At 47.5% G+C, this 144179-nt stretch overlaps 2 protein-coding genes across 19 annotated transcripts in view; both read left to right on the plus strand.

Annotated features, from left to right (window-relative positions):
* fcho2 (FCH and mu domain containing endocytic adaptor 2) overlaps positions 1 to 5792 on the plus strand; it is a 261675-nt gene extending 255883 nt beyond the window's left edge. For all 15 annotated transcript variants that reach the window (XM_038805432.1, XM_038805433.1, XM_038805439.1 and 12 more), the window contains one exon: positions 3482 to 5792. In XM_038805432.1, the coding sequence (XP_038661360.1) occupies positions 3482 to 3504 (23 nt within the window). In that variant the 3' untranslated portion in view covers positions 3505 to 5792. The remainder of the gene's footprint in view (positions 1 to 3481) is intronic.
* Positions 5793 to 33534: 27742 nt separating this feature from the next.
* Positions 33535 to 115265, plus strand: tmem174 (transmembrane protein 174). 4 transcript variants are annotated; one of them, XM_038805452.1, is made up of 4 exons: positions 33535 to 33753; positions 42337 to 43006; positions 54261 to 54396; positions 114975 to 115265. In XM_038805452.1, the coding sequence occupies exons 2-4, from the start codon at positions 42388 to 42390 to the stop codon at positions 115096 to 115098; spliced, it is 879 nt and encodes a 292-aa protein (XP_038661380.1). In that variant the 5' UTR covers positions 33535 to 33753; positions 42337 to 42387; the 3' UTR covers positions 115099 to 115265. The 4 variants fall into 4 exon arrangements, with proteins under 4 accessions (XP_038661380.1, XP_038661377.1, XP_038661378.1 ...); XM_038805449.1 differs by lacking the exon at positions 114975 to 115265 and adding an exon at positions 61691 to 62322; XM_038805450.1 differs by lacking the exons at positions 33535 to 33753; positions 114975 to 115265 and adding exons at positions 34923 to 35128; positions 61691 to 62322.
* Positions 115266 to 144179: the final 28914 nt, after the last annotated feature.

Genomic DNA, 144179 nt, shown 5'->3' on the forward strand with positions numbered 1-144179 from the left:
GAGGTGTCGCCCGCAGACCCAGCTGTCACCCCCTGCCCGAGTAGAGGTGTCCCCCGCAGACCCAGCTGTCCCCACCCCCTTCCCGAGTAGAGGTGTCGCCCGCAGACCCAGCTGTCACCCGCTGCCCGAGTAGTGGTGTCCCAAGCAGACCCAGCTGTCACCCCCTGCCCGAGTAGAGGTGTCCCAAGCAGACGCAGCTGTCACCCGCTGCCCGAGTAGTGGTGTCCCACGCAGACCCAGCTGTCACCCCCTGCCCGAGTAGAGGTGTCGCCCGCAGACCCAGCTGTCACCCCCTGCCCGAGTAGAGGTGTCGCCCGCAGACCCAGCTGTCACCCCCTGCCCGAGTAGAGGTGTCGCCCGCAGACTCAGCTGTCACTCCCTGCCCGAGTAGAGATGTCGCCTGCAGACCCAGCTGTCACCCCCTGCCCGAGTAGAGGTGTCCTCCGCAGACCCAGCTGTCCCCACCCCCTGCCCGAGTAGAGGTGTCCCCCGCAGACCCAGCTGTCACCCCCTGCCCGAGTAGTGGTGTCGTCCGCAGACCCAGCTGTCACCGCTGCCCGAGTACAGGTGTCCCCCGCAGACCCAGCTGTCCCCACCCCCTGCCCGAGTAGAGGTGTCGCCCGCAGACCCAGCTGTCACCCCCTGCCCGAGTAGTGGTGTCCCCCGCAGACCCAGCTGTCACCCCCTGCCCGAGTAGTGGTGTCCCCCGCAGACCCAGCTGTCACCCCCTGCCCGAGTAGAGGTATCCCCCGCAGACCCAGCTGTCCCCACCCCCTTCCCGAGTAGAGGTGTCGCCCGCAGACCCAGCTGTCACCCCCTGCCCGAGTAGAGGTGTCCCCCGCAGACCCAGCTGTCCCCACCCCCTTCCCGAGTAGAGGTGTCGCCCGCAGACCCAGCTGTCACCCGCTGCCCGAGTAGTGGTGTCCCAAGCAGACCCAGCTGTCACCCCCTGCCCGAGGAGAGGTGTCCCAAGCAGACCCAGCTGTCACCCCCTGCCCGAGTAGAGGTGTCCCAAGCAGACCCAGCTGTCACCCCCTGCCCGAGTAGAGGTGTCCCCCGCAGACCCAGCTGTCCCACCCCCTGCCCGAGTAGAGATGTCGTCTGCAGACCCAGCTGTCACCCCCTGCCCGAGTAGAGGTGTCCCCCGCAGACCCAGCTATCACCCGCTGCCAGAGTAGAGGTGTCGCCCGCAGACCCAGCTGTCACTCCCTGCCCGAGTAGAGATGTCGCCTGCAGACCCAGCTGTCACCCCCTGCCCGAGTAGAGGTGTCCCACGCAGATCCAGCTGTCACCCGCTGCCAGAGTAGAGGTGTCGCCCGCAGACCCAGCTGTCACTCCCTGCCCGAGTAGAGGTGTCGCCCGCAGACCCAGCTGTCACTCCCTGCCCGAGTAGAGATGTCGCCTGCAGACCCAGCTGTCACCCCCTGCCCGAGTAGAGGTGTCCTCCGCAGACCCAGCTGTCCCCACCCCCTGCCCGAGTAGAGGTGTCGCCCGCAGACCCAGCTGTCACCGCTGCCCGAGTAGAGGTGTCCCCCGCAGACCCAGCTGTCCCCACCCCCTGCCCGAGTAGAGGTGTCGCCCGCAGACCCAGCTGTCACCCGCTGCCCGAGTTGTGGTGTCCCACGCAGATCCAGCTGTCACCCCCTGCCCGAGTAGAGGTGTCCCAAGCAGACCCAGCTGTCACCCCCTGCCCGAGTAGAGGTGTCCCACGCAGACCCAGCTGTCACCCCTGCCCGAGTAGAGGTGTCCCCTTCTGACCCCACTGTCCCCTCATCTCCTCCTTTAATCGAGCTCCTATTTGCAGCAATTTTCAGTTGCACTCTGATGCAACAATGCAGCACTCAGTGCAGACAAGACAGCACTGACGGAGCCCTCCTTTTATGGCCCCTAATTCAAGGCTTCTGAAACTGGATTAGACCAGTTGTCTCTCACTAGCTTCAGTTAAAACCCTGTAAATTCCTGTTTTAAACTTCACCCAGTCAAAAGAGCAATTTTTATGTAATTGCTAAATTAAAGAAAACACTAGATTTTCGATTGGAAATATCCCTTAAATTAAATTATTCCATCGCTTCTTGGCCCTTTAGCTAAAATCAAGTGTCAGATCAAGCCCAAGATAAGTGCCTTTTCTTGTCAGCTTTGATCTTGTATGTCTCTTTTGTGAAAACCATGAATTGGCTTCAGTTTGAATTTGAATTGGATTTTAGAGCAAGCAATGAGATGGATTAAGGGTTAGCTCTGTCAACTATGCACCTTGATTTTGTAACTTTCAGAATGAGATTGAAACATTTTTTTAAAAAATTAATTAATTTAATTATTCCTTAAAACTTAATCCTTGTGATTCCCTTTTTCACCAAACTCTGGCACAACAATGCCGCATCAGTTCTTGTTCATGTTTTAGACCAAGGTTGATATATTTCTGGGCAGTGAAGTGATCAGAGGAAATGGGGATAGGGTGAGAAAGTGGACTTAATGTGGAATTTTAGCCATAATCCTACTGAGTGGGAAAGTGGCTTCTTACTGAATGTCAGAAGAGGCTCAAGAAGATCTATGGCCACTACTGCACGTATTGTTCTTACACCCTGTTATGCATTGTAGAATTGGCAAATATGAATACCACATTTTAGTAAATGTATTTTTTGAGGATTTGAGGTGATCGGTGAATTTAAAATGCTGAAAGAGCATTGCATTAGCAATCTGTTTTTGGCCTCAAATCCACCTATAATGATGTCATAGATGACTTATTAAATTTTACTGATACTAAAATTACAGCACCCAGCGGTTGTGTTTTTTTTCAAGATGTTTATATTTTTGGCTTAATTATGTATATTTTGGTCCTGCCATCAGTTTTCACAGCATTGAATTCAGTCTCCCATCCAAAACTGTAGCACAGTGGTTAGCACGGTTGCTTCACAGCACCAGGAACCCGGGTTCGATTCCCAGCTTGGTCTGTGCAGATTTTGTACATCCTCCAGTTTTCTCCTACAAAATCCCGAAAGACATGCTTGTTAGGTGAATTGGACATTCGGAATTCTCCTCAGTGTACCCAAACAGGCGCCAAAATGTGGCGACTAGGGAATTCTCACAGTGACTTCATTGCAGTGTTAATGTAAGCTTACTTATGACACTAATAAAGATTATTATTATAATTTAACCAGGATTTAACTTAATCTGTCATCAATATATGACTTGTCTATCACAATAATGCAGGCTACTTTGTAAGAATTGTAAAAAGTAATGGTTATACAGTAAAAAGGCACTCCGGTCTAAATAAATTATTTTAGGGAGGTTTGTAGTTTGTGCTGCCATTTTGCAATTATGGACCAACTGCTTGCCAGCAAAGCCCTCCAAAGTGCTGCACATTATATTATCTACAATGTATCATTGATAGAACGTTTTCATTTTCAGTTAGATCTCAAGCTTTCATGTGTATAAAATAAATGGAGTGCATTTGTAGAAAGTCATTTTTTTTTCTTTTTAACAGGTCGGTACATGGCAGACTGCTGACAGTTCCTTCAGTAAATTTTGCCTCTGTGAAGGACAGGTTCACTGTCAGATGTTCATGTTGATGGTACATTTATACTTGCCTTCCAGTTTCAAACAGTACAGCATTCAGGAGTAAAAGATGGACAAAAAGAGTATTTTCAATATTTTAAAATCTAAATTCTGCCTTTGCCTTTTTTTGGTAATTGAGTTATGCGGAAAATCCATGCTACGCAATTTAAACATGCACTTTCTTTTAGAAAAAGAGTCATTTTGGGGAGAATAAGTTGTATTTTATTACGTTAAATTAGCACTGATGTGATTTTCAACACTGTTTAATTTTTTGAAACCTGCAATATTCAGGAAATATAAAGTAAATGTCTTTGAATACATGATTTTATTTAGACTTTAATGAAGTCCAACAAGTGATCAGTAGTTATGCTGAAATATGTAAAAATATATAATGTATATCAAACACATATAAATATATACAATAGAAAAACCAGCATTAACCATTTGCCTTCACTGTGCTTCTCTACTATCCTGTAAACAGATACAGTTTTACAAATTAAAAAGTTTTGCTAATTGTAAGATTAGCTCTTGCAACAAAAATGTTAAAAATCAATGACAAATCCACAAGTTGCAGAAATTTCTGTTGGTGACTATGAACTGTTTCACGGTCTTTCTGATTCTGTGTTGTATTCTTGTGCCACACAAGCAGGTATTCTTCTGAGGGGTGATACCCTAAACATCATGGGCGGGATTTTCTGTCTCGCCAGCCAGCCAATGGGGTTTCCCATTGTGGGCAGCCCCACGCCGTCGGGAAATTCCCAAGCTGCCGGCACAACGGAGAATCCCGACAGTGGAGAATCCAGCCCCATATTTTTTAAAATGCAAATCGAAATGTTAGGTTTTGATTATGGTGTAAATGGAGGATATTTCAATAATGATGGTGAGTTATAGAAGTTGTTACACATGTGGGGAGTAGCCCTTAACTCGCAAGCATTATTGGGATTTGTGGGATGACCAACCACATGGAACTATTTGTCTATAGGTACATAGCTCTTGGTAGTCTTCTCATTAATTCTGGAACATTATTGCAGACTGCTAAGTTATTTGTGTATATGGATTGCTGCGGCACATTAAATTGTCAACTTGTGGGTTTTTTAATTTTAAGCTGTTATACATATATGGATAGAATAAAGCCAAGATATTATATCAATGACAGTTGCAAAAAATCTTTCACCAATGTTAAATGGCCCATTATGCCATTAGTAGTACAGGAAAATAGTGAGTTAGGAAAATCTGCCCAATTCATTTCAAGGTGCAAAATACTAAGTTTTTTTTTAATTACAGTGCAATTAATGATCATATTCCTGCACAATGGAATTATCACTAATCCCTGTAAATTGGCTACCATTCATTTGGGACCCAGTGCCATCACTTTTATCCATTCAGTGCATTCTCTCACTGTGGGTTTCATATTGGCATATATGCACTAAAACAACTGTCTGTAGTTGAGAATGTATTGATATTTTGTGAAGACTAAGAATGTAGGTGCTGATCTACAGTTTCACATTGTAGATATTTTTGTTGACCAAATGGTAGCAGCCTTTTTATACCTTGAGGGGGTGGTATTCCAGTTTGTTTTTTAACTGGGAGTGCCTGGATTTATCTCTCTTTTAAATGTACTTGTGTTACTTCAGAAATTAAATAAATGCCATCTGGTGTTTCACCAGCTCATCTGGTTGAGCAAAACTGGAAATGTTTTTGTACCTTACAGAGTTGATAAGTTTATTATTTCACCTACAGATTTAAAACCCTTCAACCACCCTATTGCACAAAAGTGCTGAAGTTGCAGTTCATACGTCAGCATTAACTCAGATTTATTTTATCAAAGTTAGTTTTTTTTTTAAATGTGCCTTTATCTTTATTATTGTGCCTCTAGTTTTTTCAATGAAAATCCATTAAGCTAAACAATTTGTATGTATGGACATGGCAAAAATTTGTATATAAATATACTAATAATCCTTAAATTCTTTTGTATTTGGATTTAGAAGGGAAAATGAATGTGATATACTGGAGTCTGTGGTAAATAGTATTTCAAAAATGTTATTCCTTTTGATGGGCTATTTGCAATAAACTGTGGCCAATATAATGGGAAATATAAGATGCTCATGTTTTTAGCTTGATATACAACACAACCACTGTTGAACATGGTGATTTGCTTTAATGCTCATATGATGTGCAATGTTACAGCCATCTTAGGGTGCTGTTCATATGGTCAACTTTTAAACAAAGTGTGAAAACAACAAATTGTTTAATTTTGTTCAAGATTTTCTATGTAAGGATAATTGCCTGATCAACTTTATTTAGTCTGGAGAATACAAACTTTATAATATCTGAAAATGATTGGTATTACCTACTTTTAAAAAAAACACTACTTCCTAAAAGATTATAGATTTTCACCTGTACTGATCTATTTTTTTAAACTGCTGGACTTACATCTAATTATTAGATCACAAAATATCTAATGTTTCCTTCCAGAATTTTCTACTTCACTAACAGTAACATTAATTTGAACGAACTCCATTCATTTACACTCTTTTATAATTTAGAGTGCAAGGAAAACTGCTAACAATTTGCATAATAAGCAGTCCTGACATCATACAAATAAGAAGCTCATTATTTTCTGAGCATTCTCCAGGGACTGCATGGCCTAATCCTGCTTCTATTTTGTATGTACTAATTGGTAAGTGAGCACCACAAACAAAAGGACAGTTGTTGAAACGACTTTCGTTCTCAGCTAAAGATACATACCTGGAACTCACCTACTCCTAACAATTCAATGAGAATACCATAAGGTGCTACAGTATTGAATAATACAGGCTCAGTAGATTCCAATTTCAGTCCTTGCTCTGCGCTGAGTGAACCAATCAAGCAGGGGTAGTCCTGTTGCATAACAATTGGCATTAGCACCCATGACAGCTATCTAGTGATGCCTGCTGGAAATGCTGGATTCTGGATGAGGATGGGCTTGAGATTCACTGGGGTGGACACCTGTTTGAATAGTTTATATGCTCTTTGTCCTCGATTATACCTTCAAGAAAACAAAAGCAACATACAGTTAATGTTGGAAATCTGAAATAAAACACAATGCTGGAAATACTCAGCAGGTCTGGCAGCGGCTGTGGAAAGAGCCTCAACATTTCTATTGCTAAGTGTAGTCTATAGGTTACCAACCAGTGGGGAAAGATGTAGAGGAACAAATTTGCAAGGAAATCACAGAGGTGCAAGAATTCTAAAGTAGTTATAATGCCGGACTTAAATTATCTTAATACAGAATGGGATGGAGGTAATGTAAAGGACAGAGCGGGGAAAGAGCTAGAGTGTGCCCATGAAAATTTTCTATTGTTGTATCTTTCCAGTCTAACGAGCGGGGAAGCACTGCTGGACCTGGTCCTTGGGAATGAGGTTGGCCGAGTAGATCAAATATCAATAAGAGATCACTTAGAGGGCAGTGATCATGTAACATATGGTTTAGGTTGACTATGGAGAAGGAGAAAGAACAATCTAGAGTAAGAATAATTAATTGGGGAAATCCAACTTAAATGAGGTAAGAAAGGATCTAGCCCAAATAAATTGGAATCAAAGGTTGACGGGGGAAACGATAGCGGAACAATGGGCTCTTTCATGGAAGAGAGTTTGGGCACAGTCTCGGTATGTTCCCTCAGAAGGAAAAGTAGGGAAAACAAATCCAGAGATCCATGGATAACAGAAATTATAGAGATTAAGATGAAGAAGAAAAATGATGCTTATGACAGATGTCAGGTGTATAGTGCAATGGAGAACAAGGCAGAATATAGAATGTTCAGAGGGAAAATGAAGAAACAAAGCAGGAGTGTGAAAAGAGATTGACAGCTAACATAAAATTGATCTCAGTTTTCTATAGACGTATAAATAGAAAAAGGGTGGTAATCGGATTCATTAGGGATCAAAAATGAATTTACACATGGAGGCAGGGAGAGTAGTTGAGGTATTAAAGACGGATGCAAAGTGTTGATCTACCAAGGAAAAAGCTGCTACTCCAGTAGGCAGTGGTGAAAGAGGAGATAATTCAGACACTAGAAGGATTTCAAATTGCTAAGGAGGAGGTATTAGATAGGCTGTCTATATTTAAAGTCGATAAAGCGTCAGCATTGGTTGAGAGTGGAATCTGCGGATGCACTAGCCATGTTTTTCCACTCTTTCTTATCTCAGCAGTGGTTCCTGAAGACTGGAGAATTGTATATGTTACACCCTTCTTCAAAAAAAGTGTGTAACAACTCGAATAAAGTTGGGTATTGGTGAAAAAAATGAATACTCCTTTTCCCTCGGATGTAAGAACCTCCACAGGTCTACCCCTCCCATCTCCTTCATAAACACAGCCAACACCCTCGTTCCAGCTAAGATGATCGAGGACCGAGGCTTAGCCATATTTACCTTCGGGTTCAACACTATTCCCCCCACCCCCCTGCAGTATCTAAATCTGGTATGGCTGCCAGCATCCTCTTCATGAATCCTGCATCATCCCAATTTGGGACGTATAGACTAACCAGCACCACCAACCTCCCCTCCAGCACACCTGTCACTATTATATACCTACCCCTCTGATCCGACACCACTTTCTCCAGATGGGCACTTTGGTTGGCATGGACCAGTTTGGGCCGAAGAGCCTGTCATGTGCCGTAGAGTCTATGATTCTATAATTGGAAACTTCACCCTCTTACCCACCAATACCGCTATCCCTGGCCCCTGCTAACGAAGCCTGGGTGAAATATCTGGCTTACCCGTAGCCTCACCTGCTCCTTCACCCTCAAATGAGTTTCCTGCAGTACCACATCGGCTTTCAAACTCTTTCGATGCGAGTAAACTCTTGCATGCTTTATCGGTCTCCTTCGCCCTTGCACATTCCACATAACCACCCATACCGGGGGCGTCTCATTCCCCCCCCCCCTTCCTGCCAGTCATTGCTACTCGGACAGCTCCCCACCCTATCCCTAGTCACCACCACCCCTCGCCTCTTCCCAGAAACCCCACTGTCACTTCATCTCGAAACCATCTCTGCCAGTATCGCCATTCCCCCCCCCCCCCCATTCACACCTCCCAAGCGCATTGAAACCAGTTCATACGGGTGCCAACGATCATGGATCCTACCCTACTTCACTCCTGTTCATCAGCCAATGTACGTTTGCTATCGTGGCGGCCTCTGCCAGAACCCCCTCCCCAAAAGCCAACCCTTCCAAACTCCCAGCACAATCCAATGCCCCTAATCCCACAAAACCACACAGATCCCCATCAATGTCCCCAACCCAACCCAAACACCCCTTACACAAAAACACATAAGGATAAATAGCCACAAGAGATCAACAGAACAGAAAAAGCAGAACAAAAGCAGTCGTAATCCAAACTCCGTCCAATCCTAAGCCTTCCGCCGTTTTGAAATGATAACCACTGCCATTATGTGTGACCCTCAGCTTCGCCGGGTAGGCACAGGAATATAGGAATTAGAATCAGAAGTAGGCAATTCAGCTCTTCGAGCCTGCTCTGCCATTCAATCAGATCATGGCTGATATTTGGTCTCAAATCCACCTCCCTACCTGTTTCCCATATCCCTTTAACTACTCCAAACCGCACATTGCATTTATATAACGTTGCCTTCGTCCGACCAAGGCCACCTGTCTCCTCACCAGTTCCGATGTGAGATCCTGGTATACACATATACCACTCCCTTCCCACATCACCTCTCGTTTCGCCTTCACCTATCTCAGCATCTTCAGCTGATAACTGTAGAAACAGACGATCACAGCTCTCGGCGGCTCATTCACCTTTGGTTTTGGCCGGAGTGACAGGTGGCCCTATCCAACCCATAGATGGAGGGTTTTTCACCCTCCCCATGAGCTTGGCAAACATCTCTGCGCAGTACTCTTTCGGCCTCCAGCCCCTCAGACAAACCCACGAACTTCATGTTCTGTCTTTGTGATCAGTTCTCCAGAATTCCATAGATTTAGACCCTTTGAGAGAAGTAATTTCTTCTCCTCTCTGTTTTAAATCTGCTGCCCCATCTCCTAAACCTATGACTTCTCATTCTAGATTGTCCCAGAAGACGAAGCATCCGCTCTATGTCTACTTTGTCAATAGCTTTTATCATCTTGTCTACCTCAATTGGATCTCTTCTCATTTTTCTAAACTTGAGAGGGTATAGGCCTAAACTGCTCGATCTCTCTTCATAAAACAAACCTCTCATCTCTGGCATCAACCTCATGAACCTCCTCTGAACTGTCTCCAGTGCAGCTACAAATAAAACATGAGGGGAAACATTTTTACATAATGAGTGGTTGAGAATGCACTCCTCAGTGTGATAAAGGCAGGTTTATTCAAGGCATTCAAAATGAAATTAGACATCTGAAAAGGAAGAACATGCAGGAGTATGGAGAGAAAGTAGACGCAATGGCGCGAGGTGAATTGCTAGCTTGGCGAGTCAGTGTAGACACAACGGGCCTCCTGCCCTGTAATAATTCTGTGATTGCGGTAGCATGGTGGTTAGCATAAATGCTTCACAGCTCCAGGGTCCCAGGTTCGATTCCCGGCTGGGTCACTGTCTGTGTGGAGTCTGCACGTCCTCCCCGTGTGTGCGTGGGTTTCCTCCGGGTGCTCCGGTTTCCTCCCACAGTCCAAAGATGTGCGGGTTAGGTGGATTGGCCATGCTAAATTGCCCGTAGTGTCCTAAAAAGTAAGGTTACGTGGGGGGTTGTTGGGTTACGGGTGTAGAGTGGATACGTGGGTTTGAGTAGGGTGATCATTGCTCAGCACAACATCGAGGGCCGAAGGGCCTGTTCTGTGCTGTACTGTTCTATGTTCTATTCTGTTTCAGGTCAATAACCTTTGGTTTTCATGTAAGGTCATCAACTAGAAACATTCATCTTTTTTCTTGCTCCCAAAGATGCTGCAGAGCTGCTGAATATTTCCATCAATTTCAGTTTTTCATAGATTTAGAGTGCAGAAGGAGATCATTCTGCCCATCGAGTCTACACTGGCCCTTGGAAAGAGCACCCCATTAATTTATTTTATAGCTTCAGGAATGACCATTTAAATACAGTGCCAGAAACCTTTGACACCAGTGGAACTGTTTCCAGGACTCTTTAGTAGAGAAAGGGTGAAAGGATAAAATTGGATAAAAGGAAAAACAATTGTCAAAGCTGAAACCAGTGATGCCAATAATTCAGGAAGTACCTGAGGTCAAATATTTTACTGATTAAAACCTTTGCACACAGAAACACATATACTGACCAATAGGGAGACTGGTTGTATTTTAGTTTTGAGTTAAATCTCTTACTTTCTGCCAACTAAGCTTGGACTTGCACATATATTGATCCTTAAACCTGCTCCAGAAAATTAGGTTGGTAATTAATAACATAGGTATGCTTGTAAGGATGTAGCAGGTGTTCAAGATGGTCAATGCGCTTCTCAGACTGTGTTGGGGAACATTTTAAACTGGATCTTAATTTCGGCAGATAGTAAATTGCTGTTTGTGAGACAAACAATGTGATGATAACCAGATAGTGGCAGATCCCCACCCCCCCCCCTATAACAAAGTGTCACCCCTGTCTGTATTGATAATGTTGAGGTGGTGATGATTGACAGCTTCAAATTCCGAGCTGTGCACATCACCAACAATCAGTCCTGGTCCACCCACGTCAACGCGACAACCAAGAAAGCACATCTTCGTCAATACTTCCTCAGGAAACCAAGTAAATTTGGCATGTCCACATTAACTCTTACCAACTTTTACAGGTGCACCATAGAATCTAGCTGCATCGCTGCCTGGTATGGCAACTGCTCAGCCTGAGACCGTAGTAAATTACGGGACTCGGTCAGCCAGTGTTAGGTGATAGTAAATTAAAGTTTTACTTCCAAGAAAAGCTGAAACTGAGAATTAAGAAACATTCACGCAACTATTGAGTTGTCTGACAGAAGTAATGATAACGTTAAATATCATAGAATTCTTGGGGGAGATAAGTAAAAATGAGTGCATAACATACATTGTTACAATCAATATGTAAACCTACTTGTGAGAATTATAAAGATTATTATTATTATAGGCGTTAACCTCAAATCAAAATGGCCCCAATCTTTTAAGTATAATAGTCTCTAGGGTTATTTTAATTGCATTTACCCCATTTTCTACAATCAAAACTTTAATTCTTAAAACTAAAAGTTATATTCTAAAATCTGTTGAAGTGCAGGAAAATCTTAATTTTTGCTGCCTGGTTAGGGTCAGAGAGGGCAATGGAGGAAAGGACCCACTGGTGTTGAGGACTGGTCATTCAATGCACAAGGACTGTCTACTCCAACAACATCCAGTCATTTAGGGGTGGATTTACCGGCCGTTCATGCCGGTTATATTCCAGCCCCGCCGATGGCGCATGGGTTTCCCAGCGACGAGGGGTGCAGTCAACTGGAATGCCATTGACAACAGCAGGACCAGAAAATGGATGCAGAGAAGGAGTTTGACCAGGTGTAATGGGAGAACGTGTGGGAAGTGTTGGGATGGTTTGGGTTTGGGCAGGGGTTTGTAGACTGGGTCTGATTGTTGTATAGGGCACTGGTAGTGAGCGTATGGACGAATCGGATGATCTCCGGGTACTTCGAGCTACACTTTGGGACAAGGCAGGGGTGCCCACTCTATCCGTTGCTTTTTGCCTTGGCAATAGAGCCATTGGCAATGGTGCTTAGAGGGTCAAGGAGTTGGAGAGGGATTGTACAGGTGGGGGGGGGGAGGAATTGTGGTCGAGCACAGGGTCTCGCTATATGCGGTCGATCTGTAGCGTTACATTTAAGACCCACTGGGAGGCATCGGGGGAGTTGTGGGTATTTTAGAGGAGTTTGGCTGGTTTTTTGGATATAAGCTAAACAGTGGTAAGAGTGAGGTCTTCCCGATCGAAGCCAGGGGGCAAGAGTGGAGGTTGGGCAAGCTGCCGTTTAAGTTGGTGGAGGCGAGCTTCAGATATTTGGGCACCAAGGTGGTGCGGAGATGGGAACAACTGCACAAATTGAACCTGGTGTGGTTGGTGCAATATATGAGGGGGAGATTTCAAGAGGTGGAATGTGCTGCTGCTATCACTGGCCGGGTGGGTGCAGACAGAGAAAATGACAGTGCTGCTGAGGCTTTTATTTGTTTTACAGAAACTCCCGATCTTCGGCCCAAAATTATTCTTGAGGAAGGCTAATGCTTTGCTCTCGTGGTGTCCTTGTTATTGAGATGTTCGAGAGTTGATTTTAGGGCCAGAGAGGTAGTATCTGCTGTGGATCGGTTGCCGCGGTAGGCGAACTGCAACGAATCAAGATCATCTGGGAGGCTGGCGTCGATCCATCTCATGACTAGCCACTCAAAGCATTTCATGATAACATATGTGAGGGCCACCAGTCGGTAGTCGTTGAGGCACGCTACCTTGTTCTTCTTTGGTACTGGTATTATGGTTGTCTTGAATAAGGTAGGGACCTCGGAACGGAGAACAGAGGTGTTGAAGATATCTAAGAATACACTCGCCAGCTGTTCAACGCAAGCTCTGAGTGCTCACCCAGGGACTCCGTCGGGGCCTGTCACTTTCCGCGGGTTTACTTTCAAGAAGGCAGCTCTTACCTCTGAGGCTGTAATAGTGGATATGGGTGTGCCCAAGGCTGTTGCGGCGGGTGGCACTGATGTATTGGCTGACTGTTCAAAGCGGGCATAGAACTTGTTCAGTTCATCGGGGAGGGATGCTCCAGCCCCAGAGATTCCGCCTGGTCTTGCTTTGTAGCCTGTGATCTCATGTAAGCCCTGTCATAGACGTCTTGGGTTTGCTGAAGGTGAAGGTGATCCCGAGTCCAGAAGTACTGGTATTTGGAGTGTCGGAAGATCCAGGAGTCCAGGGGGTGAGCGAGGCCAACGTTTTGACCTTTGCCTCCCTGGTAGCCCAGAGACGGATTTTGCTGGAGTGGAGGGACTCGGAACCCCCGGCCTGGGGTGTGGATGAGCAATCTGGTGGAGTTCTTAAGGCTGGAGAAAATTAAGTTCAGCCTGAGAGAGTCAGTTGATGAGTTTGCCCGGAGATGGAAGCCCTTTATCGACTTTTTCAAGGGAGATTGAGGTGTCTATGTGTGATTGGGGGGGGGGGGGGGGGGGGGGGGGGGGGGGAATAAAGGGGTTAAAATGGGGAAGGCAGAACAAGAGAAGTGGAACAGCAGGGAGGTTGGGGCATTAGGGTAGTTATTTATTATGAGGTTTCAATTTGTTCTTACTCTTGTGTTGATTTGTGTTTAATGTTTATCGAAATCCCTTAACAATAAGCCAAAGAGGAGGCAATAAATTGGCCAGAAAAAGCAGGAAGCCTGAGAACGGAGAGAAATTTAAAAATCAGCAGAGGAGGACAAGGGGTTTAATTCAGAAGAGGAAAATAGAGTACGAGAGTAAGCTTGCAGAAAATATAAAATCTGACTGCAAAAGCTTCCAGAGATATGTGAAGAGAAAAGACTGGTAAAGACAAATGTTGGTCCCTTACCGTTAGAAACAGGTGAATTCATAATGGCCAATAAAGAGATGACCAACCAGTTGAATAATTACTTTGGATCTGTCTTCACTAAGGAGACACAAATAACATTCTGGAAATACTAGGGGACAGATGGTCTGGCATGATGGAGGAACTGAAGGAAATCCTTATTAGTCAGGAAATTGTACTGGGGAAATTGATGGGATTAAAACCTGATAAGTCCCCAGGGCTTGATGCACTGCATCCCAAAGTACTTAAGGAAATGGCCCTAGAAATAGTGGTCGCATAAGTGATCATTTTCCAACATTCTGGAATTCCAGTGGATTGGAGGGTAGCTAATGTAACCCCACTTTTTTTAAATAAGGAGGGAGAAAGAAAACGGATTTATAAACCGGTTAAGATGACATCGGTGGTGGGGAAAATGCTGGACTCAATTATTAAGGCTGAAATAACTGAACATTTGGAAAGTGGGGACAGGATCGGTCAAGTCAACATGGATTCACTAAAGGGAAGTCATGCTTGACAAATCTTCCAGAATTTTTTGAGGATGTGACCAGTACAGTGGACAGGGGTGAACCAGTGAATGCTGTGTATCTGGACTTTCAAAAGGCTTTTGACAAGGTCCCGCACAAGAGATTCATAGAATCATAGAATTTACAGTGCAGTAGGGGGCCATTCGGCACATCGAGTGTGCAGCGGCCTTTGGAAAGAGCACCCTACTTAAGCCCACGCCTCCACCATATCCCCGTAATCCAGTAACCCCACCTAACCTTTTTGGACACTAAGAGTAATTTATCAAGGCCAATCCACCTAACCTAACCTTGGATGGGGAGGAAACCGGAGCACCCGGAGTAAACCCAAGCAGACACGGGGAGAATGTGCAGACTCCGCACAGACAGTGACTCAAGCTGGGAATCGAACCTGGGAAGCAACTGTTCTAACCACTGCTGACGTGCTGCCCTAGATTATTGAACAAAATTAAAGCTCATGGTATTGGGGGTAATGTTTTGACATGGATAGAGAACTGGTTGGCAGACAGGAAGCAGAGAGTGGGAATAAATGTGTCCTTTCCAGAGTGGCAGGCAGTGACTAGTGGGGTATCACAGGGTTCAGTGCTGGGACTCCAGCTGTTCACAATATACATTAATGATCTGGACGAAGAAATTTCATGCAATATCTCTCAATTTACAGACTACACTAAGCTGAGTGGCAGTGTGCTGTGAAGAGGATGCAAAGAGGCTGCAGGGTGACTTGGACAGGCTGGCTGAGTGGTCAAATACTTGGCAAATGCAATATAATGTGGGTAAATGCGAGGTTATCCGCGTTGGTGGCAAAAACAGGAAGGCAGATTATTATCTAAATGGTGGCAGTTTGGGAAAAAGGGAAGTGCAGCGAGACCCGGCAGCCGTGATGGAACAGTCGCTGAAGGTTGGCATGCAGGTAAGGCAGGCGGTGAGGAAAGCCAATGGCATGCTGACCCATAGAAATGGTTGGGTGGGTTGGGGGGGGGGGGGGGGGGGGGGGGGGGGGTTGGCAGCATTTCTTCCAAAGGAATCTTCACACCTTCTAATTTATAGATATTGAGCTTTGTAAAATTATTATGTAGTGAAGCAAGAAATCTGTAAGTGCTAATCTCAAATCAGAACTGAGCAGGTTTGACTTTGGTATGCTACTGAAAGGTGGAGATGGTTGACAGCTTCAAATTCCTAGGGGTGCACATCGCCAAAGATCTGTCCTGGTCCACCCACGTCAACGCTACCACCAAGAAAGCACACCAGCGCCTATACTTCCTTGGGAAACTAAGGAAATTCGGCATGTCCACGTTAACTCTTACCAACGTTTACAGATGCACCATAGAAAGCATCCTATCTGGCTGCATCACAGCCTGGTATGGCAACTGCTCGGTCCAGGACTGCAAGAAACTTCAGAGAGTCATGAACACAGCCCAGCCCATCACACAAACCCGCCTCCCATCCATTGACTCCATCTACACCTCCCACTGCCTGGGGAAAGCGGGCAGCATAATCAAAGACCCCTCCCACCTGGCTTACTCACTCTTCCAACTTCTTCCATTGAGCAGGAGATACAAAAGTCTGAGAACACACACAGACAGACTCAAAAACAGATTCTTCCCTGCTGTTACCAGACTCCTCAACGACCCTCTTATGGACTGACCTGATTAACACTACACCCCTGTAATCTTCACCCGATGCCGGTGTCTATGTATTTAGATTGTGTACCTTGTGTTGCCCTATTATGTATTTTCTTTTCATTTTCTTTTCTTTCATGTACTTAATGATTTGTTGGAGTTGCTCGCAGAAAAAATACCACTAAAAAAGAACACTAAAATCTGTACTGCTTTGGTCTGGAATTTTCAGTGTTGTTGCAGCTGCACCCATCCTAAAAATTGGGAGTATTCCACTGCACTCCCCTGCATCTGGAATCCCACATCATTCCAAAAATGGGATTGATGCCGGGCAGCAGATCTGCCGCGGTTCTCCAGCCCCATCCCACTGACCAAAACGGGCTGGCAGTAATTATGCAAAACTCTTCGTTTCCATATCATTAGTGGGATTGAAACCTGATACTCAACCCTCCCATTATGCTCCACCCCCCCCCCCCCCCCCCCCCCCCCCCCGCCCCCAAGCGGGAACTCCATCAGGCAGAATTTGGGACTCGTTCAGCTGGGGATTATTGTTTCCTAGTGCTGATTGGGTTGTGAGTTAACCAGCATTTGTATAACAGGCCAGCTGCTGTACCAGCTGACAGGAAGGAGGACCCTGAGACGTGTAACTGGGTCCAATATAAATATTGTTATTATGCTAAATAAATGTCTTTCTTATGAACTCTTTGACTCCCCTTTGCTGTTTACTTCATTGGCGACAAGGATGAATTGGCACTGTGTGGACTAAGGTACGGACATTTGTTGCTCTGAGGCCTTTTTGTGGAGCCTGTATTGAAATGGCAGGGGAGTGCCGGGCCGAGGTTTGATGCCGGCATGTGGAGTGCGTGTGCTGTGGAAGTTTTGGTGGCTGACATGAACATCGGTACCAGCAGACCCCCCACCCCCCGGCGAGTGACACCTCGCTAAGTGGTTGCTCTTCAGTCCATGCCCTTCAGGCTGTGCCACTTGACAATGCCAACCTGCCAGGTAGGCACTGCCCTACCTTGCTCCAAACCACCCAGGGGCTACAATGTCTCCAAGCCCCTAGGTGTGGTCATCGCGTGTTGGCTCCATTTGTGGAGACCAGGAATGATTCACGCCAGCTTCAAGTTGTGCCAGCAGGTGGGAGAATTGCAGAAGCCAGGAGAATCCGGCTTAAAATAGATCCTACATATTTAAATGTGTTAATGTGGTTCACGCCCTCACGCAGCAGGAACAGGCTGGGTGCATCGGAAACTGTTCGTTTTGCACCCGGTGGAAATTCTGTTTCAGGCCTCTCCTAATTTCTCCCGACATAGCAGGATTTGCGCCGAGCACAATGTGGCCAGAGAATCGCCCCCAAAAGATTCGTAGGAGATTAGTTAGGATAAATGTTGGGAGGATGTTTCCACTCTTGGGAGAGTGTAGGACCAGAGGACATAGTCGCAGAATAAGGGGTGTTCATTTAAGTTGGATTTGAGGAAGATTTCTTCTCTCAAAGAGTGGTGAATCTTTGGAATTCTTCACTCTAGGAAGCTGTGGAGGCAGAGACCCTGAACATTTTCAAGGCTGAGATTAATAGATTTGTAATCACTCAGGGATTTAAGGGTGACAGAGATAGGGCAGGAAAGTGGTCATAGCGATTGTTAAATCAGCCATGACCTTAGTAAATAGCGGAGCGGCCTCAAAGGGCTGAATGGCCTATTCCTGTTCCTATTTCAAATGGTCTTCGACCAGCCGAGTGTTTCCAGCACTTCCTATTTTTATTTCATATTTCCGGCACCCCACTGTATTTTGCTGTTATCTATTTAATTCATATTGCCTCTCCTCATTCTTTCCTCTGGGGTACATCACTTTACATTTTTCTATGTCAAATTGCATATTCCACGGGCACGATCCAACGGCCACACTGCGTCTGAAAAGCAGCTCACCCCGGCGCAGCGTGGCCATTGAAAGTCGGGAGACCCCGCCACCGTGATCTACCCGATTTGCAACATCTCGCGTGATTCAATGCAATCCCTCACTGACGTTGCATTGTGAATCCTGCCCACAATGGGCAGGATCACTTTTTAGCAAATCTGTATATTAGAGTGAGGCAGCAAGCCTTACTCCAATGTGCAGATTCCCAAGTTACCTGAGGCTTTGGGATTCAATCCCTTCTCCTCAGAGACCTCGGGTGACTGCCGTTCAGCACTGGTCCTCACAAATGGCCTATTCCTGTTCCAAACGGCACTCGTGGGGATCTCCCAGCGGATCGGAGGCCCCCAGCTGCATGCCCTTTGAGTAGGGTGGTGCCATGGTATTGCTGGTGCCACCCTGGAACCCTGGCAGTGTCACCTGGGTGCTAGCCTGCCACTGCCAAGGTGCCAGGTGGCACTGCCAGCTGGAATGTGCACTGCCAAGGTGCCAAGATAGCATTTTTTGCACTTGCGTGATCGGGCTGAGGTTCCAAAATGTGTGTTGGGGGAAGCCGTGGACCCTCTCATATTGCATTCATGCTGGGGATCTTTTCGGGGCCTCGGAAATCAGACGGCATTTTAAGATGGCGCCCCGATCTCTCGGTACAATGGGGAGTTCCGGCGAGCAGAGCTCCCCGCTTACAAAACGGGGCTATGTGCAGCCTTGGCTGCGTGTTTCCTGCTCAGGACCATGCCGGGAAACACGCACCTAAACGTGCTCATTAAGGGTCTTTGTTCCTTTTGGGAGAATCATGCCCTATGTTTCCATTCCACCCTGAAGTCTGTTTACTACCTGTCTGAGATTTGTGGCATTGGGAAACTTTGAAATAATGCCCTTAGTCCAGATAATGTTTTTATGTCATACGTGTTTAGTTGGTGCAAACCTTTTATAAAGTTCTCACTACTTACAATGAAGTAGTGATTTAATTGAAATGGTTGCATATGATAGAATGATCTAAAATTATTTCACGTAGCCCAGTAAGATAAACCCTCCTATCTATACCCTAACATTATATTTACGTAATGTTTTAATTACAATTAACCTACAAAGTTATCACATGATACAACACCTATGACTTTACCTTGTGTTCATTGATAATAGTATAGTGCAGATCTAAAGGGGGAACTAGTTTTTTTCTCTACATTTTCGACTGTAAGCATTAATTCACGGTATCTGATTCTCACAGACATTCCACAGTGTAGATCAATCTCTATTGAAAGGTCCTTTCATTCCTGCTGATAGCATCGGCTTAAAAAAGCAGTTTCAAAATAAATGTTTCACTTCTGCTGGAGTCCAGTCCTGTCTATTAAACTTAGACAATGTCCTTGCACTGCGTTTCTATGCATAAATGGCTAAAGCCTGTCAAAACTCTTATCAGATAATACTTACTAGCCTTCACAAAAAGGTTTCCAACCATTAGCTTGCCCTGATTCAATATGTTTTTCTATAGTAAATTGAAATAACTGCATTGACAATTCTGCTGTCTTATGTATTAAATAGCCTGAACCACCCAAAGTACTTAATTGTAATATAAAAGGCCTGTGGTCTTTAGCATTTTCTAACCAAACAAATGCTCCAATTTATTAAGTCAGTTATCAAAGTAATCATTACCAAGCCAGGTTAAGCTAATAGCTAAGTTAAAAAATTGGTTATCTGCAGTTCGTGTTTGGCTCAGTGGTCAAGAGTATGTTTTCAAATCTGTTATATAAAAGTTATGATAAATATGTAGCGATCTACTATTGATTAGTATATTTAGCAAGTTAATTTTGTTTAATTACAAATCCATCACCTTTTTATAGCTGCTGTGTTTTGAATTGTAAGAATTTGAATATTAAATAAAGATGATTATTTGTAATGCAGTGGATTAAAACATTGCCCTGTCACCTCAAGTCATGTTCAAATCTAGATGCTGAGATAAGCCTGCATTCTTGGCAACAAGAAAAACACATGCAAATCTCTTGGTCAGAAAGTGAAATACAGGGTAAGGGAAAATAAGAGACAAAGGAAGGAGGAAATCAGCAACACAAAAAAAGATTAAAATGCATTTGAAAATAAATTATTCTCATTACGACAGTGACTACATTTCAAAAATATTTAAATATTGGAAAAGTGTCTTGGAATATGTTGATTTCATGAAAGTTTCTATATAAACACAAATCTTTCTTAATGTTACTTTTAACCATGCTTTGATTTTGTGGTGCTAATAATAATTAAGAATCTTTATTAATGTCACAAGAATGCTTACATCACACTGCACTGAAGTTGCTGAGAAAATCCCTTAGTCGCCACATTCCGGTGCCTGTTCAGATACACTTTTTTTTTATAAATGTTTTTTTATTGAGTTTTCATATTTTATATATGACAAATTACAAGTTATTAGAGAGAGAGAAAAAAAAAAGGAAAACACAAAAATTTAACATGAATATTTACAGGTAAGCATCTTCATAACAATAATTGTGGCCACCCCCTTTAGCCAGCATACATATTTTACATTCCCCAATATGGCCGAGGCACATGTTTATAGGCATTTATTTATAGTTTGGTTTTGGGCCTTGGCTTGCCATCAAACCCCCATACCGAGCCCGTAGCCCCCCCCCCCCCCCCCCCCCCCCTCCCCCCGGCTACCTTCCCCCGATTCCCGTCCATTTTCCCCTGGTTCTTGGCCACCCGACTATTCTTCCTCATGTACGTTGGCCACAAACAGGTCCCGGAACAGTTGCATGAATGGCTCCCACGTTCTGTGGAAGCCGTCGTCCGACCCTCGGATGGCGAATTTGATTTTCTCCATTTGGAGAGATTCCGAGAGGTCGGACAGCCAGTCTGCAGCTCTGGGCGGTGCTGCTGACCGCCAGCCAAACAGGATTCTACGGCGGGCAATTAGGGAGGCAATGGCAAGGGCGTCCGCCCTCCTCCCCAGGAATAGATCTGGCTGGTCTGAAACCCCGAAGACCGCCACTATCGGGCATGGCTCCACCCTCACCCCCACCACTTTGGACATAGCCTCGAAGAAGGCTGTCCAGTACTCCACAAGTCTGGGGCAAGACCAGAACATGTGGGCGTGGTTGGCCGGGCCTCTTTGGCACCGCTCACATTTGTCCTCCACCTCCGGGAAGAACCTACTCATACGGTTTCTCGTTAAGTGGGCTCTATGTACCACTTTTAGTTGCGTCAGGCTGAGCCTTGCGCACGTGGAGGTGGAGTTGACCCTATGCAGTGCTTCGCTCCAGAGTCCCCACCCTATCTCCATCCCCAGGTCGTCCTCCCATTTCCTTCTTGTTGCGTCCAGTACGGTGTCGTCCCTATCTACCAGTCGGTCATACATGTCACTACAGTTCCCTTTCTCTAGGATACTTGCGTCCAGTAGGTCTTCCAGTAGTGTCTGTCGTGGCGGTTGTGGGTACGTCCTTGTCTCCTTTCGTTGGAAGTTTTTGAGCTGCAGGTACCGTAGCTCGTTCCCCCCAGCTAGCTGAAATTTCTCTGTCAGTTCGTCCAGTGTTGCGATCCTGTCGTCCGTGTATAGGTCCCTGACTGTCAGTGTCCCCCCGTCCTGCCTCCACCTTTTGAAGGTGGCGTCAGTCAGTGCTGGTTTGAACCTATGGTTGTTGCAGATGGGAGCCTTGTCCGACATTTTGTACAGGCCAAATTGCTGCCGCAGTTGGTTCCAGAATTGGAGGGTGGCTGTCACCACTGGGCTGGTGGAGTGTTTTTTGGGTGGGGATGGGCTGTTCAGATACACTGAGGGAGAATTTAGAATGTCCAATTCACCTCACAAGTACGTCTTTTGGGATTTGTGGGAGGAAACCGGAGCGCCCGAAGGAAACCTCTGCAGACTCCGCACAGACAGTGACCCAAGCTAGGATTCGAACCCGGGTCCCTGGTGCTGTGAAGCAACAGTGCTAACCACTGTGTTAACCTGCCGCCCGAGCTGATGTTTTGGGTTTCCAACTTGGAATTGAAAATCTCACCTCCTTATTTTCCAGAGCTGACAGCTCTGCAGACAAAATTTAGAAAGCGGTAGGCAGACACATGTATGAGATGTCCATTGGGTCGCTGAAATACCTCCCTCAACACGGCTAGGGCTATTCAAAAGAAAATTTGAAAAAACAACGTTGTTTCTTGTGACCATTGGGATAAAAATTCAAGGAAGAGAAGGTCAAAGAGTACAGCTCCTTCTCTTTTATTCTCAGCAAAAATGATTCACCATAGAACTGTGGAGAACCTTGAGTACATAAAAGCTGTGACACAAAACAAATCTCCACCTTCAAAGTTCTTGCACAATAGCAGCAGTAACAGCAGGAAATGCAATGGTTTTAAGAAGGATTGGGTAATGAATACGTTTAGGGCGGGAAGAGGGGTGTACATGACTGAAAGGTACAACAACCTATTGAGGATCAATAAAGGTGCGGAATGCAGAAGAGGCCAGAGTCAGAACAATTGACTCTGGGGGAGACTGCAGAGCTAGAATGTGATGAAATCATGAAGCGATTTAAACACAAAGGTGAGGATTCCTGGATAGGAAGTCAGCCAGAGGACTTAAGAACATAATGTTACAGCCTACATAGGGCCTAATAAGTTTAGAATAAATTAAATTTGAATCCCCAGTGGCCAACTTAGGGGTTCATGTCACAAGATTTAAAGTTTTGAGACTTTACTGCAACAAACAAACTAAATGCAACACTGACTAATCATTATTTTTTGGGCAATTTATACTTTAAGCTACAAACAAAACTTTCCACTTTTTAACACCAGTAAAAATCCCACCTTATCATTATACTTTACAGTCTTTAAGAAGACAATCAACTCAGAAGCAGTCCAAAGTGATTCCTTGCACCCAAGGACTTACTTCCTTTCTTTTCCCAGCCCAGTAACATTCAACACTTCAGCTCTATTTCTTGGTGAGAGTTTTCCTCGAGATTCCCTCTATAGATCAAGCTAAGAGAATCTTCCAGCCTCATTTTAAATCTTCACAAATTTAGTCTTTTCAATCCCTCCTGCATTCCTGCTTACTTGCTTCTATTTGCTCCCTCAGATCCTGACAGACTTTGTTTCCCATTCAACGTTAATTGGGTGGGATTCTCTGACCCCGGGGCTGGGTCGGGGAATTGCTGCGACCGGTGCGGAGCGGAGAATCGGCGCTGCGTGGTCGCTGCTCTACGCCCCCCCCCCCCCCCCCCCCCCCCCGGCGATTCTCCGCCCGGGATGGGCCGAGCGGCTGTAACGAAAAACCCGAGTCCCGCCGGGTAAGACAAGGTTAGAACGGCGCCGGTGGGACCTCAGCGTATAAGGGTCTGGGGTTTCCTGTGGGGGGAGGGAGACCCTGGGGGGCCTCCGGTGTGGCCTAGCCCACAATCAGGGCCCACCGATCAGCGGGCCGGCCTCTCGGGCTGGGGCCTCCTTTGTTCCACGCTGGCCTCTGTAGCCCTACGCCATGTTGCGTCGGCACCAGCGCAAAGGGAGACACCGCGCATGCGCAGAAATCGCGTCTGTCCCACCGTGCGTGCGCGGACCAGCTCTTCTGACGTCAGGATCGGCAGCTGAAGCGGCATGGGTCGATCCAATGCTGTGCTGGCCCCCTGTAGGGGCCAGAATTGCTGATCCTGAGGCCATGTTGACGCCGTCGAGAAACGCAATGGTGTTTACGATGGCGCCAACACTTAGCCTCAGGATCAGGGAATCCCGCCCATTTTCTATGTTTCTCATTCAGTCCAAGAAACCCTCTGGAAAGGTTTCTAATGTGGTAGCGAGCGGAAATTGTCGCGAACCTCTGGCTCTCGGCCCAGTGAGGCCGGCAATGCTATTCAATGTTAATAGATGCACTTAACAAGGACACGCGGGCTTCTCATCCCAAATGATGGCTCACTAGCTGATTCGCTGGGACAATGCTCGCCAGCCCCCCCCTCTAACAAGATTGAGCAGTATTTAAGCTGCACTTCCTCGGCCAACTCCAGACAATTCACAACAATGGCGTCGAGGCGACCAGCCCCAAGATACGGGGAGACAAACCTGGGGAGTCTCCTGGAAACGGTGGAGGCTAGGAGTGGTGTCCTGTGCCACTCCCCCACCCCCCCCCCCCCCCCCCCTCTGCCTGGGATCCTGGAGGGTGAGCCAAAAGGCCGCTGGGATAAAGTGGCGGCAGCTGTCAGCTCAGTGAGTGTGACAAGGAGAACTGGCCTTCAGTGCCTGAAAAAGGTCAAGGACATACACCGGGCAGCACGAGTGAATAGATACCAAATGCCCCCCCCCCCCCCCCCCCCCGGGAACATCCAATCCATCAAGTGACTCCCAACCCTCCCTCCACCTGTCCCTTCAACACCCCGCCCCAACCCTCCCTTCACACACCCCTACCACTGCTGTGAACCACCTGTGTGGCTAAAGATGCCCTCTCTGTTTCTCCACAAAAAAAGCTCTCCCACAATTGGCGTGGTAGGGCCCAGACTGGCGGTGGTGAGCCGGACTTGAGAATCCTCACCTCCTGTTAGGAGCGGGCCCTGAAAGGTTATCGGGGTGGCCAAGGACAGGGTGGTCACACACGAGGGGGCTGGCATACGCTGCAGAGGTGAGGACCTGCCAAACATGAGTTCTAATTGCCTTACTGACTGACTGACCCATCCCTTCCACTGACCACATGTCCATTCTCTGGCAGGTCCTCCAGTCAACGGTCCCAGCCCATCCCGGGTGGCCCCCTCTCCTGGCTCTAAGGAGAACACCTCGGAGGGGAACTCCGAGGATGCGACCGATATAGTCGCGGCACAGCTGTCATCCCCACCCTCCACCAATGCAGATACATTGGTAGGACATGTTAGTGGACATGCTTCTGGGGCACAATCTGGTGAGCACCACACAGCTGATGATGCACATCAGGTGGAGGCAGGAACCCCCAGGCAGACAGCAGTGGGAAGGCTGCTGGATCCCAGGGCCGAGCTGTTTCCCAGCCTGATGTTGAGTCTGTGTCACAGAGGTTTACCCGGAGCTGATGGAGACGCGAGGGAGCAGCCAGGACATTCAGAGGGAGATGTTAGCATCACTCCAGCAGATCCATAGCCGGTTGGAGGAGTCCCAGAGGCTATGAACGCAGGAGATGGCGTCAGCAATGAGTGGCACCGAGACTAACACTGCTGGGCTGGTGACTGCAGTGGAGAGCCTGGTGCATGATGTCAGCACCATGAGTGAAGATGTCCAAAGCATTGCTCAGTCGGTGACGGCCATGGTGAAGGGGCCTCGCTGGGGGATGTGACCCAGTACCAGGCTAACCTTGCTGAGGTTCTGTGGGACATTCCTGCTCTCAGATGGGAATGACCGAGGTGCTGCAGAACTTGTCCCAGTCACTGAGGACCATCGCCGAGGGCGTCGATACCATGGTGCAGACCATGGGAAACTATCAGGCTGGCAGGGCCAGATGATGCAGGGACAGCCGGAGTTCGAACCCAAGGCAGACCCCAGGGCACTATGGGCAGCGACCGGGACAAGGGGACGCTCGGTACCCACCCGGACCCGAACCATGGGGCTGCAACAGTGGCCACCAGCTCCCCCCACTTCCACCCCTCTGATGAGGCCACGTTTCGGGATCAGCGCATGAGACAGGACGGCACGGCTGTGCCGCCAATAAGTGAGCCGGGGCCCTCCGGCCCCAGAGGATGCCCGCCAGGGGCATCGAAGGCCACGGGTCGAGGTAGGCAGCTGGCAGCTTTCATCTCAGATTGTGCATCCTGGGGAGGCACCTAGATGTAATGGTAGAGCTAGGAAGGAAAAGCACATTGAGGATCAGTAAGGGCACCAGGAGAGGGGGGGATGGGGTGAGAGGGGTAGTTAGGGGGTGAGGCCGGGTGTGGGAGTTGGGGAGTGGGGGGGCGGCACCATTGGGAGAAGGGGGACATATATTGAACAGTAAAAGCCCTTGTACACAACCAGTAGGAAGCATCTGTCACTTTCTACTGCAATGCATCACTGCGTGCAGGTGATGTGTGTGAGCGAGCACTCAGCAAGCAGGCAGGGGTTAGACTATGATATTGATTGAGGAGCACCAGCACTTGGTTCTCTGCAGGTTATCATCACCCCCTGCCCTCGACAGTGACCTGCTGACAGTGCCGACACAGTCCCAGCACCCTGGAGTGATGTGACACATATCTGGGAGGGTGGGAAATGAGGCTGGGGGTGGGTAAGGTAGCGATGACACACAAGGCCATCTGCTCAGTGAATCGGGTGAGTATGAGGGCCTGCCTGGCCCTCTGGACTTACCGGACCCTCATCGCTGCTGCCTGAACTGCAGCCTCCAGCTGGGCCTCAGGTTCCTCCCCCGCCTCATCCTCCAGCCCTTGCTGGTCCGGCGCCACCTCATCGTCCTCCCCCTCCACCTCCAGCGCATCGCCCCACTGCTGTGTGGGATTGTGGAGGGCACAGAAAACCACCACAAAGCGGCCGATCCTCCGGGCGGTGTACTGGAGTGCGCCACCGGAGTGGTTGAAGCATCGGAACCGCATCTTGAGGAGTCCAATGCACCGCTCAATGACAGCCCGGGTGGCCACAAGGGCCTCATTGTACCGGGTCTTCGCTTCACTCTCTAACCTCCGTTCTGGCGTTATTACCCCAGCTGTCCATCCTGGGGTGGTCCTTGAAGAAGTTGGGGATGACCGACTGCCACAGGATGTAGCTGTCGTGCACACTGCCAGGAAGCGTGCACACACGTGCATGATTGTCATGTGGTCGCACATGAACTGTATGTTGAGGGAGTGGAACCCCTTTCGATTAATATACGGTACCCCCAGATGTCTCGGTCAACTCACGGCAACATACGTGGCATTTATTACTCCCTGGACCAGGGGCATCTTGGCGATGGTGGAGAAACCTGCTGCCCGGGCATCTTGTTGGGTTTGGTCCATGCCAAAATCGATGTAGTCTTCCCCCCGGGCATCCAGGGCATTTGTGATCTGCCGGATGCAGCCAATCTGGCATGACTGTTTGAAAACCGCTGTCCCTAACAGCAAAATAGCTTAATAGTAACTGCGAGATACCACACAGGTCCCGGCTCTAGCCCTAGAATGATCCGAAGTGTAAAGGAACAGAGCTGCGGTGACCTTGACGGCCACCGGCAGCGGGTGTACTCTTCCACGTGGTGCAAATCTGTGAGGACATGGCACAGGTGCCGCATCGTCTCCACATTGAGGCAGAGCCTCCTGCAGCACGTGCTGTCCGTCATTTGTTCCCAGGACCAGCAATGTCTGTACACCCAGGGCTCCCCCTCTGGGTCCCTCCATGGCCTGATGGGTGGCCGGATCCTCGGTGTGGGATGAGGTCCAGCACATGGTCCATAACATTGCTGTTGCCACCGTCTCCGTCGTCTGGCCACATCGTGTAGCACCAGCACCACTAGGGCAACCTCTGTGTCCAACATCCCTACCATAGCGTTCAATATCTGTATAGAATTGGGAGAGGGTGTTAGTTCGACAAACAGCGGTGGCTCCCACCCCAGGACACTCCATTCCCCCATTGACCCCCCCCCCCTCGAACGCCCTGCCATTGATCCCCCCCCCCCCCCCCCCCCCGAACGCCCTGCCCACGCACACCTGACCGCAGCGGGCTGGCCTCACCGGACTCTGTGCCCTGGATACCTGCTCACAACTCAACTGGGTCAGGTGCTGGTTCCCTCCTGTGGCACTTTCCCACCCTCCGCCAGTGGACATGTCCCCTGGAGCTGCGATCCATCCCCTAGCTGTTCGGATGTTGGATGTGTGGTGTTGCCTCCCGCAGTGTTCAAGCACAATGACTAGGCATCACGGTCTGATTGTGATGCTAGGCAACGAATCTCACATACTACATGGCCCGCCCACCCACGGGAACCATGTGCAGTGTTCACGTAACCATGATTGCCAAATCCCTATTGGACATACTTTCAGCCGCGTAACCAGAAGACTCAGCAGTCGTTGGGGTTATAGATGGTCATCGGGGCAGACAGGGATTGCCTCCAGAACAGTTACACATGATCCAGGAGTTGGCATGGTGGTGCCACGAGTGGTTGCTCTCCCAGCGCCATCCCCCACCCTCCCATGGCAGCTGACTCCTGCGGAGGGACCCCCACCCCCACGCCGAGCACTGGGGAAGCAAGCCATGTCCCAGGGCTCTTTGCCTGTGAGCAAAGATGGCTACTCACTTCCTTGGCTCCCCACAGAATCCCTTCTGCCAGGTTCACGTTTTTCTAAAGGAGTACTAATTGGTGCCAGCGTGACCACTTGCTGGGCAGGTCACTGAATGACGGGAGGCCGTTGGATATGGTGTGGTTCTCGTTAATTGTATGGGAATGGGGCTTGAGTGTGATAATTGGTTTCTCGCCACGCTACAGCGGGATCCCGATTTCGCCTATGGGAGCGGGCAGTTTGTATCGCAAACTGTTTGTCGCCTGGTGCGGTTCTCGTTTTTGGCCTCTCCCGCTATTCACCGGCATCGTTTTGCTTGAGTCTGGAGAATCGCACCCTCTATGTCTCTTTTATTTTGACTTTTAACTATTTCTGGAATGCAAGTAGTTTGGATGGAATGAACCCTAAGCTGCTGAGGGAAATACGTCTTGAAATTACAGAGGCTCTAGCTACATTCTTCCAATTCTCATTGATATACTTGGAACATAGAACATACAGTGCAGAAGGAGGCCATTCGGCCCATCAAATCTGCACCGACTCACTTAAGCCCTCACTTCCACCCTATCCCCGTAACCCAATAACTCCTCACCATTTTAGTCACTAAGGGCAATGTATCATGGTCAATCCACCTAACCTGCATGTCTTTGGACTGTGGGAGGAAACCGGAGCACCCGGAGGAAACCCACGCAGACATGGGGAGAATGTGCAGACTCCACATAGACAGTGACCCAGCGGGGAATTGAACCTGGGTCCCTAGCGCTGTAAAGCTACAGTGCTAGCCACTTGTGCTATCATGCTGCCCATATGGGTGTGAGGCAAGAGAACTGGAGAATTGCAATTGTTCCACTTGTGTTTAAACTGGGAAGAGGGATAAACCTGATAAATGCAGCCTGACATCAGTGATGGGGGAGCTGTTAGAGATATAATCCAAGACAATATTAATCAGCATTTGGAAATGGGTGTATTGTGTTCAATTCTGGAGACCATACTTTGGGAAGGGCGTCAATGTCTTGGAGACAGTGTAGAAGAGATTCACAATGAAAAAGTCAATGCGGGAGTACACCCAGTGCACATGGGAGAAATATGAAAATTCCTTTGCCCTTGGCCTCCTAAACATACACGGGTCCACCCCCACCATGTGCTCCATGAACCCCTTTAGCTCCTTCGCCACTGCTAACACCTTCCTCAACCTCGGGCTGGACCGGTCCAAACCCTGCTCCATAACCGTATTAAAATCCCCCCCCCTCTCTCCATGCCCAATGATCAACTGGAAAAGAGAAATCTTCCCCACCACCCGTCTTATGAAATCTACATTATCCCAGTTTGGGGCATAAACATTTACCAGGACCACCAACACCTCCACTTCCCATTCACCATTACAAACCTCACCCCCGAATCTACTACAATGTTCCCACCTCAAATGCCACCCGCTTCTTCACCAGCACCGCCACCCCCCTCGTCTTCATATCCAGTCCCGAGTGGAACACCTGCCCCACCCATCCTTTCCTCAACCTTGTCTCCGTCAGAAAAGGCCACATCCGCCTTCAGACTCCACAGCTGCGCAAACACGTGATTGTTTGACGGGCCCAATCAGTCCCCCCATATTCCACGTGACCAGCCTGGTTTGGGGGGGGGGGGGGGGGGGGGGGGGGGGGGGCTCCCATCCCCAGCCCAGCCCCATCCCCATCCCCAGCCCCCTCCCCTGCTGATCAACTATATCCCTTTTTGGGCCAGCCCCGGCTGTGCTATGCGACCCTCCAGGCCTACAATCGGATGTCCATCATTATCAATCCTTTTCCAGCTGTCCCACATCAACCACACCCTTGTCAGCAACCCTCCCTCCTCTCTCCCAAACAAAACAACCCCCCCCCCCCAATTCCCCTCCCCCTCTGATCACCATCGTCCTTGGCAGCTCGCCCGCTTGTGGCCTCCTCACCAGTGTCCTGTGTGCTCGGTCGAGCTCCAGGGGTCAGTTGAAGGCCCCCTCCCCTACCAACTGCTCCAACATTTTGGCCACATACATGCCGGCCTCCGCACCTTCGCTTCCTTTGGGCATCCCCACAATCCTCACATTTTTGCCTTCTGGAGCGGTTCTCCTGATCCTCCACCTTCTCCTTCAGCCTCTTCTGGGTCTCCCACATCACCCCACCTCGGTGACCAACGAGGCCGGCTTCACCACTTTGGCCAGGTCTTCCAAGGCCTCCTGCCTCTGCTTAGCATTCAGAAACTCCATTAGATGCTCTGTTGACCACTGGGCTGGCAGGACAACCCCCTTGCCCTCTGCCATCTTGTCCCGTGGTCCACCATGAAGCAGCTGTTTCTTTCTCGCCCCACTCTTAGTTTGGGGATCCATCCACCAGCCACACCATAGGAGTTACACCTTCTCCTGGTACTCCTACTCCCCTTTCCATCAAAAACTTTGCTCTTCGGATGGGGGAAAAGACCAAAAAGTACCCCCTTGAGCAGGAGCCACCAAATATGCGGCCACTCACTCCATGGCCGCCACGGAAAGACCCCGTGATTATCATTCTGTGATTATCTTTCTGTGCTCTGCACTACCATTCTATCCTCTATCATTCTGTGGACTTCTGGTTGCAACGATACGGTGAGTTGTCACGTATAAGGCGGCTCCCATTCAGTGACGCACTTTTTGCCCTTGTCATGCGATTTACGGGTGTAATTTTTAAACAAAAAAAAAGATGAATTTGCCCTTACCGATCTCTCCTCCAGTGTGGAATGCCTGCAGGAGGTAAAACCAGATAGAAGACACTTAAAAGCACCTCACGTGAAAAGGCAGCACCTCCTGGAGAGGGGAAGAGAAACATGGCGGAGCTTTCCGGATCATCGACACCTACCCTGGATCCACCCTTGTGGGGTTGTTCTATCAACAAAGGCAGTTGATGGTGGAAGATATTTCCAGAGCAATTGAGGAAGCGGTGGCCACCCTTCGGTTAACCTTGGAGAGGGTGGAGCAGCAGATGGAGACACAAGGCACGAAGATCCTTGTGGATGGAAGAGGCGGTCTCGGACCATAGTGACCAGATTGCCTCTATGAAGGCTGAGGTTACATTGATGGCGAAGACTCAAAAGGTTTTAACACCAAGGCTGAAGATCAGGAGAACTGGTCCAGGAACCAAAATCTGCGCATTGTTGGGCAGTGAAGGCATGAATGCCACAGAATTTGTGGCGAAGATACTTGGGAAATTGGTGGCGGGAGGGGGGGTCTTTGCCCTTCCAAGGTGGACCGAGCCCACCGGTCACTCCGACAGAAACCAAAATCCGGTGATCCACCACGGCCAGTCAAAGTTCACCTTCATAGACTTCTCGATAAAGAGCAGACCTTGAAATGGGCAAGGGCCACGAGGAAAAGCTATTGGGAAGGGCACCGTGTTCGAATTTACCACGATATTGGGGCAGAACTGGCAAAAAGACGAACTGGGTTCAACAAGGCCAAGGAGGCGCTTTACAAAAAAGAGGTGGGATTCGGAACGGTATACCCGTGGGTGGGTCACGTTAAAAACAAAGTCCATTACTTTAATATGCCGGAGTAGGCGAATGACTTTGTGAGAAGGAGCGGACTAGGAGAGATTTGATTGTGGTTATGGGATGTTATGGGATGTTTTTTGGAGTTTATCGAATTTTGCATATTCATGTATATAGTTCCTGTCACTGTTAGTGTTTTAACTATTTGGGTTCCGTGTTCTTCTTCGCGCACATGATGGTATGGAGTAGTTTGGTCAATTAGGGGCATGGGCTACTTTATTTATTGTTTTGTCTAATGTGTACTTTTGGTTTGGATGAGGGATTGGTTTAGGTGGGCGTCTGGCTCTTTCTGATTGGGATTTCCCTTTGTTTTTTATTCTTTCTGACTTGCTGGATGGGTTTGCCTGGCTAGCGGTTTCGCTAGTTAACGGAAGCAAAGTGGGGGTGGGAGCTGTGGCTAGATGCTTGGGGTGGGAGTGGTTTCTGCTTTGTTTGTTTGGTGAGGTAATGGGTTTAGGTTGGTTGGGTTTTCTGTGTTGGGGCGGGAGGAGGGGGAATGGATAGCAGATATTTAGAAGGGTGAGGGAAGGAGGGAGGGGTGTTGGGTGGACAGCCAAGGTGGGGGATTGGAAAGGAGGGAAGCAGATAAAATGCTGGTGACAAGGGTCTCTTTATATATGAGCCGATGTAGGGGTAGAGGTGGCGTCCACCTTGGATGCGCCTGGATTCTAGGTAAATTGGGGCCCAATTGGAGGTTCTCGGAGGGGATATGGCTGATTGTACTAGAGGGACGGTCCGGAGCCCACTAGGGTGGTGACATGGATGGTCTGGTTCAAAGGCCTCAGGTGTTGACTCATTTGAGGACTTTGAACGCAGAGGTAGTCTTCTTGCAGGAGATACATTTGTGAATTAGGAATAAAGTATATTTTTGCAACAAAAAAAACTACTTGTTTTCCATGGATTGGAGAAGGTGTGTTTTAAAGGAGGATTTTTTTACTTTCCTGAGAGACCATAATTGAGGGCAGCACGGTACCATAGTGATTAGCACAGTATCTTCACAGCTCCAGGGTCTCTGGTTCAATTCCCGGCTTGGGTCACTGTCTGTGCGGAGTCTGCACGTTCTCCTTGTGTCTGTGTGGGTTTCCTCCGGGTGCTCCGGTTTCCTCCCACAGTCCAAAGATGTGCAGGTTAGGTGGATTGGTCATGATAAATTGCCCTTAGCGTCCAAAAAGGTTGGGTCAGGTTACTGGGTTACAGGGATCGGGTGGATGTGTGGGGCTTAAGTGGGGTGCTCCTTCCAAGGGCTGGTGCAGACTTGATGGGCCAAATGGCCTCCTTCTGAACTGTAAATTCTGTAACCTTCGAAACTAAGCCAGGCCATTCAGGAGGGAAGTTAATAAACTCGAAACTCAAAGAGTATTTGTAGAGCTTTCGCACACAGAAAGCAATAGATGCAAGTTCAATTCATTAGTCTGGGATGACAGATCTTTGCAGATAGGGCCCCATCTCAATGGATGATGGAACAAGCTGTTCCCAAACACGTTAAGATTGTGAAAAGCTGCTCAAGGTGCATTATTTTTTACAAGAATCTTGACCACTCATACTAAATTTGAAGCATTAATTACGAGTACGCCTTGTGTAAGCCACCCTCATGGCAGAACGACGGAGAAGGCCCGTCTCCTCCATCAAACACTTCTCGGGGTCAAGGGAGGAGAGTGGGGGCAGGGATGTGTATCCAGGCGGGACCAGTCAGGTCGAGTTGTGAGTGGTTTAACAAGGTCCAGATTGGTGAAACGTAACTATCTCTCCGGCATCTGGGGCGTGGACGTTTTCCCAGCTCTGTTACATATAAATAACTGCTGTGGGCCTGCCTTGGATTTAACTGGTTACAAGTCCGAGGTAGATTGGTCGGCGTTACATGTGTAAAATGAGCCGGATGAAGCCCGGTGACGCCCGGTGACAGTTACAGAGGAGCTCCGCACGGCCCTGCAAGGTAACACCTCCCGCCTCTGCTAGTCTCAGGATAGAGACCCAGGCTTGGAGCGGTATGGCACCGACTTAACATAGCTCAATCGCTCGGTTCTAACTTACTGCTAAGGCGAAGAGTTTCTACCCACGTTAACTAATCCCCGGAGCACTTGCTTTCGAACTGGGCATGTCCACTCTAGCTCTTTGGAAAGGCCCTGCCATTTATGTTCAGCAGCATTTCCATTTGTCTCTATTTTACCTGTAAGTTGGAATGTACTCTGCACCTCCCTCCTCCCTCGATGCTGAAGAGTGGATCCATCATCGTGGTCACAGTCTGATTTTTCTTTTTAGCTTAAGTCAACCTATAAACCTTTTAATAGAATCCCACAGTACAGATGGAGGACATTCGATCCAGGCCCACTCCCCAGCCCTTTCCCTGTAACCCCACCTTAACCTGCACATCTTTGGGGAAAAAAATATTGGTTTAACAGTGCATGGGGTATAATTTCACTGGTTTAAAAAATGCCTGAGGTCAAAAGTTAGAACTCAAGCGATTTGATTTGATTTATTGTCACATGAAAAGTATTGTTCTGCGTCCAGTCCAGCTAGATCATTGCATACATGAAAAACATAGGACATACGATAAATACATAAAGTAAATACACAGACATCAAGTGAAGCATTACGGAGTGTAGTGCTACTCAGCATAGGTAAGATGTCTTACAACACCAGGTTAAAGTCCAACAGGTTTGTTTCAAACACGAACTTTCGGAGCACTGCTCCTTCCTCAGAAGAGGGTCATTCAGGAGTCTGGTAACAGTGGGGAAGAAGCTGTTTTTGAATCTGTTAGTGCGTGTTCTCAGACTTTTGTACCTCCTGCCCGATGGAAGAAGTTGGAAGAGTGAGTAAGCTGGATGGGAGGGGTCTTTGATTCTGCTGCCCCCTTTCCCAAGACAGCGGAACGTGGATGGGAGGCGAGTTCACGTGATGGACTGGGTGGTGTTCACGACTCTGAAGTTTCTTACGGTCTTGCTGACCAGTTACCAAACCAGGCTGTGATGCAGCCAGATATGATGCTTTCTAAGGTGTACCTGTAAAAATTGGTAAGAGTTAATGTGGACATGCCAAATTTCCTTAGTTTCCTGAGGAAGTATAAGTGCTGTTGTGCTTTCTTGCTCGTAGCGTCGACGTGGGTGGACCAGGACAGATTTTTGTTGATGTGCACACCGAGGAATTTGAAGCTGTCAACCATCCCCACCTCTGCCCTGTTGACGCAGACAGGGGTGTGGACGACACGTCTCTCCTGAAGTCAATAACCAGCTCCTTAGTTTTGCTGACGTATGAGGGCGTGCTGCAGCTGAAGAAGATGTTTCGGATGAAGCCCCTGTCTGCCTCCTGAGGTGAATGTAAAAAATCCCATGGTACAATTTCAGAAAAAGAGCAGGCATATGTTCCCCCGTGTCCAGGCCATTATGTATCCAGCCAGTATTACCAAAGATTATTACAAAGATTATCTGGATGTTATCACGTTGCTGTTTGTGAGACCTTGCTCTGTGCAAAATGTCTCCCATTTATTACGACATTGTTTACTCTTCAAACAGTACTTGTTGGCTGTCAAGTGCTTTGAAACATCCAGAGATCAGGAAAGGATCTCTGTAAATGCAAGCGTTTTTCTTTGAGAGCCCGCACTAGGCACAAGACTCCCGGCTACTATAAAAAAAATCTGCAGAATTGTTTTAAATGTTTTGAGGAGTTAAGTGTTCCCGATCATGCTCTCAAAAATTCACAGTAATAAAAACAGAACATTCTGGAATAATTCAGCAGGTTTAGTCAGCATCTATCAGATCCAGAGTTAATGTGTCAGGTGGGTGACCTTTCATCAGATCGTTCAACAAATAATAACTGAGAGCGAGAAGCTCAAAATTTGTGTAAACGTGTGCTGAATTCAGTACCCTACTGAGGGTGAGGGAAGTATTGCTGGGCTCAGAGTGATCCAAGAGCTATAGGTCGCATTGGTATGAACAGTATCAGTAGTTACAAAATAACAGCACTTTTAAAATATTGAATTGCACAGTTTGCCTTTTGTGGTATCTCTGCCTGAAAATAATGATTGTAGTGTTTTTTTTTACAGAAATTACAGCAGTACTTCTTACAGGCAGAGATATCACAAAAGAAAACTGTTCATGTTAATTGTGAAGAAGTTCCAATTGATTTAGATGGAGGATCTTAGTTATAGTTTAAAATGAATCACTGAGATAAATTCTTCTAATGTTTCATATTAAACTAAAATTACATGTTACATTGCAAAGCAGTGTCAGGTACATGTTGACAGTGCAATTATAACCTGGAAGGCACCTAATGCCTGAACAGAGCAAATACCCCAGTGCTATGAACACATCACCAGGAACCTATAATGCGCCAGATTGAGTTTGCACTGGTTGTGATATAACTCCGTCATAGTCCACAACAGCATTTTAAATGTACACCGGCTAGTGGTTCCATGGTAGCACTCTAACCTCTGAATCAGAAGGTTATGGATTCAAGTCCCCCGTTAGAGATTTGAACCCATAATCCAGGCTGACAATACAGGAGGAGTGCTGCATTTGCAGAATGTTGCCTTTTGGATGAAATGTTAAAGCCTCCCCCCCCCCCCCCCCCCCCCCCCCCCCCCAAACCCTGTCTGACCCCTCAGAAGAATGTAAAAGATCTCCCAACGCAATTTCACAGAAGAGGAGGAAAATTTTCCCCTTTCTAATGGCCAACATTTACCCCTCGATCACCAGCACTTTAACAGATTATATGGTCGTAATTTAAATTTGTTTTGGGACCTTGCCATATGCAAATTGGCTGTTTCATTTGCGATATTGAAATAAACTACACTTCAAAAGTAATTCATCCATTGTAAAGCATTGGACGCATCCTGAGTTTGTGAAAGGCACTATATGAATGTAAATCTTTCTTTCTGAAACTAATGTTCAATTACCTGTGCTCTCCTAGTACCAAAACCTAGAATGGATCTCTTGAAGTATATGCTTCTTCATGGTGGAGTTGGCTGTGACCTGGATGGCAGCACTTATCGCCTGGGTCGTCTAAATCCACATTGCACTTCACAAGAATTAGAGTGAGATATTCCGGTATCACTGGCTGTTTCCTTTGCATACTTATGAAATGATTTACGTTGTTCCTTTACTTTAAAGGTGGGATATACATACAGATTATTGGTGGATGCAGTTTGATAATGCAGCCTTAGAGATTCTGACTTCTAATCTTTAAAGTCAGAATTAAGCTAAAATTTATTGAAAGGAGCACTGATTTGTGTTCAAGTAGACAGCCTAAAAGCAAGGGAGTGAAGTTGATTGATAGCAAAAAGTATGACTAAATCTTTTTATACCACCCACACTCCTTGAGCAAGATGTGGGAGAAGCTCACAAATTTATTTGTCATCAAGTTACAAACCATCCATTTGGTTGCTTCCTCTTAACCTTTGCTCTTGCCCACTACAGTCCAGACAGATCATACATGAAAACACTTAGGACGTACATAAATACACCATGTAAACACATAGGCACAGGCCATGACACCTTCAATTGTACCCAAGCAAGGCTGGAAAACCTTGGGGAACTTGCTCAGTACCACACACAGACCGCCAGAACCCACTTGGAGGATATGTCGCCAATCCAACCGCAGCTGGTGTGGCCAATTGCGGCACAATAGGTTACGGCCGTTTCCTTGCGTATGGTTGGCACCCATAAACTACCGGAGTAAGGGGGGGATCCCACAATACTCCGTCTTACCCAGTAGAAGTGGCAAAATGAGCCGCTGTGTCAGCCAAAGTCAAAATATGCACAGCCCGTTTAATAAAATTGAAGGTGCTCTGCGCCACCACAGAAACGGCAGCTCCCATATCCAGCTCCATTTGGGGTGCTGTCAAACATTCAGCTGCATCTCCGCCTCATCCTTGGCCTCTTCAGGGTCATCCAGATGCAAGACCCAACCCCGGGCTGACTCGTATCTCGACTGGGGCTCATGGACTGCTGTTGCCTGCGGTTACACTTAGACCAGCGCTCACATGTCGCACATGGGCTGGAATCACCTTCAGCCGAGTCCGGGGAAGTCCCATGTCTCGACAGCTTGCTCTTCGGAGACCGGAGTACTGCGATGGTCGGTCCAGACTCTGGGGATTCTACGTAGGGCATGGCCCAAAACGTTCACCTCTATCCTTTGTATTTCCTGGACGGCGTGTTCAATGCTGTCTCGGGACAAAGAAATCTGTAGTGCCTGTTGAAAAGTCAGGGAGGTTTTGCCCAAAAGTCCCATATTCTAAAAATTTCCCATATTCTAAAAATTTGGCTATCTTCCATAGCTGTGATATGAATTTGGTGACTGACTACCTCTTCGCCATATTAAAACAATACCTTTGAATGATCACAGGGTCCTTCCAGGTTTGATTCCCGGCTTGGGTCACTGTCTGTGTGAAGTCTGTGTGTTCTCCCTGTGTCTACATGGGTTTCCTCCGAGTGCTCCGGTTTCCTCCCACAAGTCCTGAAAGACATGCTGTTAGGTGAATTGGACATTCTGAATTCTCCTTCTGTACCCGAACAGGCACTGGAATGTGGCGACTAGGGGCTTTTCACAATAATATCATTGCAGTGTTAATGTAAGCCTACTTATGACAATAAAGATTATTACTATTACTAAGCTAAACATACCCTTGTTCTTCCCCTAATCTTGAAACCCTCTTTATCGCGGCTATTCCAATGATGTCCTGACCAGCCTCACAGCTCTGAACCCTCTGTAAACCTGAGCATCTAAAACATTTTCTTTTTTAAAATATAAATTTAGAGTACCCAATTCATTTTTTCCAATTAAGGGGCAATTTAGCATGGGCAATCCACCTACCCTGCACATCTTTGGGTTGTGGGGGCGAAACCCACGCAAACACAGGGAGAATGTGCAAACTCCACACAGACAGTGACCCAGAGCCAGGATCGAATCTGGGACCTCGGCGCCGTGAGGCAGCAGGGCTAACCCACTGCGCCACTGTGCTGCCCTAAAACATTTTCTACCAGTATTCTAACTTGCACCAAATTCTGTTCACCTCTCACTCTTTTGCTTAATGACCTACCTTGACTCCAGGTCTGCCAAATTCCTGAATAATAAAATTCTCATCCTTGTTTTCAAATCACTTCCATATCTCTGGAAGTTCCTGCTGATCCACGAGCCTTTGGGATCTCTCCACTCCTCCATCCCTGGCTTCTTCTCCTTCGCAGATTTTCTCACTCCACCGTTGGTGGTTATACCTTTATTAGTCTGGTTCCCAAGCTTTGGAATTTACTCCCTCAACCTGTCTCCTGCTTCTTCCTTGAGGCACTCCTCAACATCTACCACTATTATCAGGATTTTGGTGATTTGACCTAACTGTGTGGTCTGGTGTCAAATTTTGTTTGATCACTTCTGTGATGTGCTTTGAAATATTTTACTATGATAAATATGTTTTGTAAATGCAAATAGTTATCACTACATCTGTGGATGATTCCTCTTGTGGGAGTATTTAGAATAAGGGGGGGGACTATTTAAAAATACAGTGCTGGGTTCTCCCTTGGCATGATCCACTGTTTCGCCGGCAGCACACTCAAGCCTGTTGATTTCCCGATGATGTAGGGGTGCCCACAATGGGAAACCCCTTTGGCCGGCTGGCGAAACGGAGGATCCCGCTGCCGGTGGGGACGCGATGCCCCAGAGAATGGGTACGGCGGGGCGGAGAATCCTGCCCCAGGGGTTGCCCATTTACAAAAATAGATAAGAATTTATTTCTCTCTGGGGCGGTCATGAGTCTTTGGAACTCTCTTCCTCAAAAGACGGTGGAAGCAGAGTCTTTGAATATTTTTAAGGCAGAGGTAGATTGATTATTGATAAACAAGGAGGGGATGGTGAAAGATTACTGGGGGTAGGCAGGCCGTTATAATCAGATCAGCCATGATCCTATTGAATGGCGGAACAGGCTAGAGTGGCTGAGTGGCCTACTCCTATTCCTACTTCATATATCATAGAATTTACAGTGCAGAAGGAGGCCATTCGGCCCTTCGAGTCTGCACTGGCTCTTGGAAAGAGCACCCTACCCAAGGTCAACACCTCCACCCTATCCCCATAACCCAGTAACCCCACCCAACACTAAGTGCAATTTTGGACACTAAGGGCAATTTATCATGGCCAATCCACCTAACCTGCACATCTTTGGATTGTGGGAGGAAACCGGAGCACCCGGAGGAAACCCACGCACACACGGGGAGGATGTGCAGACTCCGCACAGGACAGTGACCCAAGCCAGAATCGAACCTTGGACCCTGGAGCTGTGAAGCAATTATGCTATCCACAATGCTACCGTGCTGCCCTAAATGTTAATCAACATCCCTTCAAACCCCTATGTTAATTAATATTGGGCAGGAATCTCCAATCAAACCAGGGGCTGGTTTAGCTCACAAGGCTAAATTGCTGGCTTATAAAGCAGACCAAGCAGGCCAGCAGCACGGTTCGATTCCCATACCAGCCTCCCCGGACAGGCGCCGGAATGTGGCGACTAGGGGCTTTTCACAGTAACTTCATTGAAGCCTACTCGTGACAATAAGCGATTTTCATTTTTTCATTTCAATCTCGTCTGTGGCAGGATCAATTGTGAGCGAGAATTTGACGTTCCAGCCAAAGCTCCATTACTCTCAGCGGGAAAATCCCAGCCGCAAACCAGGATGGATTTCGGCCATTGTGAATGGTTCCCTCTCCTTGGACAGTATTCCCATTTCCCTATAAAAGCACATCATTCCCATCTTTTTACAAAAGAACACGCACTGTATCCCTCCGTTCCTGTTAACTATTGGTCAACACAATCTCCCTTCCCCATGCCCTTGGATGTGCAGTTGCCTCCCAGATCCAGCTCATCCCTCCTGAAACTCACTGTCTTAGTTCTCCGATCTAGTGTCCACCCTTTACCCAGAGTTTATCACGGATTGTAACAAAATGACTGACCATGGTGTTTTATTCCTTCTCGGTTTCTCTCTACAGTCTTCAGAAAGTTAATCACCCCATCTTACTCCAACACCTCTCCTCTGTTGGGACTGCAATTATTTGGGTTCCATTCTTGCCTATCTGATCCTAGCCAGACCAAATTGAGTAATTATCTTCCCACTGCTGCATTGTGACTATCCTTGCCGCTCTCATCTACATGTTTACCCTTGGTGACACAATCCCAAAGACAAAGTCCGCACCATCTCTGATAAACACAACTCAACCACTGACTCTACTATTAAATTGTCTGATTTTCTCCAGCTGGTTTGCCTTCCACTACAAATTCTATACTCTTGCCATTGAATTCATACCTTCCCAGACCACTTTGTGAACCGCACTTTTCACAGCCTAGTTACACATTAAAAGCTTCATTAAAGAATATATAGATAAAGGAGGATATCATGCTGACCATGTGGAATGGTACAGCTCTGCCAAGCATGATTGCACTGTGCATGAGCATTTTGTGAGGCCACAGAAAGAGACAACGATGGCTCACTTTCATGAAATATTCTTCCTTTGACTTGCAATGGGTAAGCAGTTATCCTCTACCTCCATATGATGGGACGTACGACGGCACACTGGAAGTTGAAGAACAGATATGTAAGCAGATTCTGGATAGATGTAGAAATAATAGAGTTGTAATGGGCGACTTTAATTTTCCTCATATTGACTGGAAATCCCTTAGGGGTTTGGACAGTGAAGAATTGCAGGAGTTGCGGATAGTGATGAAGATTGTCAGAGAATACAGCAGTGTACAGATAGGCTGCCGAATTGAGTGGAGAAATGGCAGATGGAACTGTTCCTGTGCTATATTGTTCTTTGTTCAGGTGGGCAGGATCCAGTCTTGCAGAGTGTAGTCGGCTTAGAAGCTGACTTACCTCTGCCTTTGCCGGATCAAACGGGCACCCGGCATCTACCGGCCTCGCTGAGGAGACCCCAGCTGGATGCCATTCATTGCTAGTCCCCACAAACGGAGAACAGGTGGAACGGTACCTGGGGGGGGGGTCTCTCAGGCAATTGGAGGCCACTGGATGGTCGGCCTCTGGCCAGGCTGACGCCTTGGCACTGCTGGCTTGGTACTGTCAGCCTGGCACTTCCGGGTGCCCAGATAGGCTGGCAAGGACACTGCCCAGGTGCCAGGTTGGCAGTGCCAAGGTGCCATGCTGGCATTATGTCCGTGCCGGGGATTGGGCCCGGGGGTGGTCTGCCTTATGTGGTGGGGTGCAGGGGGCCTGAGAATCCAGCAGGTGAGTTGGGGTGTCAGCGGGTCGTTCCCCACCGGGGCATGAAAATAAGACAGAGTGCCATTAGATAGCACCGGGAACGATCCCAACCAGACGCCGTTCTGTTTTAATTTGGTTAGATCGCACCCTCTGTTTCTGTCTCTATTCATGCAGCATGGCCTGCTGAATGTTTCCAGCATTTTCTATTTTTGTTTGTTAATAGTTAATAGGTTGCTAATGAAAGGTGGTGCCCATACTATATTTTAGAGGCAGAATGATTATGATGCTTGATATCATACATGCTAAAACAAAACTTCAATTTGCAGGTTCAGCCAGCTCAGATTAAAGAAGGACATTTCAATCCTGAGAAGTCGATAATGCGTACTGTTCCGACGCTGGAGAGAATAGAGGGAGATAGAAGCTCTTATAAAACAGGATTCTTTCTATTCATTTTTGGGGTTTCATTTCTATCCGCTGGAGTCATTGTTGCTACTTTTGGGTTCCAGTCATGCGATCGTAATGGTGGCAGCTGCAATGTGATCCTAAAGGCAACTGGACCAAGTTTGTGCGGTATTGCATTGGTCTTCATACTGCTATCAAGATCCACAACTCTAATTAATCTGAGGCAGCTGGTCTACTCGGCAGATCAACAGTGCTTTCTTTCTTGCAGAAAACAGGACACTTTTGCCCGTTTCCTCATCTTTGGTGTCCTCTTTTGTTTTAGTGGAGTGCTGTTAACGATGATTGGAGTTTGGGCGATCACCTGCCCTGGCACCATGGAAGATGAAGGATTCAATTTAACTAGTAACACTAATGGAAATGAGAAATGTAAACTGCTGTTCTTGCAAATCATGGGTCCAGTGGTAACGTTTATTGGTATTTGCTTCTTACTAATCTCCCATGTCAAAAAGAAGGTTGTACTAAGTGCAGAGGAAGAATGTGCATCGGGAAATAACCAACAGCCCCATATAGCAGGCCCATGTCAAATTGCAATAGGTAAGTGAAATGAATTAATCCGGTGCTTAGCTGTGAATTATACACCATTGCACCTTTCAAAGGTGGATAATTAAATTGCAGGAAATAATGAAAAGAAGTTGCACTTCTATATTATTTTGCACACTCCAAATTATTTTACAGCCAATGGTGAACTTTTGAGTGTCGTCACTGCTTTAATGTAGGGTGATATTTCATAATCGGCCTTCCTCTCAATGTTATAAGAAGTAGCAGAGTGTTTACAAGAATTGTGCAACCTTGCTTTAGTTAAACTCCGTTTAATTCCTCGTCAATCTGCCATGGGCAGAAACCTCAGGAAATTAAAAGTGCTTCCCAAACTGTTAACTTTGCGTGTCCATGTGCGATGGAAACATACATCTGAGCGGAATTCTTTGATCGTCGGGATTCACTTTTCCTGCTGGCAGCACATCCCCACCTGCAGGTTTCCCAGCGGAGTGGAGTGGTTTCAATGGGATAATTAAGCAGTCCATGTCCAAATGCAGCAAAACCTGGACACTACCCATGCTTGGGCTGACAAGTGGCAAGTAAGATGCGAGCCATAGCCAAATCCTTCAAGAGACGATCTACCCATCGCCCATGACATTCAGTGGCATTACCATCGTTGAATTCCCCACTATCAACATCCTGGGGGTTACCATTAATCAGAAACTGAACTGGACTAGTCCTATTAATACTGTGCCTACCAGAGCAGGTCAAAGGCTAGGAATCCTACGGCGGGTAACTCAACTCCTGACCTCCCAAAGCCTGTCCACCATCTACAAGGCACAACTCAGGAGTGTAATGGAGTAGTCTCCACTTGCCTAGATGAATGCAGCTCCAATAACACTCAAGAAGCTTGACACCATCCAGGACAAAGCAGTCCGCTTGATTGCTCCCCTTCCACAAACATTCAAACTCTCCACCACAGACGAACAGTAGCAGCCGTGTATACCATCCACAGGATGCACTGCAGTAACTCGCCAAGATTCCTTAGGCAGCATCTTCCAAAACTATGACCACTACCATCTAGAAGGTGAAGAGCGGCAGGTACCTGGGAACCCCACCACCTGGAGGTTCACCTCCATTTCACTCAACAGTGCAGATAAACACGTGGCTGCAGGGATGGTGTAGGAGGGAGGGTTTCAGTTACGTGGATAATTGGAGCACATTCTGGGGAAGGTGGGACCTGTACAGACAGGACGGTCTGCACTTGAACCAGAGGGGCACCAATATCCTGGGAGGGAAATTTGCTACAGCTCTTCCGGGGGGGGTTAAACTAATTTGTCAGGGGGATGGGAAAATGAGCTGTAGCCCAGAAGCCAGTGTTGAGAGTAGTGAGGTACTGAGGAGGGTATCACGGTCACAGGAGTGTACCGGCAGACAGGAAGGTGGGTTGAAGTGTGTCTACTTCAATGCAAGGAGCATCCAGAATAAGGTAGGTGAACTTGGAGCGTGGATTGGTACTTGGGACTACGATGTTGTGGGCATTACGGAGACATGGTTAGAACAGGGACAGGAATGGTTGTTGGAAGTTCCAGGGTATAGATGTTTCAGTAAGAATAGGGAAGGTAGTAAAAGAGGTGGAGGAGTAGCATTGTTAATCAAGGCTAGTTTAACGGCTGCAGAAAGGCAGTTTGAGGGGGATCTGCCTACTGAGGTAATATGGGCTGAAGTTAGAAGTAGGAAAGGAGCGGTCACTTTGTTAGGAGTTTTCCATAGGCCCCCAAATAGTAATAGAGATGTGGAGGACGAAATTGCAAAACAGATTTTGGATAGGTGTGGAGGTCTCAGGGTAGTTGTCATGGGTGACATTAACTTTCCAAATATTGATTGGAACCTCTATAGGTTGAACAGTTCGGATGGGGCAGTTTTTGTACAGTGTGTGCAGGAGGGTTTCCTGACACAATATGTAGATAGGCCGACAAGAGGTGGGGGCCACATTGGATTTGGTACTGGGTAATGAATGGGTAATGAAGTGTTAGATTTGTTTGTGGGAGAGCACTTTGGAGATAGTGACCACAATTTGGTGTCTTTCACTATTGCAATGGAGAGGGATAGGGCCATATGGCAGGGCAAGGTTTATAATTGGGGGAGGGGTAATTATGGTGCGATTAGACAAGAATTAGGGAGCATAAGATGGGAACAGAAACTGTCAGGGAAAGGCACAAATGAAAAGTGGAGCTTGTTCAAGAAACAAATACTGCGTGTCCTTGATAGGTATGTCCCTGTCAAGCAGGGAGGAAATTGCCGTGTGAGGGAACCATGGTTCACAAAAGAGGTTGAATGTCTTGTCAAGAGGAAAAAGGCAGCATATATAAGGATCAGAAAACAAGGTTCAGTTGGGTCACTTGAGGGTTACAAGGTAGCAAGGAATGAGCTTTAAAAAAGGGCTCAGGAGAGCTAGGAGGGGGCATGAGAAGTCCTTGGCAGGTCGGATCAAGGAAACCTCTAAGGCTTTTTACTCTTATGTGAGAAATAAAAGAATGATCAGGGTGAGGTTAGGGCCGGTCAAGGACAGTAGTGGGAACTTGTGCATGGAGTCAGAAGAGATAGGAGAGGCATTGAATGAATACTTTTCTTCAGTGTTCACCAAGGAAAGGGCCGATGTTTTTGAGGATGAGAGTGTGATACAGGTGTGTAGGCTGGAGGAGGTAGATGTTCTGAGGAAAGATGTATTAGCAATTTTGAAAAACCTTAGGGTCGACAAGTCCCCTGGGCCAGATGGGATATATCCTAGGATTCTTTGGGAGGCAGGGGATGAGATTGCCGAGCCTTTGGCTTTGATCTTTCAGTCCTCATTGTCCACGGGTATAGTGCCAGAGGACTGGGGAGTGGCGAATGTTGTTCCTCTGTTCAAGAAAGAGAATAGGAGTGACCCTGGTAATTATAGGCCGATTAGTCTTACTTCGGTGGTCGGTAAGTAAATGGAAAAGGTCCTGAAGGATAGGATTTATGACCATTTGGAAAGATGCAGCTTAATCCAAGATAATCAACACAGATTTGTGAAGGGTATGTCTTGCCTCACAAAGTTGATTGAATTATTTGAGGAGGTAACTAAGTGTGTAGATGAAGGTAGAACAATTGATGTATACATGGATTTTAGTAAGGCGTTTGATAAGGTTCCCCATCGTCAGCTCCTGAAGAAATTAGGGAGGTGTGGGATAGAGGGAAATTTGGCCAATTGGATAAGTAACTGGCTATCACATAGAAGACAGAGGGTGGTGGTGGATGGAACATTTTCAGACTGGAGACCAGTTACCAGCAGTGTACCGCAGGGATCAATGCTGGGTCCTCTGCTATTTGTGATTTTTATCAATGACTTGGAGGAGGGGGCTGAAGGGTGGGTCAGTAAATTTGCTGATGACACCAAGATTGGTGGAGTAGTGGATGAGGTGGAGGGCTGTTGTAGGCTGCAAAGAGACATTGATAGGATGCAGAGCTGGGCCGAAAAATTTAACCAAAGGGAGTTTAACCCTGATAAGTGCGAGGTGATTCAATTTGGTAGGAAAAATTTGAATACGGATTACAGGATCAACAGCAGGGTTCTGAGGAATGATGAGGAACAGAGAGATCTTGGGGTTCATGTCCATAGATCTCTGAAGGTTGCCACTCAAGTGAATAGAGCCGTGAAGAAGGCCTATAGTGCGTTAGCGTTTATTAACAGGGGGCTTGAGTTTAAGAGCCACGGGGTTATGCTGCAACTGTACATGACCCTGGTGAGACCACATTTGGAGTATTGTGTGCAGTTCTGGTCACCTCACTATAGGAAAGATGTGGAAGCATTGGAAAGGGCGCAAAGGAGATTTACCAGTATGCTGCCTGGTTTGCAGGATAGATCTTATGAGGAAAGGTTGAGGGAGCTAAGGCTATTCTCTTTGGAGCGGAGGAGGATGAGAGGCGACTTAATAGAGGTTTATAAGGTGATGAGGGGGATAGATAGAGTGGACGTTCAGAGACTATTTCCTCGGGTGGATGTAGCTGTTACAAGGGGGCATTACTATATTCAGGGTGGGAGATATAGGAGGGATGTCCGAGGTAGGTTCTTTACTCAGAGAGTGGTTAGGGTGTGGAATGGGCGGCCTGCGGTGACAGTGGAGTCGGACACTTTAGGAACTTTCAAGTGGTTATTGGATAGGCACAGGGAGCTCACAGAATGACAGGGAGTGGGATAGCTTGATCTTGGTTTCGGACAAGGCTCGGCACAACATCGAGGGCCGAAGGGCCTGTTCTGTGCTGTACTGTTCTATATCGCCGTTCCTTCGCTATTGCTTGGTCAAAATCCTGGAGCTCCCTCCCCATCAGCACATTGGGTGTACCTACACCTCAGGGACTGCAGCGGTTCAAGAAGACAACTCACCGCCACTTTCTGAAGAGCAACCAGGGATGGGCAGTAAATGCTAACCTAACCTGACGCCCACATCCCGTAAATTATTATTTTTTAATTGCACAAGTTGTATGATATCAAGCTGCTAAAATTAAATAAATACTATGCCTCTGTCTTTGCCAAGGAACAAGATGCTAGCCAGGTCATGGTAAAAGAGAAGGTAATTAATACACTAGATGGATTTAAGTTGATAATGAGGAGTTTTTGATTAAGCTGACTGTACATAAATTTGACACGGCACCAGTACTGGATGGGATGCATCCAAGGGCACTGAGGGAGGTAGGAGTGGAAATTGCACAGACAGTGGTCTTTCTTAGACTCAAGGGCAGGATTCTCTGACCCCCTGCCTGGTCGGAGAATCACCAGGGGGGGGCGGGCGGCGTGAATCCCGCCCCCGCCGGCTGCCGCATTCTCCAGCGCCGTGGATTTTGCGAGGGCGAGAATCGCGTCGGTCAGCGGCCGCTGGCAGTGCCCCCCCCCCCGGCGATTCTCCGACCTGCGATGGGCCGATTGGCCACCCGTTTTCGGCTGGTCCCGCCGGCGTATATTACGATAGGTACTTACGGGCGGGAACTGGCTGTGCCGGTGGCCGCGGGGGGGGGGGGGGGGGGGGGGGGGGGGGGGGGGGGGGGGGGGGATCTGGCCCCGGGGGTGCCCCCATGATGGCCTGGCCCGCGATCGGAGCCCACCGATCCGTCGGCGGGACAATGCCGTGTGGGCACTCTATTCCTCCGCGTCGGCTGGTGTAACTGTCCACGATGGCCGACGCGGAGATGAACCCGCGCATGCGCTGGGATGATGTCAGCACACGATGGCACTCCCATACATGCACCAACCCGCGCCGGCCGACGGAGGCCCGTCGGCACCGGTTGGTGTGGCGCCAAGCCCCTTCCGCACTGGCCGGCGCGGCGCAAACCACTCCGGTGCCGGACGAGCCCCTGAAGGTGCGGAGGATTCTGAACCTTCGGGGCTGCCCGACGCCGGAGTGGTTCACGCCACTCCTTCGCGCCGGAGTTGCCCACCTCGCCGATTTCCGAAGAATCCTGCCCAAGATTGGTTTAATGAGACTGGAGAATTGCAAATATTACACCCTTGTTCAAAAAAGGTGTAAAGATAAGGCCAGCAAACACAGCCCAGGCAATTTAACTTCAATGGTGGGAAACATGTAGAAATAATAAAGCAAGACAAAACTAATAGTCACATCGTCAAATGTGGGTTATTAAAGGAAACCATGGATTTCTCAAGAGAAAATTGTGTTTAACCAACTTGCTGAAGTTCATAGTGTTCATAGAATTTACAGTGCAGAAGGAGGCCATTCCACCCATCGAGTCTGCACCGGCTCTTGGAAAGAGCACCCTACCCAAGTCTACACCTCCACCCTATCCCCATAACCCAGTAACCCCACCCAACACTAAGGGCAATTTAGCCTGGCCAATCCACCTAACCTGCACATCTTTGGACTGTGGGAGGAAACCGGAGCACCCGAAGGAAACCCACGCACACACGGGGAGAACGTGCAGACTCCGCACAGACAGTGACCTAAGCCAGGAATCGAACCTGGGACCCTGGAGCTGTGAAGCATTTGTGCTAACCACTATGCTACCGTGCTGCCCACGTTATAAAAGTTATTTCAAGAGGTAACAAAGATTTGATGAGGGTAATGTGGTGTACATGGATTTCCAAAAGGCATTTGATACAGTGCCACACAACAGATTCGTGAGTAAAGTTATGGGCCATGGAATAAAAGGGATGGTAGCAACTTGGATACAAAATTAGCTGAGTGACAGGAAACTGTCGTGGTTCATGGACAATTTTCAGACCAAAGGAAGGTTTGCAATGGAGTTCCCCAAGGATCAGTATTGGGACCCATGCTTTACCTAATATATGTTAATATGTTAATGGAGCAGCGCGGTAGCACAGTGGTTAGCACGGTTGCTTCACAGCTCCAGGGTCCCAGGTTCGATTCCCGGCTGGGTCACTGTCTGTGCAGAGTCTGCACGTTCTCCCCGTGTCTGCGTGGGTTTCCTACGGGTGCTTTGGTTTCCTCCCACAGTCCAAAGATGTGCAGGTTAGGTGGATTGGTTATGCTAAATTGCCCTTAGTGTCCAAAAAGGTTAGGTGGGGTTACTGGGTGACAGAGATAAGTTGGAAGTGTGGGCTTAACTGGCGTGCTTTTTCCAAGGGCTGGTGCAGACTCGATGGGCCGAATGGCCTCCTTCTGCTCTGTAAATTCGACGACCCAGGTTTGGTGTACATGATACAATTTGAACATTTGTGGATGATGTGAAACTTGGAAGCATTGTGAACTGTGAGGAAGGTATTGTAGAAATTCAAAAGGACATAGACAAATTGATGGACTGGTTGGCAGATGAGGTTCAATGAGGGTGAAGTGTGAAGTGATTCATTTTGGTAGAAACAGACAGTCATGTGAATTCTCCGCACCCTCAGCTCCGTGTTCCTCGGCGGCATTCTGTCGCTGGCATAGGGATTCTCCGATCCAGCCGCCGGCCAATGGGATTTCCCATTGTGACCACTCCACATCACCGGGAAACTCAGGTGGGGGTGTGTTGCCAGCAGAACGGAGAATCTCGCAGGTGGAGAATTTACCTCAATATAAAATAGAGTACTATTCTAATGGGGATGCAGGAGCAGAAGGGACCTGGGTGTATATGTACATAATCATTTCTGTGATATAAAGAAGGTTGCAGGAAAGGTTAAGAGTAGTGTTAATAAAACATACAGTAACCTAGTCTTTTATTGATAGAAGCATTGAAAGAGCCAGGAGGTTATTTTTTAAAAATGTGTGTAAAACATTAGTTCAGCCTCAACTGGAGAATTGCGCCCAGTTCTGGGCACCACAGGCGGGCTTCTCCAATAATGGGTCTATGTCCACGCACCAGCGCCAAAACGCGGGCGTTTCACTCTGGACTTTCCTCCAACATCAGGGGCAGCACGGTAGCATTGTGGATAGCGCAATTGCTTCACAGCTCCAGGGTCCCAGGTTCGATTCCGGCTTGGGTCACTGTCTGCGTGGTGTCTGCATATCCTCCCCGTGTGTGCGTGGGTTTCCTCCGGGTGCTCCGGTTTCCTCCCACAGTCCAAAGATGTGCAGGTTAGGTGGATTGGCCATGATAAATTGCCCTTAGTGTCCAAAAATTGCCCTTAGTGTTGGGTGGGGTTACTGGGTTATGGGGATAGGGTGGAGGTGTTGACCTTGAGTAGGGTGCTCTTTCCAAGAGCCAGTGCAGACTCGATGGGCCGAATAGCCTCCTTCTGCACTGTAAATTCTATGAACCTGCAGGGGGCTAGCAGGGCCCCCCAAGTGCTTCTCGCAGCTCGAGCTGCAGATACGGGGCCCTGCACTTCCAGTCGGGAGTCCGCGCATGTGCACGGCGGCGGCCTGTGGCGGACTCTGACCGCGGAGCGGCTCAAAAAATGTCACCCCCCCCCCCCCCCCCCCCCCCCCCGAGCTGGTGAGCGCCCGCTGATGGTGCCACCCGACTGCCTATCTGGCCATCTGTGAAGTCCTCACCAGTGAAGAACCTCCCCACAGCAGCCATCGGCCGTTCCCGACAGGCAAACGTGGTTAGAACCACGGAACTCGGCCAGTTGTCCCCGGAGAATTGCCGTGGGGGCCTCTGCCAATGGCCCCTTAACCACGCTGCGATCCGCGGCGATTCTCTGGGGACCGGAGAATCGCGGGAGTGGTGTCGTGCTGGATTTTGGCGTCAATGCCCACTTTCCGCCCCGCGCCAATCGCAATTTTGGCATGGAGGCTCAGAGAATTCCACCCCACATTTCAGAAAGGATGAGAAGGCATTTGAGAGGGTTCAGAAAAGATTTACACAATGGTTCCAGTGATGAGGAACTTCAGTTATAAAGATAGATTGGAGAAGAGCAGGTTGGCAGGAGTTCTGACAGAGATATTCAAAGTTATGAGGTGCCTTGACAGAGTAAATAGGGAGAAACTTACCACTCGTGAAAGGATGGAGAACGAGAGGCCACAGATTTAAAGTAATTGGCAAAAGCAGGAATGGCAACTTGAGCAAAACCTTTTTCACAAAGCAAGTGGTTCGGATCTGGAATGCACTGCCTGAAATTGTGGTGGATTCAGATTCAATGAGGTGTTCAAAGGGGCTAGATTAATTATTGAAAAGGAAGAATGTGTGTGCTGTTTACCGTTTTAATAATCAGAATGCCCTACCCCCTCCACGTCGGTATAGAGGCAAGGGTACCCAGTTTCTCCAATGCAAAATTAGTGTTTGTACCGTTTGGCCTTGTGCAACTGCAATGTTTATGTTTTAATAAAAATATTTGTGGGGAGAAAGCAGGTGATTAACACTAATCTGAATTACCCATTCAGGTACCTGGTGCAGACACAATGGGCTGAATGGCCTCCTTCTGTAAAATGTGACTGTGAAATTCTGTGAACTATGTCTTGTGCAGTATGTTTTTTCTGTGGGAAAAGTATTTTAAGTGCCAACTATTTGAGAAAATAACTGCACTCTGGGGTGTTTTTGATGCAGCTGTGAGTTGGAACTCACGATGGACTGGTGGTTTAATTGTCAATGTTGGTGCCAAGTTGGATAGTGATAGCCTGACTTCCTGTGGTGAGGGGAAGTACAGGCAGTCCTACGCAGCCCGCTGAAAGGAAGATTGGAACGCAGAGGAAATACTTCAACCCCTCAGATATTGACTTGTATTATTGGAGGAATTCGAAACATATCCCACTACTATCCCTCATGGTTTGTTGACCAGATGTGTCCGTTCAAAGCACATTGACGGGCAGACAAAAGTCAACAGTTCATGAAGCATTTTTGGTTTACTGAGTTTATGACCATGACTGACAGAGGAGTAATACACAGCTTTTGCAATAACTCTGCCATTTCTTACAACATTTTTGTGTGAGAGGAAGGCCGATAATAAATACTTCCCTATATCACAGAAGTGGCGACACTCAAATGTTCTTGAGTGGCCGTAAAAGGCTTTGCTAAGTGCAGATACTTTATAAATAGCATCTTTCTCTACTTAAAATGCTTATCTGCATCTCCCTTAAAACTTGCACGTTTCTTGTATAGAATTACGCTAAGAACATAGTGTACATAGGGCAGCACAGTAGCACAAGTGGCTAGCACTGTGGTTTCACAGCGCCAGGGTGCCAGGTTCGATTCCCCGCTGGGTCACTGTCTGTGCGGAGTCTGCACGTTCTCCCCATGTCTGCATGGGTTTCCTCCGGGTGCTCCGGTTTCCTCCCACAGTCCAAAAATGTGCGGGTTAGATGGATTGGCCATGCTACATTGCCCTTCATGTCCAAAACGTTTAGGAGGGGTTATTGGGGTATGGGCATTGGGTGGAAATGAGGGCTTAAGCGGGTCGGTGCAGACTCGATGGGCCGAATGGCCTCCTTCTGCACTGTATGTCCTATGTACAGTTTCACCCAGAAAAATTGAGTTAGACACTGCTTGAATGAGCAACAGTGCCACCTAGTGTTGGGAGAACCTGAAAAGTAAAGATCAGAACAATTCTGCTTTTTGAAGCACAACAGAATTGTGCCACCTGTGTGAAATGTAAATAAGATAAGTATACGTGAGGAAGAAGTACATGCTAAATGCAAGACTTTAATACAGAGAGAAGATAGTTTGCTTACTCCTTAAAATTTCCTCAAGATTGAATGTTTATCTTCTGTAATGTTTTAATATGCTATGATGTTTTCTTGCTCCAGTTTGTTCTTCTGCGACATTATCAATGGTGACAACCCAACCCAATGAACTTTTCTTAATTGGCCTGTCAAACTTTTTTACCTGCTGATGAAGAAACTTTGACGTTCCCTCAAACATTAACTACAGGCTCCATTGTTGCCAAACCCAAGCTCTTGTTTGAATTTATCTTCTGCATCCTTCACCCTGAAAAACATCAAATGTGAGAAGTTTGCAGATCTCTATGTATCTAAGATCAAGACTCAAATTTCCTCTATTGTCTCCCACCCTTATGAGCTTCACACCCAATCTCCATCAGTCAAATTGATACATCTCCTGCTTCTTCAATTACCTTCTCGCCCAATTCCCTTTCTTGGCTACCATGATCACTCATGCTGTCAGTGGTTCCATAATGCCAGGCCTGGAGTCCTCACAATGTTACCACACTCCTCCCTCTAAAAATGCCTGCTGTTGCTCTTTCCGTCCCTGTTGACTATTGGTGCATCTCCCTTTCTCCTAAATCCACCATTTTGGAAAATCTTGTGTGATTCCCTCCAGTTCTGCTCACAGTTCTTTTTCACAGAATTTAATGGCCCTAACTTAAGTGAAGACTGATGTCCATGGTGATTGTGATCTTCTCAACCTCTGCCCAGAATTCAAACAAGGAATCCTCTTCTGCGCTTCCCCTCAATTTTCCTTTTTTACCTACCTGAAAACTACCAGCCTGTCTCTAGCAACAGCCTCTCCCTTCTCTCAGCAATCTCCTTCAGCCATCTATTTCCTCTTTTGCTTTCTTGGCCCTGTGCATTCCTGCTCCCTGACATATTCCATTCTTCTGGAAACTGGCTTTTTGTACACTCTCCTCCATTCCTCTCCTTTCACTCTGGCAACAAAGCCTTCATTAGTCGCACGTTTAATCTCTGAAGTTCCCTCCGTAAACCTGGTCACCTTTCAAACCTCTTTTCAAAAATGTCCTCCAAATCCACTTTTGATGAAGCTTTTAGCCACCTCTCCTAACCTGTCATGGTACACGTTTTCCTTTTTGCTCCTCTTCACAGATGTTAGTTAGATGGTTTTTCTTTAATGGTAAAGCAATATAAAGTAAGATGATGTTTTGGTTGAATTAAAATTTTGTATTGACCGTGTTAACTAGATGTATATTCTTACTTTCACTCAGATAACTCTGTGCTGGTCCTACCACCACCACCACCTTATTTCCCTGAGCCCCCGCCAGTTGTAAATGATTACAATGGAATCTGTCAGCCCCCTCCCAGCGATAGTCCTCCCTCTTATTACAGTGTTGTCTTCTGCAGGTAAAGTAACCTGACTTTTAACATTACAATTGGAACTTGCATGTAGTATCCCATTTTGGAATGTTACCTGACCATCTTACTTAGCTAAACAGTAATCTTTCCTCAAGACAGAATCACACAGGAGAGCAATGTCCATTTATGGGGTCACTACTTATAACTTTGTGCATCTGTCCCCTGTGAGTCAGCCACTTTTTAACCAAGTTTAAATTTATTGGGTGAACCTTCTGAACAAATCACAATTAAAGTTATTGCAGTAGCCACCTTCACGCATAACAAATCTGTTAGGCTATACATTTAAACAATTATGTTTGTTCGTTCTAACGTCAAAGCAACTTTTAATTTGAATTTTTTTTTTCAGGAATGAAGAATAGTATGGTGAAAATTAGAACCAATGCAGGACAGATCCTCAAGGTCACATATCCTGACATGGCTTCTTTCTAAATTGCAGTTTTCAAACTCTAAAATTCTAAAATTGAAGTAAAACACTCAAGGGAACCTAGCGCAAGATCGCTTGAAAAATATTTGTCTTTGAAAAATGTCCATAACGGGTTACTTACCTGACTTTCAGTTGGAGTGAGGAGGGTAAATCATTTACCACTTAAAACTGAAGTAAATATTTAATCCACCAATCCATTGCAAAGCCAAAAGCAATTTTCTTTTCTTACTGATTTACATCCTCCTCTCTTCAAGGTGTCAATTCCACATCAGGTGTCCTACAATGGTATCATAGTGCAGAACAAGGCCATTGGGCCCTTCAAATCTGTGCCGGCTCTTTACAAGAGCTACTCAGCTAATCCCAATGTTCCGGCCTTTCCCTGGAGCCATGTTTTCTTTTCTGTCGAAATAATTATCCCTTTCTTTTGAAAGCCACAATTGAATCTGCCTTCGGTACACGCTCAGTACATTCCAGATTAGTGGGACGATGGCGTCGTGGCAGTGTCACTGGACTAGTAATCCAGAGGCCCATGTTCTGGAGGACAAGGGTTCAAGTCCCAACACAAGCAGCTGGCAGAATTTCAATTCCAGTAATAATCTGGAATTGAAAAGCTAGTCGGGACCATTGTTGATTGTCGTAAAAACCCATCTGGTTCATGAATGTTCTTCAGGAAAGGAAATCTGTCATCCTTACCTGGCCTACATGTGACTTCAGATCCACAGCAATGTGGTTGACTCTTAACTGCCCACTGAAATGATGTGGCAAGACACTCTGTTCAAGCGACATTAGGGATGGGCAACAAATGCTTGCCTTGTCAGTGACACCCACACCCCATGAAAGAATAAAATAAAGGATTCAACCTATTCGCTGTTTTAAAAAGAATTTCTTCATATCACCTTTATTTTCATTGTCACTCACCCAAAATCATGTCTTCTTGTTCTTGATCCTCGTGGCCATGGTAACAATTCCTTTATCCACTCTGACCAGACCCTTCATGGTTTTGAACACCTCTTTCAAATCTCCTTTCAACATTCTCCTGCCCAGTGTTAACTGTAGCACTCTTACCTCTGCATCATAAGGTTCAGGGTTTAATCCCAATGCAGGACTTCAGCAGAAAAATCTCTTAAGGGTGTACTGCACTGTTGGCTGTGCTATTTTCCTGATGAGATGATAAACTGAAGCCCCATCTCTCTGCTCTGATGCATGTAAAATATCTGATGGCACTACTTTGAAGAGGAGCAGGGGAATTATCCCTGGTTTCCTGGTCAATATTTATCTCCCAGTCAGCATTATATGTCATTATTCCATGCAGCCCCAACTGCTCCAAGCTTACCATGTAACTGAAGTCCCACAACTCTGGAACTGTTGTCGGAATTCTTTTCTTCCACTCTTTCTAAAGTCTGGTGCCCAGAATTGGACACTATCCTCCACTTGAGGTTAGATCAGTGTTATAAAGGTTTACCATAGCTGCCTTGCGTTGTACTCAATGTCATTCCAGGCTCCTATGTGCCTTATGAATCACTTCCTCATTCTATTCTGCCACCTTCAACGATCGGTTGCTTCTGCACCCTCTTTTACTATTGTATCCTGTATATTAAATTGCCTCTTCTCGTTCTGCCTACCAGAATGTATTATTACTTCACTGCATTAGATTTCATCACCCCCATGTCCGTCCATACTATCAGCCTGACTATTTCCTCTTGAAGTCTATCACTTTCCTCCTCACAGTTCACAATAATTCCAAGTTCGGTATCATCAGGAAATGGTGACATTGTCCCCTGTCATGTCATGGGTCCTCGGTCTGAAGACAGGCCCTCGGCTCATTGTCTGCTGAAGCTTCATCCTGAGCCATTTTCTTGGCAGTTTTTGTCAGTGGTCATTGCCATTACCTTCCGCTCTCAGAGGCAGGGTAAGGAGGCAGGCTGCAAATCGACCTCAGCCAGAACAGGAATCGAACATGCACTGCTGCCATTATTCTGAACCACATATTAACTAACTAGCCAAATGAGCTAACCAGCCCCCAGGTCAAGAGTTTTTTTAAAATAAATTTAGATTACCCAATTATTTTTTCCAATTAAGGGGCAATTTAGCGTGGCCAATCCACCTACTCTGCACATTTTTGGGTTATGGGGGTGAAACCCACGCAGACACGGGGAGAATGTGCAAACTCCACACGGGTAGTGACCCAGAGCCGGGATCGAACCTGGGACCTCAGCGCCGTGAGGCAGCTGTGCTAACCCCTAGGCCACCGTGTTGCCCTCCCCAGGTCATGAATGAAGATTTTTTTAAAAAGATGGTCCTAGTATCGACCCCTGAGAAACCCCATTGTATACTTTCCTCTCGTCTTTGAAACAACCCTACAACACTACTGTATTTCCTGTCACGAGACCAACTTTGTGTCTATGCTGCCAGTGTCCCTATTCCATGGCTTGGACAAGCCTGTTATATGCCACTTTATCAAAAGCTTTGGAATTCCATGTACAATTCATTAACCCTCTCTGTTACCTCATCAAACAAAAAATGCAGTCAAATTAATTATACATGGTTTAACTTTAGCAACTCTGTGCTGGCTTTTCTTAGTTAACTCACGCTTGTCCAAGTGAATGTTAATTTTGTCCTGGATCATCAGTAATTGGCCTTTCCTTGCTGGGTTTATTCTTACGTCTTTTTTTGAAGAAATGTGTAACATTTGCAATTCTCTGGCACCATCCCTACATCTGAAGAGGTTTGGAAGATTATTTCCAGCACTTGCACAAATTGCTTTCCTCAATATCCTAAGATACATCTCACCTGATCTTGGTGACATATTGGATGGCCCCTACCGGCAGTGGGATTCTCTGTCCCACCAGCCGGCCAATGGGGTTCCCCATTGTGTGGGCAGCTCCATGGCATTGGGAAATCCCCGGTGTGGGTGATGTGCCGGCACAACGGTGAATCCCACCAATGGAGAATCCAACCCATTAACTTTAAATACAGCTAGCCTTCCTCATTCCACTTCTTCAGCAATTTTAACCCAGTGTCTCACCTACATCCTCTTTCACTATGACTTTGGCAGTATGTTCTTCCTTAGTAAAAACAGATGCAGAATACTCCGTTAATAGTATCTCAAGCACACCCTCTGCCTCCATGCAATTAATGCCATTTTAAATCCCTAATTCACCACACCTCTCCTTTTCCTCCCCTTTTATTATTTATATGCCCAGGGAAGACTTTTGAATTAATTTTATTTTAGATGCCAGTCTGTTCTCATACTCACATCTTTTCACTTCCCCTCTAAGCTTTCTATATTCAGCCTGGTTCTCACGCCTATAACCAGCCTGACATCTTTTTGAAACACCTTGGATGGGATTTTGTGATCCTTCCTGGCAGTGCGATCTTCTGGTCCAGCTGAAGGCAACTCCCCCATGACGGGATTGGGCGAGCCACCAAAAACACCGTAGACATCGGCAGGACTGGAAGATCCCACCGCCAGCTGATGGCGAGCTGCTTCTGCCAACCCCGCCAAGCGGGGGTGCCTGACAATTACTTCCCATTTTTCTGTTTCATCTTACTCTGTATCTCTTTCATCATCCAAGGAGCTCTGAATGTGTTTGTCTTGCCTTCCTTCCTCGTGGGGATGTACTTTGTTCCATTATAGCTTTTCTGATCATCTTTGGTTCAAGTTTACCTGCACCCAGATCCTTTTGCACTCCATTGAAGTTGACCTCACCCCATTAATTAATTTTACTCTGCTTTGCTCCTTGATCTTTTCTATTTCTTACCTAAACCTATGTTACTATGATCACCCTACTGCCTCTTGACCCACTTCATTCCCTAGACAGAGATCCAGCAATGCCTCCTTCCTTGTTGGGCCGGAAGCATACTGATTGAGAATATTATCCTGAAACACTTCAGAAACTGCCCTAACTTTGACCTTTACACTATTACTATCCCAGTCTGTATTGGGATAAAGGTCCCCTATTATAACGACTCTATATTCAAACAGTTGCTTGGTAAAACAGAAATTGAAAATTGCTGCAAAGAAAGACATGGGGAGGTGGCAGCATGATGCGGTGTCAAGGATGACGTAATCATACCGTGCAGACATTGGCTGGAATTCTCCGGCCATTCACTGGAGCAGAAAATCCCACTGGCAACAAATGGCGTGCCCCCTCCTGCCGCCGGGAAATACGCGGCTGGGAGGCCGGAGAATTCTGCCCAATGTCTCAGACCCCGTGAAGTCTCATGGCATCAGATCAAACATGAGTAAAGAAATCTCCTGCTGATTACCACATTACCAAAACTCCCCTCTCTGCTGCTGAATCAGTGCTCCTCCATGTTGAACACCACTTGGAGGAAGCACTGAGGGTGGCAAGGGTGCAGGATATGCTCTGGATGGGGGACTTCACTGTCCATCACCAAAAGTGGCTCAGTCGTACCACTACAGAATGAGCTGGTTGAGCACCAACGGACATAGCTGCTCGACTGAAACTGGGGCAGGTGGTGAGGGAGCTAACAAGAGGAAAAAACATACTTGACGTCATCCTCACCAACCTGCCTCAGCAGATGCATCCATCCTTGACAGTATCAGCCCTTGTGAAGATGATGTTCTGTTTTCACATTTAGGATGCCATCCATCATGTTGTGTGGCACTACCACTGTGCTGAATGGGATAGATTTTGAACAGACCTAGCAACTCAAGACTGGCCATCCATGAGGCTCTGTGGACCACCAGCAGCAGCAGAATTGTACTCGACCACAATCTGTAACCTCATGGCCTAGCATATCCCCACCAATCAGGGGATCAACACTGGTTCAATGAAGAGTGCATAAGGGAATTCCAGAAGTAGTATCAGGCACACCTAAAAATGAGGCATCAACCTGGTGAAGCTACATCACAGGACAACATGGATGCCAAACAGCATAAGCAGCAAGTGATAGACAAAGTTAAGCAATTCCATAACCAATGGATTAGCTATAAGCTTTGCAGTCCTTCTATATCCAGCCATGAATGGTGGTGGACGATATCTCACCATTCCTTCACTGTCGCTGGGTCAAAATCCTAGAACTCCCTCCCTTACAGCACTATTGGTGTACCTACACCACATGGACTGCAGCAGTTCAAGAAGGCAGCTCACCACCACCTTCTCAAGGGCAATAAATGCTGACCTAGCCAGCGAAGCCCACATCCCTTGAATAAATAATAAAAAAGACAATGTTGCTGAAGCTTTTCAACTTGACTCATCAACACAAATGCAAGAATGCCAAATTTTAAATGATCAAAATTGATACTAGAGGAGAAGATGGTTCTGATTGCTTAGCAAGTGAACCATGATTGGCCAAAGCATTGCCATGGAGAAAGCAACAAGGGACCATAGGCTCCCCACGCTTCCAGCTAATTTAACAAAGGAACGAGGCTTGGACATATTCTTTTTATTTGCGGAAAATGAGTCCCTGCGTATGAATGTATGTTGCTTTGAGAAAGCATGTTATGAGCTCAACTGTTTATCTTAAACTGATTGTTACTGGAGCTAATGGTGCTCATGATCGACTGGGCAGCATTTTCTGAACAATAAGGAAATAACATTTAACAGCAGACCCTTCTCAATCAGCCTGCCCTTGCAAAACCCCAAACCAGACATTAGTTAGATACGATTTTGCAAGTGTTTGGCAAGTGCTGCCCAATCTTGAGTGCTGCACCAACAACCAGTTTAAGATAATTAGTTGAGTTAATGATGTGGCTCATTTATGCTCGCTGGAAGCAACATAAGCAGTGATCGGTTCTCTGCAAACAAAAGGAATATGCTCAAACTATGTGCCTTTTGTGAATTATCCAGGAACGTGGAGAGCCTACAGTTCCCCGCTGCTTTCTCCATGGCAATGCCTCAACCAATCAGAATTGACTTGTCAACCAATCAGCAACCTTTTCTCCAGTAGCATAAACTGTTGTGATCATTTGATATTTGACATTCTTATGTTGTCCTGCAAATGACACGTTCAGCAACATGTCTCTTACCACATGGATTCTGTTCTTGACCCCTATTGGACATCCTCTCCATCCAGCACTGTAATATTCTTCGAGATCAATACTACTACCCTTCCGCCTTTGTCTCTTTCTCAATATGGCTTGATCACAATGTATCCAGGGGTTTTAAGTACCCAATTCTGACTTTTTTTGAGCCAAGTCTCTGTTATCGCCGAGACAGGGTATTCCAATAAGCCTGTCGTCATCTACAGCGCACCAAACATATTTATCACGCTAGGTGTATATCCATACTTGCACTGTGAACCTTATTACATTCCCTCCTACACTGATAGCATGCAATACCTTACTGTTTCTTCTGTCTCTCCCAATCCATCCTGCACCTTTCTCTTTCCTAATGTTACATCCAAATCGCCATTATTTACCTGTGAGCATTGACCAGCCATTTACTTTTACAGGGCTTAAAAGGTCATGGGATTTTGGGCGTAAGTGAGTTAAACTTAAGTTATGACCCATATGTTTTGTACATAATGTTTAGTGAAATATAATCTGTCCATGATGGTCATGTTTGTTACTGACTTGAAACTGTCTTTGTACATTCTAATATCATTCGGTACTTTATTGATTATTAAGGCTTTAAAATAAAACTACAGTTAAGGTATCTTAATAAAACATTTGGTGTTTAGACCTTGTATCATCTTTTTAATTGTATATGTTTTTGCAATGTACAGAATAGATCAATTTCTAGCAGTTGCTGTGTTTAAATAAAACCTTTCTTATATGGAACCACAGCAAAGAGCTATTTTGTTAATGTTAACATATTCACTCCTGAACTTGCTAAGATTAGATCATTTCTTCTATCAAAAACTGAATTTTGACTTTAACCTCTTTGACAGGTCCCAAAAAGATGAAAACCGTAATTCCAACATGACAGGTGGCAGATTGATTCTTACGGGCTTTCCAGCATATTACCATATTTGCTGATTTCCAACAGAATTATCACAATGAATGAGGAGAAAGATCCCCAGACCTCAGCTGAAATGCCAATTACTTCATCCAACAGTGTCTTAGATAAATGAACATTTATATATATATATATTTTTTTTTTGCTTGCTACTCACAGTGAAATCAGATTGTTCTTCGGACATTGAACAAAACACACTATTTTGCTCATCAAATCTGTGTTTATGGGTGTGGAGAGTTTTCCAAATGAGAATCTGATCCCATTCTCTGTATTCCCTTTTAATATTCCCTTCCTCAAGAAAATGATACAACTGCTTTTTGTATTTAAAAAGGGGCTCTGCTTCAATAATTGTTTGTGACAGAGCATCCCACATTCTAACTACTCCACGACAAAGATTCTTTCCAGATCACAACTTTAATTATGTTTGTAAATGTCTTCGATTTGTGGGCTCCTTGCCGTCTCACTGACCAATTGAAACAATTAATTACTACTCACCTTATCATTACTTTCTAATAACCTTGGAAGACATCTATCAACCCACTCTACCATCTTCTCGAATCTAATAAAAAGCCTATTCTCTTAAGTCTTCTTTCATAATTGACGTATTAAAGGGTGTGAGGAGCAAGCAGTAATGTAGAATGTGACTAGGTGGAAATCTGGAGAAAATATTCATGCTGTTTTGATAGCTGATTTGACCTTTTATATATTATAGCATTCTATGATCCATTGCATTCCTCATCTACACGCTGACCCTTGGTGACATAATCTGAAAGCACAGTGGTAGTTTTCACAAATACGCTGACAACACCCAGCTCTACCTCACCACCACCACCACTCTCAGTTCCTCCATTATTGCCAAATTATCAAACTGCTTGTCTGACATCCAGTACTGGGTGAACAGAAGTTTCCTCCCATCTAAATGTTCTCCTTTGGAGCCTGCTACAAATTCCAATCCCTAGCTACCCATTTCATCCATCTCCCTGGCAACAGTTTGAGCACACACCGGTCTGTTTGCAATCTTGATGTCCCATTGACCCTGAGGTGAGATTCTGACTTCATATTCTTGCCATCACTAAGAGAGCCTATTTCCATCTCTGCGACTTTGCCCCTGTGTCAGCCCATCTTAGAACATAGAACTTAGAACATAGAACATAGAACACTACAGCGCAGTACGGGCCCTTCGGCCCTCGATGCTGCTCCGACCTGTGAAACCATCTGAAGCCTATCTGACCTACACTATTCCATTTTCATCCATATGTCTATCCAGTGACCACTTAAATGCCCTTAAAGTTGGCGAGTCTACTACTATTGCAGGCAGGGCATTCCACACCCCTACTACTCTCTGAGTAAAGAAACTGCCTCTGATATCTGTCCTATATCTATCACCCCTCAATTTAAAGCTTTGTCCCCTCGTGTTGGTCATCACCATCCGAGGAAAAAGACTCTCACTGTCCACCCTATCTAACCCTCTGACTATCTTATATGTCTCTATTAAGTCACCTCTCAGCCTTCTCCTCTCTAACGAAAACAACCTCAATTCCCTGAGCCTTTCCTCGTAAGACCTTCCCTCCATACCAGGCAACATCCTAGTAAATCTCCTCTGAACCCTTTCCAAAGCTTCCACATCCTTCCTATAATGTGGTGACCAGAACTGCACGCAGTACTCCAGGTGTGGCCGCACCAGAGTTATGTACAGCTGCAGCATGACCTTGTGGTTCCGAAACTCAATCCCCCTGCTTATAAAGGCTAGCACACCATATGCCTTCTTAACAGCCCTATTACCCTGGGTGGCAACTTTCAGGGATTTATGTACCTGGATGCCGAGATATCTCTGTTCATCTACGCTACCAAGAATCTTGCCATTAGCCCAGTACTCTGCATTCCTGTTACTCCTTCCAAAGTGAACCACCTCACACTTTTCCGCATTAAACTCCATCTGCCACCTCTCAGCCCAGCTCTGCAGCTTATCTATGTCCCTCTGTATCCTATAACATCCTTCAGCACTATCCACAACTCCACCGACCTTCGTGTCATCTGCAAATTTACTAACCCATCCTTCTACACCCTCTTCCAGGTCATTTATAAAAATGACAAACAGCAGTGGCCCCAAAACAGATCCTTGCGGTACACCACTAGTAACTGAACTCCAGGATGAACATTTGCCATCAACCACCACCCTCTGTCTTCTTTCAGCTAGCCAATTACTGATCCAAACCGCTAAATCACCTTCAATTCCATACTTCCTTATTTTCTGCAATAGCCTACCGTGGGGAACCTTATCAAACGCCTTACTGAAATCCATATACACCACATCAACAGCTTTACCCTGATCCACCTGTTTGGTCACCTTCTCAAAAAACTCAATAAGGTTTGTGAGACATGACCTACCCTTCACAAAACCGTGTTGAGTATCGCTAATCAACTTGTTCTTTTCAAGATGATTATAAACCCTATCTCTTATAACCTTTTCCAACATTTTACCCACAACCGAAGTAAGGCTCACAGGTCTATAATTACCAGGGTTGTCTCTACTCCCCTTCTTGAACAAGGGGACAACATTTACTATCCTCCAGTCTTCCGGCACTATTCCTGTCGACAAAGACGACATAAAGATCAAGGACAAAGGCTCTGCAATCTCCTCCCTGGCTTCCCAGAGAATCCTAGGATAAATCCCATCTAGCCCAGGGGACTTATCTATTTTGACATTTTCTAAAATTGCTAACACCTCCTCCTTTTGAACCTCAATTCCATCTAGCCTGGTCGACTGAACCTGAGTGTTCTCCTCGACAACATTGTCTTTCTCCAGTGTAAACACTTGACAACAAATATCCATTTAATGCTTCCCCTATCTCCTCTGATTCCACACACAACTTTCCACTACTATCCTTGATTGGCCCTAATCTTACTCTAGTCATTCTTTTGTTCCTGATATACCTATAGAAAGCCTTAGGGTTTTCCTTGATCCTATCCGCCAACGACTTTTCGTGTCCTCTCCTCGCTCTTCTTAACTCTCCCTTTAGGTCCTTCCTGGCTAACTTGTAACTCTCAAGTGCCCTAACTGAGCCTTCATGTCTCATCCTAACATAAGCCTTCTTCTTCCTCTTGACAAGTGCTTCAACTTCCTTAGTAAACCACGGTTCCCTTGCTCGACAACTTCCTCCCTGCCTGACAGGTACATACTTATCAAGGACACGCAGTAGCTGTTCCTTGAAAAAGCTCCACATTTCGATTGTACCCATCCCCTGCAGTTTCCTTCCCCATCCTATACATCCTAAATCTTGCTGAATAGCATCATAATTGCCTTTCCCCCAGCTATAATTCTTGCCTTGCGGTATATACCTATCCCTGCCCATTGCTAAAGTAAACATAACCGAGTTGTGATCACTATCACCAAAGTGCTCACCTACATCTAAATTTAACACCTGGCCGGGTTCATTACTCAGTACCAAATCCAATGTGGCCTCGCCCCTTGTTGGCCTGTCTACATACTGTGTCAGAAAACCCTCCTGCACACACTGCACAAAAACTGACCCATCTATAGTACTCGAACTATAGTATTTCCAGTCAATATTTGGAAAGTTAAAGTCCCCCATAACAACTACCCTGTTACTCTCGCTCCTGTCGAGAATCATCTTTGCAATCCTTTCCTCTACATCTCTGGAACTATTCGGAGGTCTATAGACAACTCCCAACAGGGTGACCTCTCCTCTACTGTTCCTAACCTCGGCCCATATTGCCTCAGTAGACGAGTCCTCAAGCGTCCTTTCTACCGCCGTAATACTTTCCTTGATTAACAATGCCACACCCCCCCCCCCCTCTTTTACCATCTTCTCTGTTCTTACAGAAACATCTAAATCCTGGAACCTGCAACAACCATTCCTGTCCCTCTCTACCCATGTCTCCGAAATCACCACAACATCGAGATCCCAGGTACCAACCCATGCTGCAAGCTCACCCACCTTATTCCGGATGCTCCTGGCGTTGAAGTAGACACACTTCAAACCAGCGTCCTGCTTGCCGGTGCCCTCTTTGGAACTTTTAACCCTATCCCTGACCTCACTACTCTCAACATCCTGTACACTGGGACTACAATTTAGGTTCCCATCCCCCTGCTGAATTAGTTTAAACCCCCCCGAAGAGCACTAGCAAATCTCCCCCCCAGGATATTGGTACCCCTCTGGTTCAGGTAAAGACCATCCTGTTTGTAGAGGTCCCACCTACCCCAGAAGGAGCCCCAATTATCCAGGAAACCAAAACCCTCCCTCCTGCACCATCCCTGTAGCCACGTGTTCAACTCCTCTCTCTCCTTATTTCTCACTTCGCTAGCACGTGGCACGGGTAACAACCCAGAGATAACAACTCTGTTTGTTCTAGCTCTCAGCTTCCACCCTAGCTCCCTGAATTTCTGTCTCAAATCCCCATCTCTCTTCCTACCTATGTCGTTGGTACCTATGTGGACCACGACTTGGGGCTGCTCCCCCTCCCCCTTAAGGATCCCAAAAACACGATCAGAGACATCACGAACCCTGGCACCTGGGAGGCAACACACCAACCGTGAGTCTCTTTCGTTCCCACAGAACCTCCTGTCTGTTCCTCTAACTATGGAGTCCCCAATGACAAGTGCTCTGTTCCTCTTCTCCCTTCCCTTCTGAGCAACAGGGACAGACTCTGTGCCAGAGACCTGCACCCTATTGCTTACCCCTGGTAAGTCGTCCCCCGCAACAGTGTCCAAAACGGTATACTTGTTATAGAGGGGAACGAACACAGGGGATCCCTGCACTGCCTGCCGGTTCCCTCTCCCTCCCCTGACGGTAACCCATCTACTTTCTTCTTTTACCTGAGGTGTGACTACCTCCCTATAACTCCTCTCAATAACCTCCTCCGCCTCCCGAATGATCCGAAGTTCATCCAGCTCCAGCTCCAGGTCCCTAATGCGGCTCTCGAGGAGCTGGAGTTGGGTGCACTTCCCGCAGATGTAGTCAGAAGGGACACTAGAGGTGACCCTTTCCTCCCACATTCTGCAGGAGGAACATTTAACTGCCCTAGCCTCCATTCCCACTGAACTAACTTCCCAACTACTGAAAAATAAAAATAAAAAAAACTTGTTAGTTTAGCAATCCAACGGACAGAGCTTTTTTTTGGTTAGAGGAGGAGGATGGGTGGGAGACACTACGTAAGTAGTGTTTTGGGTAAAGCTGTCACTCGAGAACAGCCCCTTCATAAACCACCTTCAACTTACGCTGACCGCACTCCACGTATGCAAATCTCCCTGGAACAGCCAATCAGAAGCTCTGCTCTGCTGCCCTCTTCTGTAGAAAATCCTCATTCATGCCTTTGCTTCCCGTAGACTTGCTCACCCATATTCTACCCACCGTAAACTTGAGGCCTTCCAAAATTGTTGTCCGTGCCTTAACTCACATTAAATCCCATCCCCCTTTCATTGCCGATTGAAGATTGATTAACTATCAGTAAACAGAGTTGGAATAAATGGGGCAATTGCAGGTTGGTGAACTATAACAAGTGGAGTGCTATGTGAATCAGTGCTGGGCCTCATCTATTTACAATCTATATCAATAACTTGGATGAAGGGATTGACTGTTTGAAGCCACATTTGCTGATGATACAAAGATAGGTAGGAAACAAGTTGTGAGGAGGATGCAAAGAGATACAGATAGGTAAGTGAGTGGCAGATGGAGTATAATGTGGGAAAATGTGAGGCAGAAAGAATAGAAAATGGAATATTATTAAAATGGAGAGACTGAAGAATGCTTTTTTAATTATTTTGCAGGATGCAGGCAAAGCTGGCTAGACCAGCATTTATTGTCCATCTCTAAGAACAGAGCAATCTGGGTGTTCTTGTACATGACTAACAAAAAGTCAGCATGCAGGTACAGCAAGTAATTAGGAACGCAAACACAAAGTTGGCCTTTATTGCAAGGGATAGGGAATTAAATTCTTGCTACCACTGTTTTATAGAAGCTAGAAACCTCTCAACCCCGTGGAATGTTTACAAAAGGGTCACATGTTGGTTTACGGTTCTGAGAGATCAGAAGGATCAACTCTTGGGTAAAGAAGACATCAGCTCCTGAAGCTCCAGACCCGTCCCAGAGCAGACAGTGGATGAAAGTTGCTCCGGAAGCGCTCTACTTTCTGAATTCGATTGACAACAAGCTTGACTTGAAATCTACCTGAGAAGTAATGCAAGAGTCATCGATTGTTTCCCCGACCAATGCAGAGAAACCAGCCATATAACCCAGACGCAATTTCAAGGACTCCACTATCTAGTCTTTTCCCTTGAACCACTGACTTCTAACCTTTTGGTAGAATTGATCTATGTTATTTTGTTATATTTTCTGGTGTGTGTGTGTGAGGGTATTTAGAAAGTATTAATTTTACTTCCCTATTTCATACTTTAGGTTAATAAGCTTTGCCTCTCTACTTGATAAGTCTAGTTTTATTATTAATTAATAATTTTATTGCTTATTGAAGAAACCTGGGCATTGAGTGGTCATTCTAAGAATAATAGAGAAACTTTAGCCAGCTATGAAAATTATTTTAATACAAGTTGTGACCCATGGAGAAGAGGGACCAGAGACACACAGTACACTTCTTCCATCTCAGTCATAACATACAGTTGGGGCTCATGAGATTTAACCCAAGATGAAAAGGTATAATTGAAAAAGGGTAAAAGGGAACAACGAGGTTTCTTCTGTAATAAAGTTTATATTAGCATAATGGCTATTTTTGAGCCAAGTGTGTTTTTGAAGCAGCCTGGGTTAAATTGTGATTCTTTAATGACACGCTAACCTTTGCACAATTGGTGAGCACGGGGGAACAGTTACAAATAGGAACTGGAGCAAGAGCTAAGAAAGCAAACGTTCAAAAACTAGTGGCCGAAAAGCTGAACATGGAAGTGAAAGAATCAAAGGAACCTTCGGAATCATAAGATTCTGGTTTACATGGACATGGTTTCAGTCAGAACAGAAGTTTCAGCTAGGATTTTTGGTGAAGGAAAAGGCAAGAGAACGAAAGGAAAGGGGAAAAGAGAAAGCATTTCAGAGGCAGATCGAGCAGAAAGGCAGGAGCGAGAAAGGGAATTGAAGAAACAAAAATTCAAATTTAAAAGGGATTAAGCAGAAGGGCAGAGAAAAGGAACAAGACAAGGGAAACAAACAAGAAGAAAGGGAATAGTAACTTAAAGTGCTGGATGTATAACAACAGGCTATCCTTAACTCTAGGGGAATTGTTGATGGGGAAGATCCTGACTTTAACCCAAAACCCAGTGGAAACTGTTTGAATTTGTGCAAGCCCTCCCAAAGTTTGAGGAAAGGGACATAGAGGCATTTTCATTTCTTTTGAAAAGATTGTTAAGCAGATAGGGTGACAAAAAGGACATTGCTTATGCAAAGCAGATTGACTGGCAGAACTCATGAAATATATCCTTGCTTTCTGAAGAGGCTTCTACAGATTATGAGATGACAAAATATGAGTTGTTCCCCAAAATTAACAGGCAGAAAGTTCCGAATCTCTGGAAACAGTCTGGGCAGGTGTACATAGAATTTGAGAGGGTAAAGCAAATTAACTTTGAACATTGGATATGGGCACTAATGGTAGAGGCCACATATGAGGTTCTTAGGGAAATAATTCTCCTGGAGGAATTTAAAAATCCACTCCCTCCACTAGTAAGAACTCATGAAGAGAATCAGAAAGTTTCAATCGCTAGACAGGCAGGTTAGATCGCTGATTGTTACAAGCTTGTCCACAAGCTCACATCTTTTCTCCATCACCTTCGCAAACCTGAGAAGGATGCATTACTATGTAAGATGGGAGAGTGACATCAAGTAGGATGGGAAGGGAAAACTGGGAATGTACCTCCTCAGACCAGAAAGGAAAATTCTGAGAGTGGGAATTATCAGGGTGGCTCAGGAGAGTGGGATGGCTTAAGTATTCCCATTGCCACAATGTAGGACATCTTCTTGCGAATCGCTGAAAGTTAAGGGGTACACTAAATTGATGCCAAGAAAGAGGCCCAAACCAAGAGTACTACAGACTAAGCTGCAGCACTGACTACAGCTGTAAAGCTAGGTAGGAAAGGTGCTGTACGTGCAGGGGCAGTGAACAAACTACCTGAAAGCTACAGGGAATTCTTGCCAAAAGGAAAAGTAACTCCTTATCCCTCAAGTGAAGCAGGTCAATCAGAGATACAGAGGCAACCCAAACTCTTTTGCTGGGGATAGGCATGATTTAAACCCAATGAGTTCACTAAATGCCAAGGGTTGAGTGAATGGCATCGGTGGGGAGTTTACACCCATACCTTTGTATTGGGTGCACCTAGAATATGCTCTAATGTCTGGAATGGTAGCAGTGGGAGTTGTTTATCATTTTCCTGCAAACAGAGTTGACTGACTCCTCGGACATGATCCGGCTGGACTGAAAATATTTACGGAAAGACCAAGTGAAGTCGAGGAGACAGATCAATTGCGAGAAAATATTCTAAGAATATTTCCTTATGTAGTGACTCAAGCAAAGGCTAAAAGAGTTCCATCATCAGAGTTAAAATTAGCACTACAGATATTTGGCTATCTGAAACTTCCTTTGGGAATTTGGATAATCCAAATGAAATGTTCAGTAAGACTTCTCTGATTGAGGCTCAGCAAGTCAATCCAGGTCTAATTAAAGTGACACAACAGCTCAAAGCTGAAGCAGAAGGAGTTCTGGAATACTACTATTTTAAAAATGGGACTCTGATGAGGAAGTGGAGATCTCCTCATAGACCTGCAGACGAAGAGAGGATGGTGCTTCATCAAGTAGTGGTACTGTCAAAATATTGTCAGGAACTATTAAGGATAGCTCATGAAATTCCTATGACAGGGCACGTGAGGATCCTAATGATCCAAGCACGTATAAGTCAATATTTCTATTGGCCAAGTCTTCACAGGGACATGGAACAGTTTTGGAAAATGTGTCATGTATGTTAGATAGTGGGAAAACCGCAATCTGCAATCAAACTGGCATCACTAATTCCCATGCACGTTTTTGGAGAACAATTTAGTAGGGCGTTGGTAGACCAAAACCAAAAGTAGGACGCCCAATATATACTCACTATTTTCGATATGGTTATTTTGTCCCCAGAAGCCATTCTCTTGAGAACAAATTCTGCCCGGCTAATGATAGCGAAATTCACTTGACATGGATTACTGATAGAGGTCCAATCGGATTAAGCTTCCAATTTCATGTCTAACATTTTTCAGGAAGTTATGAATACACTGGGTATAAGACAGTTCAAGTCCCCAGCATACCACCAACAAACTCAAGGAATTTTAGAACGGTACCATCAGACCCTTGGAACAATGATTAGGGCACTCTGTCAACACTATCCCCATGATTGTGATAAGGGGTTAGAATTTCTTTTCTTTGCCATTAGGGACACACCTAATGAATTTATCGGTTTTCCTCCTTATGCATTAGTTCATGGTGGTGTGACAAGTCCTCTGAAACTAATCAAAGAAAAGTATTTTGTCGAGGGATGAACATTCCATGGTAGATTACCTATCTGGGTTCAAGGAGTAGCTCAGAAATGCCTGCTGGGTGGCTCAGGACTATTTTAAAGCTTCCCAAACAACCATGAAGAAATGGTCAGACAAGTATGCCAAGACCTGAACCTTTCAACCAGTGAATGATGTGTTAGTATTAGTATTCAAAGGCTCCACAATCTATCCTTTTCCCTTGAACCACGGACCTCTAACCTTTTGGTAGAATTGGTCTATGTTATTTTGTTATATTTTGTGGTGTGAGTTAGAGTATTTGGAAAGCGTAATTATTACACTTTCATATTTCATACTGCAGGTCAATTAGCTTTGTATTCTGCTTGATAATCAGCTCGATACTGGGCCAACTAGGTGCAGTACAAATTAATGCTGAGCACAGCCATTTTAGTATGCACCAGAGCCACCGCAGGTATGGAGACAGGTTTTATAATCAATTAGTAATTTTGTTGTTTATTGAAGCAACATGGACATTGAGCGGTCATTCTGAGATTAATAGGTGAACCACAAATTTGACCACATAGCTAGCTGTGAAAAACATTTTAATATATTTTGTGACCCATAGAGTAGTGGGACCAGAGACAGATAGTGCATTCCTCCCATCTCGGTTGTAACAAGGTTGGGCCTATACTCATGGGAGTTTAGAAGAATGAGAGGTGACCTTGTTGAAACACATAAGATTCTGAGGTGCTTGACAGGATTGACGCTGAGAAGATGTTTCCTCATCTGGGGGAATCCGGAATTAGGGGGCACAGTTTAAAAATAATGGGTCTCCTATTTATGATGGAGGTGAGAAATTTCTTCTGAAATGGTTGTTGGTATTTGGAATTCTCTTCCCCAGTTAGCAGTGAGGATTAGATGATTGAAGATATTCCAGTTAGAAAGATTTTAGGATATGGGAGAAAGCAGAAAAGCATAACTAAGGCCACAATCTGATCAGTCATGACCTTACTGAAAGGTAGAGCAGGCTCGAGGGGCTGAATAGCAGAGTCCTGTTTCTGGTTCTTATGTGTTTACCCAGGTGCTTACTGACCTACAATGGTTCCTGGTCAAGAAACGTTGTGATTTCAAACCCCTGCGTGATCTGGTCCCTGCCTATCCCTGTTGTCTGCTTCAGCTGCACAACCCTCCAAGATATCTACCACCGTTAGTGGTCATGCCTGCAGTTGCTTAGACCTCAAGCTCTGGAGTACCCTCCCAATATCTCTCCGTCTCACTACCCTCCCTACTTTCCTCTTTTAAGGCACTTCTTAAAACCCACCTCTTTGATCAGCTTTTGGTCAGCTGACCATATGTATTTCAGTGTCATGTTTTGTTCATACAATGCTCCTTTGTAGTGTCTCGGAATGTTTTATTATGTTAACGGTGCTGTATGAATATAAGTTGTTGTTATAACTACAATCTTTCCTCCCTGATAACATGTTAAAATAGCAATATTGATCTTATTTTAAAAAAATCTTTTCTTGCATACATTGAGGTGTTACCTACGTTGTAACAGGAAATATCGGCACCTAGGAATTGGAAAGGAAGCAAAAACAGAAATTGCTGGATAATCTCAGAGGGCCACTCAGCCTCAATGGAGAGAGACCAGATCAGACCAGACCAAAGTTTCGAGCCTGGATGACTCTTTGCCAAAGCTGAGAGCTGTCAAAGTTAGAAAGGAAGAATCTATTTATGTCTGTGTTGAAGTTCAGTTCTGCTTTGGGCTAGTTTTTACAGTCTAATTTTCTGCTTTCTTCTGATACCTTTTATCTATAATTGTAATTGGTACATTTTTCCAGTATTAAAAACGATGGGCGGGATTTACTCACTACCTCGCTGCGTGTTTTTCGGCGGCGGAAGTGGCCCGCCAGCGGGATCTACCGATTCCGCCATTGTCAACGGGATTTCCCGGTGACAGCACTCCTCGTCACCGGGAAATCCGTGCGTAGGCATGGGATGGGAACTTCCCGCTGCTGTGAACAGCCGGTAAATCCCACTCCATACTTCAAATTATCACAGCTTTGAGTCATGTTTTTTATGTTAGCATTTGAAAAATATGTACAATTATTTGGGAAAAATCTTATTCAAACATATAATCAAATACCATCTGTCATATGCCTTGCATCACCTGTGGCAATATAATGTCCTTCTCCTCTGACACCCAACCAATCACCTTTTAGGAACATAGGAATAGGAGTAGGCCATTCAGCCCTTCGAGCCGATCCTGCCATTTAACGATATCATGGCTGGTCTGTGGTCTAACTCCATATACCTGCCTTGGGTCGATATCCCTAATGTCTTTGCTTAAGAAAAATATATCTATCTCAGATTTAACATTTTCACTGAAGTATTTTCAAAAACTCAAGAACCACGCCATCAGGCTGTTATTCCTTACTAATTTCTACATCATCTGTCTTAACTGCAAACCTATGGTTGTCTTAATTTTTTAAAGATGGTCCTGGCTGTCTCCATACCTGCGGTGGCTCTGGTGCGTACTAAAGTGGCTGTGCTCAGCATTAATTTGTACTGCACCTAGTTGGCCCAGTATCTAGCTGCCAGTTAACTTCTGTGGTTTTGGTTGCAAAACAACTGTGACAAATATTTGGGACAATTTAAAGTGCTGTCTCTCCTTTTTGTTTCCCACTACTCTCCCATTCACGTTCTTTTGCTTGCTTTTTGAAAATAAATCCTCTCACCACCTCCCGCTCTCTTCCCTTTCCTTTCCTAGACTGCTTGACGTGTGTTCTATTGAAATCTATTTCTGAAATTTAAAAAATGCTTTTCCTTCTTTGGTTTCTTCAGCACCTTGGTTAAATCTAATGATGGAGCTTGCATACCTAATTTCGTGACAACACTTTGCACTAGTTATACCAAATGTGTGTCTTTATATAGCTTGCAGGGCCAGGAATAATTCTAGTTTTTTTTAAAGAATGCATGTACTGTTACTTCTTAGAGTGCATTTATTTTATGTGTGCGTAGTAATATGCTAGAAGGAATGTCTATTCGCAAAATGGATTACTTAAATGTAAAATTATCTAAATATTTGTTTGAGTATTTGATCTTCAGTTACTTTATTCTCTGTATTGGCGTTTTCATTACAATTCGAATTGTCTAAAAGAAGGGCCATTGAAACATTAACCAGAACCTTAGGTGTTGCTCAGGACAATCTGTAAATAGAATGGTTGTATGACCTGGATGGAATCTAAAATTCATGACCATTTGTGAATGTGTATTTCCCTTTTAGTAGGGCCACCATCGCAATCAAAATAATTGAAAGTTAAGCAGGCTGAAATATGTGTGGCTGTGTGAGTGTATATAATGCATCTTTACACCCTTCGGCATTGTTCAGGATCTATGGCTATCATTTTCTGAACTGGTGTTTTGTACCAGTTTCAGCATTGGTGATCTCCTGATTGTGCCCAAAGAAATGTAAACTAAGGTTACTTTGAGTTCTTATTTTATTGAAATGAAGAGAATTCATTTGCAAGCGGGGTACTGTATTACATTTCAGAACTGTTGTTCGAGTGATTATATTGCATGGCCTTGGCTATCGCTGCAAGTTCCCATCCTAATGTCGCATCCTGCATGCAAACCACACTATCTTCCCACACTATCACCCACATGAAGAAAACAACAAAAGGAGCATTTTATTTGGGCAGGAAGCAGACCTTTTAAGACAAGGTATTTAATTTGTTTGCTCTACATGTTAAATTATATGGAATTAATTTTTTTATGTTGGAGTTGTCATAAATATTCATTAAGGATTCCTCAATAAAACATGGGCAGCACGGTAGCACACGCGGCTAGCATTGTGGCTTCACAGCGCCAGGGTCCCAGGTTTGATTCCCGGCTGGGTCACGGTCTGTGCGGAGTCTGCATGTTCTCCCCGTGTCTGCGTGGGTTTCCTCTGGGTGCTCCGGTTTCCTCCCACAGTCCAAAGGCGTGCAGATTAGGTGGATTGGCCATGATAAATTGCCCTTGGTGACAAAAAAGGTTAGGAGGGGTTATTGGGTTATGGGAAGAGGGTGGGACTGAGGGCTTATGTGGGTCGGTGCAGACTCGATGGGCTGAATGGCCTCCTTCTGCACTGTATGCTCTATGTATTGATGGAACGATAAAAACAATTTTAAAACTTGATTGTCCTCAAGAATGGTAAACTTGCATATAAAGAAATGAAGCAACGCCACCACCTTTAAGCATCATCCAAAATCACATACTATCCTGACTTGGAAATATATCATTGTTCCTTCATTGTCACTGGGTCAAAATCCAGGAATCTCTACCTGACAGTTCTGTGTGAATATCTTTAACACACGGTCTTTAGCTGTTCAAGAAGGTGACTTATCATCATCTTCGCAATGACAATTAGGGATAGACAATAAATGCTGGTTTTACCTGGGCCGCTCACATCCCTTGAATGAAATGCTGCAAAAATAAAATATTTAATTATTCCTCTCTGGCATTTTGCCAATTACTTTAAATTGGTGTCCTCTGGTTACTGTCCTTCATGCCAGTAGAAACAGCTTCCCCATATGTACACCACAAACCCCTCAATATATTGAATACCTCTATTAAATTTCCTCTTAATCTCCGAAGGAGAACAATCCCTGCCTTTCCAGTCTCTCCACATATCCCTGGGACCATTCTAGTAAACTTCTTAAAAACCTTGACATTCTTGCTCAAGTCTATTGTCCAAAATTGGACAAAATACTCAAGCTGGGCCGAACCAATGATTTATAAAGGTTTACAATGAAGTGGGATAACTGAAATGGCTTCATATTAAGATTGATAATAATACATACATTAATACATTTTAGAATAGACAGAGAAGTGTGAGAATAGGCACAAGCGCTCTTTCTAGGAAATTTAGTCAGTACTATAGGCTTGATGGGATATGTAGCTAGTGCTGCGGGAACCTAGCTAAGAATACAAGTCACAACAATTAATGACCTTCACTGGATGCATAAATGGTAAGAGCAGAGACAGGGAGGCATTACATACTTGTGGAGGAAAAATTAGATTTCTCAATATTTTTTCAATATCACTGTCATATACTATGAAATAGTCTGTGTGTATGAGTATGGGTGTAACTAGTTTAATTATACAAAAGACAGACTGAAAAGGTCAGAACCTCAATAAGAATAGGTGTGAAAGCAAGTGATTTTAGTGGAGATGAACTAAACTAAGATGGAATTCAGAGGGCAGCATGAATAGAAATTTACATTAGGCAGATAAGGGAATGGTTTAAAGTCAATTATTGTATTTCAAAAGGTACATGTATAATTGAGAGGGTGAGACAAAGTAGTAAGTTTACTTTTATTAAGAAAGATTGCTATCAAGCAACATGAAAGATTGGCAAATTCTGAGAAAAGGAGCTTGAAATGAAATGAAAATCGCTTATTGTCACGAGTAGGCTTCAATGAAGTTACTGGGAAAAGCCCCTAATCGCCACATTCCGGCACCTGTTTGGGGAGGCTGGTACGGGAATTGAACCATGCTGCTGGCCTGTCTTGGTCTGCTTTCAAAGCCAGCGGTTTAGCCCAAAGGACTGTAGAAACAATGGAATTAAAGATCAAAGAGAAAAAGCACATTTAAGGGGAGACTGTAAGTGCGGCTATAAGATATTGACAAGATAGTGTTCGCTGGGGACAGGCCTATAAAAACCAGCTGCTGCCACCCTCTGAGAAATGTGTTTTTGTCTGCAAGGCTTTTGGGACAAGCTGTGGCTTTTCCATATCAAATGAGAGAGGAGGAAAAGCCTGTGTAAGATTTCCCCTTATGAGGACTGTTGCCATAAAAGGGGGTTTAGCTTCGAGTTTACTTTACTTCAGGCAAAATCTTTTTGGAAATGTCTGCAGAAGTTGTTGTCCTGACTTCAGATACCTCCTTATAATATACAACTTACAAATCATTGTGGCAACTTGTTCAAGTTTTCCTTTGGGATTTGGGCAGCCTGGCAGTTACCATCTGCTGTGCCATAACATCTTAGATATTAACAATCACCCAGTGAGAGAACAGAAAACATCTGTAGCCTGAACGATCATTAGATTTTGTGACGTATGTAATTGAAGGTTGTAACTAAAAGCTATAAGTATGTTACATAGCCTTGATCAGGGGAAGTAGATTTAAGACTGAGTTTCGGAGGAACGTCTTCACTCAAAGCGTTGTGAATCTATGGAATTCCTTGCCCAGTGAGGCAGTTGAGGCTCCTTCATTAAATGTTTTTAAGATAAAGATAGATAGTTTTTTGAAGAATAAAGGGATTAAGGGTATTGGTGTTCGGGCCAGAAAGTGGAGCTGAGTCCACAAAAGATCAGCCATGATCTCATTGAATGGCTGAACAGGCTCGAGGGGCCATATGGCCTACTCCTGCTCCTAGTTCTTATATGTTCTTATATGGTACCAAGGAGAAACACCCCAGAGAACCAAGCTGTGTTTTTCCCAGCATATGCTTGCAATAGCGCCCTTGCTTACTAGGAGCTCACAGACTCACGATTGCTCAATTTTACCACATCAATCATTAATCCCTTGCTTTTGTTTTCAATGCCTCGGTTTATATTAATCCCACAGACATTTTTAACAGCCTTCTCACTTTTAACTTGGCCTGCCACCTTCAAAGATTTTATATTTGCACCCCCTGATCTCTCTGTATCTGGATCCCCTATTTAATATTGTATCATTTAGTTCATATTGACTCATCGCATTTTGTAACCATAATGCATCTCTTCACACTTCTCTGCATTAAGTTTTATCTATCATGACAGCCTATTCAACTTGAAGTCTGGGTTAGTATCTGCCCCATCACAGCAACAAGATTCATGTAATTTGCAAACTTTTATCAAAGAGAGCTATTACCCTAATACTGACCCCCCCAGGGAGCACTACTGTCTCTTTGCCTCCTGTAGAATCCATGCTCCCACTGCTCCTTTATTCCCATAGGCTTCAGTCCTACTCACAAACATTTGTGATACTTTAGCAGATGCCTGTTGAAAGTCCACGGCCATCCACCCTACTACCTTCATTAGCATATCCATTATTTCATCATATAACGTAGTCAAGTTAGTCAAACACAATTTGCCTTCAGCAAATCTGTACGGCTGCCATTTATTGAGCCATATTTTTCCAAATGACCAATTTTATTTTGATCTTTTGTGGTCTTAAATCCATCATCAGACCCCACCTGAACCACTGGACTGTGTGTGGCCTAGTGGTATACATCACTGACTGGTAAACTACAAACATCTAAGCAATGCTCTGGGGCCCCTAAATCCCACCATGGTAGGTTGTTTTAATCTAAAAAAAAATTGTTCTGTGGCAGGCATGGGTGAGCTGAAAAATGTTCAGGTTCCTCCTGAGGCCTAGTGGCCTAGGTCACTAAACTGGTAAACCACAAATCTGGAATAGTACTCTGAGAGTCCAGACTCAAATCCCACAATGGTAGAAATTGTCCTGTGCCAGGCATGGGTGAGCTGAAAACTTCTTTTTTTCACCAGCCTAAATAGCTCAGTGGGGAGAGTATTTAAAGGCCCCTGGTTCAATCCTGTATTTTGGCACGCTGCCACTCACTGCTTTCCTTCACTATCTGCTAATTCACACTGCTTTTGCTGCTCGTTAGAGTGTAGTGCTAAAACGGTCAGGCTGTGGGTGCGATACGCATACGGGCCAACAACACTAACCTGTCCTAAAACAATCATGAAGGCAGACACAAGCGCTCCTGTAACTGAGCTGGAGGAATTGGCAGACATTGATCAGAACCAATTATGCCTATGGCCATTCTATTCTGAAAAAGCCCAATCTTCATCTGATCTCATAATGCTAAGCAGATTCCAGCATAGTTAGTACTTGGATGGGAGACTGGCTGGGAATAGCAGGTGCAGTAGGCATTTGCTGCCAAAAGAGGATGCTCACATCACCCACTCTCCGCACCATTGGTGGATAGATTTTGGCCGCCTAAGTTAAAGAGCATCAGAAGACTACAAGGTATGGATCACGGATGATTCTGTTTTCCCGATCTTAGTGTCGCTACCATCGTGTTTAGACAAATCCCACAGGAGATTCGACCAAATCCCCTGTGGTGAAAGCAGCATCAGTTTCTCTTGTCATGCGGTGATTCAGGAGGCATAGTTAAGTGAAATAAAGTGATGACTAACTTTCCTGAATCTACGGTTTGCTCAAAACAAAACTTGCATTGATACAGCAACTTTAACATAGGAAGATATGTCAAGGTACTTTAATGATGCATTATATAAAAAAAGATTAACACTGGTCCACACAAAGGAATATTAGGTCAGAAGGATTGGTTTTAATAGATGCCTCAAAGGAGGAGAGGGAAACAGAGAGGTTTCGAGAGTAAAGTTTTAGCCACCTGGGTTGGCCACTTCCCGATTCCAAAATGGATGCCCGCTAAGAAAGCAGGGAAATTTAGCCAGGCACAGGGAAACAAGCAGGTGCAAGGTTTCCTGTGTATTAAGACTTGCAAAGACCCAGACAGAACAGAAACCAGCAACCATCTGCATATTAATGAGCGATCCACAGGAACAATTGGAAACATTAAAGCAATCAAGACCAAACCAGACTCCTTGGTGCCAGTGGGAGCCAGGACAAAGGAAGGTCAACGGACACATAGGAACCGCCCAGCGATCAGGGAACAGCTCCAGTATTGGAGAAATCGATTCAAGCGATTGGGACATGGTCCAATTGATTGGGACCATGTCCGGGGTCCGCCCAAAAGGGCGCGAAGCCCCTGGGGACTATAAAATAGAGTCCCCAAGTTCAATTCGATCTTCTTGGCAGGGTCTCTCAGCAGCTCGAAACAACTCTTGACCGTGACCCTCAACAAGGAGAGACCTGCCTAGCAGCTGCACCAACCAAGTAAGTCTCCAGTCAACGCACACTATGAGATAGGCGCTCCTAGCTAACTAGTCCATACCAGCTTGAAGCCTGCAGACTCAGAATCGAACGAAAGGCCATTGTTCCCCTGACCTGGTGGGCCATTTCCAAAGCTAAATATAGGCCTTTTAGTGTTAGAGATAGTCTAGTAAGTAGAGTTTTATGCATGAGTAGTGATTGACTGTGTATAATAAATGTGTTTTGATTTGAAACTTACTAACTGGTGTATTGAGTTATTGATCAGCACTTGGCTTTGAACCTCGTGGTGGTATCAGAAAGATACCTGGCGACTCTAGAGCAAAGGTTATAAAACAGAGCAATTAAGTGTAAAGCACACTTAGCAACATTTACTGGCAACTCCGCCGGGACGCGACTTAGAAGTGCCCACCCCCCCCCCCCCCCACCCACCCCCCCCCACCCCCCACCCCCCCCCCCCCCCCCACCCCCCACTCCAAGAGAACCCAAAAATTTGAATTGGAAATCCAATTGGGAACAGAAATAACCACACGTGTTCAAGCAGTTCTGATCAATCCTCCAGAATTCGGAAGTGTGTTAATGCATGCGTACTAACAGGGATATAAGATAAAACTGATTTTGTTGCGAAAAACTGTCGGGAGATTGTATTCCGTAAATTAGCAAAAGCCGTACCCGTGTTTGCATCGCCGCTTTATTACCCCTTGTTCCAAATTTATAGAGAACCCACAGACATAGAGAAATGGCAATGAAGGCAATGGAACGCCTTATGAACCAGCGACCAGCCGAGTAGGACAGTGTCCCGTTTGGGAAGTTGAGATTAGTAGGTACCTCAAAGGGAAGGGATGGCCCCTTTGGAGTGACTTTTGTGCAAATGAGGAAACAGGTCCCGGGAGTATAGGACATACTTGGTGGGAGAACCTGAGCGAAATCCATAAAAAGAGCTTAGGGAAAGCTTGCAAGCCGATGGCAATCGTGTCCTGTCTGGCACAATTGCGAGGCACAGAGGAGGTCGTTCGGACGCTCCGCAAAGAGATAGATGAGAGGAATCGAATGAGTAAAGTCGATGTTAGTGAGATCGAGAAAGAGAATGTAGAATTAAGAGGGAAGTTGGCAGCGAAGGACAGAGAGGTGGATGATGCCAAGAGGGCACACCAGTCTTGTCTGGCGCATCTGAGCAGCTTCCAGACCCAATACGATAAGGCTTATCAGGACACACAATGTGCAGTCCTGGTAAGAGAAGAGACAGAGAAACAGGTAGAGGCATTGCAAAAGCAGTGCAGCGATTTAAAAGCAGCATTACAAGCACTCCATGCTGCCACCACGGAACAGAGACAAAGCTCAGTAGATCATGCAAAGTGCCGGAAGCAGATTGCAGAACTGCAGTCTGCAATCTGCAGAATCCTGATCTCTCATGCCACACAGGCAGGACAGAGAGCTTGTGTGAATTATGACCCCTCAGATGAGGCCCATACCGAAAAATGGGTTTTAAAAAGGTTGTCCCGCGCTTCGGAGCAATCTGTTCAGAATAAACCCCCGTTTAGAAAACCCAATGAAGAGCAGACAGAAACAGATATCCAGGCAATTAAAGCACACCAAAACCCTGCATGGGTGAATGAAGGTAGAAACAGCCCCCACAGAAATCTCAGGAATGTTTTAACTGTGGACAATTAGGACACTTTGCACGAGAGTGCAATGCCCCACAGAAAGCACAGAGAGCCCAACAGACAGGAACTCTAAATAGGAATAGGACAAAGCCTATTCATAGTGTTAGCGCCCGTTCAGACCAGGGAGACATGGACGGCACAGACTGACGGTGTTCGGGCTCCCCAACTTGGGTCTGCGACACCCTTTGGGATAGGTCTGGCCGACCGGTCGTTGCAGCAAAAGTACGGGGTCAGCCCGTTGAATTTCTTTGGGACACAGGACACAATACCAACAAAAAGGAAGGACGGTAGAAAGAGGGAAAATCGACCGTGGATATCTAAGGAAATAAGGGAGAGTATCAAATTGAAGGAAAAAGCATATAAAGTGGCAAAGATTGCTGGGAGATTAGAGGACTGGGAAATCTTTAGGGGGCAACAGAAAGCTACTAAAAAAGCTATAAAGAAGAGTAAGATAGAGTATGAGAGTAAACTTGCTCAGAATATAAAAACAGACAGTAAAGGTTTTTACAAATATATAAAACAAAAAAGAGTGGCTAAGGTAAATATTGATCCTTTAGAGGATGAGAAGGGAGTTTTAATAATGGGAAATGAGGAAATGGCTGAGGAACTGAACAGGTTTTTTGGGTCGGTCTTCACAGTGGAAGACACAAATAACATGCCAGCGACTGATAGAAATGAGGCTATGACAGGTGAGGACCTTGAGAGGATTGTTATCACTAAGGAGGTAGTGATGGGCAAGCTAATGGGGCTAAAGGTAGACAAGTCTCCTGGCCCTGATGGAATGCATCCCAGAGTGCTAAAAGAGATGGCTAGGGAAATTGCAGATGCACTAGTGATAATTTACCGAAATTCACTAGACTCTGGGGTGGTCCCGGTGGATTGGAAATTAGCAAATGTGACACCACTGTTTAAAAAAGGAGGTAGGCAGAAAGAAGGAAATTATAGGCCAGTGAGCTTAACTTCGGTAGTAGGGAAGATGCTGGAATCTATCATCAAGGAAGAAATAGCGAGGCATCTGGATTTAACTTGTCCCATTGGGCAGACGCAGCATGGGTTCATAAAGGGCAGGTCCTGCCTAACTAATTTAGTGGAAGTTTTTGAGGACATTACCAGTGCAGTAGATAACGGGGAGCCAATGGATGTGGTATATCTGGATTTCCAGAAAGCCTTTGACAAGGTGCCACACAAAAGGTTGCTGCATAAGATAAAGATGCATGGCATTAAGGTTAAAGTAGTAGCATGGATAGAGGATTGGTTAATTAATAGAAAGCAAAGTGTGGGGATTAATGGGTGTTTCTCTGGTTGGCAATCAGTAGCTAGTAGTGTCCCTCAGGGATCCGTGTTGGGCCCACAATTGTCCACAATTTACATAGATGATTTGGAGTTGGGGACCAAGGGCAATGTGTCCAAGTTTGCAGATGACACTAAGATGAGTGGTAAAGCGAAAAGTGCAGAGGATACTGGAAGTCTGCAGAGGGATTTGGATAGGTTAAGTGAATAGGCTCGGGTCTGGCAGATGGAATACAATGTTGACAAATGTGAGGTTATCCATTTTGGTAGGAATAACAGCAAACGGGATTATTATTTCAACGATAAAATATTAAAGCATGCCGCTGTGCAGAGAGACTTGGGTGTGCTAGTGCATGAGTCACAGAAGGTTGGTTTACAGGTGCAACAGGTGATTAAGACGGCAAATGGAATTTTGTCCTTCATTGCTAGAGGGATGGAGTTTAAGACTAGGGAGGTTATGTTGCAATTGTATAAGGTGTTAGTGAGGCCACACCTGGAGTATTGTGTTCAGTTTTGGTCTCCTTACTTGAGAAAGGACGTACTGGCACTGGAGGGTGTGCAGAGGAGATTCACGAGGTTAATCCCAGAGCTGAAGGGGTTGGATTATGAGGAGAGGTTGAGTAGACTGGGACTGTACTCATTGGAACTTAGAAGGATGAGGGGGGATCTTATAGAAACATTTAAAATTATGAAGGGAATAGATAGGATAGATGCGGGCAGGTTGTTTCCACTGGCGGGTGAAAGCAGAACTAGGGGACATAGCCTCAAAATAAGGGGAAGTAGATTTAGGACTGAGTTTAGGAGGAACTTCTTCACCCAAAGGGTTGTGAATCTATGGAATTCCTTGCCCAGTGAAGCAGTTGAGGCTTCTTCATTACATGTTTTTTAGGTAAAGATAGATAGTTTTTTGAAGAATAAAGGGATTAAGGGTTATGGTGTTTGGGCCGGAAAGTGGAGCTGAGTCCACAAAAGATCAGCCATGATCTAATTGAATGGCGGAGCAGGCTCGAGGGGCCAGATGGCCTACTCCTGCTCCTAGCTCTTATGTTCTTATGTTCTTATCCCGCACCACAATTAATTCCTCCACCATGTTCCAAAAAGACACGTGGCCCACTACAGACACCATCACCATCAGCGGCTTTACAGGCCACTCACAGCAGGGACACATCACAGCCCCTGTCTCCATGGTGGCCTGGCCCGCGATCGGGGCCCACCGATCGGCAGGCGAGCCTGTGCCGTGGGGGCACTCTTTTCCTTCCGCCTTCGCCATGGTCTTCACCATGGCGGAGGCGGAAGTGATCCCCTCACCTGCGCATGCGCGGGGATGGCGTCAGGAGCCGCTGATGCTCCGGCACATGCGCGAATTACGCCGGCCGGCGAAGTCCTTTTGGCTCCGGCTGGCATGGCGCCAAAGGCAGTCTACGCCAGCTGGGGCGGGCCTAGCCCCTCAATGTGAGGGCTTGGCCCCTAAAGGTGCAGAGACTTCCGCACCTTTGGGGCGGCCCGACACCAGAGTGGTTCACGCCACTCCGTCACACCGGGACCCCCCGCCCCACCGGTAGGCGAGAATCCCGGCCAAGGAGTGAGGTCATGGAGAGATTTGTTACAAGGGTGAGAATTGTAAACTTGTGTGGCTTCACATTAACCTCCACTACTCAACATATTGGTCAAATCTTGGTACTTGACTTGATTATTTCAATCACCTTTATAGAATCCGGGTGAACGAAGTGAGACACGTACCAGTTCTGAATAGTGGATCATTCATCACACATTTTACAAGCTAGGTGGACATTATGAGTTGCAACACAGTAAAGCTCACTCTTTACTGTTCCGCAAACACTGCCAGGATATTACAACACTGGTTGGAGGCAAGGTAAAGCTCACTCTTTACTGTTCCCCAAACACTGCCAGGATATTACAGCACTGGTTGGAGGCAAGGTAAAGCTCACTCTTTACTGTTCCCCAAACACTGCCAGGATATTACAGCACTGGTTGGAGGCAAGGTAAAGCTCACTCTTTACTGTTCCCCAAACACTGCCAGGATATTACAGCACTGGTTGGAGGCAAGGTAAAACTCACTCTTTACTGTTCCCCAAACACTGCCAGGATATTACAGCACTGGTTGGAGACAAGGTAAAGCTCTTGCTAATCAGTTGCCTGGGTTTCTACTATTGTTGTCCAATAAGGGCACCTCTGTTGCTCGCAGGTGCAACTCTTGCACTAACAGAGTTCTGTGTGCCAAAAATGCAGTTGTGTGTGCTGGGTGAAGGAGGGATCAACTAGTGGAATAGCTGAAGCTGTCACTGGTCTCATCCTAGGATGATTACACAAAGAGATCACATGAAACAAAATACTCTGCCGGGTTTGTGCTTATTTGCTGGTTAACCTTATTCATTGATCGGCCATTTTATAATAATATTCTTTATTGCCACAAAAAGGCTTACATTAACACTGCAATTAAGTTACTGTGAAAAGCCCCTAGTCACCACATTAAGGCGCCTGCTCGGGTATGCAGAGGGAGAATTCAGAATATCCAATTCACCTAACAAGCACGTCTTTCAGGACTTGTGGGGGGAAACCGGAGCACCAGGAGGAAACCCGCACAGTGACAGGAAGAACGTGCAGACTCCGCACAGACAGTGACCCAAGCTGGGAATCGAACCTGGGACCATGGAGCTGTGAAGCAGCAGTGCTATCCATTGTGCTACCATGCTGTCCTATATATCTTATGGCCCAAATCACACTGAAGCATCTCTGCATCCTCCTCACAGCTCAACCACCCAAATTTGTTCAATCTGCAAATTTGGAGATATTACATTTTGCTCCCTCATCTATATCATTAATACACATTGTGAATAGCTGTGGTCCCAGCACTATCTCTTCGGTACCCCATTAGTCACTGCCTGCCATTTGGAAAAAGACCCATTTATTCCTACTCATTGTTTCCTGTCTGCCAACCAGTTTTCTCTCCATCTCAAACACTGCAGCCAATCCCATGTACATTAATTTTACAATTTAATCTCTTATATGGGACTTTGTTAAAAGCGTTCTGATAGTTCAAATAAACCACATCCCCTGGCTCCCCCTCATCAATCCGATAAGTTACATACTCAAAGGATTCTAGTCGATTTTCCAAGCATGTTTTCTGTTTTGTAAATCTACGCTGACTCTATCCAATTCTGGCACTGTTTTCCAAGTGCTCGGCTATTAAAATGAGACCTTGGTGTCCTTGTGCATTAGTCGCTCAATGTATGTGTGCAGGTACAGCAGGCATAAAAAAAGTAAATGGTTTGTTGGCCTTCATAGTTAGAAGATTTGAGTAAATGAGTAGGGATGTTTTACTGCAATTGTATAGGGCATTGGGGCATAGCTGGAATTGTGTGCAGTTTTGCTGTCCTTATCTGAGGAAGGGTGTCCTTGTTGTGGAGGGAGTGCAGAAGTGGTTTACCAGGCTGATTCCTGATATGGCGAGACTGTCACAAGAGAAGAGACTAAATCGGTTAGGATTATATTCATTGGAGTTTCGAAGAATGAGAGGGTGGTCTCATAGAAACGTATAAAATTCTAACAGGATTAGACAGGGTAGATTCAGAAAGAATGTTCCTGATGGTGGGGGAGTCCAGATCCAGGAGTCATAGTTCGAAGATAAGGGGTAAACCTTTTAGGACTGAGGTGAGGAGAAATTTCTTCAGCCAGACAGTGGTGAATCTGTGGAATTCACTACTGCATTAAGTAGTTGAGGCCAAAACGTTGTGTAATTTCAAGAAGCAATTAGATATAGCTCTTGGGGCTAAAGGAATCAAGGGATATGGGGGGAAGGTGGGATAAGAGTATTGAACTTGATGATCAGCCATGATCATAATGAATGGTGGAGCAGGCTCGAAGGGCTGAATGGCCTCCACCTGCTTCTATTTTCTATGTATGATTCTATGTATGTAAATCTTTTACAATGGACTCTAGAATTTTGCCCACTACTGGCATCAGGCTGGCTGGCCTATAATTCCCTGTTTTCTCTCTACCTCCCATTTTAAATGTAATGAAAATTGCTTATTGTCACAAGTAGGCTTCAAATGAAGTTACTGTGAATGGCCCCTAGTCGCCACATTCTGGCGCCTGTTTGGGGAGGCTGTTACGGGAATTGAACCATGCTGCTGGCCTGCCTTGGTCTGCTTTCAAAGCCAGCGATTTAGCCCTGTGCTAGTGGGGTTACATTAGCTACCTCCCAATCTGTGAGAATTGTTCCAGAATCTTAAAAATTGTGGAAGATGACCACCAATGCATCCACTATTTCTAGAGCCACTTCCTTAAGTTCTCCGGCATGTAGATTATCAGGCCCTGGAGATAGACTGGCCTTCAATCCCATCAATTTCCCCAGCATCATGAAATGAAATGAATGCAAATCGCTTATTGTCACAAGTAGACTTCAAATGAAGTTACTGTGAAAAGCCCTTAGTCGCCACATTCCGGAGTCTGTTCGGGGAGGCTGGTACGGGAATTGAACCATGCTGCTGGCCTGCCTTGGTCTGCTTTCAAAGCCAGCTCTTTAGCCCTGTGCTAAACCAGCCCCAGAAATGAAAATCGCTTATTGTCACGAGTAGGCTTCAATGAAGTTACTGTGAAAAGCCCCTAGTCGCCACATTCCAGCGCCTGTTCGGGGAGGCTGGTACGGGAATTGAACCATGCTGCTGGCCTGCCTTGGTCTGCTTTCAAAGCCAGCTCTTTAGCCCTGTGCTAAACCAGCCCCAGAAATGGAAATCGCTTATTGTCACGAGTAGGCTTCAATGAAGTTACTGTGAAAAGCCCCTAGTCGCCACATTCCAGCGCCTGTTCGGGGAGGCTGGTACGGGAATTGAACCGTGCTGCTGGCCTGCCTTGGTCTGCTTTAAAAGCCAGCGATTTAGCCCAGCATGCTAAACCAGCCCCTAAATGAAATAAAAATCGCTTATTGTCACAAGTAGACTTCAAATGAAGTTACTGTGAAAAGCCCCTAGTCTCCACATTCCGCCGCCTGTTCGGGGAGGCTGGTATGGGAGTTTATCTACCAATACTGATTTCTTTCAGTTCCTCCCACTTACTGTGACCCCCATTATTTTGGTATGTTATTTGTGTCCTCCTTTGTGAAGACAGAACCAAAGTATGTATTCAGTTGGTCAGCCTTTTCTTTGTTCCCCTTTATAAATTCCCCTATTTTTGACTGTAAGGGGCCTACATTTGTCTTCACCAATCTTTTTCTCTTCACATAACTATAGTAACTTTTACAGTCAGTTTTTAGGTCCCCTACAAACTTACTCAATTTTCCCCTTTTTAATCAATTCCCATGTCCTCCTTTGCTGATGCTCCCAAACCTTGGGTCTGTTGCTTTTTCTGGCCAATTTGTATGCCTCTTCCTTGGATCTAATACGATCTCTAATTTCACTTGTAAGCCATGGAGTGATGGAGAGTGCTGAGAAGAACATCCGAAAACATCAGAGCGAACAGAATGGTGCGGCCTACCAGTTAGGGTGAGAAGCTGTGGGCAGCAGTGGTGCCAAACGTAAAGACACCGGTCTAAATTGGGAAACAAATACAGAAGCTGGTAGAGTTAGAGATTCGGGAGATTGAATCAACAGTCTAGTATCAGTACAGAGTGTTACAGGTGTGGGGGAAATTTCTCCCTTGAGAATTGCAGGTTAAAGGAAGCGGAATTCTTCGTGTGCCACCTGAAGGGCCATTAGAGGCACAGAAAGCAGAGCTGCATATTAGCAGTTCAGCATCAGTACATAGTGTTGAAGGTTTTTCTGTGAGTGATTAGACCGTTGTTTAGATGAATAATGTGAATACAGACAAGGTAGCCCTCATTACAGTGGTATTATTGCTCAATGGCTGTTAAGAATGGAAGTCGACATGGGAGCACCTGCTACCATAGTAGGGGAGCAGATCTACAGATGTCTGCAGGAGGGGTTCAGCCTCTGAATTTTCAGAGTACATCAGCTAGATTGGCTACCTCCATGGGTAGTGTGGGGGGAGGGGGGGGGGGTTGTGGAGGGGGCGGATAAAGCAATAAAGATAGTGGGATGACTGAAACGCCTGTGAGCTATGGGCAACAATCTGCCCAATTTCCACTAATCATTGCATCTGGCCACAGACCAAGTCTAATGGCCGTGTCTGATTCCAAGAAATTATACTCAACTGCTTGGAAATTTTCACAATTGAGAAAGAAGGCCTGCATGAAGTAATGTGGAAGTATCCAGAGGTGGTTCAAGATGATCTTGGAAAAATTAAACGCTTAAAGGCAAAAATTCACATAGACCCAGAAGCCACTCCAAAACTTTACAGGTCTACAACTGTGCCCTATGCTTTGTTGGAGAAAATCAAGTCTGAGCTAAAATGACTGGAAAAACTGTGTATCATCCAGCCAGTCCAGTTTGCAGAATGGGCAGCCCCCATAGTGCCTGTGGTAAAACCAGATAAAACAGTCTGCAACTATAAATTAACAGGAAACCAAGCAGCAAATCTGGACAAGATACCCTCTACCAAAGATAAAGGGTTATATTTTTTAAGTTTAATTTGTTTACGGGATGTGGGCGTCGCTGGTTAGGCCAGCATTTATTGCCCATCCCTAGTTGCCCTTCAGCAGGTGGTGGTGAATTACCTTCTTGAACCGCTGCAGTCCTTCAGGTGTAGACACACCCACTGTGCTGTTAGGGAGGGAGTTCAGGATTTTATCCCAGCGACAGCAAAGGAACAGCAATATATTTCCAAGTCAGTGTGGTGAGTGACTTGGCAGGGAGCCTCCAGGTTGTGGGGTTCCCAGGTATCTGCTGCTCTTCTCCATCTAGATGGTAGTGGTCATGGTATTGGAAGGTCTGCTGAAGGAACCTTGATGAGTTACTGCAGTGCATCTTGTAGAGGGTACACACGGCTGCCACTGTTCGTCAGTGGTGGGAGGTTTGAATGTTTGTGGAAAGGGGAGCAATCAAGCGGGCTGTTTGTCCTGGATGGTATTGAGCTTCTTGAGGATTGTTGGAGCTGCACTCATCCAGTCAAGTGGAGAGTATTCCATTACACTCCTGACTTATGCCTTGTAGATGGTTAACAGGCTTTGGGGGGGTCAGGAGGTGAGTTACTCTCCGTAGGATTCCTAGCCTTTGGCCTGCCCTGGTAGCCACAGTACTAATATAGCTAATCCAGTTCAGTTTCTGATCAATGGTATCCCCCAGGATGTTGATTGTGGGGGGTTCAGCGATGGTTATGCCATTGAATGTCAAAGGGCAGTGGTTAGATCCTCTCTTGTAGGAGATTGTCATTGCCTGACACTTGTGCAAGATTCGCTGGAGGACATTCATATACAAAATTAAATATGAGCCATGGATATCAACGGTTGCAGTTGACAATGCTTCCAGACGCTACGTGGCTATTAACACCCATAAAGGATTATACCAATATATATGCTTGCCTTTCGGCATTTGATCAGTTTGTGCCATATTTGAAAGAACCAAGGAAAGTTTATTACAGGACTAGCCACGTGCCATTGTGTATTTGGATGATGTATTGATTATTGGAGCAACTTGGCTCATCTCGAAGAAGCATTGGGAAACTTTCAGGAGGTGGAGATTCGCCAGCGAAGTAGCTTACCTCAGTTGCCATGTGGATGCCCAGGGATTGCATTCTACAGAGGACAAACTAAGAGCAATAAAGAAGGGGCCTTGGATTTCAAATCATTCCTGAGGATGCTTAATTATTGCAGGCGTTACCTTCCCAATCTGTCAACACTATTGGCTCCTTTACACGTGTTACTTTAGAAACACCAGAGATGATTCTGGAAAGCACCACAGAGAGAAGGATTTAATAAGGTCCAGCAACTATTACATTTATCTTGCCTACTGGTACATTTTGACCCGTCTAAGAAGTTGATGCTGACATGCGATACCTCCCCATATGGTGGTGGGACAGTTTTATCTCACAAAATGGATGATGGGTCTGAGAGGCCTATTGCATACATGTCAGTAACCCTTCCAGAAACTGAGAAAGGTTATTCACATATGGAAAAAGAAGGACTACCTGTTGTGTACAGAGTGAGAAAGTCCTACCAGTATGTCTATGGATGGCATTTTACTGTGTAACGGATCACAAGCCACTGTTGGGTCTTTTCAAAGGAGGACCAGGCTATTATGCTGATTTCTTTGGCCAGGATTCAGTGCTGGGCATTGATCTTGTCAAGCTATGAATATACATTTGCACACTGACTGGGGACATAAATAATTGGTTGCCTTCCACTGCTAAAGAATACATCCCCCCTCCCCTGCACAGTAGTGCAAGAAAACATGATGGTAATGAATTTCCCAGACGTTTTGCCAGTGTCAGCACAGCAAATAAAATGTTAGACCTGGGAAGACATGCTGTTATCAAAGATAAGGTAGAAAATATTATAGGTCGGCAGAATGAAATAATTTCCAAAGTCATGAAGCCCATCCCCATTAGGAAAGATGAGCAAAGCTGTGAGGATGGCATCGTCCTACGGGAGGTGACAGTAAATGTCCCTTTGCAGTGGCAGGAATTTATCCCGGTAGAGTTGCATGGTGCCCACCCAGGCATGCCAAAAATGAAGATTGCCAGAAGCTAGGTTTGGTGGCCCGCCATCAATGCCGATATTGAGAGATTAGTGAAGCACTGCCATCAATGCCAGATACAGCAGACGCTATCTGCTATGGCCCCTTCACATAATGGAATGGCTTTTACAAATGCTGAATTTCAAAGCTTTGTGTCTTCCAAAGGGATAAAGCACATTAGAACACCGTATCATCCCTCAACCAATGGACTAGCTGACCGAACAGTCCAGACTTGCAAGGCCAGATGAACGAAACAGTCAGCTGCATCTTTGGAAAGTAGCTTGTTTCCTCTTAACATATCGAACCACCCCTCACTCAACCACAGATATATCTCCAACAGAACTATTGATGGGTCGATGTATAAGGACCAGCCTAGGCCTGGTATTCCCAACTTTAGCGGGGAGGATAGAGGCAATACAGTGCAACCGAAAGAGGAAACATGATTTGACTAAAGATGCAAGATAGTTTGAAATAGATGACACAGTTTATGTGAGAAATTTCGGGAGTGGCCCAAGCTGGGTTCCTGGAATTGTTGTGGCCAGGAAGAGGACCGTTACCTTTTTTTTGGAAAATATTTTACTGAAATGAAATGAAAATCGCTTATTGTCACAAGTAGGCTTCAAATGAAGTTACTGTGAAAAGCCCCTAGTCGCCACATTCCGGCGCCTATTCGGGGAGGCTGGTATGTGAATTGAACCCGTGCTGCTGGCCTGCTTTGGTCTGCTTTAAAAGCCAGCGATTTAGCCTTGTGTTGAAGCATTTGTAATTTTCACAGTTTGCAGTTTAACACTTTAACATTCCTTAAACAACCGCTCGGGCCGACACACGCAAAAAAACCCAAAAACGTTCCCTACTACTCTGCCCTATTTCCTAATTACCCGTGTACTAAGTTCCCTGTCCTTCTCTTACACTGCCATGCTCCCATTTGCCCCCCCCCCCCCCCCCCCCCCCCTTCGGGCAAACCCCTGGGATGAACCTCTCAACGCGAACTTAATCTTTTCCAGCCTGAGAAACCCTGCCATGTGGGTGACCCACACTCCTAACTTTGGAGGCTCTGAGTCTCTCCATCCCAACAAAATCTGGGTCCGGGCCACCAGGGAGGAGAAGACCAGATCATCGGCCTCTTTCCCCTCCTCAGCCCCCGGATCTTCCGATACCCCAAATATTGTCAATTCTGGACTCAGAGTCACCCTCCCTTCCAGGACCTCTGACATGACGTCCGCAAATCCCTGCCAGAATCCCCTCAACTTCGGACATGCCCAGAACATGTGTACATGATTCACCGGGCTTCCCCCACAGCGAACGCACCTATCCTCCACTTCCTCAAAAAACCTGCTCATCCGGGCTACCATCATGTGGGCCCTATGAACCACCTTGAACTGGATCAGGGTAAGTCTGGCACAAGACGAGGATGAATTAACTCTCTTCAAAGATTTTCCCATTATTCGATTTCCAACTCTCCTCCCAGCTCCTCTTCCCACTTCCTCTTCACCTCTCTGATAGAGACACCTTCCCACTCCATCAACTCCTTATACATCTCCGAGACCCTCCCCTCCCCAACCCACATGTTTGACATGACCTTATCCTGTAGATCTCCCCAGTGGCAGGCGAGGAAAGCTTGTAACTGGCCTACAAAGTCCCGTACCTGTAGGTAGCGAAACGCGTTCCCACCCAGCAACGCAAACTCCTCCTCTAATGCCTCCAGGCTCGGGAAACCCTCCTGAAAGAAGAGATCCCCAAATCTTTCAATCCCTGCCCGCTGCCACCTGCTAAAGCCCCAATCCAACCCCCCCAGAACAAACCGGTGAATTATCACAGATCGGTGACCACACTGACTCCCCCTCCAGTCTCATGTGTTGTCTCCATTGTCCCCACACCCTCAGCGCTGCCATTACCACTGGGAATACCAAGCTGGTGAGAACGGCAGGGGCACATGACCATTACCTTATGAAGTGCGTTTACAAGACAGGGTTTTGAAAATCACGTGGACCATCTGCGTGGGCGAGAGGAATCCCAGGAGCTAGTGTTACAGCCTGATTCTTTGTTGCCAGCTGGAGGTGTTGTTGACTGCTCGAGAAATGGAAATTTCCAATCTGCCTGTGACAGAGGAGGTTGAAGCATCAGTTCCAGAAGAGAGACCTCTAGCGTGACAGTTTTTACTCAGAGTGCCCAAACAGAAACACCCCAGTCGGTGGAGTTGTGCCCAGGAAGCAGAAGGCACTGGGGAGGCTAGTTTTTGCAGATTAAAAATGTTCATTGTTGTAAATTATGGGGAGCTGTATAAGTTAACTTTCATTCTGTATAGTAAGGAACATAGAGGGGATGGATGTAGCAGCCAGCCCCTTTAAGGGGCCTTTTTCTGACCTCATCCAATCGGCAATTAGTGCATGGGATCCCCCAAGCAGCTCAATTAGATCCTAGGGACATGATTGGGAACACTGAATCAGCATCACCCTGTAAATAGCTGTAGTTTAAATAAACGTTTGTAGTTTGTTCATAACTGACGCAGCCAGGTTATTACAAATGTAATTTGTAAAATCGAGAAGATTTCTTGTGGCTATGACCGGAGGCAGGCATCAACCTGGGGCTCAGCGTGCACACTTCTTTCCCAACATCCACTCTATCCAGCCCTCGCAGTATCCTGTAAGTTTCAATAATATCCCCCCTCAGCCTTCTAAACTCCACGAGTACCCAGAGTCCTCAACCGTTCCTCATACAACAAGTTGTTCATCCCAGGGATCATTCTTGTGAACCTCCTCTGGACCCTTTCCAAGGCCAGCACATCCTTCTTTAGATACGGGGCCCAAAACTGCTCCCAATACTCCAAACGGGGTCTGATCAGAGCCTTAGATAGACTCCATTTCTCCTTCCAAATTGCATAACCTCACACTTTTCTACATTGTATTCCATCTGTCACTTCTGCCACTTCTTTGCCCACTCTCCCAGCCTGTCCAAGTCCTTCTGCAGCCTCCCTGCTTCCTCAAGACTACCTGTCCCTCAACAGATCATTGTATCATCTGCAAACTTAGCAACAGTGCCTTCAGTTCCTTCTTCCAGATCATTAATGTATATTGCGAAAAGTTGTGGTCCCAGCACCGACCCCTATGGCACACCACTAGTCACCGACTGCCATCTTGAAAAAGATACCTTTATCCCCACACTCTGCCTTCTTCATTCAGCCAATCCTCTATCCATGCCAGGATCTTAACCTTAACACCATGGGCTCTTAACTTATTTAACAGTCACCTATGCGGCACCTTGTCAAAGGCAGTATGTGCCATGTCACACTGTTCAGTGTTGAATACATATTGTTCATATGTAACATTCACTTGGGGTTCAAAATGTGCATTGAAAGCTCTCAAAATCTCTGTTGTCATTTTTCTTTGCTCATCTGTTAGATTTAGGGTGATATACACTTTGTAGCAGTGTTAACAGTGTAACTACTCTAATAATGGGGCTATGTCCCCACGCCGGCATGAAAAGCAGTGCCAACCACTCCGGCGTCATCGGTCCCCAATAACGAATAATGCTCCACTTCCTAGGGGGCTAGGTTGGTGCGGAGTGGTCTCCGCAGCTCCAGCCAGCGCGGAACGGCCCGCGCGACTTCGCGCATGCGCGGAACGGACGGCGTGATTCTGCGCATGCCGAAGGGCCGGCTTATTTCCGTGCATGCGCGCTACAGCTGGCACATTTCCGCGCATGCGCAGGGGTTTCCTTCTCTGCACCAGCCCCCGGGCAATATGACGGAGCTCTACAGGGGCCCGGCGCGGAATAAAATAGGCCCCCACGGAACCAGCCCGCCCCCCCGATCGGTAGGCCAGGTCACCGTGGGGAAACCCCGGGGTCGGATCCCCCTGAATCCGCTCCAGGACGGCCCCCGCAGACTCACCTTCCAGGTCCTGCCGTGTGGGACATGGATAACCCACGCCGAGGCGACTCAGCCAAATTGGTCAGCCACTCGGCACATCGGGGCCCGGAGAATCGCCGGGGGGGGGCGCTGTCAACGGCCCCCAACCGGCACGGCGGGAACCCCACGGGTGCCCGAGAATCGACGGGGGAGAATGGGAAAGCCGGCAGCGGGGCGCAATTCTTCAGTCCCCCATGGGGTTTGGAAAATTTATTGCAGCCAATTTTACTCACTCAGAATTTACTTGCAGCCTATGTCTGTTTCCATTTTCTCTGCAGCCAGTAATTTTACTGACAGACTGTATGTGCTTTTCTTTTGTCTTTTTTTTGTGCAGCCAGTAATTTAACTTACAACCTGTGCCAGCTTTTATTTTGTCTTGTGCATTCTTTGTCTGTTTCCCTTTGTTCTTTTCAGCAGCTATTTGCAGATTTTGACCCTTTCTGTGTTCTTGTGTTCTGCTCCTTTTGCACATTTCACAAATATATTTTTAAAAACCACATTCTGACCACATGTTGCAAGAATAAGGACAGCAGACTTCATTAATGTGTCACTGTGAGAGGCTTTTATTGAGCTTACCACAAGATGACTGCCTCCAAGAGGCAGAATCAATGGCATGATCATCTGACTTCAGAAAGCCTGAGTTGTCAATCTGACAGGTTACATTTCAAAACCCAAACAAGTTGGATTCCTATGAGCCTCGGCATCACCCAAAATGCTGCTTTGTAGTCATTGCAGGATTTGTCCTGGGAAGGGTTAAAAATGGTGTCTGGTCGTCCAGCCCGCCAGCTTCCTTCCCAGCCTCGCTGCATCATTGACTGGGCCCTACAGCTCCTCTGCATTTATTGACCAGCCGCCACAAGCCATTCTTGCTGCAAATGGAAGTGCCGTCGACTTCTAGATCTGCCACCAGGAGCTGCACTGGCACGATTGAATTCTACACATGTGCAGGGCCATTTGTTACTGGGAGTGAAACACTGAAAGTCTATGGCTGTGTCATTAAATTAACCAATGTCGGGTTTCTGCATTGATAGGAAAATCAGGCAGGTTAATAAAATAGGCCTCAAATTTTTAATTGCTCATTTTGCACTATCACCAAAGACCAAGTTGATGCCATCTCTCTAAAGATCTGTAAGATTTTCATTTTCTGTTTCTGAAATCTACACTTTCCAAGGGGGTGGGGTTTCTGCACAGTGATTTTGACTTTTTGCCACATGCCCCTTTCCAAGATGAAAGTTGCTAATTTAGCACAGACCAGGGATTAAAACTGGTTCAATATCTCACCAGGTGATGTACAAGTATTTAACAATTAAGCCACTGGGGCAACTCTCCAAATTCCTTTTTAATTCTTTGATATGGATCATCGGATTTTAAGGACTTCACTTGAAAGCTGGCAAAAATGTTAAGCTACTTATTTACATGATTCATGGTGAGAGGTCATATTGAAACAAGTGTGTGTTAATGAACAACAGGAAATGGATTCTCTGCCTCAGGAAACACAGTTATAATTTAATCTAAATTCACATATATAATCCACAATTTAACTGTCAGTTTTGGCTCAATGGTAGCCTTTTCTTTGAGTCAGAAGCATATGGGTGAAAAGTGCACTCCATGCAGCATCGAGGCTGATACTCTCTGTTGTACTGTGTCATGGGTGCTGTTTTTTTCAGATAAACTGTAATAATGGAAGTTTCCTTCCTTGGTGGAGATTATTGATGCAGTTGGGTCTTTACAACAAGCAGACAGCTGCCGTGGTTACTGTACTTTCCTGCCCCTAGGCCTCAAATCGGCAGATTTATTAAAATCAGCACTCTGAAATTGCACCTCTCGGTTGCTAGTTGAGTGTCATGAATACTGCGCTACATATTCCACATCCCATGGAGTTTCAGCAGTGTCCACCTAATAAGTGCTAAACTCAAATCCATTTGTCACGTGACTGCTAATGCCTTTCCTCTTCATGGACACCATGGCGTGAGACCTCACGGAATGGGGGTGTAGGCAGCAGTTAATGGCTGACTCTGTGATCCATGCTGTGAGCCTCTAAATCAGAGGTAAAGCCTTGCAGATTTCCCTATGCGGGTAAAAGTTTGGGTTCCAGCATGCATCCCCAGGGATTGTTGAGTAGTAGTGTCAGCTCGGCTCACTTGTGAGTGTTCTTACCTCTCAGTCAGCTGTGGGATCAAGCACTTGAGTAGCTAACTCAGACTGACAATGCAGCGCAGCACTGAGGGAGCTATTAAATGGAGTTCATTTTCTTTCATTAGCTGACTGTTTTATTTTTGATGGCTTATCTCCACCTTGTCCCATTCTTTCAGCATTTTCATTCTAAGCTACTTCCGCATATGCAGTTCGTTTTCTTTGCTTGCCTCAGTATCAGTGTGGTTAATTTCTGAGGCTATTTAGCCGAGGCATTCTAAAAACCACTACTTGCAGATAATTTGATTTCAAATAACATAGTGCTCTCTTTGTTTGTAATAAATTGTCCCAAACTAAACCATCTAAAGCTCTTGCTTGTTCAAGCATGGTTTCTGTGCTAATCTGATTTCATAAACTATTTATGTATAATTACTCCCAATGCATTGTGAGACAGTTACGTGAACAGAGCTCAGATTGATAATTTTCAGTTTCATTCACATTATCATGTGTTGCATTCTATTAGATGACAACTTAATATGGACAATAACTAATCATGCAAGAATATGGAAAATGCTGCTGGCCTGACAGCAATTACATGTATAATATTGCTACTTCTACTATAGTTAATGCTAGCTATTATTTGTCAAAAAATGCTAATTTAAAGTATCAGTTGAATAAACTAAATTGATTGGACTGTAATGTCTGTGATGGATAATAGCTGACGAGGTTGGATGGGTAACTTGCCGACAAAACCACCAAGTAATAGAAAGTTGCACTCCGATCTTCAAAACCCAAGGGGCTATATTGTGTGTTTTTGTACAGTTGTGTGAGTTTGTGGCAGTAAGTCTTCCCTACAGGTATACAAGGTGGAAGGTCATGCTGGAGTAGACCTTGTAGATTTAATGCCTCATTAAATGCTTTACTCATCAAAATGGAAAGTGCAAAGAAGACACAATCCAGTTCAGCAACTTCCAAGAATTTCAGTACCCTTGCATCAATTATTAACTTGCGCCAAAGTGCTTCTTTGTAACTTGACTGAACTTTAACCTGCTCCCACTGATTTAGAAATCCCTTTTTCTTCCATGGAGCTACCATACGGCACTGACTGGGCAATGCAAATGGAGCAGCGGAGCAGCAACGTGGACGATTTCCCTGTCAATGTATTTTCTGTGACTCCCTGTCAGCCGGGAGCCCCTGGGGTCCAGGTGTCAGATGGTGACAAGGCTGGGGCCACCTTGCTATTCTCTGGTGTCTTTTTGGTTCTGGTGGGCATAACTTTCACAATAATGGGCTGGATTAAATATTACGGTTATACTTATTTAGAATGGACACAGTTACTAGGACCCATTCTACTTTCCGTGGGAGTCACTTTTGTTCTGATTGCTGTTTGCAAGTTCCGAATGTTAACTTGTAAAACTTGCAAGCAAATTAACGACAGTACATTGGAGACCGAGCAGACTCCCTGTGGACAATCATTTGTTTTTACTGGGATTAATCAACCTATAACTTTCCATGGAGCTACTGTTGTACAGTATATTCCTCCTCCATACGCATCTCCTGCCCAGGATGGCATTGCCATGAACACCACCTGCTTGCCATCACTGAACAACTCCCAAAGCACTAATCCACCAAATGGTGCTACAGGGACAACACCATGCCCTCCCCAGTACTATACCATCTACCCTCTGGACAGCACAACCTTTACAGGAGATGAGAATTGCCCACCTTACCAAGGACCAGAGAACGAAATAATCAGGTAGGTTCTGTATATCATTGCTTGCATTTAACCTCCTACAGAAGTCTTTGAAATTGAAAGAGAAGCAACATGACACACAGAGCAAAATTGTTTCAAAATTCATTTTAAAACAACTGAGGTTAGTTGAGCTATTTTTTCTTGTAGCATGTGGTACTGATTGGCAATAGTTTATCTGTCGTGGTTTATGTCTGAACCCAGGACCACTTTGTGAGGCTCACACCACTACTAGCTTCATCCTGGGATAGAAATGGACCAAAAACATTCCCATTTTTAACCATATCATCAGAAAGCTTTGAAGATGTGACAGATGATATTAAGACATGCTACTCAAATACCTTATCATGTTTTCAATTCTGTGTCCATGTGGAGTTTGCACATTCTCCCTGTGTCTGCGTGGGTTTCACCCCCACAACCCAAAAATGTGTAGGTTAGGTAGATTGATCATGCTAAATTGCCCCTCAATTGGGAAAAAAAAACACTGGGTACTCTAAATTTATATTTTAGAAATGTTTTCAATTGTGAAGGAAGAATAATGGCTTTTATTATCTTATGTATACCAATAGTGTACTAGTCTAATACATGCATCAATTAGTCTGTAGATATTGAGCTGGACAGATGAGGAGCACAGATCTCGGGCGCGATTCTCCGACCCCACGCCGGGTGGGAGAATCGCGGGAGTGCCGGGCGAATCATGCCCTGGCACCCCTACGCGATTCTCCCATCCCCCAAAACGGTGTGTCGCGTTTTGCGACAGGCCGCTCGGAGAATTGCCGCTCCGGTTGAGCACGATTCTCCGGCCCGGATGGGCCGAGCGGCCTGCCGAACCCAACCGGTTCACGCCAGCGCCAACCACACCTGGTCGCTGCCGGTGTGAACAGCGCGCGCCTGCTGCGTGTGGGGCCTGTGGGGGGCGGAGGGAGAATCGAACACCAGGGGGGTGCTCAGGAGTGGTCTGGCCCGCGATCGGTGCCCACCGATCGTCGGGCCGGCGTCTCTGAAAGACGCACTCTTTTCCCTCCGCCGCCCGCAAGATCACTCTGACATGTCTTGCGGGGCAGCGGAGGGGAAGACGGCCAACCTGCGCATGGGCGGGTGACATCATTTAGGCCCCGCCGGCCGTTTCATTCAGGCGGCGCCGGTTTGACGCAAGCGTCAAAGCCTGGTGCCCGAGATTGACGCACCACCGCTCCTACCCCCCTGACGGTGGGAGAATAGGGGGTGCCGGCAATTCATCCGGGCCGGAGAATCGCGCTCGACCGGAGCGGCGATTCTCTGAGCGGCCTGTCGCAAAACGCGACACGCCGTTTTGGGGGGGATGGGAGAATCGCGTGGGGGTGCCAGGGCGGCGTGGCGTGATTCGTGATCCGGTTTTCACTCCGGCGTCGGCACTTTGTCTCCCTTTGGGAGAATTTCGCCTGTCAATACATTTTTCTCTATTATGTGAGATTACACTGAAGATATTGGTGTTCAAGAAAATGTTTTTCTTTTTTGACCATCACATTTGCAGATTTTATTTTGATGAGTGCAGAATGTGTGAGCATCACCAATGTAACTCACGTCTCTGACACATGTCAACTATTCCTTCCTTGCTAATCGATAAATTCAGCATTTTCTTCAGAATCTAGATTGAAACTTCTGCCTATGGTATACACTTACTGCCCATGGGCCTCATTCTTGTGCTGTGTTATTGTGTCACAGATTAAAACTGAAAATGTATCTCATAAACACAATCATGGAAAAAGCAACAAAACATTTCGAATCACAAAATCTTGTTGATTTTTTTCCTGGATCAATCAAATTAAAGTGCTTTGCGAAGGGACCTGTCATTTCTACCTTGGTAAGGGACAGTTCTAAAGTTGAAAATAAGAGGCTGGCTTCTCCGTTTGAGAGACGAGATGGGCGCGATTCTCCCCAAAAAGTTCTAAGTTAATTTATGGCTGATTTTTGGAAGGAGTTTCCCGCCGGCTTTGCCATCGAGTCCCCCATCGCTATTCAATGACACAGGGCATGATCTTCCCAGAAGGAAACAATGTTCCCCAGCTCCGCTCGCTGGAACTGCCTGTTGTGGCGAGAGATCAGGATGCCATTTTTAAATGGCATCCCAATCTCCGTGGCCCACAAATAAAATCCCAGATCTCCCCCCCCCCCACCCCCCAAGCTCAAGCACAACATGGGAGGATCCCTCAGCTCCCCCCCTTCCTCAAACACGCACAGTGGGCAACCCCAGCCTAATCAAATGGGCACAAAATATGCAAGCTTGGTAGTGTCAACCTGGCACCATGTCAGTGCCCTTACCAGCTGGCAGTGCCACCTGGGCACCTTGGCAGTGTCAGGCTGGCATGGCCAGCGTACGCAGGTGGCACCAACAATGCCAGGACACCACCCTGCCCAAAAGACATGCAATTAGGGGCCTCCAATCCCCTGGGAGACTCCACGAATGCCGTTCCATCTGTGCTGAACAGCGCTTGCCCAAGGTCCCTGAGGTGAAGGGATTGAACCCTAAAGCCTCAGGTACCCCGGGAATCTACACATTAGAGTAGGGCTTAATGCCTCGCTCAAATATGCAGATTTGCCAAAACGTAATCCCGCCCATTGTGGGCGATATTCTCCTTCCGTCTCATGAGACTGTGTTGAATCTCGTGAGGATTTGCAACCAGGTGGATCCGGGAGCGGGGTCTCCCGTCTTTCACCGGCCACACTGCGCCACAGCGAGATGCTTTTCTGGCGCAGCTTGGCCGGAAGATCGCGGCCTTAGTCACTTCTTTGGGTCCTTGGCAGCGTGGCGGCTGCTGAGGGGGAGAGAGGGGGTACAGAAGGTGTCCAACATTGCCATAGTTTGCTGACAGTTGTGCCGCTGGCTGGGAGGGCTTCTGCCAGGGCCGGGGGGAGTAGTGTGGGGTGGCAAGGAGGTGGGCTGTAGGGTCGGGGTCGACAGATATGGAACACTATTGTTGTAGCCAGCAAGGCAGTCATGGAGTTGCGCACGCCGTTAACTGCCCACTTTGAACTTATTGCCATGGGTCGTATAGGTGTCCCCCCCCAGCCAACCCATCAGCTGCACGGGCTCGCTCCAGCAGAGCCAGTGGTATTGGCTGGATGGTGTGTGTGGGGAGTGTAATGTGTATGCGCAGCTGCAGCTTGTCAGCCTCCCGAGTGTCAATCACGGACCCGGCAAATCCTGCACCGCTTTTCATTGATATTGATTGTGTTCCACACGGCACCACTGCTAGCCCCTTGATAGTAACGGAATCGGTCCAGAAGAGGCGCCGGTTTTTCTGTCGTAAAAGTCCACGTATTCCGCGTTGGCATCAACTCTTAGGGCGCGATCTTCCCAAAAGGGAATAAAGTTCCTTCGCGAGCGCGTTTAGCCGCGTGTTTTCTCTGGGGTTCATATCTCTTCAGGCCCCCCAAGCTCCCTGACCCATCATCCCCCCAACCTCCTGGAGGCCTTTACTTACCTGCGCTGCACTCCCTGACCCTTCAACACTCCCTTCACCCTCATTTCATGGGCATGATCCTCCTCGCCCATTTGCCATTGGCAGTGCACTCAGGCATCCTTGCACTGCCACCCAGGCATCCAGGCAGTGCTCCTGCTGACTTGGCAGTGTCATCTGGGCACATTAGCAGTGCCAAGGTGCCCGTGTTCCTGGGGGAGGGCCAGGGGCCACCCTGACCACTCTGGGGTCTCTGATGGCCCAGGAGACCCCCGGGTGCTGTTCCGCCTGGTCTGTGGGAACCAGCACTGATCAACGCCCAGCTGCAGCCTCCCTGGGAAGGCCGGAGAATCAAGGGAGGCCACTGGATCCGTGCAGGTAGGTCATGAGTAGGTTTACGGCCGACTCCTGCGAGCTAATTCGCTCTCACCCACTTGGGGTGGGTTTCTGAATCTGATGTCCCGCGAAGCTTCACAGAGTCAGGGAGGCGCGGGGCCTGTCGGGAGGCTCGCTGCAGGCCTCTCCTGGCATTCTCTGGCCAAGATGCACTCAAGCGGGAGCCCAACGCGGCCGGAGAATCGAGCCCGATGTTCTCCCGCCAGAAGTGAATTGTGTGGAATTCGTGTTCCTGCTGGAAGTGCTGTTCAGAGCAAATTCAGGTCTTGGAAAGGGCAAATTTCTGCAAAATGATTTCCTGCCCCAGTGGCATGTTTCACGCCAGGATTCGCGTTAAAGAGCCTGAGTAGCTGAAACTGCTTGGAAGCTCTCCCCTCAGCACATACACTCTCATTCCAGCCCTCACTACTCACATCACTCCAAACCTCTCAAGATTAACAGTGCACTACCTGCCTGCATCTCCCTTACAATCCGCCCTCCACCAAACCACCACACATGTATAGTCCTCTTTGGCCAGGAACATTGGACACTCATGCCACCAGATACAGAGCAACCCCTCCTCACCTCCCAGCATTTCACTATGTCCTTTCTGTGTCCCCAAGGATAAGACGACCCATAATATGCAAGAGCGCCAGAAAATGGGAGGAGGCATTGCTGGCTATTGGGTCCAGACTCCAGCTGAGGAGAGGGCCATGCAGCTCACGGGCGAGGCTGAGGAGAGCGCAATGGCAGCGATGGAGTTCGGCATGCGGCAAACAAGTGAGAGCCGGATGCAATGCTGATGTCCCTATAGCAAGTGAGTTACCCCTTTCCTGCAGAGCAGTCCTTCCCAAGATCTCACCCCATATCTTTTATCTTGCAGGGTCACCATCAGACATGGCTGGGCCATCCGGGGTTGCTGCCCCCCCAGCCAGAATTCCGGGGAAGGACAGCAACGTTTTGATGCTGCTGTCACCTGCACCATTCACCACCTCAGTGGGAAATGATAATGGTGGGGCTCCTGGGTCACCCTGTGTTGAGCACCACACATGCTGCAGCATATCAGGTGAAGGCAGGGACTCCCTAGGGAGAAGCTGGTTGGAGGGCTGCCCAATCCCAGGAAACAGCTGTCTTCCAGACTGGTCATGATGTGGAGATGCCGGCGTTGGACTGGGGTGAGCACAGTAAGAAGTCTTACAACACCAGGTTAAAGTCCAACAGGTTTGTTTCAAACACGAGCTTTCGGAGCACGGCTCCTTCTTCACCTGAAGAAGGAGCCGTGCTCCGAAAGCTCGTGTTTGAAACAAACCTGTTGGACTTTAACCTGGTGTTGTAAGACTTCTTACTGTTCCAGACTGGTGTCACGCTTCTGGAAAGTTTGAGCCCATCACTGGTACAGATGCAGATGCAGAGCCAGAATCTACAGGAGGGGGTGTCATCAATGTTTGAGCATTAGTACATCCAGCTGGAGGAGTCCAACTGGCTTCAGGCACTGGAGGTGTTACCGACAATGCGTGGTACCCAGGCCAACACTGAAAGGGTGGCATCTGTGGTGGAAGACCTGAGGCAAGAAGTCAGAGCCATGTGTCAGGATGTCCAAGGTCTGGGGCACAATGTGTTATCCATGGCTGAGGCACAGGACAGGAGAGCTCAGTCACAGGCGGGCATGTACTGGGTACAGATGGACATTGCTGTGGCACTCCAGAGCTTGGCTGAGTCACAAAGAGTCATGTCTGAGGGCATCGAGGGCATTGGCCAGGTGCTAACTGACCATAGCCAGTCACAGAGGGACATGTCACAGGTACAAAAGGGACATGACCGAGGCAATAAGGGACATGTTTCACTCGCTGAGAAACATGTCCTAGTCTCAGTGCACCATGGCTGAGGGCATCAATAGCATGGTTCATACGAAGGCAGGGCTCCAGGATTGCCAACGGAGGTGACGATGTAATCTCCGGAGGACGCTCCAGCATCACATCCATCCCATGGAGTAGCTGGGGGCCAGTGAGCACCCCAAGGGAAGTGGAAGTGATGGGACGGGATTAGGGTATTGAACTTGATGATCAGCCATGATCGTAATGAATGGCGGAGCAGGCTCAAAGGGCCGAATGGCCTCCTCCTGCTTCTATTTTCTATGCTTCTATGGGCCTATGTGGGAACACCTCAGGCCTTCTGAGTCCCCTCCACTTGACATCGGCACATTGCATGGGCAGAGGGCAGAACAGCTGACACGTTGTCACCTGTGACACCCGAAAGTCAACCGGGCCCATCCAGGTCCAGGCCCCCCAGAGAATGGCCACCAAGGGCATCACAGGGCAGAGGGCGAGGCAAGCAGCAGGCCGCCTCCACTTCTGGGGAAACACGAAGAAAGAGCGGGAGAGCATGGAGAACAATCCCAATAAAACTGATTTATTGGCCATTCATCCCATCAGCTGTAAATGTATGAAAACATTTCCCTGTAATCACCACACATTAGAAGTAATTAATTGTCTGGGAAGCACTTTAGTACACTCCGTGGGTCATGAAAGAAGTTATATTGATGCCAAGTTCTTTGTTTTCTGTCACTAATTTAGTTTAAAGTAAATTGAATGTCTTGGGAGCTGTTCCAATTGATTTCAGTCTGGTTTTATTTGTGCTTTTGAACCTTTTATTCATTGACCTACTAATTGAATTTTGTGTTTTAAAAAACAATTAAAGCTTTTAAATACTTGGAGAAAAAAAAGGAAAGTTGATGAAGGTTGGCATGGGTGTAGTAGATGGAAGATAGTTAGGGGTTGGGACACACTGTTGTACATAGTCACCATTAAACACTTTTGCACCACCAATCTGACCTGTCTTTAACCTCTGTCTGACAGGTGTGAAGGATGGGCTGGGGCAGGGTGTAGTGCGCCTGGTGAGTGCGAATGGGGGGAGAGGGTTTGGAGGTTGGGGCGGGGCAGGGCCCCCATGACACACAAAAGTCCAACATGGTGACACCCTCAGCGAGAATTGGCAGGGCCGCCTTGTATGACAGCAACGCCAGTGAATGAGCACTGACTCTTCACCATCAGCCACAACCACCAACCCCCGCCTCCAAGATATATGGGCCAGTGAGAAGAATTGGCTAGTACAAATGCAGGGATCACCTGGTCAGACCGAGGTATGTGATCCTAAAGGCAGGAGTCAGACTCTGTCAAACAATGAGAAGGACCAGAGCACATCTCACAACGGGTCGTCATCACCCTCCGTCCCATGGACAAGACCCACAGATACTGCTAACCCAGGACCAACACTCTGTGGTGATGCTGAGATGACGCTTAGAGGGGGGAGTGGGAGCTCTGGTAGTGGGAAGGGAGAAGTGAAGGACTGAGGGACAGGGAAGAGGTGAGAGGTTCTGGGGAAGGGGGATTCTCTATGGAGGGGGGAGAAATGAAGATGAGGGAGACAGCTGGGGCAGGGCGGCGGAGCTGCCACGGGCCCGACTCTTAGTTGGTAAATCGGGAAGTGATGAAAATGTCCAATGTGCAGCGGCCCTGGAGTACCCGTTGGGTGACCGGCCGTGCCATCTCCGGCTCCACGCCCGGGTCCTCCTGGACACCCTCCTCATCAGAGGTGGCCTGGTGTACTTCCTCCTCCAGCATGTCATCCATCTGCTGCGTGATGTTGTGCAGCACGCAACAGGCCACCACGATGCGTAAGACCCTCTTGTGGTTAAATTAGAGAGCCCCACCTGAGCAGTCCAGGCATTGGAAGCTCATCTTAAGCAAGCCGATGCAACACTCAATGATGCTCTTGGTTGCTGCATTGGCATCGTTATAACAGGTCTGCATATCAGTCTGGGGTCTCTGGACAGGTGTCATTAGTGATGACCTCAGCGGTTAACCCTTGTCACACAATAGCCAAAGAACCAGAGGGAAAAAAACGGAAAACCACATTCATCTCTACACCCCTCCTGCACAGTTCAATGTCCTCTTTGACCTGCCAGTCCATTGTCTCTCATCGCCTCCTCTGGTGTTGCAAAATAGTGCTCTTTATTATTAAAGGTCACCCAGAGGCGACAGCATCCCAAACTTCACTCACTTTTTAAAGAGGGCAGCCTTCACCCGATTAAACCCGACCCTCCACTTCACCAGATCCAGATCCAGGCCCAGGCCCTGATACGTGAACTGCGCGTGTATCTCCTCGTCTGCCTTGCCCATCTCAGAATCTTTTCCTTATCTAGGAACCGGTGAAGACGCACCACCAATGCCCTAGGCGGCTCAGTTGACTGCGGCCTCCTGATAAGCGCCCTGTGCACTCGGTCGACGTCCAGGGGCCAGTCAAAGGCCTCTTCTCCCATCAGCTTTTCCAGCATTCCAGCCGCATACATGGCAGCGTCTGCTCCCTCGATGCCTTCAGGCATCCCGACAATTCTCAAGTTCTGCCGCCGGGAGTGGTTCTCAAAGTCCTCTTCCTTCTCATGCAGCAGTTGTTGGTATATCGTTTGACTCCCATCTCAGCCACCAACAAAGCCAACTGCTCCTCGTGCTACCCCACCGCTTCCTCCACTTTCTGGATGGCCTGGTCCTGGGACTCCAGCCTCTGCCCACTTCCCGACTTCAGTAGGTTCTCATGGGCCTCTCTCTTCTGCTGGCAGAACTTCTCATTTATGAAGTCCACCAGTTGGCCCACTGACCATTGGGTAGGCAGCACAGGCCCTGTACCCTCTGCCATCTTAGCTGGGGTGTATGAAGATTCCCATGCTCCAGCTGCTCCCTTCTTCTTGACCCATGTCTGGTCCATGGATCCATCCACCAGTCCCACCAGTGGAGTCAGACTTCCCTCTGGCCAGCCCTACACCTTTATCAGCCATACATCCACCCTCCGAACGGGGAAAAGGTCTGAAAGAAAACACCTCGAGCGGGAGCTGCCAAATGTGTGACCGTTCACTCCATGGCTGCCACCGGAAGTCATCACACAATAGCCAACCACTCACCCGAGGGAGCCAATCCCGATGCTTTCTCCAAACAACATCCTCCGTCTGATTGCAATTCTCTCTGCTGGCATTGGGCAGTGGAGAATCCAGCCCAAGGTTTTAAACAAAATCAAATCAGAAGTTATATATTTCACAAAAGGTGCCGGGAACTTTAGAGTTCGCCAGGAGCTAAGCGCGTGCGTGCTGCCTGGGTATCAGACCCAGAAGTGTATGATGTGCAGCTGTTGGCCGCACACTAACTACACATTCAGGGAGTGGAAGCCCTTTCTATTGATGAAGGGCCCCCCTGTTGAGCTCCTGCTCATAGGGAGACATGTTTGCCAACGACCAACCCCTGAACCTTAGGTATGTCAGTTGTGGCAGCAAATCCTGAATGCCCGGACATCCTGTTAGGTCTGGTCCAGGTTGAAGGAAATATTGTCCGATGCTTATGTATCACTCACCTGAGGAAGGAGCAGTGCTCCGAAAGCTAGTGATTCCAAACAAACTTGTTGGACTTTAACCTGGTGTTGTAAGACTTCTTACTGTGCCCACCCTAGTCCAAAGATGACATCTCCACACCAGTGCTTGTGGGCAGAGGGCATCTGTAACAGCACGGTGCCCCTGTGTGCGGATGTTTATGAGATCACACACAGGGCCTAGCTCGAGCCCTGGAATGAACCAGTGGCATAAAACTCAGGGCAACCATCACCTTGACGTCCGCCGGGACCAGGTATCCTCCTCCATAATTCCCGTGGTGCCAGGTGCACCACCATCTAGCACAGGTGGTGCACAATCTGCCGGGTGAGTTGGAGTCGGTGTCGGCACACGCAAACCGACAGGTCCTCGAAGGAGAGGCACTGATGGTATACATGTGGCCTGATGCGGCGCCTACTTCACACCTCCTCCTCGGCCTGTTGGACAGCCGGCACTTGAGCCTCTCCTGCCGGCCCCTGCTCTTCTGGGCCAGCTCCTCTTGAGCAGGGTGTCCCCTCGGCTGACCATGGTGCTCTAGCCTCCGACCATTCCCAATGGCAGCAATGGCCAGGTAGCTAGTGAGCATAGCTGTCTGTACTCTTAAATTCATTCTCTGGGAGGGGGGATGTGTGTGGGGGAGGGGGGGGGGACAGAGAATGTCAGCAAGGTGAGGATCCCCATGACCATCCAAAGCCACCAGGTTACATGGTCATCCTGAGTTGTACTGCTGCACCACCCTTAACATACCCGCACCACCCCCTCCTCTGCCATCCCCACTGCTCATCATGCCCCTTTGATATGCTATCGTCCAACTGCACCCATGTCCCCATCAGTAAGTGGCACCTGGCCTGTGATGTGGGGAGCCTCTATCCTCACCACCTGTTCCTGTCAACAGGGATATGGTTGGCTGCCGCAACCCTTGTTAGCCATTGGCTCTGTGGCTTCTGTCCTGTTTCCCCCATGTGGTCTACTGTGGGTCTCCTCACTGGGTGGCCTTGTGCTCTCCCACCAGGAGGGTGGCGACAGGTTGTGTGGTGGAGGTGGTCAAACTGATATGCCAGTCGTCTCCATGCTAAGAGGCTGGTGTGTGGGCAGGTGCAACAGATGGTGGTGAGCGAGGGATATGTGCGTTTTCAGGGAGCTTAGCTGTAGTGTGATGTTTGGCCTGGGTGTAACACACAGGTTGTGACAGGGAGCTGGTCAGGTTTCCTGGCCAGGAGGTGGATGGCTGGGAGCAGGGGCGAGGTGGATATGCAGCGCTTGAAGACAACTCGTGATCCTCAGAGGTGGGCTAGCTGATAGTGTCACTGGTGAGACTTCTACGCTGAGAGTGGCTGTGTGCCAGGGAGGGTTCCAGCGGGCATGGTGCATGCATCCTCTGTTTAGGGTGAGCTCTGCTATTCCCCTGTTTCCTTTGCTGTGGGGCTGTGCTTCTGGTGAGTGCACAGAGGAGTGCCAGCGCCTGGTGGGCCAGTGAGTGAGCTTGGCCATGCCCATCCTGTTGATAATACTGCTGGGGTCTGAGGGTTTCCAGATGGGCGGTCCGGGTGGGTTTCCACATGACCACATGACCAGTGAACAGTCAACTGTGTAAACACCCAGGGGCCTAAGTTGCAGCAAAGGGGTGGGATTCAATGACATAATGCAGCAATGGAGGTCTGAGCCAGGCCACCCCGGTCTCGAAGGAGAGACGCTGAGTGCACCGACTTGCTACCACGCCATTCCCCGATACTCCCTGTGGTCCAGGTAGACACCCTCCAGCGGGCCCAAAGCTTTTGAGAGTTTTCTCACCTTCTCGCTCCCTCTCACGAGCTATGGCTTCGGGTCCCGCTTGTAAATTCTTGCACCAATTCACACCCATGTGACTCCTGCCTGAGGGGGGTGGAGCATCGTGGTGGGGTGCAGCATCCGCTAAATGCAGTCAACTCCATGCTGCTACGGCAGCACGGTGGCCTAGTGGTTAGCACAACCGCCTCACGGCGCTGAGGTCCCAGGTTCGATCCCGGCTCTGGGTCACTGTCTGTGTGGAGTTTGCACATTCTCCCCGTGTCTGCGTGGGTTTCGCCCCCACAACCCAAAAATGTGCAGAGTAGGTGGATTGGCCACGCTAAATTGCCCCTTAATTGGAAAAAATAATTGGGTAATCTAAATTTAAAAAAAAAAACTCCATGCTGCTGTCAGTGGGGAACCAGAGCATGGTGTCTGATTTGACGGCAGGTGCCAATCCCGATGTTTTCTCCAAATAACATCCTCCGCCCGATTGTAATTCTCTCTGCCGGCATTGGGCAATGGAGAATCCAGCCCAAGGTGTTAAACAAAATCAAATCAAAAGATACATATTTCACAAAAGTATGATTTAAATCTACTCATTTATTCTGATGTGTTTTAAATACATTTGTTAACATTTTTACTTTGAGTTTGAGTGGAATGTTTTACCCAGAGCAGTGACTTTGTAAATCTGGGCAGGTTCTACATTCTAACCATTCTGACAGCATCGTCAATTAGATTTTTACCTGTGATTCCTCACATGAGAATAAATTTATTATGTGATAACTCTCAAAGCAGAGCTTTCTTTAATGATAAATCAGAAGCTGAAAATTATTCTCAGTAATGTTCCTGAATAGCTATTCAGTGGAAGACTCATTATGCTTATCCTCAAATTCTTACTGGTTTAGTAATGCACAAATTTGGACTAATAATCCTGAGAATATAATTCAAAACCCATCATAGTATTTTGGAAATTCTGTTAAAAAAATCTAGAATTTAAAAGCTGTTATCAATAAAAAGAAACGTGGCCTTGAAGTAATTAAATTGTTGTAAAGTCCCAACTGGTTTGCTACTGTCCTTTATGGAAGGTAAGAATCATCATAGAATCATAGATTCTCTACAGTGCAGAAGGAGGCCATTTGGCCCATCAAGTCTGCACTGCCCCTTGGAAAGAGCACCCAACCTAGGCCCAACCTCCACCCTATCCCCATAACCCAAAGAGAACAAAGAACAAAGAAAAGTACGGCACAGGAACAGGCCCTTCGGCCCTCCAAGCCTGTGCCGACCATGCTGCCCATCTAAACTAAAATCGTCTACACTTCCAGCATCCATATCCCTCTATTCCCATCCTATTCATATATTTGTCAAGATGCCCCTTAAACGTCACTATCGTCACTGCTTCCACCACCTCCTCCAGCAGCAAGTTCCAGGCACCCACAACCCTCTTTGTAAAAAACTTACCTCGTACATCTCCTCTAAACCTTGCCCCTCACACCTTAAACCTATTCCCCCTAGTAATTGACCCCTCTACCCTGGGAAAAAGTCTCTGACTATCCACTCTGTCTGTGCCCCTCATAATTTTATAGACCTCTATCAGGTCGCCCCTCAACCTCCCTTCGTTCCAGTGAGAACAAACCAAGTTTATTCAACCTCTCCTCATAGCTAACCCTACCTAACCTTTTGGACACAAAAGGCCAATTCATTATGGCCAATCCACCTATCCTGCACATCCTTGGACTGGGGGAGGAAACCGGAGCACCTGGAGGAAACCCACGCAGACAGGGGGAGAAAGTGCAAGCTCCACACAGACAGTCACGCGAGGCTGGAATTGAACCCGGGTCTCTGGAGCTGTGAGGCAGCAGTGCTAACGTGCCACCATGCCGCCCTAAGCTTCTAGCCTTATCTGGTATAATTTAAAGGTCATCGCAGTCCCACAATGCTTCCCTCTGAAGAGGCACTGAGTTGTAGCAAATCACTACAGTCCAAGAAGGCAGCAAATCACCATCATCTCTTGGCAACTAGGCATGGACAGTAAATGACAACCAGACAGTAATTCCAGTCAGTCAAAGAACAGCAACCATCCAGATTCCAAGTATCAATTTATAAAAAGCATGGCATGCCATAATGAGAAAATCACTCCTTACAATGCACAAGAAGCCACATGTCATTCGGTTCCATTTACCCAAAAGGGGATTTAGGTAAGATACGCAACTAATATACTGTGGATCCTGAAAAAAGAAACAGAAAAGTTCCACGCCAATGAAGTCTTTCAAGCTTAATGCCAGAATTCACCCCCCCCCCCCCCCCCCCCCCCCCCCCACCCACCCGTTTCCCAAGGCAAAGATCTGGGTGTTGGCTGTATATGGCGTCAGATTGTCCGCTGGCGGGAGCTTCCAATTCTGCCAAATCAATGCCCATTTGTATGGCTAGCCATCTCCGACACCGGGGAACCCCCATGGGGGCAGGCCGACTTTGGTGGGACCGGCCGATTCTGCCAGCGGAAAGGGCTGGAAAATCCTGCTCCGTGTAACAAAGAGCAGGAACTTTGATTGATAGTTTGTCCAGAAGGCAAACTCCCATATAACACATTTCTGAGCGGAGATTTCTTCTTCTGAGTTCTCTGCCCAAAGGCAGGTCCCACCCAGAGTGCGACAACCTCAACCAAGGGTACGGCAAGGAGAAATGTCTCGAATCCAGCCCAGCAGAATGGGCATCGAACCCTGTTGGCACCAATCTGACACACTATCCATCCTGCTAACTGAGCTAACTGCCCCCCCCTCCCCCCAAGGAGTCTGATTTGCTGTGCCAACATAAACGCTCACATGCATGGATTCTGATGGTAGTAGCTCGAACTTCCTTCCATCACGTAACTGACCATGGCTTTCTACCACACTTGCCACCTGTCATTAGCTCAAGTCGGAAGGATTTACACGTTGATACCCAGAGGGCCCTATTCCCCACACTTCAACTAAAACTTTGGCAATTAGCATATAATTTAACTTAGCAGCTAACTTGCATAAATAGCAGATATATTGCTGATAAAGTTATTCATCGTGAAAAACATAATTTAACTGAGTCAATAAAGAGATAATGGCTGGGATTCTCCGAGCCCCTGCACTCGGCGTTGGGGCAGAGAAAGAACCGCTATGGCTTTGTGTGATTCTCTGCCGACCGGAGAGTTCCCGCCGGCGTGGTTCTCGTATGGTTCCACCCGGCGGGAGCTCGGCTTCGCGGCTGCGGTGGCCGTCCTGGGTGGTGCTACCTTCTTCCGCGCCGGCCCACCGTGTGGGTCCGTCATGTCGCTCTGGACCAGCGCCACAGGCGGCTGCCACGTGCATGCGTGGACCCGCGGCCGGAAATGCATGGCCACGCGGCTAAGTGTTGACGCCGGCGTAAACACCGGAGTGTTTCAATGGCCCCCGAACGGCACCGCGTGGCTGTCGGTGAATCTCCGTTTGCCGGGGAATCGCGTCCAGGCGTCGGACCGGCGGCGCGGGCTGTCCCGCCGTCAACTCCGATTCTCCAAGTCGGTGCAGGCTTGGAGAATCCCGGCCATGGAATTTAATCCTCCAAAGGACTAGCAAAAATGGCAGCATACTAAAAATGGAATATGATTTATTCACAGTAAATAAATGGTCCTGATGTCAGTGTTCATATGACACAAACATTCATATTGTTATAAAGCAGAATATCGTCTCGTTCATCATGATCAAAAACACAGGTAGGCACATCACCAACAATCTGTCCTGGTTCACCCATATCGACACTACGACGAAGAAAGCACAACGGCGCTTCTACTTCCTCAAGACACAAAGGAAATCCAGCATTTCCATACTGACTCTTACCAATTTTTACTGATGCACCATAGAGAACATCATATCAGGCTGCATCACAGCCTGGTATGGCAACTGCTCAGCCCAAGACCGCAAGAAACTTCAGAGAGTGATGAACACAGCCTAGTCCATCACACAAACCCACCTCCCATCCATTGACTCCATCTACACCTCCCACTGCCTGGGGGAAGCGGCCAGCCTAATCTAAGACACTACCACCTGGCTTACTCACTCATCCAACTTCTTCCATCGGGCAGGAGATACAGAAGTCTGAGAACACGCACGAACAGATTCAAAAACAGCTTCTTCCCCGCTGTTACCAGACTCCTGAATGACCCTCTTATGGACTGAACTGATCTGTTCACACATCTTCTCTACTGAGTAGTACTACACTCTGTATGCTCATCCAATGCCTGTGCCTATGTATTTACATTTTATATTGATGTATGTCCTATGTTTTTTTTCATGGAATGATCTGTCTGGACTGTACGCAGAACAATACTTTTCACTGTACCTCGGCACACATGACAAAAGATCAAATCCAATCCAATGATGTGCTAGTTTTCATTATTCCTATGTTTCAATCTTTACTGAAAAATTGATAACGAGCGAAACTTTATCATGATTTGAATAATTTTGTGTTTATTCCTGTACTTTATCTCCACAGGACAGAGGAAAACCAAGATGAATCAGAAGCCACGTTAACAATTGATGAAGTTCCCGATAGCATTCCGCCACCTTCATATGATGAGATCTTTCCCATAGCGAGTGAGGACACTACAGAACATTAACTCTGCTGGCTTTATCAAACTACCATATATGACTCAAACGTGTTTATTATTGTTGTTTCCTCACTCTTAACTTTAATAACATCCAACTTTCTATTCAATGTTATTCGTGCCAACTGCAAACTTGTAAAAAGAACTGATTTTTTTCAATAGCACATAATCGTGTTACTATCCCCATCAGCTACTTTTTCATTATGGAGTATATTCATTTCACAAACTAGTTGTCTGTATAGTATAGAAAATGACCGATCCAAATGCCAGATGTGTTCCATTTTGCTTCCACGATATCTGAAACAATCTGAATTCCTTAGATTGAGTGAAAGAAAATGATCCAATCAGGGCCCTGTCATTCCCACGCTGCTCCAGCATCCAGATTAGTTGTTTGTGATGAACTGTTTTTTAAAAACTATTTGTCCGTGGGATAGGAGCATCACTGGCAAAGGCAGCATTCAAATTTTTATTCAACAAGGGGGTGAAAGGTTATCGGGGGTTGACTGGAATGTGGAGTTGAGGTTAGATTCAGAGCAGCCATGATCTTATCGAATGGCGGAGCAGGCTCGGGGGGCCTAGTGGCCTACTCATGCTCCTAATTTCTTAGTTGTATTCATTGCCCATATTAAATTGCCCTTGAGAAGGAGGTAGCGAGTGGCCTTATCGGACAGTTGTAATCTGTGTGATGTAGGTAGATCCACAATCCTGTTAGGAGGGAGTTCCAAGATATTGACCCAGCCACAGTGAATGAATGGCAATCTATTTTCAAGACAAGATGATTTGTGACTTGAAGGGGGACTTGCAGGTGGTGTTGTTTCCATGTATTTGCTGCATTTGTCCTGAGGCGGTAGAGGGTGCAGGTTTGGAAGGTTCTATTGAAGAATCCTTGGTGAGTTCTTGTTGTGTATCTTGTAGCTGGTGCACTGCTGTCGCAGTGCACCAGCGGCAGAGGGAATGAATGTTTCAGATGGTGTATGGGGTGCCACTTAAGAGGGCTGATTTGTTCTGGATGGTGTTGAGTTTCTTAAATATTTTGGAGCTGAACTCATCCACGCAGGTGGAGAGCATCCCATCAGAAGCCTGACTGATGGAAAGGATCTTGGGGAATATAGAGGTGAGTTACTCTCCGCACAATCCCCAGCCTTTGTTGTTGTGGCGACAGTATTTGTTTGGCTGATTGATTTAAATTTCTGATCAATAGTGACTTGATGGTGGTGGCTTAAGTGAAGGCAATACTGTTGAATGTCAAAGGGAGGTAGTTAGCCTCGCTCTTATTGGATGTGGTCATTACTCGAAACGACTTTGGCAGCAATGTTACTTCCCCTCTATCAGTCCAAACCTGAATGTTGTCCAGATCCTGTTACATGCTTGCATGGACTGCCTCATTAAATGAAGAGTTGTAAAGGCATTGTGCAATCATAAGAAAACATCCCCATTTCTAACCTTATGATGGGGGTGAAAGGTCATTGATAAAGCAGCTGAAGATGGCTGAACATGGGACATGGCCTGTGGAACTAGGGCTGAGATGATTGGCCTCCAACAACCACCACCATCTTCCTCTGTTCTAGGCATGATTCAAACCAGTGGTGAGTTTTCCCCTTGATTACAACTGAATTAAATTTTACACAGGCTTCTTGATGCCATACTCAGTCAAATGCTGATTAATTTCAGGAGCAGTCACTCTCACCTCATCTCTGGAGTTATGCTCTTCAGACCATGTTTGGATCAAGGCTGTAATGAGAGGTTGAGTCCAGCGGCCCTGGTAGTACCTGAACTGAGCATTGCTCAGCAGGGGTTTGGTGAATAAATGGCTCCCAAGAGCACTGTTGACAACATCTTCCATCACTGTGCTGATGATTGAGAGAAGCACGGTAGCATGGTGGTTAGCATAAATGCTTCACAGCTCCAGGGTCCCAGGTTCGATTCCCGGCTGGGTCACTGTCTGTGCGGAGTCTGCACATCCTCCCCGTGTGTGCGTGGGTTTCCTCCGGGTGCTCCGGTTTCCTCCCACAGTCCAAAGATGTGCGGGTTAGGTGGATTAGCTATGCTAAATTGCCCTTAGTGTCCTAAAAAATAAGGTTAATGGGGGGGGGGGGGTTGTTGGGTTACTGGTATAGTGTGGATACGTTGACTTGAGTAGGGTGATAATTGCTCGGCACAACATCGAGGGCCGAAGGGCCTGTACTGTTCTAAATCTTCTTCTAAATCTAAAAAGGTGATAATTGGCTAGATTGGATTTTTTCTTTTTGCAGACCGGTCATACTTGGGCAATTTTCCACAATGTTGGTTGGTTGCCAGCATTTTGCATGTACTAGAACAGCTTGGTTAAAGGCATGGCTGGTTCTGGACAATAAGTCATCAGCACTACAGCAGGCTCTCTTGGCTGAGAGCCCTTGCAATATCCAGCCTGCTTAAAATGTCTTGATATCACATGAGAGTGAATCAATTGGCTGAAAGTTGACTTCTGCGATTGCGTGGACATCAGGAGGAGGCCGAGACGTATCATTCACTCAGCGCTCCTGGCTGAAGATAGTTGCAAACACTTCAGCATTGACTTTTGCATTCATGTGTAGGGTTCTGCCATCATATGGAGCCTCTTTTTCCTGTTAGGTACAAAACTGTCCACCATCATTCATGACAGGATGGAGGAGGATCTGTTGTTTGTAGGATTGCATTGCTCTGTCTATAGCATGCTGCATCCACTGTTTAGCTGCTTCTGGTGGAGAGATTATAATAAATTTAAAAAAGAAAGAAAAGTGGATTGATTACAGGGAGCTAAGGGAAACCTGCACGTGGCGAGCATTCCATCAGTTGCCTGACTCTTTGGATGTGTTTGCCTAGGTCTACTTTTTCTTTTTTTGTCTGCTAAATCTCCTTTTAAAGAAGTTATTGAGAGACCTCTGAAATGTCAGAGAGAGACTGAAGCTGAGAAGAAATGTCATGAGCACTGATGTGGAACAGTGAAGAAACTGGCAAAAAGAAATCCTGGATGCCGAAGTTGCTTCAAATCTTCTACAAACCTTCAGTCAAATCTATCTGAAGAAATGTAGCCTCAATAAATATTATTTTTTTTCCTTTTTACAGATCAATGTTCTGTTTGTTTCTGTCGTTAATGATATAGGTATCAGGTGCAATTCAACTGCAACATTTCTATGCCCGGTTTTGGGCACATTTAGCAGGGTGTTTCTGGGCACTGTCCCGCTATCCAATAGCACTTTGCTGGGTCTTTTTGACCTCATAGAAACATAGAAAATATATGCAGGAGTAGGCCATTCGGCCCTTCGAGTCTGCACCACCATTCAATATGATCATGGCTGATCATGCAAATTCTGTATCCCACTCCCGCTTTCTCGCCATACCCCTTGATCCCTTTAGACACAAGGGCCACGTCCAGCACCCACTTGAACATATCCAACAAACTGGCCCCTACAGCTTTCTGTGGTAGAGAATTCCACAACCTCACAACTCTGAGAGAAGAGGTTCTTCCTCATCTCAGTCCTGAATGGCTTACCCCTTATTCTTAGGCTGTGACCACTACTTCTGGAAGTTCCCAACATCGGGAACATTTTTCCCGCATCTAACCTGTCCAGGCCCATTGGGATGTTTCTATGAGATCCCCTCTCATTCTTCTAAACTCCAGTGACTACAAGCTCAGTCGATCCAGTCTTTCCTCATATGTCAGTTCTGCCATCCCGGGACTTAGTCTGATGAACTTTCGCTGGATTCCCTCAATAGCAAGAATGTCCTTCCGCAAACTAAGAGACCAAAACTGCCCACAATACTCAAGGTGTGGCCTCACCAAGACCCTGTATAACTGCAGCAAGACATCCCTACTCCTATACTCAAATCCTCTTGCTATGAAGGCCAACATGCCATTAGTTTTCATCACTACCTGCTGTACCTACACGGCAACCTTCAGTGACTGTTGCACCATAACACCCAGGTCTCATTGCACGGCACGGTAGCACAAGTGGCTAGCACTGTGGCTTCACGGCGCCAGTGTCCCAGGATCAATTCCCCACTGGGTCACTGTCTGTGCAGAGTCTGCATGTTCTCCCCGTGTCTGCGTGGGTTTCCTCCGGGTGCTCCGGTTTCCTCCCACAGTCCAAAGATGTGCAGGTTAGGTGGATTGGCCATGCTAAATTTCCCTTTGTGTCCAAAAGGGTTAGGAGGGGTTATTGGGGTACGGGGATAGGGTGGTAGTGAGGGCTTAAGTGGGTCGGTGCAGACTCAATGGGCCGAATGGCCTCCTTCTGCACTGTGTGTTCTATGCTATGCTCTATGCTCTTCCCCTTTTCCTAAACTGCCACCATTCAGATAATAATCTGCCTTCCTGTTTTTGCCACCAAAGTGGATAACGTCACATTTACCCACATTATATTGCATTTGTTAAGTATTTACCCACTCAGCCAGCCTGTCCAAGTTACCCTACAGCCTCTTTGCATCCTCCTCATAGTACACACTGCCACCTAGCTTAGTGTCATCTGCAAATCTGGAGATATTGCATGCAATTCCTTAGTCCATTATTATGATTAACAAGGGGTTATGGGGAGAAGGCAGGAGAATGGGGATGAGAAAATATCAGCCATGATTGAATGGCGGAGCAGACTCGATGGGCCAAATGGACTAATTCTGCTCCTATGTCTTATGGTCCAAATCATTAATGTATATTGTGAACAGTTGCGGCCCCAGCACTGAACCCTGCGGTACCCCACTAGTCACTGCCTGCCACTCTGAAAAGGGCCCGTTTATTACCACTCTCTGCCAACCAGTTCTCTATCCACGTCAACACATTGCCCCCAATACCATGAGCTTTAATTTAATTTAATTTTTAATGAGAATGCCCCGATGAGGCCGCATTTACATCATTTCCTGCACCAGGGAGCTCAGCGTGCCAGTGCAGGAAGGCTACTTGCAGATTGAGGCAATCCCCCCTCAGTGACCCAACCTCAGCTTCTGGACCCTCCCACTTCACTCAACTTACCTCTTCCGGGGTAGTCGAGTCCCCCTCACTCCATCTCCTATGGGCAAGGCCCCCTGGGCCCAACGCCTGGCACAGGCAACCTGGCACTAGAGTGGCACTGCCAGGGTGCCCAGGTGGCAGTGGGAGTGCCAGGGTACCACCCTGCTCAAAAGCTTGACCACCCAAGCGTCTCTAATGGCCTGGGAGGCGCCACCAAGTGCCTTTACTACTGGTCAATGTGTTTGTGTGGACCAGTGCTAAATGGCGCACTGGCGGGATCTCCCAGGCATGTCCGGAGAATCCTGGGCCCCAGGAAAATCTGGTGAATGCATATTTAAATTAGCTTAATAATTAATTTAAATATGCATATCTGGACCTTGCTCAGGGAGATCCAGATCGCGACGTCTCGCTGGATTCCATTAAATCCCGCGAGACATTTCGGGCTGCACGAATATCACGAGAGGCCTCTCACAAGTTTCAATTGCCTCGTCCTGACACCAAGTCGGGCAAGACAAGGCCATTGAATCTTGCCCATCAATTCACCAAGTCGGGCAAGACAAGGCCATTGAATCTTGCCCATCCATTCACCAAGTCGGGCAAGACAAGGCCATTGAATCTTGCCCATCCATTCACCAAGTCGGGCAAGACAAGGCCATTGAATCTTGCCCATCAATTCACCAAGTCGGGCAAGACAAGGCCATTGAATCTTGCCCATCAATTCACCAAGTCGGGCAAGACAAGGCCATTGAATCTTGCCCATCAATTCACCAAGTCGGGCAAGACAAGGCCATTGAATCTTGCCCATCAATTCACCAAGTCGGGCAAGACAAGGCCATTGAATCTTGCCCATCAATTCACCAAGTCGGGCAAGACAAGGCCATTGAATCTTGCCCATCAATTCACCAAGTCGGGCAAGACAAGGCCATTGAATCTTGCCCATCAATTCACCAAGTCGGGCAAGACAAGGCCATTGAATCTTGCCCATCAATTCACCAAGTCGGGCAAGACAAGGCCATTGAATCTTGCCCATCAATTCACCAAGTTGCAAAAAACTGTCTCTGTAGTAAGATTATTCAAGCATTCAGAAAGTAAGGATCAGACATATTTTGGGAAATCTGTAAACAGATATTGGCATTAACTTAATCAGTGAGAAATATCTGCATTAATGTGGCAAACATTGACCTTAAAACATATGTTTTCTATCTCATCCATATGAAAATCAGACAAAACTGATAAATGGTCTGTAATCCACCCAGTGTCTTCCCATTATGTTGTATAATATATGCAAGTATTTTGATTATTATGTTTATGAAACCTATTATCCTCTCTGAAATATGTCCACAACACAGACCGATGCCACGATTGATAATGGAAAGCGGTGACTTTGTGACCTCAGAGTTACAATAAAGAAAAGCAATCTGGAGTTTCTAATGTAAAAATGTAAGGATTCCATTCCTTAATTTCCAATAAATATATCAGATAATTTACTTGGCCACCTGTGCGTGGAACCAGAGGATATGGGCGAGCTCTTAAATGAATATTTTTCATCTGTATTCAGGAGAAATACATGGCAGCTGAGATTTCAGTTAAGGTTGTGAAGTTTTAGAGCATCTTAAGATGACTAAGGATGAGGTGATGGATGGTTTAACGGGCATAAAGGTGCATAAATCCCCAGGGATTGATGAGATATATCACAGGCTGCTATGGGAGGGAAGGGAGGAGAATGCTGGGGCCCTGACGGAAATACTTAAATTTTCGCTCGCCACAGGTGAAGTGCCAGATGACTGGAGGATGGCCAATGTGGTGCCTTTAATCAAGAAGGGCAGCAGGGATAAGCCTGGTAATCACAGGCCAATTAATCTAACGTCATTGGTAGGGAAATTATTGGAAAAACTTCTGAGGGGCAGCACAGTGGCATAGTAGTTAGCACTGTTGCTTCACAGCTCCAGGGCCCCAGGTTTGATTCCCGGCTTGGGTCACTTCCTGTGCGGAGTTTGAGCATTTTCCCCGTGTTTGCATGGCTTTTCTCCGGGTACTCCGGTTTCCTCCCACAGTCCAAAGATGTGCAGGTTAGGTGGACTGGCTACGCTAAATTGCCCTTAGTGTCCAAAAAAGGTGAGGTGGAATTACATTGATAGGGTGGAGGTGTGGGCTTAGGTGGGGGCTCTTTTCAGGGGCCGGTGCAGACTTGACAGGCCAAATGGCCTCCTTCTGCACTGTAAATTCTATGATTCTATGATTAATCAACACTTGGAAAGGCAAGGATTGATCAATCAGGGATAATCAGCACAGATTTGATGGTGCGAGATCTTGTCTAACTAATTTAGTTGAGTTTATTGAAAAGGTAACCATATTGATGAGGGTAACATAGATGATGTGGTTTACATGGACTTCAGTAAGGCCTTTGTCAAGGTCCCACATGGAGGGCTGGTCCAAAAGGTTAGAACACATGGGATCCAAGGCAAGTTGGCAAATTGGATCTAAAATTGGCTTGTTAATAGGAGGCAAAGGGTGATGGTGGAGGGTTGCTTTTGTGATTGGAAGCCTGTGACCAGTGGTATACCACAAGGATCGGTGGTGTTTCTTATATACATTGATAACTTGAATGTGAATGTCGAAGATATAATTAGTAAGTTTGTCGATGGCATGAAAATTGGTGGTGTTGTTGATAGTGAGGAGGATAGCCTTAGGCTACAGACTGATAGTGATCAGCTGGGAAGTTGGGCAGACCAATGGTAGATGGAGTTTAATCCTGATATGTGTGAGGTGATGTATTTTGGGGGGTCTAATAAGGGTAGGATATACATGATGACCGGTAGATCCTTAGGGAGGATTAAGGAACAAAGGAACCTTTGTAAGCCCATAAGTGTGTAAGCCCATGGATCCCTGAAGGTGGCAGCACAGGCAGATTGGGTGGTGAAGAAGGCATACGAAATACAGAACACAGAACAGTACAGCACAGAACAGGCCCTTCAGCCCTCGATGTTGTGCCGAGCAATGATCACCCTACTCAAACCCACGTATCAACCCCATACCTGTAACCCAACAACCCCCCTTAACCTTACATTTTAGGACACTACGGGCAATTTAGCATGGCCAATCCACCTAACCCGCACATCTTTGGACTGTGGGAGGAAACCGGAGCACCCGGAGGAAACCCACGCACACACGGGGAGGACGTGCAGACTCCGCACAGACAGTGACCTAGCCGGGAATCGAACCTGGGACCCTGGAGCTGTGAAGCATTTATGCTAACCACCATGCTACCGTGCTGCCCCAAATGCTTGCCTTGATTAGCCAGAGCATAAAACATAGGAGCAGGGAGGTCTTGGTACAACTTTACAAAACATTGCTTAGGCCACAGATGGAATATTGTGTGCAATTCTGGTCCCACACCATCGGAAGGACATGATTGCACTGGATGGGGTGCACAGGAGATTCAACAGGATGTTGCCCAGATTGGAAAGTTTCAGCTATGAGGAGAGACCAGATAGGCTGGGTTTGTTTCCCCTGGAGCAGAGGAGGCTGAGGGGGGTGGGGTGGGGGGAATCTGACAGAGGTATACAAAATTATGAGAGCATAAATACGGTAGATTGTAAGAATCTTTTCCCCATGGCAGGGGTATCTAAGGCCAGAGGGCATAGGTTTAAGGTGAGCAGTAAGTGTTTTTTTTAGAGGGGACCTGAGGAAACATTTTTTCAGCAGAGGGTGGGGGGAGACAGGTACTGCCACGTGCTGCCCGAGAGAGTGGGGGCGGCAGGTACTGCCACGTGCTGCCCGGGAGGGTGGGGGAGGCAGGTACTGCCACATGCTGCCCGAAAGGGTGGGGGAGGCAGGTACTGCCACGTGCAGCCTGAGGGTGGGGGAAGCAGGTACTGCCACGTGCTGCCCGAGAGGGTGGGGGCGGCAGGTACTGCCACATGCTGCCCGAGAGGGTGGGGGAGGCAGGTACTGCCACATGCTGCCCGAGAGGGTGGGGGCGGTAGGTACTGCCACGTGCTGCCTGAGAGGGTGGGGGAGGCAGGTACTGCCATGTGCTGCCTGCGAGGGTGGGGGGAGGCAGGTACTGCCACGTGCTGCCTGAGAGGGTGGGGGAGGCAGGTACTGCCACGTGCTGCCCGAGAGGGTGGGGGCGGCAGGTACTGCCACGTGCTGCCTGAGAGGGTGGGGGGAGGCAGGTACTGCCACGTGCTGCCCGAGAGGGTGGGGGCGGCAGGTACTGCCACGTGCAGCCTGAGGGTGGGGGGAGGCAGGTACTGCCACGTGCAGCCTGAGGGTGGGGGAGGCAGGTACTGCCACGTGCAGCCTGAGAGGGTGGGGGGAGGCAGGTACTGCCACGTGCTGCCTGAGAGGGTGGGGGAGGCAGGTACTGCCACGTGCTGCCCGAGAGGGTGGGGGGAGGTAGGTACTGCCATGTGCTGCCTGAGAGGGTGGGGGCGGCAGGTACTGCCACGTGCTGCCCGAGAGGGTGGGGGAGGCAGGTACTGCCATGTGCTGCCTGAGAGGGTGGGGGGAGGCAGGTACTGCCACGTGCTGCCCGAGAGGGTGGGGGCGGCAGGTACTGCCACGTGCTGCCCGAGAGGGTGGGGGAGGTAGGTACTGCCATGTGCTGCCTGAGAGGGTGGGGGCGGCAGGTACTGCCACGTGCTGCCCGAGAGGGTGGGGGAGGCAGGTACTGCCATGTGCTGCCCGACAGGGTGGGGGGAGACAGGTACTGCCACGTGCTGCCCGAGAGGGTGGGGGGAGGCAGGTACTGCCATGTGCTGCCCGAGAGGGTGGGAGCGGCAGGTACTGCCACGTGCTGCCTGAGAGGGTGGGGAAGGCAGGTACTGCCATGTGCTGCCTGAGAGGGTGGGGGAGGCAGGTACTGCCACGTGCTGCCTGAGAGGGTGGGGAAGGCAGGTACTGCCACGTGCAGCCCGCAGGGTGGGGGGAGACAGGTACTGCCAGGTGCTGCCTGAGAGGGTGGGGGAGGCAGCACTTGTCAATCCCCTCATCAACAACAACAATTCTATCCTCCCACCAACCCCCAAACAACAGCCACATGTCAGCACAAACATCAAATAAAAAAGGAATCAGGAATCACCCATAGTCACCATCAACATATACCCCCCTCAACCCCCCAACCCCATTCCCCTAATGTTCCATGATGTGGCGATGCCAGTGTTGGACTGGGGTGAGCACAGGAAGAAGTCTTACAACACCAGGTTAAAGTCCAACAGGTATGTTTCGAATCACTAACTTTCGGAGCACTGCTCCTTCCTCAGGTGATTGAAGAGGTATGTTCCAGAAACATATATATGGACAAAGTCAAAGATGCAATACGATACTTTGAATTCAAGTCTTTGCAGGCAATTAAGTCTGCAGGTCCCGAGTGAGCAACTGGAGAAAGGGATAATCACAGGTTAAAGAGCTGTCAAGCCAGGACAGTTGGTAGGATTTCATAAGCCCCGGCCAGATGGTGGGGGGTGAATGTAATGCGACATGAATCCAAGGTCCTGGTTGAGGCCGCACTCATATGTACGGAACTTGGCTATAAGTTTCTGCTTGCCGATTCTGCATTGTCGCGCATCCTGAAGGCTGCCTTGGAGAACGCTTACCAGGAGATCAGAGGCTGAATGCCCTTGACTGCTGAAGTGTTCCCCGACTGGAAGGGAACATTCCTGCCTGGCAATTGTCGCGCAATGTCCGTTAATTCATTGTAGCAGCGTCTACATGGTCTCGCCAATGTACCACGCTTCGGGACATCCTTTCTTGCAGCATACAAAGTAGACAAAGTTGGCTGAGTCACACGAGTATGTACCACATACCTGGTGGGTGGTGTTCTCACATGTAATGTTGGTACCCATGTCGATGATCTGGCACATCTTGCAGAGATTGCCATGGCAGGGTTGTGTGGTGTCGTGGTCGTTGTTTTGAAGGCTGGGTAGTTTGCTGCAAACAATGGTTTGTTTGAGGTTGTGCAGTTTTTTGAAGGCAAGTAGTGGAGGTGTGGGGATGACCTTGGCAAGATGTTAATCTTCATCAATGACGTGTTTTCATATGCTGCAAGAAAGGATGTTTCGAAGCGTGGTACATTGGCGAGAATATTGTTAATGCCAATATTGTAATAGCAATATTCATAGAATCATGGAAATTACAGTCCATTAGAAGGCCATACGGCCCATTGAATCTGCACCAGCCCTTGGAAAGAGCACCCTACCTTCACTCTATCTCTGTAACCCAGTAACCCATTGTGATGAATGTGATTCACACTATATATAGTTGCCAATATCACTCCATGTATATATGTTCGTTATCTACCCATTGTAAGTGCAGTTGCACTATCCGACCACCAGGGGGAGTCACTCTGGGAGTACGCGAGAGCTTGTACTGGGCTCCTCCTTTGGCTCCGCCCAGGACTCCTCCCCCTGGGACCGATGTATAAAGATCAGTGCCTTAGAGCCAGCCTGCGGGTTCACCTGAAGTTCAACGACGAATAGGCTGGCTCTATTGTAAGTATATAAAAGCCTCTGTTCAGATCCAACTACACGTGCTCGCTGAATTGATGGTTCCATCAATTTATTACACTTAAGAAGCTGCCGAAGTAAAGCATGGAATCCGCTCTAAAATCAGGACGTCTCGAACTCGATCCGCAGGATGCAGAGGTGAAAGAAACCTTCTGCCACTGGCTGAAATGTTTTAAGGCCTACCTGGCCGAAACCAGCACCGCTGAAACTACGGAGGAACAAAAGCTCAGCCTACTGCACGCGAGGGTAAGCCACAGAATTTCTACACAATTAAATCCAGCCGGTTCCTACACCGCTGCGCTGGGGATTTTGGACAAAATGTATATTAGGCCCATGAACGAGGTCTTTACCCGCCATGTGTTCACGACTCGCCGACAACGGGCTACTGAAGCTTTAGCTGAATTTGCACGCGAGTTGAACAATCTCTCAAATGACTGCAATTACCAGGCTGTAACCGCGGCCGAACATAGGGAGCTTGCTGTGCGGGATGATTTTGTAGCGGGCCTTCGATCTAGCTATGTACGCCAGAGACTATTAGAAAATGGGGCCCAGGGCTTAGAGACTACCGTAGAGGCTGCTATCACGATGGAAGTTTCCTTCCGCAGCCTCAACTCGTTTCCCGCGGACCCCGCTAACCCTGCATGGGCCCCCGACCTGAGGACACCCCAAGCCTGTGCCGCAAGGCCCCCCAGCTATCGCGCTGCCACAGCCGGTCCTAATGTCCCAGTCAACTACTCAAACTATCCAACTGCTCCAGCTAATTACTCAGCACCCCCAGCCAGCTACTCAGCTCGCCAAACCAGTTATTCAACTGCTCCAGCCTGCCGCTATTCAGCTCCCCAAACCAGTTATTCAACTGCTCCAGCCTGCCACTATTCAGCTCCCCAAACCAGTTATTCAACTGCTCCAGCCTGCCACTTCTGTGGACAAAGCCAGCACCCGCGGCAGCTCTGCTCAGCCCGATCCGCGACCTGCAGCAGCTGCGGGAAGAAAGGCCACTATGCTAAAGTGTGCCTCGGCAGAAGGGCCCCAGCCCTCAACACCCCAACAGTCCAAAAACATTGCCCCCAGCACCAGCAGGCCCGTGGGGCCCGAAACGCTGCGGCCTACGCTCAGGCTCCGCCCCCTCCTGCCACGTGCGATCCATGGGGGCCGCCATCTTGGCAAACCTCCACCACGTGGCCGGCCACGTGCGATTCTTGGGGGCCGCCACCTTGGACGCCATCTTCATCACCACCCTCCACTTGCGATCCACGTGCCCTAGCTGCATCCCCAGACTCAAACAGCTCATCGGAGGAGTACGACCTCCCCGGGCAGTCACCACATGGCCCGCAACTCAGCGCGGTGTTCCTGCATCAAGCTCGCCAGAACGCAGCGGCATCTACTCGACAGGACGCCCGATCGGAAGACTTTGACTCCCCCGGGCACCCACCACGCGACCCGCAACTCAACACGGTCACCCTCGACCAATCTCGCCCCAAGCATCTGAGAAATTCGATGACGGAGGTCCAGATCAACGGGTACAACACGTCGTGCCTCTTCGACTCCGGGAGCACAGAGAGCTTCATACACCCAGAGCTGGTAAGATGCTGTTCCCTCTCCATTTATCCCGTCAACCAAACTATCGCCCTCGCTTCGGGCTCCCATTCCATCCAAATCCAAGGCCGCACTACAGCAACGCTAACGATTCGAGGCGCTAGCTATTCCAAATTTAAACTGTATGTCTTGCCCGACCTCTGCGCACCACTCCTCTTAGGCTTGGATTTCCAATGTAATCTCAAGAGTCTCACCCTCAGCTTCAGCGGGTCCCTGTCCCCCACTCACTATCTGCAGCCTCGCCACGCTGCACATCGCCCCCCCTCCTCTCTTCGCCAACCTCACCCCGGATTGCAAACCGGTAGCCACCCGCAGCAGGCGGTACAGCCTACAGGATAGGGTATTTATCAGAACGGAGGTCCGAAGTCTGCTCAGTGAGGGGATCATAGAGGCCAATAACAGTCCCTGGAGAGCTCAGGTGGTGGTCGTCAAGACCGGGGAAAAATTACGCATGGTCGTCGATTATAGCCAGACCATCAATCGCTTTTCGCTCCTAGACGAGTATCCCCTCCCCAGAATCGCAGACATGGTAAATCAGATCGCCCAATATCGGGTATTTTCCACGGTGGATCTGAAGTCTGCATACCACCAGCTCCCAATCCGCCCGGAGGACCGCCACTACACGGCGTTCGAGGCCGAAGGCCGCCTCTTCCATTTCCTCCGGGTTCCCTTCGGTGTCACTAACGGGGTATCGGTGTTCCAACATGCAATGGACCGAATGGTAGACCAGTACGGGCTGCGGGCCACGTTTCCGTATCTGGATAATGTTACCATCTGCGGCCATGACCAGCAGGACCACGACGCCAACCTCCACCGTTTTCTCCAGACTGCCCAAAAATTAAACCTTACATATAACAAGGAGAAATGCGTGTTCCGCACAAACAGACTACCCATCCTTGGCTACATCGTGGAGAACGGAGTCCTGGGCCCAGACCCGGACCGCATGAGCCCCCTCTTAGAACTCCCCTCCCCCATGGCCCCAAGGCCCTCAAACGGTGCTTGGGGCTCTTTTCGTACTACGCCCAGTGGGTCCCCCAACATGCGGACAAAGCCCGCCCACTCTTCAAGGCCACACCATTTCCCCTGTCTGCTAAGGCGCGCCAGGCCTTCAGCTGCATCAGGGACGACATCGCCAAAGCAGCCATGCGGGCGGTGGATGAATCCACTCCCTTTCAGGTTGAGAGCGACGCCTCAGAGGTAGTGCTAGCAGCCACTGTACCAAGCAGGGCGGCCCGTTGCATTTTTCTCCCGTACCCTATCCGCTTCAGAACTCCGACACTCCTCAGTCGAGAAGGAAGCACAAGCCATCGTGGAGGCTATCCGGCACTGGAGGCACTACCTCGCAGGTAGGAGGTTTACCCTCATTACCGACCAACGGTCGGTTGCCTTCATGTTCAACAATTCGCAAAGGGGCAAAATAAAAAATGACAAAATTCTTCGGTGGAGGATCGAACTCTCCACCTACAATTACGATATCAAATATCGACCGGGGAAGCTCAACGAGCCCTCGGATGCCCTATCCCGCGGGACATGCGCCAGCGCGCAAGTCAGCTGCCTAAAAGCCATCCACGATGGCCTCTGCCACCCAGGGGTCACCCGGCTCGCCCACTACATCAGAGCCTGAAACCTGCCTTTCTCCAACGAGGAGGTAAAAGCGGTCACCAGGGACTGCCCGATCTGTGCGGAGTGCAAACCGCACTTCTATAGACCAGACATGGCCCACCTGGTCAAGGCTACTAGGCCCTTTGAACGCCTTGCGATCGATTTCAAAGAGCCACTCCCCTCCACTAACAAAAACATTTACTTCCTTAACATTATTGATGAGTTCTCCTGATTCCCCTTCGCATCCCATGCCCCGATATGACCTCCCACACAGTCATTAGGGCCCTGAATAGTGTCTTCACCCTGTTCGGTTTCCCCAGCTACGTGCACAGCGACTGGGGTGCGTCCTTTTTGAGTGACAAGCTGCGTCAGTACCTGCTCGACAAGGGCATCGCCTCGAGCAGGACTACCAGTTACACCCCCAGGGGGAACGGGCAGGTGGAGAGGGAGAACACGACAGTCTGGAAGACCGTCCTACTGGCCCTCAGGTCCAGGAAGCTCCAAGTTTCCCAATGGCAGGAAGTCCTCCCTGACACGCTACACGCAATTAGATCCCTCCTGTGTACAGCTACCAACCAAACCCCCCACGAGCGGCTCTTCATTTTTTCCAGGGGCACTACCACAGGGGTCTCACTTCCGGCGTGGCTGAGGACGCCAGGCCCGGTTCTCCTAAGGAAGCACGTCAGGGCGCACAAGACCGACCCCATTGTTGAAAAGGTGTGCCTGCTTCATTCCAACCCACAGTACGCATTTGTTGAGTTCCCGGACGGTCGCCAGGACACAGTATCCCTCCGGGACCTGGCACCCGCTGGATCCAGCCCCCTATCTACCCCCACCGAGGAACTCCTTTCCCCGTTCCCTATGCGGCCGCCCCCTTGCGCCCCCGATTCTGCGAGCTCACCCCACCAGTCCCGAGCGCCAGCACCAGCCCGCCCCCCGCGCCCCCAGTCTCCATTCGACCAGGAGGTGTATGAGGCTCGGACAAGACTCGCCCCGGAGCCGGCAACCGTACCCCAGACCTCGACGCCCGCCCAGCCACCGCAAGAGGCTGCAACCCCGGTGCTCCGCAGATCAAAACAGACAATTCGTCCACCGGACAGACTGACTCTTTGAGCCATCACCCCCGCCGGACTTGATTTTTTTAACAGGGGTGAATGTGGTGAATGTGATTCACACTATATATAGTTGCCAATATCACTTCATGTATATATGTTCGTTATCTACCCATTGTAAGTGCAGTTGCACTATCCGACCACCAGGGGGAGTCGCTCTGGGAGTACACGAGAGTTTGTACTGGGCTCCTCCCTTGGCTCCACCCAGGACTCCTCCCCCTGGGACCGATGTATAAAGATCAGTGCCTTAGAGCCAGCCTGCCAGTTCACCTGAAGTTCAACGACGAATAGGCTGGCTCTATTGTAAGTATATTAAAGCCTCTGTTCAGATCCAACTACATGTGTTCGCTGAATTGATGGTTCCATCACCCATCTAACCATTTGGACACTAAGGGGCAATTTAGAGTGGCCAATCCACCTAACCTGCACATCTTTGGACTGTGGGAGGAAACTGGAGCACCCTGAGGAAACCCACGCACACACGGTGAGAAAGTTGTCACCCTATTGTTGGAATAGTATTCGGGGTGGGCAATAAATGCTGGGCACAACAGCGACGCCCACATCCCATGAATGAATATAAAAAAAGGTAAATGCATAAGGTTTACAACAATGTAAGATTGAAGTAAACTAAAGTCCATGAGATAAAGTCTGGGAGGAGGTATAGTGGTAGGGTCTGGGACATGGAGGGTTAATATAGAACAGAGTACAGTTACGGCCCCACACTGATGTAAGAAGGCACATGCCCCAGACCTAGGATCAATGTGGTGTTGATCAAAGATGTGCGATCAAGTAGAATGTAGATAGCTTCATGCCGATACATTTTCTTGTGCATTTGTATGTAGTTACACATAGCTAATAAAGACTTGCTGTACACAGAAGACTATAAACAATTCTTTAATAGGCTCCACAGTCAACACCATCTCAACACACTAGCAATAAAGGAGGGGTAGCTTGTAGATCAGCCTCCATTATGAAGTGCCCTGTTATAGCCCGCAAGTATCTTACGGGATGGAACAATGAACTTTCTTATGAACCTTGCAGAATACCAGCTCCCCCGTTAAGGGGGCGGGGAACCTCTAAACTATGTATAGGGTGTATGGTATACAAAGCTGGCCAGTTAGGCACCGGCAAGGCAGATCCAGTTGGGATCTACCGTGTGATGTGTGTAATAGTTATTGTAAGTAAACATGGGGCGCAATCTTCCGGCCATGCTGCACTGGGAAAGCAGCTCGCCCGTGGCGCAGAGTGGCCGGTGAAAGCCGGGAGACCCCACTACCGAGATCTACCCGGCTTGCAATGCTGTGCAACATTCAACGCAATCTCACAAGACATTGCAAGGGGAATCCCACTCACAATGGGCGGGATCAGTGTTTGGTAAATCTGCATATTAGAGTGAGGCAGTAAGCCCTACTCTAATTTGCAGATTCCCAAGGTACCTGAGGAATTCAATTCCTTTGCCTCTGGGACCTTGGGCGAGCGCTGTTTGGTAATGGTCCCCACAAACAGGGCCAGGTGGAATGACACTCATGAAATGAAAAATGAAAAATGAAAATCACTTTATTGTCACGAGTAGGCTTCAATGAAGTTACTGTGAAAAGCCCCTAGTCGCCACATTCCGGCGCCTGTTCGGGGAGGCTGGTACGGGAATCGAACCATGCTGCTGGCCTGCTTGGTCTGCTTTAAAAGCCAGCGATTTAGCCCAGTGAGCTAAACCAGCCCCAAGGGGATTGGAGGCCCCCAGCTGCATCCCCTTCGGGCAGGCTGGTGCCACCTGGGTACCCTGGCAGTGCTAGCCTGGCACCCTGGCATTGCCACCTGGATGCCAGCCTGGCACTGCCAGGTTGGCATTTTGTGCGTGTGATCGGGCTGGGCTGCCTGGTGTGGTTGTTGGGGGTGGTGGCGGACCCTGCCATGTTGTGTTCGGGCTGCAGGGAGGTGATCGGGAATGGCGTCCCGCTTTCTTGCTACAATGGGGAGTTCTGGCGAGCAGAGCTTCCCATTGTATATGGGCGGCACAGTAGCACAGTGGTTAGCACTATTGCTTCACAGCGCCAGGGACCCGGGTTCGATTCCTGCTTGGGTCACTGTCTGTGTGGAGTCTGCATGTTCTCCCCGTGTCTGCGTGGGTTTCCTCTGGTTGCTCCGGTTTCCTCCCACAAGTCCCGAAAAACGTGCTGTTAGGTAATTTGGATATGTTGAATTCTCCCTCCATGTACCCGAACAGGCGCCGGATTGTGGCAATGAGAAGATATTCACAGTAACTTCATTGCAGTGTTAATGTAAGCCTACTTGGGACACTATTAAAGATTATTATTAAAAAACGGGGCTATGTGTGACCTCGGCGTTCTCCGTTTAGGTCCCTTATTCAAAGCGAATCCCGTTGAATGTGTTTCTCAGCACTGCAAGTGCCAGGAAACGCGAGGCTAAATGCACTGGCTCAGGGACTTTGTTCCCTTTTGGGAAGATTGCTCCCTAGGTTTCTTTAAACTACCCGGTGTGGACTCCTTTGTGGCCTTTTAAAATGCCCCCTCTCCAACGTTTTACTCTTTTATGTTTCAAACCGTTTTCAGCAGCTGGGTCACCAATACGAAAGAGCCCCTGCAGAGGGCAGCCTGTGGCCACAGCTAAAACCAGGCAAGCAGGCAAGATAGAGTGCTTCTCCTTGCTAGGTCATTAGGAGGCCACTTCCAGGCAGTTGACCCAGTCCCAGGTGCCTCAGGGGGCCCAGAGGTTGACTGGAAAATTACATTCAACTTCACTAAGCCTTTAACTGTCACTAATTGGCTACCTGTTGCTTATGGAAGGGTCGGTCTGCTGACTCTGATCCAGCATCTGGGAAAATGGCCCATGCATGGAGTGGAGCCGGCAAACCAGCACACTGGCTCGAGGTGCGAGTTTTTATGTCTGCCCACCTCCGTACCTGACACCAATAAGGGCATTAAAAAATGCCCAAAAAGTATCTAGCCCAGATTTGAATATATTAAATGTTAGAGCATCCACAGCTGTCAGGGGCAGGCATTTCCAAGGATGCACAACTTTCTGAGTGAAGATGTTCCTCCTCACTAAAATGATTGATACCTTATCCTGTATACCTGTTCTAAATTCCCCAGCTGGGGGGAAAGTAATCTGTGTCGACCCTGTCTAGTCCCTTCGGAATCGTCTGTATCTCAACGAGATCATCTTATTTTTTCGATGCTCCAAAGAGTGTAGGTGCAATTTATTGAAACTCTCGCCGTAGGACAACCCTCTCATCCCAGAAACGAGCTTACTGAACCCTTGCTGTACCACCTCCAATGCAAGTATTTCCTTAGAACCTTAGTTAGGCCACACATGGAGTATAGTGTTCAATTCTGGTTGCCACACTACCAGAAAGATGTGGAGGCTTTAGAGAGGGTGCAGAAGAGATTTACTAGGATGTTGCCCATTAGCTATGAGGAGCGGTTGAATAAATTCGGTTTGTTCTCACTGGAACGACCGAGGTTGAGGGGCGACCTGATGGAGGTCTACAAAATTATGAGGGGCATAGACAGAGTGGATAGTCAGAGGCTTTTCCCCAAGGTAGAGGGGTCAATTACTAGGGGGTATAGGTTTAAGGTGCGAAGGGCAAGGTTTAGAGGAGATGTACGAGGCAAGTCTTTTACACAGAGGGTAGTGGGTGCCTGGAACTCGCTGCCAGAGGAGGTGGTGGAAGCAGGGACGATAGTGACATTTAAGGGGCGTCTTGACAAATACATGAATAGGATGGGAATAGAGGGATACAGACCCAGGAAGTGTAGAATATTTTAGTTTAGACGGGCAGCATGGTCGGCACGGGCTTGGAAGGCTGAAGGGCCTGTTCCTGTGCTGTACTTTTCTTTGTTCTTTGTTTGTTCTCCGTCCTTAAATATGGACACCCAAAACTGCACATAGTGGCCGCGACCTACTGGCCATATTGTGCCCGAACGGGAGTGCAACACGGTCAGTAGCGGTCAGGAGAAGCCTCCCGCAGGCTTCCCAGCAGCCAGTACTCCTTGCGAGATCTATCCAAACCATCCAGCCGATCTTGTGAGACATTGCGATGTCAAGCCCACCCATTGTGGGTGGGGCCATTTTTGGAAAATCTGCATATTAGATTGAAACTATTACACTATTATGCAGTTCTCTGAGGTAACCAAGGCATTAGGATCTATCCACTTTGCCTTAGGGATCTTGGACAAGTGCTGTTTACTATATGTCTCCACACACAGGGATCATATGGAATGGCATTTGTGGGGGGTCTCCCAGGGAATTGGAGGCCTCCAGGTGCATGCCCCCTGGCAGGGTGGTACCCTGGCAGTGCCACCTGGGTGCCAGCCTGACACTGCCAAGGTGCCCATGTGGCAGTGCCAGCTGGCAGGGGCATTGCCAAGATGTCAGGCTGGCCCTCTTTTGTGTGGTGGTGATTGGGCCGGGGATGCCCTGTGCGGGTGTGGTGTGTGTGTGTGTGTGTGTGTGTGTGGGGGGGGGGGGGGGGGGGGGGGGGGGAGGGGGGGGGGGGGGGAGGGGGGGGGGGCACAGATTGGGAACCTCCTGAATTGGGGCCTGGGATGGTTTGGGGTCATGCTGGGGGCTCGAGGGATCGGGATGCCAATTAAAAATGATGTCCTGATCTCTCCCTGCGCTGAGGACTGTTAGCGAGCCTGGCTCCACAGTGCAGGAAATGGGACTAAGTGTGGCCTCGGCTGCCCATTCCCCACTGCGATCTAACCGGAGCCACATTAGATAGCTTTGTGATTCTCGGTGTTGCGAGCACTGGGAAACACACGACTAAACACGCTCGCTATGGAACATAGTTCCCATTTGGTATGATCGCTTCCATGGTCTCACGAAAGACCTGTGAATTTGTAGCAGGGATTCTTTATTCTTGTGCTCCAATCCCCTTGTGGTAACGGAAGGCACACCATTTGCCTTCCTAATTGCTTTTTGTACCGTAATGTTATCTTTCTGTTTTACTTGCACAAATACACCCAAGTCACTCTGGCATCAACATTTGCAGATTTCAACTTTGATATTCTAACAACCAAAGTGAATAACCTCAGACTTCTCCACTTTCTATTCTATCTGTCGTCTTGTAATTCTTCCCCCTAACTTGTCTATGGGCAGCATTTACTGAGCAACCGGCAAATAGGATTTCCCGTTGGCTACAACCCTTGTTTCCGGGAAACCTGTGCGCCATCGGTGGGACTGGAATATCCCGGCGCCGTGAACAGCCGGTAAAATCCCGCCCATATGTCTCTTCACAGCCTCTTTGTGTTCACCTTGCAGCTTACATTCCCACCTAGCTTTATATCATCAGCAAGCCTGGATACATTACTCTTGGACTCTGTGTCTAATTAACTACCATAGGTTGTAAATAGCTGAAGTCCCAGCATGACCCTTGTGGCACTTAACTAGTAACAGTCTACCAACTTGAAAATGCTCTGTTTATTCCTACTTGCCATTCTGTGTCCATTAACTAACCTACCATAAATGTAAAAATATTAGCGCAAATCCACAAATCCATGCCTTGAATTGAATGATCTTTGAAAACAGACATAGAAATTATTGTATGCAACTTGCACTCATTTATTGCCCTGCTGATGTAATGTTAAATTTGTGCTCTGTGCAGATTATGATTCCTGTAACCCGTGCTGTCAACGCTGTTGATTGACCGCATGTCAGGAAGACATAAAACTACTTATAACCATAGAACCATAGAAAGGTTATAGCACAGAAGGAGACCATTCAGCTCATTGTGTCTGTGCCGACCGAAAATTAAAAGATAAAAAACTAGCTACCTATTCTAATCCCACCTTCCAGCCCCTGGTCCGTAGCCTCGCACCTTACAACTAGGGGCAGCACTGTAGCATTGTGGATAGCACAATTGCTTCACAGCTCCAGGGTCCCAGGTTCTATTCCGGCTTGGGTCACTGTCTGTGCGGAGTCTGCACATCCCCCCCCCCGTGTGTGCGTGCGTTTCCTCCGGTTTCCTGCCACAGTCCAAAGATGTGCAGGTTAGGTGGATTGGCCATGATAAATTGCCCTTAGTGTCCAAAATTGCCCTTAGTGTTGGGTGGGGTTACTGGGTTATGGGGATAGGGTGGAGGTGTTGACCTTGGGTAGGGTGCTCTTTCCAGGAGCTGGTGCAGACTCGATGGGCTGAATGGCCTCCTTCTGTAAATTCTATGATAATTCTATGATAACATTTGAGGTGCAGAGCCAAATACTTTTGAAAAACAAATTGAAATTGAAATTGAAAATCGCTTATTGTCACGAGTAGGCTTGAATGAAGTTACTGTGAAAAGCCCCTAGTCGCCACATTCCGGCGCCTGTCCGGGGAGGCTGGTACGGGAATACTTTTCAAATGGGATGAGAGTTTATGCCTCCACCACTAAACCAGGTAGTATATTCCAAACATCCATCACCTTCTGGGTAAAGAAACCTTTCCTCGTGTCCCCTTTAATCCTTCTACCAATCATCACAAACTGTTCCCTCTTAATAATTGACCCCCATTAGGGGGAACAGGTCTTTCCTGTCTACCCTGTCTATGTCCCTCGCCTCAATTTGGTCACCCCATAGCCTCCTCTGATCTAAGAAAAACAATCCTCGTTTATCCAATCTAATAATAATAATAATCTTTATTGTCACATGTAGGCTTACATTACAGTGCAATGAAGTTACAGTGAAAAGCCTCTAGTCGCCACATTCCGGCACCTGTTCGGAGGGAGAATTCAGAATGTCCAAATTACCTAATAGCGCACCTTTTGGGACTTGTGGGAGGAAACCGAAGCACTCAGAGGAAACCCACGCAGTCCCGGGGTGATTGTGCAGACTCAGCACAGACAGTGACTTAAGCCGCAAATTGAACCTTGGACCCTGGCGCTATGAAACAACAGTGCTAACCACTGTGCTACCATGTGGCTGCAATTTTCAAGCCCTGGCGACATTCTTGTAAATCTCTTCTGCACTTTCTCCAGAGTAATTATGTCCTTCCTGTAATGTGATGACCAGAACTGTACTCAAAGCCCCAATTGTGGCTTAACCAGCATTTTGTACAGTTCCAGCATTACATCCCTGCATTTGTATCCAATACCTTGTCCAATAAAGGAAAGCATGCCGTATGCTTTATTTGCCACCTTAACCACATTGCCTGCCATCTTCAGGGACCTGTGGACATGCACTCCAGGGTTTCTCACTTCCTCTATCCCTCCCAATATTCTCCCATTTATTGTGTATTCCCTACCTGTGTTTGCCATCCCCAAAAATATTACCTCACATTTCTCTGAACTGAATTCCATTTGCCACTTTCCCACCCATTCTGAAGCTATCCTCTTCACTATCAACTACACGGTCAATTTTTGTGTCATCTGCAAATTTCCCAATCATGCCTTCTACATTTAAGTCCAAATCATTAATATATAAAATAAATAGCATGCGACCCAACACTGATCCCTGTGGATCATCACAGGAAACCATTTTTTCTTTCACAAGAACACATATTTACCCCTTTGTTTCCTGTTACTGTGCCAATTTTGAATGTAACTCGCCACTTTCCCCTGTATCCCATGGGCTTTTTCTATCTGACCAGTCTGCCATGTGGGGCCTTGTCAAGTACCTTACTGAAACCCATGTAGACAACATCCACCACACTACCCTAATCAATCCTCCATGTTACTGTCTCAAAACATTTGATTAAATTAGTAAAACACAGCTTTCCATAACAAAAACATGCTCATCCCTGATGAATCTGTTCCTTTTTAAGTGACAGTTTATCCTGTCTCTCAGGAATGATTCTTATAATTTTCCCACCACCGAAGTCAGACTGACCAGTGCATAAATACCCTTTTAAAAGATTTCTAATCTGCTGGTACCTCAGCTGTATCTGGTGAGGATTGGAAAATTATCCTGCGAGCAGGTATCTTTTAACAGCCTGGGATTCAATCCATCTGGTCCTGGTGGTTTATCCGCCTTCAAGGATGCCAGTCCTCCATCACTTCCTCTCGCATTATGTTTATTTTATCTAGCATTTAACACTCTTCCTCTTTAACTAGGATATCGACATCATCCCTCTCCTTAGTGAAAATAGAAATAAAGTACTCATTGAAAACTCTGCCCACATCTCCAGCATCAGTTCACAATTACCATCCACATTTTTTTTAATCAATGTTTTTTATCAGGTTTTTGAATAAAGTATATTTACCGTTATGTACACAAAATAGAATACATATGTATATATATATATATACATAGAAGAGAAGGGAACATGCACAAAAACAAAACAAACAACAACAAAAGAAAAAGTTAGAATAAAATAACTGGTAGGGTATTGTGTGCTAGCTCAACAACAGCAGCTCTGTACAATTGGCAGCATTGTTTTTAGCACATAAGTAGGCATCTGTTGGGGGGGGGAACTGGGTGGGGGGTACATTTAGGCACCGCGGAAATAAAAACAGAACAATTACAGAGGGCAATACGCGAATGGATCTGGTGTTGGTGGTGTTGGTGTTGTCACTTGCTTCTCCCGGACGGTTTTCGTTGCCGTTGCCGCCTCACGATCACCTCCGTTTCAACCGTTCGTCCTGTCTTTCGCCCGGATTTTCCTTGTTCTCTGCTCCTGTAGATGCCAAGTTTGTTTTTGTTTCCCGTGTCCTCCTTCCGGCTGTCATTCCCTTGCCTCCCCCCCACTTCACTGGTTCCCATCTATTGTTCCCTGTCTCCCCCCTCTACCACCCCTCCCCCACTCCCCTTCTCCTGTGGTTCGCCTTTCTTTTCTCTTAAGTTTAGCTGCTACCCCCCCCCCCCCCCCCCCCCCCCCCCACCCCGGGTCTATCCCTCCCTCCCCCGCCTCAGCTACTTTCCCCTGATTCTTTTTTTCAAAAATAATTTTTATTGAAAAATGTTGAATTTATACAACAACATCGAACCATAATAAAATACCAACAATAACAATAATGATAGCAAACATAAACATTCGCCCCTCCTCAATGAACAGCACAACATATTAACAACAACTTAAATTAACACAATGTTAAGTTACATAACCGTAGAGAAAATAAAATGGAAACTATAGTAAGGAAAACCCCCCCCCGGGGTTGCTGCTGCTATTGACCAAGACACCTATCTTTGAGCCAGGAATGTCACTGATCCAGGTCTCCACACTACTTGGGTGCCTCGCATCCTTCCACTGCAGCAAGATCCTCCGCCGGGCTACTAGGGACGCAAAGGCCAGGACACCGGCCTCTTTTGCCTCCTGCACTCCCGGCTCCACCGCAACTCCAAAAATCTCCATTCCCCTCTCCACCGTTGGCTCCGACCGGTACAGTTCCCCGTAAAAATCCTTGAAGACCTCATTCACCTCTAACCCCTTCCGCACCACATTCCCACTCTTGTCTCTCACTCCAGCAATTTCCTTAGCCGCATCCCGCTTGCGGAGCTGATGAGCCAGCATCCTACTCGCCTTTTCACCATGTTCGTACACTGGCCCTTGTGCCTTCCTCCACTGTGCCTCCGCCTTTCTAGTGGTCAGCAAATCAAATTTAGCCTGCAGGCTGCGCCTCTCCCCCAACAGTCCCTCCTCTGGTGCCTCTGCGTACCTCCTGTCTACCTCCAGCATCTTTCCCACCAGTCTATCCCTCTCACTCCTCTCGCTCCTCTCCCTGTGTGCCCGGATAGATATCAGCTCCCCACGAATCACTGCCTTCAGGGCTTCCCAGACCATCCCCACCTGGACCTCCCCCGTATCATTCACCTCAAGGTACCCCTCAATACTTGCCCGGACCCTCCTACACACCTCCTCCTCCGCCAACAACCCCACATCCAACTGCCACAACGGGCGCTGGTCCCGCACTTCCCCCATCTCCAACTCTATCCAATGCGGAGCGTGGTCGGGAGATTGCAATGGCCGAATATTCGGCCTCCTCCACTCTCGGAATCAGTTCCCTACTCACCACGAAGAAATCTATCTGAGAATAGACCCTATGTACGTGGGAGAAGAAAGAGTACCCCCGTGCCCCCGGCCTCACAAACCTCCATGGATCCACCCCTCCCATCTGGTCCATAAACCCTCTCAGTACCTTGGCCGCCGCCGGCCTCCTACCCGTCCTAGAGCTGGACCGATCCAGTGAAGGATCCAACACTGTATTGAAGTCCCCCCCCATAATCAGACCTCCTGCCTCTAGATCCGGGACCCGTCCCAGCATACGCCTCATAAAGCCCGCATCGTCCCAATTTGGGGCATACACACGAGCAAGTACCACCTTCTCTCCTTGTAGCCTGCCCCTAACCATAACATACCTACCCCCCTTATCCGCCACCACCTCAGCTGCCAAAAAACGACACATTTTTCCCCACCAGAATCGCCACTCCCCGGTTCTTCACATCCAACCCAGAGTGGAAAACCTGCCCCACCCACCGCTTCCTCAGACGGACGTGGTCCGCCACCTTCAGGTGGGTCTCCTGAAGCATTGCCACCTCTGCCTTTAGCCCCCTCAGATGAGCAAGTACCCTCGACCGCTTCACCGGCCCATTCAATCCTCTCGCATTCCAGGTGACCAACCGGATCAGAGGGCGTCCCGCCCACCTTCCCCGTCGACTAGCCATAGCCCGTCGACTGCCCGCCCCAGGCCAGCACCCCCCGCCCCACCCAGTCCCCACAGCGACAACACCTCACCTCTGTCCCCCCGGCCCCCACCAACTCCTTCCTCACCCTGCCAGCAGCAACCCGGTATTCCCCCCCCCCCCCCCCCCCCCCCCTCTCCCCCCAGGCTAGGAACCCTTCTAGCCGCTAACCGTCCTCCATTGTACTTCCGTGGGTCAGCTAACTTCTGCTGACCCCGGAAACTCCAGCCAAAAACACGACCCCTCCCAAAGTGGGATCATCCCCCATCCTATCCCTCCTCCAGGCACCGCTCTAGCGCAGGGAAGAACCAGTTAAGGCCCCGCCCCCTCCCGTCATCATCTCCACCCCCCAGCCCCGCAACGCGGGAAACCAGAGGAAAGCCCGCGCTTTCGCACTGCCCCACCACACCCTTCTGACGCAGCTCCCAAATACCAGCCCCACTCCATACCCCCAACCCGACATAGAATACAACAAACCCCCCCAACCCTCCCCGCAAGATGCACAACTCAAACAATGCCCCACAGCAAAAAACAGAACAACACCCCAATAAATAACCATATCAAAATTACAAAAGTAAAGAAAAAGAGAACACAGCAACAGCAGAAACCAGCAATAAAGTATTACAACCGACCCCGCAACCCCCAACCCCTAGTTTGAGTCCAGTTTCTCTGTCCGCACGAAGGCCCATGCCTCCTCCGGGGAATCAAAATAATAATGCTGGTCCAAATAAGTTACCCACAGGCGCACAGGCTGCAACATTCCGAACTTTATCTTCTTCTTGTAAAGCACCTCTTTCGTCCGATTAAACCCGGACCGCCGCTTAGCCACCTCCGCACTCCAATCCTGGTAGATCCGTACTACCCATTCTCCCAATTGCTGCTCTTCACCTTCTTGGCCCAACGCAGCACACACTCCTGATCACTGAACCGGTGGAACCTCACCAGCACCGCACGCGGGGGTTCATCCTCCTTAGGCCTCCTGGCCAGTACTCTGTGTGCTCCCTCCAGCTCCAGGGGCAGATGGAAAGATCCGGCCCCCACTAGCGAGTTCAGCATCGTAGCCACGTAGGTTGTCAGATCCGACCCCTCCAGCCCCTCCGCAAGGCCCAAGATCCTCAGATTTTTCCGCCTGATGCGGTGATCAAGCTCCTCGAAGTGGTCCTGCCACTTCTTGTGGAGTGCCTCGTGCCCCTCCACCTTACTCATGAGGACCACGGCCTCCTCCTCTCGTTCAGTGGCCTGCGTCTGCAACGCCTTAATGGCAGCACCCTGAATCTCCGAGAGCCTTTTGTTCGTTTCCTGCAGAGAGCTCAGTACCTCAGCTCTCTGAGCCCACTGCTTCCACTCCTCTGGTGCTTCGCCGGCCGCCATCTTGGATTCCTTCCCCCGTTTTTTTTGGGGAGCTGCTGCCGATTTTTCCCACTTTCCACTCCGAGTTCGAGTCATGAAATGCGTAGAAAGTCGATCAGCACACCTTCTCCCACCGGGAGACGTCGAAAAAATCCGTTTTGGGCTCTAAAAAGAGCCGAAAAGTCCGTTTGAAACGGGAGCTCCCAAATGTGCGGTTCCTACGTCATCGCCGGCACCGGAAGTCCTTTCCCCTGATTCTTGGCTACCTGGCTATTCATCTGCATGTTCGTTGGCCACAAACAGACCCTGGAACAATCGGGTGAATGGCTCCCACGTTCTGTGGAAGCTGTCATCTGTCCCTCGAATGGCGAATTTGATTTTCTCCATTTGGAGAGATTCTGAGAGGTCGGACAGCCAGTCTGCAGCTTTGGGTAGTGCTACCAACTGCCAGCCAAACAGGATTCTACAGCGGGCGATCAGAGAGGCAAAGGCAAGGGCGTCCACCCTCCTCCCCAGGAATAGATCTGGATGATCTGATATCACGAAGACCGCCACTATCGGGCATGGCTCCACCCTCATCCCCATCACTTGGACATAGACTCGAAGTAGGCTGTCCAGTACCCCGCAAGTCTGGGGCAAGACCAGAACATATGGGTGTGGTTGGCTGGGCCTCCTTTGCCCCATTCACATCTATCTTCCACCTCCGGGAAGAACCTGCTCATACGAGTTCTGTTAAGTGGGCTCTATGTACCACTTTTAGTTGCGTCACGCTGAGCCTTGCGCACATGGAGGTGGAGTTGACCCTATGCAGTGCTTCGCTCTAGAGTCCCCACCCTATCTCAATCCCAGGTCCTCCTCCCATTTCTTTCTTGTTGTGTCCAGTACGGTGTTGGCCCTTTCCACCAGTCGGTTATACTTGTTGCTACAGTTCCCTTTATCTAGGATACTTGCGTCCAGTAACTCTTCCGGTAATGTCTGTTGTGGCGGATGTGGATACGTCCTTGTCTCCTTTATTACCATCCACCTTAACATCAAGGCAACATTTGATCGAGTGTGGCATCAAGGAGCTCTAGCAAAACTGGAGTGCATGGGAATCAGGGGGAAATTTTCCACTGGTTGGAGTCATATCCAGCACAAAGGAAGATGGTTGTGGTTGTTGAAGTTCACTCATCTCCGTCCTGGGACCTCACTGCAGCAGTTCCTCAGGGTAGTGTCCGAGGCCTAACCATCTTCAGCTGCTTCATCAATGATCTTCCTTCCAACATAAGGTCAGGTGTGGGGATGTCCGCTACTGGCCGGCACAGGAGTACAATGGTTGGCACTGTTGCTTCACCAATCCAGGATCCC

The sequence above is a fragment of the Scyliorhinus canicula genome, chromosome 8, assembly GCF_902713615.1.
Source record: "Scyliorhinus canicula chromosome 8, sScyCan1.1, whole genome shotgun sequence".
Lineage (NCBI taxonomy): Eukaryota > Metazoa > Chordata > Chondrichthyes > Carcharhiniformes > Scyliorhinidae > Scyliorhinus > Scyliorhinus canicula.

Coding starts and splice junctions, on each gene's coding strand:
- tmem174 (XM_038805452.1), top strand. CDS start 42,388: ATGCGTACTGTTCCGACGCTGGAGAGAATAGAGGGAGATAGAAGCTCT. Junction 43,007..54,260: donor CCCATGTCAAATTGCAATAG/GTAAGTGAAATG, acceptor ACTTTCACTCAG/ATAACTCTGTGCTGGTCCTA. Junction 54,397..114,974: donor TACAGTGTTGTCTTCTGCAG/GTAAAGTAACCT, acceptor TTATCTCCACAG/GACAGAGGAAAACCAAGATG.